This window comes from Eublepharis macularius, chromosome 8, assembly GCF_028583425.1.
Source record: "Eublepharis macularius isolate TG4126 chromosome 8, MPM_Emac_v1.0, whole genome shotgun sequence".
Lineage (NCBI taxonomy): Eukaryota > Metazoa > Chordata > Lepidosauria > Squamata > Eublepharidae > Eublepharis > Eublepharis macularius.
In genome coordinates, this window is record NC_072797.1 from 37,825,919 (window position 1) to 37,936,629 (window position 110,711).

The following is a 110,711-nucleotide window of genomic DNA, read 5'->3' on the forward strand; positions in this document are numbered from 1 at the left end:
ATGCACTTGAGTGTTCACAAATCCCATAAATCAAGAAGTAAAATATCTCATGAAAATCCTCTACATGAACATCTGAACATAGCCTAACAGGACTGAATTAGCAGTGGGGCATGTAGATCATAACGTGAGCACATGCCAACTACTTTTTCTTCATCTGTCTGTAAATACAGGATTGATTTCCAGTTGCATTTCTGTCCAAAAAAGAGATCTGTGAAACCTCAGTGCTCTCACTCTTGTCAGCTAGTGCTGATCTAATAAAGGGTTTCACTTTACCTTTGTTGTGCTTTTCGTATTTAATATGGTAATAGATATTGGCCACCTGCCTAGACTTATCATACCCCACCCTCAATGCATCTGTCTTGTTTGACCAATGTATGAGATGAGAACAGAGAGAAGATTTTGGCCATAAAATCTGAAACCCCATAAGAATAAAAGCCCATTAGCAAAGGCTTGGAAAGGATGCAGCTACATTTCATGTACGGTGAAATTGGACTCCTTGGTCTACACTGACAGGTTTTTTAAAAAAATATCTCAGCAAAAGTGCCAGCTTTTATATATTTCTAGGTTACTATTTTGGGTGCAAAGGGTGGGGATGATAAACTTGGCTTGTAAAGAGAAGGCTAACAAAGAGGAATAGACTCAAGTGATCGCTGATTCTTGATAACTCAGTCATGAATGTGAGCACTGCCTTTTTGCCACAGCTTGTGGTATATTTTGATGGGTAGGAGAGATATATAGCTGTGGTCAGTGGCAAAAGTGGCCCTATCCTTGATGCAGATATACGATTTCCAAGTCCAGCCAATTTTTTACTGCCTTGGCCACAATCACATCCTTCTATTTACCAGAGAAGATATATATTTAGGGATGCCAGACCCCTGCCAGGGGTGAGGGATCCCCCGCCCCCCACACCCCACCCCCACTTACCTGGCCAGTAGGAGGGAGCGCACTTTCTGTGTGTGCTCCCCCATGGTGTTGCATGCTCCCATGCGCTGCAGTCGCCTGGATTGGGCCCGTTTTGGCCTGGATCAGGCCCGGATTGGGGCTGCTGCAGCATGCAGGAACACTCCTGCCCTACACGGCAGCCCAAAACGCGCCCATTTTGGCCCAGATCGGGCTTATTTCGGGCCTGTTTTGGCGTAGATTGGGCCCGTTTCGGGCTGTTGTGGAGCACTCCCGCGATCTGCAGCAGCTCAAAACAGGCCTGATCCGTGACAAAACGGGCCCAAAACCGCTGTGGAGGACAGGAGCGCTTCCACGCTCTGCAGCATCCCCAATCTGGGCCCCTGCAGAGCGTGGGCGTACTCAGGGCCATGTGATGTTGTCTTTTCCCAGAAGTTGGGGCCTGGAAACTCTCTATATATTTCATATAGGATATTTATGTATTTATTATTTTTATTTTTATCCTGCTTTTCTCCTCAATGGCAACCTAAAGTGGCTTCTCACAACATTTCCCCCTCCTCATCTCTATCCCTACAACAACAAGCCTGTGAGGTGGGTTAGGCTGAACGATTGAGTTGGGCCAAGGTTACCCAGCAAGTTTCCATGGCAGAGCAGAGATTTGAACCTGATTGTTCCTGGGCGTAGTCCAACACTGAGTCTCTGTGTTTGGCTATGGCACAGCACACACACTCAGAAACTCTATTTTTTAGGTCTTTAAAATGTAGATATTAGTTTCTCTTCACAAAACAGCTGTTTTCGTTTTGTGGCGGGGAAAAGTGTTCCGCTAAGAGGAATGAAAGAGAAATTCTCATGCAACGTGAAGAAGCAGAGTTTTTTAAAACAAAAGTTGGTAACCAAAGACGTACACAATTAGATTTCACAATATTGTCCTATAAGGACATTTGGAATATATATACTGACTAAAAGCCCCTCCTGAATGAGCAACAAAGATGGTACCATTGCAAAAGTCATTCATGTATTCTCAATATAACTGTGATCATGGGAAACATGGCCTTCATCCTTTCAGTTGCAGAAGACCAGGAGACATATGCCCAACATATTCTAGGAAGATAATGTACAAAAGCATGAGATGAATTGTCTTAGCTCTAGCATTTTCACACAAAAAAACTATAAAGACAAAGGCTATTGTTCTGAAATGGCCTCTCTCTGCTATACAAAACCACTTCCTGGAAAGAAACCCCAAATCTGGAAACTAGTTCTTCCTCAGTTATTTCTGTCTAGGAGGGCCTTACGCAATACGCATTTGTTGGCCACAATAGCTGAGTCTTTCCTTAGAGATAAAACATACATACAGCCAAGATGTTCTCATAAAAGATTAAAATTCCATTCTGTATCAATAATAACAAAATAGTCATTCCTTTTCACACTCTTGTATTTTGGAGTCAGAACAACATAAATTATTAAATGTTTTCAAACTACAGTATACAAAAGTAGTTGAGGTATCTGCTCAAATATGAGTCTCACATAAAACCAAAAGAGAAACAAATACTTTACATTTTAATGGATCAGAGCCAAAAGAGAATTTCAGTTATCAAAAAATGATAGTGCTCATGAAAAGTTAGGAATTTTGGTGCCTTGAAAAGTTCCTTCCTTACCTGTCCTAATTTAGAAGAAAAAGCTCAAATGTTCTTGCTTTCACTGGTTATCATGCTAGAAGTCATCTTCCTCCAAATTATGCCCCTTCAATCCTGGTAAGATATACTGTACCAAAGCATGTCAGTTATAAGCATTGCCTTTATTTTGGTACCCCACTTTCCATTTCTTCCCCAGCAGCTCCTCTCTGTATGTCACATGGGGTTAGTAATAACCAGGATTCCTGGCCACTTCCAAGACAAAACTGTGTGTGTAAGACCACACTTAATTCAATCACACCAACTAGGGATGTTCGAACTCCCACTGGTTTGATTCATGTTCTTTTCACTGGTCACAAACAGGGACCTTGGTTTTTCAACACAGTATTCAGTTGTTTGGGAACAGACAATGCCTGTTCACTGGGTTACATGTATTTCCCAATGCAATACAGTGCAGTCAGCTGTATTTCATGCATGTGCACTCTCTCCAGCCTGAGAGGAGCTATCCTCTCTCCCACAGACCTGTCCTCACTACTTGCCACTTGGCAGTCCATTGCATAAACAGTGAGCAAATCAGTCAGTGAATATATATAAAGACTATCTTTTTAAAAAAAGTGTTACTATTTAAGTCCGTATTACCAAGTTTATTTAACCCAGGGACATTTTTACGCAGCCTTATAGCCATTGTAGAACCTCCCCCCACCACATGGGCAAGAACTTATTTCATCTACTGTACTGCTACAATAATAGTTTGCAAAGCAGAAGGAACCTAAGCTTTACCACAACAATTGCTACACAGCTGCAAAAGACTGGTTTATGAATGATCATGGCTGTTCAATACTGTGTTTACCTGGTGAACATGTTTGCTGTAAAGTTCACAGCATCCCTAATGCCATTTAAAGTTGCCTAGGCTGTCTTGGCGAAAAAACACCTGCAGCCAGCCCCTGGATATTAGATTGTTAATCAAGGCATCTCAGTGGATGTATATAAATCATCTCCTTTGTGCATGTACAGAGCCAGGAAGTACCTCTTCATCCCCTCCTTTCCACTCTGTGCCCTTTAACTGGCCAAGACAAGCCATGGGGGGAGGAGATATTTGCCACCAGATGTGTGGTTCCACACATCTGCCAAAGATCTCCCCATATCATCTAATCATGCTGGGCAAACACAGCATGTAAGTAGTAAGGCAAACAGCCCTCCGCCCATGGCCTCTCTCTGCTAGTTAATGCATGTTGGGTGGAAAGGATGGGATGAAGACTCTCCTCCCACTTCCTTGCAAGCATTGGAGATTATTTGCAACCCCCGCTCCACTGTCTTAAAGTAAGGCAATCATGCTAAATACAAAGTAGGTTGGATTTTCCCCTAAATAAAACTCAAAGTTTGTGTAACATGTAAACAGGCTCACCTTCCTTTTTGGATAGAGTAACTTGCATAGTGCTTGGATGATTGGACTTACTGGCTCCTAGGGGTGTGTGACTCAAGTTCAGTATTTGGCAAAAATTACTGAATTTGGTATTACCAAACTTAAAAGGGATTATCAAATTAGATTTGGTATTAACAAATTTAAGTTTACTGAATGTATTTGATAAAATTTGGGGAAAATTGGAAATTGTGGCTGGGCTGTTTCATTGCTAAGGAACAGCAAAGAAACATAGCTTCCTGTCTTTTTTAATCAGATGGAAGGGGAGAAGAAGAGGAGAGTGAGTAGCCAATCCTTGCAGAAGCTCTCTTTCTCTGGCCAATGGGACTCTCAAGGAGAGAGCCTTTTTAAAACTGCTGCAAGGAGTTAAATTAGGTAGGCTTCCCTCAGAGCAGTCTCCATTGTGCTCTGGCCTAGAGACTGAGAGACACTGCCTGCTAGCTGCTGTTGGTTCTCTCTCCCCCTCTCTCTCCCTCTGTAAGTGTGCATTGAAGTAGTCCAGGGAACGGTCAGTTCTGCATCTCACGCTTCCAGGGCCAGTGCCAGGGTTTCTGGCACCTGAGGCCAGATACCTGCGTGCCCGCATGCACCCGGACTGCTCATGACGTTATCATGCAGGGCGTGCCGCTGCAAGCCAGCTGCCCCATTGATGTGGCAGGCAGCTGGGACGCTGTGCGGGTGGCTTCCCAGCCCTCCCACTCAGTTGCCCCACACTGCCTCGGCCGCCTGCCGCACCTGGCTGGCTGCCTGCCACAGCTGTGTGCTGGCAGTGGTGGTGGCAGCACTGGGCAACTGAGTGGGAAGGCTGGGAGCCTGCCCCGCTCAGTTGCCCTACGCTGCTGCTGCCAGCACATGCTCTTAGCTGGGCACAGCAGCAGCCAGGTGCGGCAGGCAGCCAGAGTGGCACACGTGCATCCTCCCAGCCCTCCCACTCAGTTGCTTCATGCACCACCCCGGCTGCTTGGCCCGCAGCTGCTGCACCTGGCTGGGAGTGCATGTTGGCAGCGGCAGCAGCGTGGGGCAGCTGGACGGGAGGGCTGGGAGGTTGCAGCAGTTCAGCTGTGGGCCAGGTGTGGCAGGCGGCTGGGGCAGCACGCGGGCAACTTCCCAGCCCTCCCGCTGAGCTGCCAGTGCTGCTGCCGCAAGCTCCGTGGTGTATGCCCCCCCCCTCCAGTCAGCGCTCGAGGCGGCTGCCAGCACCACCTCCATGGACATGCCAGCCCTGCACGCCTTCTTTCCTCAGGTGGAAAGCTGGAGATCAAGAGAAACGGAACAGAATCAGAGTTGCCCTCTCATGTGGAAAGATGGAGATTGAGTGAAGCTGAATGGAATCAGAATTGCCAGAAATTGACCATGCGGAAAGCATGATTGTAGCAACTCACTTGGTAGGAAGAATAGCTTGAGAGTCTATGTTTCTCTGTCCACATATTCATCTGTCTTTCGCTGCCAACTATTCTCCACACACTCTGTCATGAAGAGGCCACTTTCTGAGGAACATAAATGGATGTGGACAGGACTTGGCACACAGCAAATCAATTCTTTTAAATGAATAATGTTCTTGCCAACTAGAGAATTCTTATTCTTGGCTTAAGTTGCACAACAGACAAATTGATTTTTTTTTAAGCTTGTGAATGTTCAAGCTCTCCTGAGAAGAAACATGAGGCGAATTTTCATACAGACATTTGGCCAGATGACCTGCCAAGAATTTTTACTTCCACATAATGCCACTTCCATGGCCTAAGTAGTTGAAGAAAAAAAACCCATTAGAATGAAAAAGAGACTCTGGTCACACCATCACTTTTCAGATGATGAGATGTGGCTATGTCCGTATCTTGCCTTTTAACTCCATTATTTGTGGGTGGAAACCTGTCAATAATTTCTACTGACAGAAGGGGTTTGACTTTTACAATCTCCCCCTTTATGCTGTTCCAAGAGCCCTTTATCCCCCAGGAGCTGCCTTTCAGGGGGCATTTTGGGGTTGTTGGCTGTCCAAAGCAATTTTTTGAAGAATTCAAGCACTGCTGTTTTGACTGATACTATTCTTTAATCTGAGGGTTCCTATAAGGACACATCTACTCACTACATTGCAAGCATGTGTTCTTACAACTTAATTTGCCAGGGAAATATACAGGTGAGGCAAAGATAGAGAAAAAATGGCTGCTAAGAGGAGCAAATTAAACTCATCCTGTACCCACCCCATGAGTCTTCTCACCCTCCTCCACCGCCTCCTCTGGTTGTATTTACTTCGAGTTACAGACCCCAGCTGAAAAAAAGGCTAAAAATGACTGGAGACCTTGCAAGGAAGAATCAGTAGGCAGAGAGGTTAAGAAGGATGCTTCCACCCTTCTACCCACTGGTTCTCCCCTGCAAATGCTTTCCCAGCCCTCACATAAGCATTGCAAAGCAAACAAAGGACTGAGAACCGTTTCATCCCAAATATTTCTTTCCTTAAGTTACTGGTTCTCAAATATGGCCATTTCTAGCCCACACATACTTTATTTTTCAAAGTGGATGACACACTGCATGTGTGAGCTATCTCCATGTGTGAGCTATCTCCACTGAAAAATATTGAATCTGGGATAAGAACAACCTCTCCAGTGTGTTTAATTATTCACACATTCAAGTTGCTAGCTGCTACTGTGGAAGAAGATATTATATGTGAGAAGATGCTGGTGGGCTGCATCAGAACTTTGGGAATTCCCTCTTCACACCAGTGTCCCAGCTCTCTTGGACACCTTTGCTGTATGAAACAACTATTGTGTATTTAATAGTAGAGATTGACACTGTAGGCTGCAGTGTACTTTGTATTTGATATATTATGCAGAAGTACCTATATTCCAGTGAATATTTTCTTACAAATATTTTCTTACAACGCTTTGGAACACAGTTCCCTTGAAAGTAATATTGAATAAAGGCATAATATCAAAGGTAAAGGGCAGAGTTTCACCCTTATCTTTGAACTTCTGTGCTTTTCCTTATTACTTTAGTACAGTTTTTGTGGTTTAACTGATAAAAAGCAACTGGTAGGGAGCCACATGAATTTTCATGCATGTTAAAAACATTAAATCAATTGGTTGCTCTGGACGTCGCTGATATTATACAAATGACAACTGAATAGCAAGGATAATTTAACTCTTATTTTATCATTAAATGAAAGACCGTGGTATGTAGCTTCTCTATATTGTTTTCATAACAAGACTTACCATAGCTATGTAAGACTTTTTTTTTATAGTTTCCTAACTAAATACTTTGCATCTTCATATCCTGTTTTAGAATTTAAGCAATGCCCAGATATATTTGTAACAAGAAAACTCTATGAACTTATGCGTATAGGAAGACAAGGAAGCCTAGTTCACCTGGAAGGTAAAGTCAACCGCTTCAAAGGAGAAGTCAACTGCTTCAGTGATATATGAGGCACAGAAAATCAAAAAGTGTGAGAACCAGGCTGCGAAGTCTTTACCAAGAAGAGATCATTAGAGAGTTTCAAGCCCTCAAAAGAACTTCAGTCCCAGCACAGCCTCCAACTGATCGTCCAGCATCCTCCAGATCCTTACTGTAAGTGGAGATACTACAGAACCAAGTGGCTAAGGACTGGAGCTTAGCTCTATTTGGACAAAGTGTAAAGTAAGAAAAAAAAAGGTCTGTACAAACTGTTGGAACTGGACGGTTGGTGACCTGCTCCTCCAACTACACACAAAAAAACAAGCAGAATGGCTCAGGCCCTATAAATTCTTTTTTAAACTTTAGCTTCACATTTTTTTTTTAGAGAACGATCTATGGTTTTCTCTTGAATGTGTAATTGTACAAAATATTGTATTTCTTGCCTTGAACATTCAAGATAAAGCAAGCTACACATTGTACTAGCTCTTAATACATTTTTAAAATGATGGATTTTCAAATGATACTGTAATCTTGTTAATCTGACATCTACTTAATCACTTACAGCGCAATCCTATGGCCGGCCCCAACGCCAACGCGGCTGCACTGGTGGTGTGGTGGTGCCGCCGGGCCGGATCCTGTGCCAGCAAAGTGTGGCCGCAGCGGCGCCCGCAGCGGCGCAGAGATGCAATTTTGGAGAACCAGAAAGTGTTGTGGGCGGGTCTGATGCACGGCCGCCGCCAGGCGCAGACAAAGGGCGCTGTTCCTGACAAGTGTCAGGGGGAGGGGCCAGGAAAGGCGCAGCCTATGGGCAGCACGCGATCCCAGCCAGGCCCCAGAGCAGCAGGCAAACCGCGCCCATGCCGGCAGACTGCCTCGGCTCATGTGTCGGGCGGGGCTCGCAGTCGGGAAGGAGAGGGGTGGGCGTAGTCTGAGAAGCCTTTCCCCCGTTTGCCCAATGTAGCACCAAGTCCGTGGCGGCCGCGTCCAGAGAGGTTGGCATGGGACTGGCAGGCGCCCTGCCATGAGGAATCCAGGGCAGCAGCCAGTCTCTGGCAGCAGGGGACAGCCCCCAAGTGGCGCCGAAGGGGAGGGCTGGCCTGAGGCCGCCACCAAGAGGCAGACACAGCGGGCCTGCCCCCTCGTCCCCATCCCAAGGCAAAGAACACAGACACCCATTGCACAGAAATCAGCCTTTATTATTATATCATCCCACCTCCCCCAGCAGACGTGAGGAAGGGGAGGCGTGTAGGAGAGCCGTCTGTGCAGCAAAACACCCCACCCCCAAGGCGGTAGCGGCGGTCACCGGCAAGGCCGGCGGCCGGACCCCCTTGGCCGTCCACGGGCCCGGCCTCTCACACGCAACTGGGCCCGAGGGAGGGGTGCCTCTGGGGCGGGTGGAGTTGCTGCAGCGGGTGGGGCCGGAGGGTCGAGGATGGCGACGAGCCGCCCGAGCAGGGCTTCGGCACGGACTTGAGAGGCACGGACCCCTTCCCCCACTTCCAGTACCGCAGCCATGAACTCCCGGCCGCGGTTGTTCGCCTCCTCCCATGCAGCGTGCACCTCTAGCCGCTCCCTCTCGATTGCCGCCCACATTGCGGCTAGTGTCGGGGGAAGCCGCTGGGCAGGGCGGGGGCCGCGAGCCCGTGCACCTGGAAGGATCCCCTCCATGGGCCCCTCCCCCTCAGAGGCGGAGCCAGGTCCTTCCCGCACACGGCCCATGGCACCCGGGGGCGGAGGGGGGGGCTGGAGGGGATGGTGCTGCAGGCTGGGACAGCTCCTCGAGCGGCTCTGTCGATGAGGTGTCCTGAACCGGCGGAGTCCCAGGGCCACCTTCACCCTCCACCGACACAGGGAAGCCGAGCGACTGCAGGAGAGCTGCTCCGGCAGCAGAGGTCCTCCGGGAGGGTGGCAGCTTGCGCAGCTGGGCAATCACCTCCCCGCCTATCTCCAGGCGCATGGTCCCTGCTGGAGCGAGACATGGGTGGGAAGAGGCCCCAGGGAGGGAAGAGCAGCGGCCCAACATGGGCTGCCACAGGCCACCGAGCCGGGCCAAGCACACCCATTCCAACTGCGGCCGCAGCCCCTCGTCTTGAGACCGGTCGGCGCCATGAGTGGCCTTGGATGTGTGGCCGAGGCCGGCGGCCGAGCCGGTCCCTGGCCCCACCAGCAGCAGGGCCACAGATACATACCGTGCTCCGGATCCATGCCCCCCGACGGGCCCGGTTGAGGCTCCTCGTCGCTGGCAGCAGGGGCTTGCTGTGGCGGTGGAAGGGCTGCCGGTTCCTGGGCCCCGCTCTCTGCCAGGGGGGGCACAGACTCCGCTGCCTCTGCCTCCGCCTGGCTTGGGTCTGGACCCTCAGGGGCCGTGCCTACTCACGGGAGAGGCCCTGTCACACATGTGCCACGATCCATACGCCCCCCCCCTCGCCTCCCTGAATCCACAAATACTAACCGGGCAGGACCTCAACGCTCAGGCCGCCCACCACCGCCTCCGGGATGACCGCTCGCATGACCACCTCTGGGCCTGGGAGCCCCTCGTCAACGGCCCGCTCATAAGGAACCCCCTGAGACATGAGGAGGCGCACTCGTTTGCGCGCGGGCCCGAAAGAATAATTCCAGCGCTTCATTGCCAAGTGAGCACTGCGGGGCGCGTTGCCCACAGCCGAGACCCTGTCAGCTGCCATCTGCCAGAATGCCCGTCGTCGAGACCGGGACGAGGCGCCCCTGTGCGTTCCAGGCCAGGGTGCCATCCCTGTTCCTGGGCGACATGACTTGCCTGGACCGCTTCCGCCTGGACAGGGCAGCCATACAGGCTCTGTGCGAGGAGCTCGCGCCCGCCCTTCAGGGGCAAGCTGCGGCTCCCCGGGGCATCCCCGTCCTCCAGAGGGTCCTGCTGTCCCTCCGCTACCTTGCGACCGGCTCCTTCCAGGGAGTCATGGCTGAGGCCTTGGAGGTCTCCCAGTCATCAGCCAGCCGCTGCCTGCATGCCTTCCTGGACGCCCTAGTTGGTCGGATCCGCGAGCACATCCACTTTCCCACCTCGGAGGCAGAGTTGGCACCCATCCGGGCTGGCTTCTCCTCCTTTGCAGGCTTCCCCAATGTGATTGGAGCAGTCGACTGCACGCATGTGGCCATATGCGCTCCCAGAGAGGAGCCGCAGGTCTACAGGAATCGGCACCGGTTCTACAGTATCAACGTCCAGGCAGCCTGTGACCACCAGGGGATCTTCACGGACCTCGTTGCCAAGTTCCCGGGAAGCGTCCACGACGCACAGATCTTCACCACCTCCGGCCTGAACAGGCTCCTGTCATCATGGCCTGAGGGGAGAGGCTGGCTCCTAGGTCAGGAGTTGGTGGGGGAGCTGTGAGGGGACGGGGATGGGAAGGGAGATCCTAACTCCGCCTCCCCTTGCAGGTGACCGTGGCTATCCATTGCTGCCTTACCTCCTGACGCCATACCCTGCGGATGAGCCCGCCGACAGAGCCAACTACAACCAGGCCCACCGGCGCACGAGGATGGTGATCGAACGTGCTTTCAGTCAGCTGAAAATGCGCTTCAGATGCCTCCATCACACGGGCGGCCGCCTGGCCATGCAGCCGTTCACCGTCGCCAAGCTCGTGGCTGCCTGTGTCATGCTGCACAATATTGCCGTGCGCCAGCAGCTCCCCTTGCCAGCCACAGAGGGCCCAGGCGAGGACCCCTGGCTGCTGCCCGCCGGTCGCCTTTCTCCTGACGCCCCTGCAGAGCCCCAGGAGCATGACCGAGCTGTGCGAGACAGGGTCGCAGAGCACCTGTGGCATGCTGCGTGCTGAGGGCCATGCCTGGCCATGGGGGGCTCGGCCGGCCAAACACTCGCCCTTTACGCCCCTATGGTGTCCCAGGCGGCCCCTCCGAGTCCCCGCTCCCTCAACCCCTGCATGTAGAGAGCATGGGAAAGCCGCCCCGGCCAGCAGCCACCGCCCCCCATGGACGGGCTGCACGGGAAAAGCGGTTAACGAACTTGGCTTTATTCCCAATCGATTCCAGGGCCGCATCAGGCGCCCAGAGAGCAGCTTGCCAACCCAGAACCCCGGCCTCAGCAGCCAGGAGGGTGAGGGCTAGGTAGCGCGTTGGAGCAGGGGGAGGCCAGCGGCCCCGCCACGGCATCCCCGTTACAGAGCAGGGGCCCGGCTGGGGTCCAAGATGCCTGTGCCTGGGATGGCATATCGGCAGCTGCCCGGCCGTCTGCGGGGACGGGCTCCAGCTTCGGCCGCTTCCTGCCAGGCCCCTCCACTGGGTCACCCTCTGGGTCTTCAGCAGGTGGCGGGTAGCGGGGTGGAGACCAGGCGGTGAAGCCCCTCCCAAGTTCCTCCTCATCTGGCGAGGGGCTCCGGGCGGGCGCCGCTGTGGGGGCAAGAGGTGGGGGATGGGAGCGTCAGGGCCCCTGTGGGCTCTGGGGTTGTTGTCGCGGCCGCAGGCTGCCCCACCCCACATGCCCGTGCCCCTCCTGTTGGCGAGACTCACATGGTGCCGCTGCCCGCGCCTGCTGGAATGCCCCGTGAACCCGGTCCATGGCAGCCATCCACCTGTCATTGATGGTCCCTGCAGAGGGGGGAGAGAGGGAGGGGGGCACCCGTTGGTGGCAGCCCGGCATCTGCTGCAAGCACCTGCAACCTGCGCCTCGACGGAAGTGGCTGGGACGCCTCCGGGCCCTTACGGCCTGCCCTCTGTGGCAGCGGAGGAGGCTCCCTGGATGGCGCCGAGGACCCTGACTTACTGCGCGCGGGGCCCGCAGCCACCTCCTCTTCCAGGAGGTCATGCTCCACCTCGCACAGTGCCATGTCTAGCCACGCTCGTATGAGGTGGGCCTCCTCCGCACGGCCAGGGAAGAGCTCCTCCAGGTAAACTGGCTGCGCAGTCATCGCACCCTCATCTGCCAGGAGGTCATTCCCGGCTGCCTTGGCAATGAGCTGGGCCCCGAGCCTGGCCGCCCACTGCTCCCGCCACCCGTCGCCCTCCATGCAGCCGGGACCGCTGTGGGTATAGTGTTTCTGTGCTGCCCACCGAACTACACCGCCCGCCGGCATGACCTTGGAGGGTCTGAGATGTAACAATTCCCTATCTTCTGTCTGGCAGCTGCATAGTTCATGGATAGGTTCAGCACAGCCCCCCCCATCTCAGACCTGTGGGTTGGAGGGGAGGGGGCCGTGGTGGTTGGCTTCCTATGGCCCCAGGGCCCTCTTCCCTTGCGGGGATGCTGTGCTGCTCAAGTGCATCCTTGCGGGACGTGAACCCTTGGGCCTGGCTGTACGTTGCGCCGTGGGACTGGGAATAAAGCTCATCTACACATGGACCCGTGTCTGCCTGCGATACTTTGGTGAACTGCCAGCCATATCCTGCCCTGGCACCATGAGCGCATGACCAGGCCCGCGGTGACAGCGCATCCCTTCCAAGGGGGGGGGCTTAGGATGCACAAGGACTGGCCAGGGGCCGCTCTGGCATGTCTTCCATATTGCCCTAACGCACCTGCCCTGCCTGGCATGCCGCCCTGAGCTGGGGCAGTCACGCAACCTGCCATCGGGGGGCCCTCCTGGGCCTGGGGTGGCCAACCAGCCTGCATGGCCCGGCCGGGGAAGGGGCACGCTGTGGCAGCCAGCCGGGGGGCCTCAGGCTCCCGCATTTTAGCCACTTTGCGCAGCTGATGCGCTCTTCCACGGCCCCTGTGGGCGGGGCCAGCGGCCTTCCCTGCAGGATTGGCGGGGCTGGCAGCCTCGGAGTGGTTCCCCCCCCGGCAGGGCAACGCGAGTGGCCACAATTGCTGAACGCAGGAGACGGCGCCGAGCCAGGGCGGAGCCACGCGCAGCCTCGGACACACCCCACCCCTCCCAACAACCATGGCCTGTTGGCGTGGGAGGCTGGCAACTGCTCCACGGGATTGGATGCGAGGCAGGACGCCCTGGGGTGGAAGGTGTTGGAATGACCAATGGGGCTGCTGCAGACGCCCGAGGGGCTGGACCCACTCTGGGAGGCGGCTGCTCATGGGACTGTGTTGCTGGGGCTGCGGCTGCGATGGGGGCGACCCTCCCCAGGCGCACGAGACCTCCTGCCCGGGATATGGCATCCGCCTGCCACCACCCTGGATTCTCCATTGGTGAGGGCTAGGGTTCCAGCGAGCGGACCGTTTCCCCTGCCATCTCCCGCCCCCTTGCAGCGGCAGCTCGCACCACCCTCTCCCTGGCTTATCGGGTGCCAGCTACTCTCCCCACCGGGGATTGATCCCCCTCCCCGCTCACATGCCCCGCCCCAACCCTCTACCTGGCCATAGATGCAGGGGGGTTAGCCGTGTTAGCCTGTGGTAGCGAATTCAAAAAGGGTCCCGTAGCACCTTTACAACTATCCAGTTTTATTGTGGCATAGGCTTCTGAGAATCAAGTTCTCTTTGGCAGATGGGTGGTACAGACACTGGTCAAATACAGAGGAGGAGGGGGGGAGGAGGAGGGAGGGAGGGGGCGGGGAGGCAAGACGGGGTGTGTCGGATACATTTGTGGCAATGTGCAGGTGGGGAGATGTGACGGGAGTGTTGGGGGAGGGGCGGAGGACGAAGTCAGACTCGCAGACACAGAAGACAGTTGTTGTACATCTCGTTTTATTGCACTGGAAAGAGCGGGCTTGCGTTTAGGCTGGCGAGGGAGCCGGAGCATTCCACACAGCCCTCCTTCCCGCTCGGAGGGGCGGGGCTGGGATGCAGGCCGCGGCGCGACTGTGCTTCCTGGGCTGCAGCCAACCGTCCGTCAGAGATGTTTGGGGAGGGCGGGGTGCGGGGGAGCAGCCATGCCCTGGACATGCCTGTGGTGGAAAAAGACACGTGTGGGCTTTGCCTCGTTCCACTGGCAAGGCAAGCCCCACACTCCGCCATCCGGGGGAAGGGGTTGCACATGGTCGAGGGCAGCAGCTGATGCCTGACGGTCTGGCGAGGATGCACTCAGCCTTGGGAAGCCTTTACCTTTATGGGAGGGAATGAGCTGGTCACAACAAACACCTGGCCACATGTGGTTTTCGAGGCGCCTGCCTCTGAGGCAGCCAGGGGCGGCCATGGTTGCCCCCCACCCCTGCTGGGCCTCACCCAAAGCGGCAAGTGAGCGGGTGGGTTCAGGTGAATGGGCGGTTTGCACTAATCTGCGGAATGCCCCCCACCTCCTCCTTACCTGTCAGCGCTCCGTCGGTCATCACCAGGTGGGAGCGCCAGAGTCAGGGCACCTGCAAGGAAACGGGAGAGCATGCGGTTAATTTGCAAAGTGTCATTCCCTTCTGCCACGGAAGGGTTAGTTTGTTTGTGCTTAGTTAGAAGCAACTAGCATGCATCAGTTAGCTGTGGAGTCATTCTTTCTATCACGGTAGAAAGAGAGTTAGGCAGACATTTGCACCTCTTCCCCTTTATGCGAAGTTCCCCCAGTTTTTCGCAAAGTCCCCCGAGTGCATTCTGCGCCTGCCAATGTGAATGCCCTCAGCCCGTTTCGGTTTTCAAAGGGGCAATGCCACTCAGCAGACGGGCAGAGCCTCCGGCCGAGTGCTCACTTACCTGGGGGTTTGGGCGGCGCTGGCCGGATGTTTTGTAGGGTGCGGTCGCAGGTGATTGGGTGCAGAGAGGGGGGCTCGTCCACGCCGGGCGCGCACGCTGATTGGTCCCCGGGATAGTTCTCATCCTATGCTCCTTCGGGCCATAGGGGCGGGGCGGGGCGCTCAGAGAGGGGGCTGATTTTTCGCCGTTCCATGGACGCCTATGGGCTACGCCTTCTTTTTCCGTGGCGTAGCTTTTTTGCGCCGCTGTGGCCGTTCCCGCTTCTGGAGGAGCTTAGGGAGCGGACTAACTCCGACCCCGCCTTGCTCCCCGCCCCCCCTGCATCGGCGTAGGGCTCTACGCCACTCCTGCGCCGCCGCCCGGGCGCCTGTGGCTTGCACCGGTGCTGGCCCGCCGGCGGGCCAGCGCCGCGTCCCAGCGCGGGCGGAAGGCCACTTACGCGGGCGTACGGGCTAGATGCGCCCTCGCAAGCCTTAGTTTGGTTCCTGTTCACTTTCCGTGCCCTTCTTAGGATTGGGCTGCCCGTGTCCACGAAATACATATTCCCATCCTTCCATTATTGCCACTCCATTTATGTCTGGTAGTTTTCAAGACAAATAAAAGCATTTTAACCAATCATTGCTAATATTTTATAGCAATTTCTTTCCCTTTAAATATTTGCTGCCTACACACATGTGCTTCCTATCTATAAACTGTATCAGTGTCATGGGTGGCCTCTATCCATTCAATTTTTTAAACAGTTTTTCCACTTCAAAATTACCAGAAATTAAAAGAGTAAATTATGTTATCATTTCTGAGTGTGTGAAGCAAAGTTGTGCTACCAGCACAGTTTATATACACTTAGGAAGTATCATTGACATGTAGAAATACTGAGTCACTGATAGTGCAATCATAAACTGAGCAACATCCTTCTAAATTCACTGACTTCAATGAATCTAGAAACATGTAAATCTGTTTAGGATTGCACTGTGTGTAATCTAAGAGCAATTTCCATACTAATTCCAAGTTCCCTGAGGCAACTTAACCCTCAATTCTCAGATCTCTAGCCCAACAGAATGTGAAGAGGCTACAGAAAAGTTGCAATCATACCCCAGCTGAAGTCTCACAGGAAAAAAAAGCATCCAGTGCCAGAGGGAAGCTTGCCATCAGCTGGCTATGAGTCATCCAAAGCAGTATCCAGTACCTCCTTAGTCTTTTCAGGGACACATGTCTCTCACATACTTAAGCATCTGCTTAATTACAAGCAGAATCACTTATGAGCACTATGCTGCAGCTGCGTATCATTAAACCACAAGACTGCAGGCAGAACTGCAACATTTTCCACCAATTTGTTGATCCCACCAAGTGCTAAACTGTCTTTCTTATGCTGAGTAGCCAGGGGCTGGCTGGGTTCGTCACAGATTTTGACAGTAGCTCTTTGCTGGTCTGCTACAGCCCATGGGGTAGAAAGGAGGAGACATCACCTTGTAGAGTCTCTAAATTATTGTAAAGCTAAGACAAAACATCACTTTTGTAGATGTATGGAAAATTTTCAACCTGTCATGAACAAAAATAACTTGCTTTAAAAATAATCTATTTGATAGTCAACCCTGGCCTCCTACAAACCTTTCTGTTTTAACCCTATATCATGGTATCAGTCTTAACATGGCCTCAACCTTTGCCATGCACCCCTTGACACTTGCTCCTAGTTTCTCTTGGGAATTCACCCATCATACGACACACCTCAAGATGTCAATAAGGTATTGAATAGATGTAGGCAGTATCTAATAAAAATATTGATATAATCTCCCTGACTTATCTCCCATATGTCGCATTAGTGAAAACAAGCAATGAAAAAATGGTGCCAGCACGGGATAATTCTATAGCCACCTCTGGCCACTTGATTTAACTCCAATGAAGTACACAAGTTCTCTTAGGGCAGGACTGACTTACTTCATAATTTTTTACGGAATTATTTGTTAGAAGATTGTGAAAATACTGCTTATATCACATTCATTCTCTAAACAGTAGACTTTTGTCTCCATGGCTATGCAGGCACTAATTGTCTATGGGATAATGTGGCTCATGATTTTATTGTGATTCTGTTGGCAGTAAAAGCCTTACTCATATTGTAGAAAAAGTAAGATATGTGTAGTCATAGTTTTCTAGGACTGAAACATAAACATAGATGTCACAATAACAGATAATGTTTGTAATCATTTTTCTACTTACTTTCACCGACTCAGCAAGTAAACTTTCACTTATCTAATCATCATCATATAAAATGCTTGGGAATGGGAGCAATCTGAAATTTTGTTCTTCACAATAATTCCTGAGCATATCTTCTATCATGATAAACTGACAAAGTGAATCCCTACCAAATAATCTGTTTGCATTTTAGAGAGAACATTGTGGTTTTTGTTATGTGCCTTCTGATGTTCTCTTAGTTTGTAGGGTTTTGATAATAGACAGGTTTTCCAAGGACATATGACATTTTTGTTGCCTTTTTCTGTACTACAAATGTAGCAGCACAATTGGTGCCATCCCTACATGGGCAATAATTTGATGTATCTCTTAAAAAACAGAAAATAAATGTATATTTCTTTACCTTCCCAAAAATGTTGTTGGGTTCTTATAATAAAGCTTCAGGTCTTTTTTCAGTTTATTATTTAGAATAAATAATTTATCTGCTGCCTCTCTAGAAAAATGCTTGAGGAAATTCACAAAGTAAAAACAATGCGATAATAAAATCATAAAAACAACAAAGGTAAGAATTATCAACATTAAAACAAGTTATAACACAAGTCAGGAGCCTACTGGGGCAGAAAAGTAGCATAAAACTAAAAGTCAGCAGCCTAAAATAACATCAATAAAACAGCCCAGCAGGCCACAGCCACAACAACAGAATCCTTTAGTTAAAAGCCAGAGTAAACAGAAAAAGTTTTTGTATTGTCGAAGGCTTTCACGGCCGGAGAACGATGGTTGTTGTGGGTTTTCCGGGCTGTATTGCCGTGGTCTTGGCATTGTAGTTCCTGACGTTTCGCCAGCAGCTGTGGCTGGCATGTTCAGAGGTGTAGCACCAAAAGCTACACCTCTGAAGATGCCAGCCACAGCTGCTGGCGAAACATCAGGAACTACAATGCCAAGACCACGGCAATACAGCCCGGAAAACCCACAACAACCATAGAAAAAGTTTTTGTTCAGCAACTAAAACTCATTGAAAAGGAGCCAAGCAAGCTTCGTGGAGAGGCATTCCAGAGGCCGTCACCAATATTACAAAACTGTCACTGGTTGCCAATGCCATCTACTTCAACTTTGCAGGCAGGAACACAGACAGCAGGGCTTGGGAAGAGGAGCTTAATTGGAGGGCTGGAGAGTAGGGAAGGAGGCGGTCTTTGACCCCAAGCCATTTAAGACCTGAAAAATAAAACCAGCATTTTGAATTGTCATAAAAAACAAATTGGCAGCTAGTGCAAATCTTTCAGTACAGGAGCAATATGATCCTTCCATTCCTTACAATAACCTGAATCGAATTTTGCATTTTGGACCAAATGAAGTTTCTGGATAGTTTTCAAAGGATCTCATATAAAGCACATTGCAGCAATCTAACCTGGATGCAATCACAGAATGGATCATCATGGCCAGATCAATCTTTTCAAGAATGGCTGTATCTGGTATATCAACTGAAGCCTTAACCAGCTGCCTTCTCTTCCTTTCACATAATTAAAAGCTATCTCTTTCCCATCTTTTCAAATGGCAAAAGCATTTATATGTACCTTCATGTCCTCTTTTAATTAGTGGAAATCTCTGGCCATTCTCTGGTTGTTCTGATAAGAACACCATTTTTTCCAATCTACACAACATGAAAATGCTAGATTCATGTTCTCGGCTAATCATTGTGATAGGATTTTATCCTCTTGATCATCTCATTTGTTTCAGATTCTTTATAACCATGCTCCTTTTTAAATCATGCTCATGTCGGTATTCCTCAGGCTGAAGTGGTTCACCTCGTGGTTGTTTTTGGAGCAATTTGACTTCCTTGACAAGCCCAAGCATGTATCTCTCATTCAGAACTTGGCAATATGCAGGTGTTTAAACTACACTGTTACACATTTCAGAATTTGTAAAGAAGTTTATAATAAGAGAATTTCACTGGCAAATTTCAGGACACAATACCGGAAGTATGACACATCATTGCCTTCTTGCATAATTTTGTTGGGGAAGCACAAAACAAATCCATATGGGAATTTTGTACCTGACATTAAAGACATATATAGGTACACAAACCTTCCCTTAATTCTGGATATTTTTAATATAATGTGATATATTTTTTAAAAATCTGTTCTACAGAAGCAACAAATCATAAACAAATCTTAACTTTATTTTATATTGTCTTTATACTGTGCATAGTCTATGGCAATTTTATTGAACACATAGTATGTATAGTGTCTTGCATACATAGCACAGTTGATACATAAGTTAGGCATACCTGTGCTGTTTCAAAAAAATGGATCTAACTGAAAATATCCTTCTTTAAATGTTATCTGATTGTATTTGGTCTACGATCAAGTTATAAAAGGAAAATCCTAAAGAAGAAGAAATGTCAAGAAAAATAAATCACTATAGGCAATTCTATTGCTTAAGGCCAAACGAAACATTACATTTTCTAACATGTTGGGTGTGGGTTCCCCAGACCTGACTTACTCTCCCTGCAAGCTGCGCAGCAACAAAAGATAAACTGCATGTTAATGGTCCATGGGGCTTAATTTGGCTTGGAACCACGGTGTGGGGAGAGGATGGGCTCCTGCCTTCATGGCTGCATTGTTCTCTGAAGTTGAAATGATCGGGGTGGAGCAAGTTACTTGCCCTGTTTTGAAGCTGTGCATGCATGGAATAGTACAGGCTATTCTGAATAGGCACATGGATTGGGAGAAGTCAAATTGTCTGCTTCCTGGCTCTGTTAAGAAATATATAATTCAGGCTAACAGAAGTAAGGAGTCCATATAATTATTTCAGGTGGTTTCTAGGCAACGAAGCGCTTCCCTTTTCACCAGAATAAGTAGCATGAGAATAACAAGAGCCACCTCAAGCAGGTTCTCTGCAAAGGTAGCATAGAAATTCTGGAGGTGAGAGAGGATGAGAATGGAAGCCCCTTTTCACAGTAAGAGAATTGCTCACATAGAGCAAAAAGAAGCACTTCACTTAGATTACAATAATACATTTATGGAAGTCACTGCCATATGATGTAATGGCCATTAGATAACTTTAAAAAATTCATGCAGGAAGGTTCATCAATGGCTGTTGGCCATGATGGCTGAACTGAACCTTAATATCTCAGTGATAGCAAACCCCTTAATATTAGTGTGGTGAAACTGGATAATGGAAAAGATGGGCCTTTGGTCTGACCAGGCAAGACTGCTCTCATGTTAGTCAGACTTCATTTATTTCCAAATACTTCCTTCAAAATAAGAAGCTTTGATGCAAGAACCTCATTTGACTTTAGACGGCTCCCTCTCCTTTTCGAGGCAAAGACATCCCAGCTACCAGGACATCAGGGAGTATTTCAATTTTATCCAGACCATATAGTCCACATAATGCTGACAAACCCTAGAGTGCCCTCCCCAATGGTTGCTCTGCTTTGAAGCACTCCCCATAGGCAAAAATTTAGCTGGTGAAGCTTCCCAGGCCTGGAGATATTTCAGATAGCAGAGCTACAGTAGATCCCACTGAAATTAAGGGTCTTGCTTCCAAGAAAATTTGATTGGAAGGGGGGAGGTTAGGAAGAAAATTCTCTGCTACTTAACTGCTCGATAGTTAAAGACACAGCAAAATCCAGCAGTTTGAGCTGCAGTATTTAAATCTGTGTCTTGAAGAAGTTTCCCATTCTGTATAACGCTTCAACTGGATGAGAAAGGGCAAGGGAGTTGTTGCGGCGTCGAGAAAGTTAGCCACAAAATATTCTTCCCCTCGCCCCGTTCCTTCAGCTCAGCAGCGACTGCCCGACGGAGACAAGAGAATGCAACGCGACAGCCGCGGCGGGCACGGGCGAGAGGGGCAGGCAGGCTGGCAGGCAGCAATCGCTAAGCCTGAGGGGAAGCCGACGGCCGCGGAGGGGGCCGCATCAGCAGCTCAGCCAGCGTGACAAGCCGGGCGGGCGGGTAGGCGGCACTTCGCTCTCCGAGGCCTGGAGCGGGTTGGCACGGCTGCGGAGGCGGGGCGAAAGGAGCGCCGGGAGGAGGGCCGGCCCTTGTTGCTGGGCTCGGGCTGCCTGGCTGGGACTGAGGCAAGCTGAGCTGCAGAGCGGCCGAGCTGGGGAAAGAGCGCTGGCGGAGGCGCCGCTGCGGTCCCCCCTCTTCCACCGCTCCAGAGACGCGAGGCCGGGGCCCAGGGTGACAGACGAAGGTGAGAGACTGCAGGGTCCCTTCTTTCCCTCGCCGGCCTAGCTGAGGGGAGGGAGCTAACCGGGCGAGCTGCTCGGGCGGGCGACATCCTGTTCGGCGGAGGCGGCAGGCCTCCTGCAGCCTCTGGAGAAAGGGGCGTACGAGGCGGAGGCGCTTTCCCCGCTCTCGGCTCTTGCCTCTTGCTTGGCTTGAGGTCTGCAATGCCCTGCAGCCTCGGCTGCATTGGTTTACTCACCAAACCCTGCACGGACTGGAGGAAGTGCAGTGCTGCAGCCGCCTGCATGGCTGCGCCCCGCTCCTGTTGCAGCCCTGATCTGGATTGTATCTGAAAAGGAAGGAAGCTACCCCCCCCCCCCCCGTGTTAAGTCGGATTCTCTATGGAAGTGTTGCTGCAAAGCTCCTGTGGGCTGTGCTGATTGAAACTGCGATATGCCCGAGGCGGGACCTTGGAGGGCTTCTGCCGCTCGAGGGGCTGAGAAGATGGGAGGAGGGGGAAGGGTGCAGGGGTGACTGACCGCAAGAAACGTTTTTCTTCCCCTCTTCTGGTGGTAGTCAACGTGGAATCTCTAGTGTGTTGTACCAAGGGTAGGCGAATTCTTAATCGCTCTAAAGCACTAAAAACCAATCTTTTTAAAAAACCGTTTGATTATATTTCACATTCAAAACTCATTTTTGTTCCCTTTCTCTCCCTCCCCCCTTCCCCGTGCTTTCTGTGCACTTCCGTCTCCTCCACAGGAATGTGCCAAGTCCATTGCTAGCTTATCTTTTTTTAATAATAAAGCAGGCCAAAAGAGTGAATGGCACTGTAGTCTAGACAGTGTGCAATGACATGAATGTAGGAAGGTACTAGATTACTGGATACTAAATAAAGCTTGCTAAATATCGACGCTAAAAACCCATTCTCAGAGTAAGTGAGCCATTCACAAAGCTTAATTTGGAAAATTGCTTTACACCATTTTCTTGATATGCGTTTTAATGGCTTTCCTTTCTACTTTGCTCCTGTAATTGTTTCTACTACTTGTGGTGAGTTTGCATACATTGCCAACTCACTTACCTTTGCCTTTGTAGATGTCTTCACATTCTTAAAAAAATTAATTTGTGCCCCTTTTTTGTATATGGACTCTTACCACGCATCCTACAAGATACTGATTTTAGTAACAGCTCCCTCATGTGTCTAAGCTTGAGGTGCAGTTTGTTGAATTCATTGGGGTTGATATTTGGTGAAGCTTTAGTGAAGTGTAGTAATTTCTAAGGAAACTTCTTGTGCTTTGGAGAACCTTGTTTGGTATGTGTTTGGGGGCTTCTTGATGCTGTGCAAAAATAGATTTCATTAAGTGTATTTTGACTTTCCTGGAAATCTAAACTGTTTGGTCCTGGAGAAATAGATTAAATGGTTGGCTGAAAGCTGTTCAGTTCATGAGTGTTAAAAGAAAATCTTGTGCTTTCTGTTGCCAAATTTGAGTTGGAGTTGCATGTGTGGATTGTTCTGGTTACTGGGACGAACAGATGAACTCTGGCCTGCTGCCTTTGAAATGTAGCTTCCTTTCTCAGGGATTCTGAGAAAAAAATGTTAAATAATTGACTGTAGTCTGCGTGAGTCTGTGCAGCATTCTGCGAGGTCTACTTCTGGTATGTAACATTCTTAGCGTTTGGTGCACTTAAGAGTTGCATGCTAGTCTAGGTAGCTGTGATGTTTAAAGGGATTTCAGATTCTTCTTACTTCATTTATAGCCCGCCTTCCTTGCTGTGACATTGATTCAGATCTCTTGAGCTACAGCACCCCCATCCTCAAAGGCTTAAACACATCTCACATGGTTGTTGTGAGAATAAAGTGGAAAAGGAGAAGAGCACTGAACTCCATGGAGGAAATGTATATAGATAGATTACAACACACACCCACTAACTGTAGTAAACTCTTTACTCCAAGGATACATCTTTAGTACGGGGTTATAAAAAGTCTTGTGGAGTTGCTTGCTAAAATGAAATGAAAATGTAAACACACAGTTTGGAGTAATGGCATCCCATTTTACTATTGAAATAATTTGAAATGGGATGTAAATCTTGTTCATCTGGAAGTATGTTATATTGAATTGATTTCCAAATAAATTGTTTAGCATTGGGGTGCCAGTTGTTCAGAGCAGTTGTGGTGAGCAACATTGTGATCTTATGCAGAGTAATTGTAGTCTAAACTCACTGAACTCAATGGGTTTAGACGAGTAATTCTGTATAGAGTTGCGCTGTTAATCTGTCAACTGCTGGAACTTCATTTAATATTGATTTACTGTTTAGTATGTTATATATACATTATGTGATGATTGCTGTAAGTTATCGTCTGGGCTAAGCAGGTTTAGGAAGACTTTGTAAGCAACATCAGATGAAAATGTAGCTATGAGGGTGTAAGACTTGGGTACAACTGTTTGAAAGACAAAGGAATATCTTGCTAGCCAGATAACATGCAAAACATTTTGTAAGTAATGATAGAACATATCTAAGCATGGGGTTCACTTCTGTGTACATATCCTATGTGATTGCGGAGTGATCACTATCACTGTGTGATAATTTATTTAAAAGTATGGCTTGTCCATAGACATCTGACGAAGAGAACTGTGATTCTCGAAAGCTTATGCTACAATAAAGTTGGTTAGTCTTAAAGGTGCTACTGGACTCTTTTTGATTTTGTCCATAGAGGGGTTCTTGGGTGAGAACTGTTGGAAGTGCTATAACCTTAAGAGACAAAACATTATTTGGAGGTAGAAGAAACTAGTAAAATCTCAGTGGTAGAGAGGATTACGTGGGTCAGTAGAAATGAAGGCACTCTTTTTCTGGAGTTGTATGATTCTGAAGTGGTTTAGGGCATGATAGCAGCCTTTAAGTGCGGATATGTGGTGTCTAATGTTCTCAGCTTAGTGGCTGTGTGGGTAGGATTCCAGTTCAGTCCTTGGCATCTCAGGCAAGGCTAGGAAGGACTTGTATCTGAGAATCCACTATCAATCATAATAGACCGTGCTGGGTTAAATGGACAAATGGTTTTGCAATATAAAGTAGCACCTTGTATCTTTATGCAAGGCATATGTAGCATAAAGCACCTTGTATCTCTATGAACAGAGATACAAACAGATGCACTCACTTCTCTGCACCTAATCTTGTCCTGTAAACTGTAAATAGATAAAGGGGCTACTCTATATGGCACATCCAATTCAATTTTATTTAAAAATAATAGGGCTGCTGTTGTATAACATTTAGTGCGGCTTATAAATTATAACTTATTAACGTATACATTTTAAGTTCAGGACAGTTATGCAACTGTAACTAGAGACAACTTTTATTTTGGCTTAAATGTACTTGGTTTGCATAATATAGTTCAAATAGTAAAGTCAATGAAGAAATAGCTCTCGGTCTTGTCAAATTTGTACATTTAGCAGAATGCCTTTTGACATATCTAAGAATGCATCAATATGCCTCCAAAAGTAGAAACTTCTTACAATTATGCCCTGGCCAGTAACATAGCTGTGTTGTCATGGGAAATTCTACTCTCTTCCCTCCCCAGACTGCAGACAAGACAATGCTCTGTAGCCTATCATTAACTGATATACTTGGCTGTGGTCAACGTGAGATATTTGTGTTGCCTGTTGGAGCACTGTTGCTGTGTTGTTGCAGATTTAGCAAGTAGGCTAATAACCAAAGGAGGGCCGAGCACAAGAACTCTTTGGCCCTGATTTCCAAGCAGTTTGTGCTGAAAGCTAACAAAAAACCCAAAATGGAAATTATTGTGTTCATAGAATACATCACTATTTGCAGGGAAGTTCAGCACTTAACACACTGGAACTCTTCCCACGTGACACACCATTGATCTTCCTGCTTATGTGAGTTGTTGCTGTACTTCTTTCTACTGAACAGTCTACCTTTTACGTTCTTATAGGTAAGGAAGAAAGTGCCAGTGATATCTCTCCCCATGGGGGGGAGGGGAGAAATATATTAAGCTTGATACAATTTGCAGTGGGAAGAGCTTTATTTGGCAATCTGTCAAAATGCCTGTGAACAAAGTGAGTAGCCATCTTTGCACACTTGTTCACTTGGCTTTTAAGAAATATTTCCAGTGTAAGATAATAGATATTTCAAAGCATTTGGGACTTTGTGGGAGGTTTAATTTTCTGATGCATGTCAGGTGCCTATAGTTGGCTGTTGGCAATGTTCTGGAATTCAAATCAAGGTGTGTTTAAGTGCATTTGCTTGCTTGTTGGAGGATTTGGGGAGGAAAACCATCTGCACAGAAATGATTGTAGAACAATTTAATTAATGCTTATGATGTATTTCCATCTTGTTTGTCAGTTCTTGTTCTATTTCTGTACATTGGTGCAAAAATTCTGAGTCAAGCAGTAGTAAACTTCCAGGTTAATGCCAAAGCCTTAATTTCCTTGGTAGTGTATGTTAACCCTTTAATTAAGGGTTGCCCTCTGTCCCTTTCCAGAAGCCTCAGTCTAATATAAAATAGGTGGCTGCCTTTCCCATATACAGTGAAATGCTGTGCTAAATTTTGAGTGTCATACCTACAGTAAACACTTTCTCTTTGAGGAGCTTTCCAGAATGCTTCATAGTTCAGATACAGGTCTCTTTATGCTAAATATTATTTCCCCCATAGCTATTGCTGCATAGATTTCTATTCATACACCATGGCCCTGCCATTGTTTAAAATAATATTTTTCCTTCTGACCAGATATCTAAAGAAAGTTCTGTTGACCTCATCAGCACTAGGAAGTAGAAAAACAAGTCACATGTTTTGATGTAGCATTTGCATGTTTTTATTTTCTAAGCAAAACAGTCTTTGGAACACTGGAAAAAGAGCTTGTGAGAAAGTCTGAGATTTATCCATGCAGATGTTTGATACCTCTACAGAGGTTAATAGTTCTAGAATGTTACTTCTGCTTTGGTAGAGGCTATTCATAAAAATGAGTTATTTCCACATGTTCTATGCTTTTCCTTCCCTTTAGTAGTTTCCCTATTATTTACATTGATTATATGCTGTTGGAAATACAGGAGCGGTTATTCAGCATTATTGTATATATAGGAATGCTTTTCTAGATTTAGATGAGTTTTAATGCTATACAAAGAAATAAATACCTTGTAAATAGGTCCATTTGTTAGAATATATGATAGCCCCCTTAAGAAGTCCATTTTTCCTTTAGAAAGGTATTCTGTAGTGCAACAATTAGATTATGACTTGAACTTTGATTTTTCTATAGGAACAAAATGAGTAACAGGTGAAATAATAAAACTTTATAAGGTACTTACTGCTTGGATTTCTCTAAGCTGGTGTTTATTGTATATTTAAACTTTTTTCAGCACTGTATTACTTTACAATCAAGCCAACAGGACTGAAATATCCAAGTCTAGTTTCAGGTATAATTATATATTTACCACTTCCCCCCACCTATCCAGCTACTGCTTCTTAGGTGGTCTAGGTATGTCAGCTGAAGCATAATTATATAAAAATCTGAGAAGTCTGTAACAATGCATGAAAACAAATAAGTGGAAAGGCTTCCTGGAATAATTGTAACTGTACCCCCGCCCCCCAAACACACATACACTGGGAGGTCATTGGGTTTGGAACATTTAAGTACTTAGTGTAAAAGGTGCTTTCTTTCCCATCTTTGTGTCTTATCAGAAGCCCCAATACATATCTAGAGATTCAGAAGTTTGAAGGAACACAACATAAATACTCATTATTAGATGGTATTCTCTTTGTGGGGAGGTGGTGCTCTGTTGTCTTGGTGCTGGAAGGAAGGCAGTGGGAGGGCATCTGGTGTCCTGGCCTCACTGACAGTCCTTTAGATGGCACTGGATTTCTAGCCACTGTGTGTGACAGAATGTTGGACTGGATGGGCCACTGGCCTGATCCAACATGGCTTTGCTTATGTTCTTATGCTTATGTTCTTATGTTCTTATCTATTATACAAATATGGCTTGAATATTAAGGATAATCATGCCCATATTAATTAGGATGGTTTTCTGTTCTGTCTGTAGAACAGCTTTGGATTGCCCTATATTTTGGATGCACCAGAGGGATTGGTGTACACACAGCATGTGTGTTGTTTAAGAAAGAGTCAAGCAAAAACATCCTCTTTATGCCTAAGGGCATCCTCTTCTGAGCTAGGGTCCTCCTAGAGTTCTATGTGCTGTCATTTTTGTCAGGATTTTCATCATGAGTTTGCTTTTTATCAACATGCTCCTGTGTTTGAAAAATTCCATAAAAACTAGCATTCTATTGTTTAGAGCTTTAAATGGTTCTTGGAATCATTTCTTATGGAATCTGATCTTATGTCTGAATGTTCTTTCTCCATAGGTAAAAAATGCATGCAGAATTCAACAACCAAAATTTTAAGACAAGTGAATATCTTATGACAAGTACATCAGAAGGAGGTGCAGCGAGGAGTAATATTCAGCCCAACTTGAAAAACTGTACCCATAAGTGCCAAGCAAATCTGTTAAGGATCTAGTTGGGAAGGCCATCCCTAAATAGAAGAGAGTATTCTTTTTGTATTTTGACTGACTAAATATAAAGACAAACCTACAATATCAGCCATTCAACAGCAGATCCTGGTGCTTCTACATCTTTGCATTTATAACTGGTACATTATTTACCTTGCTTTGAAAGCCGCATAAACTGAATAGAACAGTTTTGTAATTGTTCACAAAAATAACTGAATGTTAAAACGCTTGCCAAAATGAGTGCAGAAGGATACCAGTACAGAGCTTTATATGATTACAAAAAAGAACGAGAAGAAGACATTGACTTGCACTTGGGAGATATTTTAACTGTGAATAAAGGTACTTTAGTTGCTCTTGGATTCAGCGAAGGAGAAGAGGCAAAACCTGAGGAAATTGGTTGGTTGAGTGGCTTTAATGAAACTACTGGAGAAAGAGGGGACTTCCCAGGAACTTATGTCGAATATATTGGAAGAAAAAAAATTTCTCCCCCTACTCCAAAGCCTCGCCCTGTTCGACCCCTTCCTGTTGCACCAAGTCCTGCAAAAGTAGGAACAGACAATGATCAGCCAGGTTAGTAGTGTTTGCCTTTCTTCCCTTTTTATTTTGGTGCTTGTAGTTCAGTGTCAAATGCTTCAAACTGTGGAATATTTGATTCTAATGCTGCAGATGGCTGATCACTGGTGGTTTTTTTTCTCTCCATGTTCACATATTCAATCCCAACAGGAGAATGCAGTTGAACCCATGCTGTCATTATGCCTTGTATTTCCTCTGATGGATTGCACAGGTTATTCCAGGAAACATTGGTTTCATCCTGGATTCTGGAGAACCTTGGAATGCCTCAATTAAACTGTTAGGTCAGGCAAACTTCCCTGAAAAGCAAATTGTCCGCAATGGTACTGGTCTTCTCTTGCTCTGTGCAAATGCAACAGAGGCATGATGTGTGTCCAGCTATTGTTCAAAGTACCTTGCCTTAGAACAGTCCTCAGAATTTTCTGCTATGTGTATAGATATCAAGGCAAGTGTGCTGGCATTGCCTATTGGATAACATTGAGAAGATTTCCTGTAGCTAAATAGAAACACAACACAAACACCCAGCCCTGCTGCACATGCACCACTGTTGGACTATGTTTCTTGTATACCTTAGTCAGTAACCTGCATTTAAACATACAAAGAATAAATCCGTGCTTGTTTTGTTTATGTAAAATGTCTTTGAACGGAAGTATGCCTTTTGTAGTCAAAATTCATTAGAGGTTATTTATCATCCTTAAAATCTATTAATGATTAAACTAATAATAGGTCTGGTTATTTAACATTTAACAGTTGACGCAGAGGGAATATGTACAAAAGCAACAATTAAATTAATAATTAAAATATAATCCTTTTTGACTATAAATGATGCTGTTCAGTGTCAAGTGGTTCATAGAATCTGTGGCATTGAAACAGCGTAAGTGGTCAATAGCTTGCTAATTCCCTCCACCCCGGTCTCTCTATAGAATAAAATCCTATTATATTCAGAATCATGTTTTGTTTAGAACCATGTTATTTATCCAGCTGCAAATTGTGTCCTGTTGTGAGCTATGCCAGTACTAAAACAAGACAGGTTTATAATTTTTTTTTTTGGTAATACACCTACATTCATATAAACTTAGTCTCATGATGACTTCCAGTTTAGTCTGTTCTGTTCTCTTTAAGCTCTCTGATTATATGCATTTTTAAACAAAAGACTAAGTGCAACTAGCAAATCATCTTATTATTTAAATGACTCCACTTAGCATGAGTTCTTATTGCTTAAGCAACTATTCAGTAGTAATGTTTGTTTTCTCCAGCTGCCACTGATAATCGCCCTGTTTCCTATGGTTGAACATAATGGCTGAATGGTAAAATGTCACAGCATGATATAGAAAGTGGGAGTTGATGGGAAGTAGTGTCAGCTAAATGGTAGAGTAGCCAGTTGCCAGCGGGAACTTTGATTGCATGGATTCATGGATCTGTACACATCCATTTTCTCCAGTGGATGGGAATGTGAAAGATGCGCTTTACTCTGAGATCTGGGAGGATGTTCACTGGGCAGGAGACCCTCAAACTGGAGGAGGAAATGAAGTCATGTAGCCTGCTCTTACCTTTAACCTTTACTTCAAGTATCAATTTTAATCACTTTCTGTATTTGCGAGCTTTTATAGAGCATCTTACAGTGTTTGTGTCTACTAGAAGCATGTAGACATGCTTAATAATATGAGTCCTTAAAACTTAATTATTGCCTGGCTCAAGGACAGGAATGATCCAAATGATTGGATTCATCCACACGGCTCTTGTACTCAAACACATATTGTAATGACCCAGGATGTTGACATGGGTAGAAGTATTCTACCATCTGTGTGTGGAAGGCATGCTAAGTTTTCCCACATTCTTTTGCTTTTCTGCAATTCTTTCTAATCGCTGGAGTGATCATTCCTGGGGCTGCCGGGGAGCAATAGGTTGGAGTGAGGAAGGACAAAGGGATGAAATCAAATCAGTCCCTTTCCTTAATGGAGCAGTACTTGCAGAAGATGATGGAGGAGCAGTTTCCCCTCTTCTTCATCCTCATTCCAGCCCCTGCCACCACCTGCTGGCTATTCGTCCATGTGGTTCTGCAGCCCCAGAAATGATATTTCTAGAGTTTGGAAAGGGCTGCAGAAATAGGAATATAGTCAAACAAGACATCCAATGTACAGAGTGGGGGGATGCTGTCCTATGATAGCTTGTGTGTGACTGAGGCCTGTCTTGGGGGGAAAAAAGCATCTGGAAGAAAGGGAATAGAAATATTCCAGAAAGTAATTGCACAATAATTATCCTTAGCTATATGCGGAAGTTAACTTTCTAATACACCCTTATATATTTGATATGGAGTTGACTCTGGCATTCCAGCATGGAATTTTAAAAACTCCTTTAGGTCTTATGGGGGTGGGATATCTAGTGCCAGTACCAGCGGCTATATTCTCTTACAGTCTGTCTAAATGATTAAAAGTGGAAAAAATTGAATTTTCCGCTCCCAAGAGAATGAAATGGTTACTCTTTTATACAATCCAGACACAAGTTGGCTGCAAGCCAACAGGAATCTTCCCAGGACAATAAACTATTGCTCTGAGTGCATTTTGAGTTTGGAGACCTTGATGTAAGATTTGCTTGACTGTATTTGGTCATGTTTATGTTTCTGGGCATAACAGTTTGAAGCTGCTCTTTATCAATATGAGGGAGAAAGGCCAGGGAAGTGATGCTTCTTACTGAACAATTTGGAGTCAGATTGAAAATGAAAATTTTGTTGCATTTGACTTGTATGGCCTACAGATTAAGTCATGGTTTCTCACTGATAAGTTAACTTAGAATACCTATAAACAGTTTTAAACATGAGTGCTCCTATAAACAAAACAAGATTTTCTGGTGTTTTGTGTTTATCAAAACTAAAGCAACCCTATACTTTATGCAATTCTTACTAAAAGAAAAGTGTGTTGTCTTAACTTATACAGTATCATTAAAACAGATCTGATTGTAAATCGTATACTGTGTTTGGATTTCTGAAGCATTAATTAACTTAGGGAAATACTTTTTCCCATATTTTCTATGCTAACTTGAACTTGGGTTCATGAAGTAGCTAAACCAGAATTTCATATCTATCTTGTTTGGGGGTGAGGGAACCCTGTTAAATATATTTCCTGTCTAGCACCATAGAGATTTCAGCCAACAATACTGGAATACGAATAATGGTCATCTTCAATCATCACAGAAACTTAAATGTATCTTTCTAACTGTAAACAAAGATATAGATTGGTCACTTTGAATTTTGGCAGCAAGAGCCAACTTATATGTAACCTGAGTGATGAGTTCTGTTTCTTTGCAGTTGAAATCTGGAAAGAAGGATCATGGAACATGCTTCACACCCCAGAATCACACCTGCTAGTGATGGTGGTGTGGGAGGCAACCATGTCATTTGCCTCAGTTCTCAACCATGTTATTTTCTTTAGCATTACTGAAGCAGTGAAGGATTGCTAACAGGTGGTAACATGCCAGTCTGGCAGTGTATTTTATCAGACCTACGTCCGATGTAAAATAGCAAGGTGTAGTGGCTACAGGGACAGACTAGGATCTGGGCAACCCAAGTTTGATTCCCAGCTCTTCCATGGAAGCTTGGTGGGTGACCTTGGGCCAAACACTCACAGCCTAGCCTACCTCATGGGCTTCTTGTAAGGAAATGGAGGGGAGAAGAATGATGTAAACCACTTTGGATCCCCATTGGAAAGAAAGGTGAAGTATAAACGAAGTAAAATTAAATATATATGAATAGTCTTCCAGTTCAGAAACTTTAGGAGGAAGGAGGGCAGAAGAACTGGTTTTTCCTCCAATACTGAAACATCTATTCTGCCTGATACTCATCCATACCAAACACATTTAGTACAGGGTTTAGTAGTGACCTTCTAACAGCCCGGGAAATCTACAACAACCAACATTCTCCGGCCATGAAAGCCTTCGACAATATATCCCACTTCTAAGTTTCTGCTGGCTATTGTATGTGTTCTTGCAAACTAATAAAAGTAGTTTAGTTCTCATTTTAATGCTAGATGAGTGTTTTCAAAAGGTAAATGAATAACCCTTTGAAAAACACCTTTTAAAAACATCATTTTCTCATTTCATTTGATGAAAGTAACCATTTCATTGCAGCAAGGTTTCTTCTCTTTTCTTTCCAATGTGACATGTACTATTGGTTATAGTATTTTACAAAGGAAGAGAATACAGCTGGAGAAGGATATACAGGATTATGCAAATAAGGGATAGTTGCTGCTAGTGAAGTATGGAAAAGGTGCAATTCATCTTAATGAAAGAGCGGCATATTGTACAGCATATCTATATTTTTTATTGCAAGACTTTGCAAGTTGGTAAACAAGTGGTTTTTATTTATTGTTTGCAGTAGAGATGTAGAATTTTTAAAAAGCCTGATGTTTTGACAACTGAAAAAAATCTTTTAAAACAATGAGTACATAAGGATTTATGATGCAAATTTCTGGAGCCAGAAAGAAAACTGTCTTCAAACAGTTATTTCTTATTTTCAGGCTGAAATGCTGTGTGAATTCTTTTGGATTTTCAATAGTAATGCTATTTTTGTTGCAGATTTTTCTGTAATCCCAAATACTGGAGAATCATTACCACTTCCATATTTATTGGCATATCTATGAGCAAAGGACCATGAATATTGGTTTTGGCTGACTCCCCGTTAACTGTTTCCCCAAGTCTTACACCCTGTGAAGAAAACAGTAAAGGAAAAGGCGTGCAACCTTACACTGGGCTTTTACTGAAGATGCAAAAAAGCCCTTTGCTGCTGTTGGTGTCTACAAAAACCCTGTTAGGAGGATCCTATGCTATGTTCTCTGTGGAGCAAAGGAGGGAGGGTGGCTTTTCCTCCCTTTACCAGGCAACAGAATTGCTGCTTGCAGGGCAAAGCGTCTAAATCATTTTGTGGTTTTGTGTACAAGAAGGGAAGGGAGAGAACCTCAGGTGACTTTTGTGTGTGTGTGTGTAGGTGCTGCTGATACTCTGCCTACCTCTCAGGAAAGAAAACTTTCTTTATGCTCTGAAGGATGTGAGGAAAGAAAAGTAGAAAGGTTTCTCCCTGTTCCTTTCTTGGAGGAAGTGCATTGTTCAGGACCTATTGCATAGGAGAGAATCCACCTGATTCTTTCTTCTATGAGCAGAAAGCCAACTGTTCCTCTCTGCTGCCACCACCTTGTATGAAAGCTCAGTAAAATGGGAGGGGAATCACCCCTTCTGTTCCTTCCCCAAATGGAAGGGTTCTATCCAACAGTTCCCCCCCCCCGCCCCGGAATGCTCACAAAATAGCATTTTGCTATTACTTGCATTTTAATGTAATATTTCTATTAACTTCTGAACATTTAGAATTAAATCTAACAGCAGTAAACTAAGAGATTGGTGGTCAGCATTATTGCTCTGGATTCCATAAATATGGAGGCGTTCCAAAGGGGAATTTCATGCAATTTTTCTGTTTTTTTTTAGGTTGCTGTGTGCATGTTGTAAATTGATATAATTATTGTGATTTTGTTATGTTCAGTTATCCCTGGTGAAAGGGGAAGGGAAAAAGTACTGAGCTAGATACTGTTTCCTTTGCTTGCTCTTGAGTCTTGTGTTTGCTCTATGTTTGTGTAAATAATTTAACTTGCTTCAACACAAAAGAGTGAGTTGAGTATGTAAGCTACCCATGGAGGACATCACACTTTAGTAATCAATCAACATTATCTCTGTTTCGTTCTGCAAACATTTATTGGTGCTGGGGTAGTACCTGAAAATTTTTGAGGAAGACATTCTTCACTGTAGAGATGCCTTAAGTCCATATAAGATGCACTAGAGTTCTGGGAGTTCTGGGACTGTCCCATTGTACTTTGTATTGAATTGCAGAGAATCTGTGTAGTTTCACATGGGGATTCAACATGTTGGTCTCCAGTAGAAGAAAATTGAGGTCCAGTAGCACCTTAAAGACCAATTCGATTTCCAGGGTATGAGCTTTCAAGAGTCAGAGCTCTCTTCTTCTGAATGAATCTGAAGGAGGAAGCTTTGACTCTCAAAAGCTCATACCCAGGAAATCTAGTTGGTTTTAAGATGCTACTGGACCTGAAAGAATGTATAGTAGCTGAGGTGTTCTGGAACAGAGCAGTGTGATCCATGGAATTTAAGGTTTCTGAAACAGAGTGAGTCTGCTACTTCACTGGGGAAACAAGAAATTAGGAGACAACATATCTTGCCTTTTCCCCTGTTGTCACTCCTAATGATAATGAAGTTGTTAAGAATAGTTTACATTTTCATAACCTCTTTTGTACTGTTGAGAAATGTGTCTGCAATTTTGTAATGTAATTAAAACCATAAGTTTAATATGTCTGCCTTTAAGTGTTTATCAGTTTTTTTAAAAAAAAACTTAATAGCTGAGTTTAGGGCTGACACAGCAGTAAACAACTTGTCTACTAGTCTGATTTTATAACACCTTTCAAAATATCCTGTTTAGTTGTTTAAGAGGAACCTCATTCTCTGCTTCAAGTTGGTAGTTAATGGCAATAATTTGAAATGGAAATAATGTGAAATTATGCTGAAGTTGAGGATTTTCAGAATTTATTTCATAGTGTTATAAAACATTCTAATCATTTAAAATACTATACCTATTTTCAGTCAATAAAACTACTGTTAAACTCTGTTGTTTGACTCCACCTGCTGGTTAAAAAAAATCATAGTACAGGAACGAAACTGATGGATTGAAATTAGATCAAGTGGCATCAAATTCTGCTTTCTGATAGAAATAATATTTTAATAGTGTGAATTGTGTAAGAGGAATGATTTAGCACCTAGATTTTAAGCTAATGGTAACTTCTGAAATTTTGGAACAAGACTTGTCCATTTGTCTTGAAATGAGAAATTCTGTGCCAGAGCAGTTAAATGTTTTTTGCAGGGTGGGGGATCAGTGAGCCCCAATCATAACTGGGACACATTTTAATCTTATGCTAGTATCTCTTACCCGGCAGTGTCTAGAATGGTTTATCTGGTTTTTGGTTGGGAGGGATGCAAGGGAGAGTATGTTTATTCAACATACGGTTGTTTGCAATGGCTAAATTCTTGCCAGTGGTAATTCTGTAGTACTAGTAAATTGCAATGCTTTCTTAAATCTTTAATGCCATTTATGCACACACATTTCTTGTGAAAGAACACAGATGTCTGCAGTGCAGCTGGCCATAAAACTTTTCGCATGTGTATCTAGCTTACAATCTGGTTCCATGATGAACTACCATGAAATCTATCTGAAGGCTGAAATCTGAGGAATTACTTTAATTTAATAGTTGGAATGAAAAGGGCATTTGTGTGTAAGTTAAGTATTTAAGGATTTTTTTGGAGAAGGCTTGAACATCTAGAGGCATTGCTTTCATGTTCTAAATTTGAAGAAGTAATTAGATCATAGTTATAGTGAGAGAGAAAAAGCTGATCTATTCAGTTTAATTTTTATTTGAAAAAGGAATGATGTATAAGATACACACCTCTTATTTAAATTCTTGGCCCACATTGTTCCGAAGACATTCTAGTAACAATGAATAATATAAGCGTATCTGTAAAACCAAATTTTAAAAGCACATTAAAATCCATTCTATGTTGGCTAAATGCTGACCCCCCACAAGGAACTCCAAACAAAGGTCTTACAGTGCTTCTAAAATGTGCTTAGCCTTTGGCAAGCCTCCAAGGGGAGGGGAGTTCCACAGCTGTGAGACTGCCACCAAGAACGCCTCTTTATGTGCCTTTGTTTGAATGTAGCACATAGATGGCATTGTTAAGAGAGAACTTACAACTGATCTTAGAATGTGAGGGGACATCAGGGAGAAGCCAGACTCTTGGTTATGCCTGTGCTGTTCAGATAATATACTTTGGAACAGAAAGTTCAGTGATTGCATTTAATTTGGAATATTAAGTGTTTCATCATATTAACTCATGTTCTCATGTTAACTCTTTTACATCAATTTGTTTACCTGTACCTTATTTTTTCTGAAATCGAATCGTCAATTTGATAAGTAAAATTAAAATTTTGATTTGCTGAAGCTAAGCAGTATGCAGCCTAAGGGGGAAAGTAAACATTGCATTCCACAATCTTGGCTTTGTTTTCAAATGCTAATATGGTGCTGTGAGACTGTTTTCATGAGGGATTCAGAACCAAACCAGGCTTGACCACCATTTTAAAGCAACCTTAAATGCCATGAGGTCCCAGTCTTGATTGAGTCCACATTGTGGCAGGTTGAAGTGCTCCCCCCCCCCACCCTCTGTTTCAAGTGCAGAAACAACTCCAAGTGTGGAGGTGTGTGCAGCTATTTCACCACAAAAAAGAGCAGGGGGGAACCCGACCTGTAGGCCAGATCAAGATTAAGCCCTTGTGCCATTTTAAAATCATAGGTCCAAGGCTGGACCCGTGGATGCTGCCACGTCTAGTTTGGGACACAGTGAGAGAGAACTCAGTGCTCGAAACCTTGTACAAACCTCACATGAGCAGTTCCAATGTGGGAAGAAGTGAAGGCCAGCAGTGAAAAAAGCATTTCCTCTGTCAGTGCTATTCAACATGGTTGTCTGTTTGCAGTCTACTAGTAAGACTGCATGTGTTACATTTCCCTGGCAGCCTTCCTGAAATTGTGCATGTGGTCTAATATTTAGACATAAACCATGATTTATCATCACAGAAGAAGTTGGTCCCCCCCCCCAAATGTCTGGGTAACACTATGGTAGGAGAAATTCAAAATAAGCAAATAGCCATGCCCATTGGGCAAATTATTTCCAATTTCACATTTATATTGATGATATCTACAATGATTGAAACTGTTCCTGGACTTTTGGGGATTATAGTGAAAAGCTGCTGACAACATCTTTTCATTGTGCTGTAGCAGTGACAACCTGGGGGGTGGTTGGGTAGAAATAAAAAGGATATGATGAGGCATCATCTGAACAGGAAGGCTAAGGAAGCTTGAGGTTTTTCAGTTCAGAAAGGATGAATTCTTTGGGTGGAGGAATACTTATAAATAATGTTGAGAAAATTACTAGAAAGTGCTTATTTTCTCCCCAAAGGCATAACTTGGAATTATAAAGTGGAATGGATTGGCAGTAGATGCTGGACAAACAAAACAACACCCCACTTGTGGAATAAGGACCGCCTACGGAATCCAAGATGTGTGTTTTCCATATGGGGACAGGTTTTGTAATTTCCTGCTGCTGCTGCTGCTGCTGATGATATAATGCAATGGCAACGAGGTTTTCACATGGTAGTTTTTCCTGGAGTTTCCTTAGCCAGTCCTCTGCCAGAAGCCACCAGCCCCTGCCTTACTAGGGTTTTGGGAGTGTTTGGCGTTGAACATTGTTATAACAAAACAGCAATTTATATGTCAAGTTCTCTGAACCCATCTTTTGGTTTTCTAAAAAAAAGTCTTTAGTCCTTTTCAAGGCAGAGATGCACCTTTCCCCTTATATTTCCACAACAAAGGGGAGTAGAGACTTACTTTTCAATAAAATGAAAGCTGGAAATTCAAAGAGCCTGACACTCAGAGTGTTAGAGCGTTCTCACAGCAATTTAAAACATGCCTTTTGGTGGCAGAGGGAGGGAAAAGCCACTGTGGTAATAAGAACAGGGGAAATGGCTGCTGTGTAGTCGAGATGGGGAAAAGCCAAACTTTGCCACCCTCACAGCTGCCATCCAAACTTTGCTGCATTCTTTCTCAAGCCTTTGGATCAAAACAGATTTGGAAACATTGAAGAAAAGAAAGGAAAACCCTCAGAGGTGCACAAATGAACCCTGAGGCTGTGGATGGAATGGGGGGGGGACTCTCCCCAACAGCATCCAGTTCACAGCAAATAACCCGTGTGGAAATGGCTAGGATGATGGCCACTGGAGTAGGACAAATAACTAGAACAATAGGACTGAATATGATTCTCATTTTATTTCATACTTCATACTGTTCAAAGTCTAGAATAACACGTAGTAATTAGCCAACATAGGATTTTTGTGAAAAGAATTATGGATGGATTTTTCTGACACAGTCTATTACTAAGGAGTAGAGGTGGGCATGAACAGCAGTGCGAACAAAAAAAAGCACAAACAGCCCGATCAGCTGTTTGTGCGCAACCTGTTCATAAGGCCTTGTTCCCGACGAACATGTGTTCGTTCCAAGCCCTGTTCGTGGTGTTCATCAGCCGTTCGTCAAGCCAGACAGTCCGGCACCTTTTAACAGTAGGCATGGACTTTCTGAACTCTCTTTGAACTCCTGTTGCCCTGGAAACCCCAATCTAAGCCTGGGGCACTTCACCCCCGACTCAGCCGCTTGACACGGAAAACCCTGACAACGACTGATTGCAGCCCTTCTTCCCTTCAGAGTCTTCCCTCCCTCCCTATAGCCAGCTGGAAGAGGGAGACTTTGCAAATGGCGCAGGGTACTTTCTTCTAAACCTCCCCCCTCCCTCCCATGAACAACCAACCACGAACATGTTCATGAACAGGGTCGTGTCCGTGGTTGTTCGTGATTCCCTGTTCGTGGATGGCAACGAACAAAGAACATCGTGTTTGGGTTTTTTCCCTGTTCATGCCCACCTCTACTAAGGCTTTAGAATCTTGCCTATTAGTAGGAAACGTGATTAAAAATTCATATTCAGTAGCATACTGGCAAGTAAAAAAAACAAGCTCTTGCTATCAAATAGCTAGTCTAAAAGAACCCTGTTCCTCCACAAAGAGTGCACTGGAGCTATATATTGGTACCTTTTCTTCTATGCTGTGTTTAACTGCTGCTAGTTCTATATTTTTTGAATTTCCAGCTTGGGAGAGAGATTTGCATTCATACCACAAACTTGCTTTAGTATTTAACTGAACTAATTTGATTCCAGATGCTATGTGCTCATAACAATAGGGTTGCCAGGTGTCCGGTTTTGACCTGGACAGTCCAGTATTTTGGAGGACTGTCTGAGCAAAGCATCCCCCCAAACACCAGACACCTGACCAGATTCCTGCGGCTGTGCAACACTGGCGGGAGTGGCCTCTTGTGGCTGCACTGTGCTGCCCAGAAGTGGCCGGCTGCTCACCCTAGGCATCTGCACAGCCGGCCTGGGAGTTGCTGGCCAGCCTTCTCCGCAGTGGTGCTGGGGAGGTGCTGGCCAGGCCACCTGCCCCAGAAGTGAGAGTGGCATGATGTCACTCCAGAAGTGATGTCATCACGCCGGGGGGAAGGGGAAAGCATACGCTTAGTACGTACGCAACTTGTTTAATGAGTTGAGTGCTGCCCTCCTCAGGGTCCAGTATTTCTCTGTACCCCATCTGGCAGCCCTACATAACAATGCATGCCAGTGAGACTTGATGCTCTCAGAATATGCAGCCAGTTATTCAATAATATCCACAGTACACATTACATTACTTGTTAAGATTCCTGCTTATAATCTACTAGCAAGTGTCTTTACTGTGAAAATTGTATTAACTGTTCAAGTGTCAGTTGACGTACTGTCTACCACCATGCTGTTAGTGAACAGTATACTACAGGGGTCCCTAAATTTTTTGAGCTGGTGGGCACATTAGAAATTTTGAGAGGGGTGTGTTGAGTGCACTCTCAAAATGGCTGCTGCAGGATGCAGAGCCAAACACAAAACTTTGCAAACCAAGACCGCTTCAACTTTCCCTGCCTTGCAAAAGAATTGCAAAGCAACCATGTGGAACAAACGAAGCTGTCTTATTCTGCATCTGGCCATTGGTCTGTCAGATTTAGTATTATCTGTATTTTAGCGGTAGCATTGTTCAGCCATTGTGAGGATCGCAAGCCTGGAGAAAGAGTGGGTGAGCTTCTACTCCTGATCACTTAGCTCCCCTCATGCAGCAGCAAACTGACTCCCCAGACTCTTAAGACAAGAGCAAAGTTCCATCTCTGCTTTGCAAACAAAGCTTATGGCAGCAGTTGGTCAGGCCTACAGGGGGAATGGAATCACACTCTAAGGAAAGCCTGAGGTATTTACCAGTTGTTCTGATCCTCTAGTAGATGCAACTGCTATTGTGGCCGTAGAAAGCCCTTTAGCTAAAGGAGGGCAGCCAATAAGAAGTCCTGCCTTACAAGACTAGCAAGCACTTTTCTTTATACAACATGATCAAGAGAAAGAGACGAAGTAGCCAGAAGTAGACATCACTGCCATAGTAGTGGGTAATTGTTGACTAGCTAGCAGCCCTCCCACTTGCATGGTATTGTCTGAGACAGCTTCTGCTTCTCTGTCATCCTCTGATTACACTCAGTTGGTTCATAGGAATTGTCCACACTGGCTACTGCTGCAACAGGCTTGTAATTAGCGACTCAGCAGTTTGCCCCAACAGTACAGAATTAACTTTTGGTAACCATGCAGAGAAGATTTGGGAGGGGGGGGGATTTCACATTTCAGTATGTGTGTCATTCAAGCCAATGGTGTGCATTGTATGTAGATAATGAAGGCATGGTAATAAATGAAGGCCAACAATACTTGAATTCATGTGCTGTGTAATCTTGTGAGTGAGTAAAGGCACTTTTGCATATAAGTTGATAAAAGGTGGAAATCCTCAGTTTCTTGCAACCTATCAGATCAGACTTCACGAAGATCAGACTCATTTCCAGCATAAAATGTTTGTAAAGTTTCCCTGTCTGATTGCTTGGGCACAATTATTACTGCAAGTGACCATATGAGTCACATGAGCTTGCTTTAAAAATTGACTTCAACTTATAACTTATCAATGAAACTTGTTTTTTAATATATAATGAAATTATATATTAAAAAAATTATAAATGAAACTTGTTTTTGGTTCCTCTCTGGACCAACCTCACATTTGGTGTTACTTGTGTCTGTGTGCAGTAGTCTCTGCAAGAGGTCAGGCTGCTTAAGCAAACAGGCTGAATCCTCCTCCCTTTGATATCTTTGGACGCCACCAAAAACAGAAATGAAAACCAGGACACTTAATCCACTTGGTGTACATCTTGGCGATTACTGTACAGACAGACACAAATTGATTGGGCAAATATCACCAACGCCTGAGCATTTGCATCAAGAGAAGTTGGTCCAAAAATCTTACTAACCTACTCTGAAAAGGGGAAGACAGTTATATGCTGGTCTGGGTTTTTCTCCAGATGTTTCCTCCAAAACATACACGCAGAGTTATTTATAATGTTTAGGTAACAGAAGGAACCAAGTAGATCACTTTTTTTAGTTTGTACTGTTCATCGGATAGGAAGAATATGTCAGTAAGTGTATAAACCCAAGACAGCTTTAAAGAAGACATGTTGCCATTTTTAATTTGCAAAGATAAACAGCTTTTCTCCCCTAAATGATAATCAGGAAAAAAAATTAAGGCTGGATTTGTTGCTTTTACGTTATTCAGTATCCCTTGTTTGCTCAGTGTAGCATAGGAAAGAACAGGCTGTTGTCTTCCACCACAGCCTACAGCCAAATCCCTCATTAACTTAAGTGAAAATAGGATCAGACCTAAACAAATTATCCAGGGTTAGTTCTTTCATTTGGTTGGGGGAATTTTGTCTGAGAAAGTACTACAGAATTGAGCTGCAGTGCTAGAGGTTCAACAGTGTCTTAGCTATACATTCATACTGGGATTTTAAAAAAAACAGTATTGTTGCCCATCTGCAAGCTTTAGTCTGCTTAGTATGTCTCTTGACCATTTGATGTTATTCCATATCTTAGTGATATGAAATATGTAAAAACATATTTTACGGTGTTTGATTAGGTATACCCAGCTGTTTCACACAACTTTTATTGAGTCCAAGGACAATTTTCATGTTATTCTTACTCAGATACATAAGTAGGAGGTGGAGTTCTTTTCCTATGAGGAAAGGCTGAAGAGCCTGGGTCTTTTCAGATTAGAAAAGAGAGAGGTAAGGGAAGACATGATAAAAGTGTATAAAATTATGCATGGGACAGATTTCAGGGACATCCAGTGACGTTCATGGCTAATAGAATCAGGATGGACAAAAGGAGATACTTCTTTAATCAAGTGATTAAGATGTGAAATTCACTGCCAGAGGATGTAGTGAAGGCCAGAGGCTTAAATAGCTTTAAAAGGGGATATGTCTATCAGTGGCTACTAGTCATGATGATTAAAGGGAACCTTCATATTTGGAGGTAGTAAACCCCTGAATAGCAGTGCCAGGAAAGGTCCCAGCCTCTATGCCTTGTTGTTGGTCCTCCAGAGTAAATGGTTAGCCACTGTGTGAGATAGGATGCTCGACAAGATGGACCACTATTGTGATCCAGCAGGGCTCATATGTTCTTATATGAATGTAAGCTTGTGAACATTGACTTCTAGAACTAAGTTGATCGTCTACTGATTTGCTGCCATTTCCATCTAGTTTCTGTCTTACTTGCTTAGAGCCACGGAAATGAGTCATATACAAAATATATGGGGAATACCACTGTTGTAGTATCAATTTCATAGTCATTGGTTTCCACTTTCTCCCAGAAAGTGCACCATGGGCAGGGGAAGAGCAGCTGGTCCCAAGTATCAACCAATGAACCAACAGCAAAGGAAACTTTCTTCTACCACCACCTCTGCCAGAGAGAGCTGCACTCTGTCAGTTGCCCTAAGTCTGCAGATGTGACAGGAAGCTTGCTTTAGTCTATCATAAGCAGCCTTGGATAGAATTTGATCGAAAGGTATATATCTCTTCAGAACAAAAAGTATTGTACAGAATTGCTACTGATTTCAGCAACTTCTGTCCAAATATATATATATGCTAAAAAATAAACCTCAGCTACACAAGCAATACTACAGTTGGCTGTGCAGAATGTAGCATAAAGATGCAAAGGGCCAAAATATCTAGTTGGTGTAGTTTGAGGAGGGATTTTCTGCACTGAAATACTCTTAAGGGATTAGTTTGCATTATCCAGATAACTATGTATGTCAGTCAGAAAGGAAGATTGAGTAAGGCATGCTAGACATACTTATTCAGCAAGAAAAAACTGTGTAAGTGGGAAAAAAATAAAATTTCTGTGTTATGTTATCAAGAAAGGCATAACAATTGTAAACTTCCCAGTCCTGACTGTTGCATGATCCTGAAAGTTGAACAAATGATGTCCCCAAACCTTTTCCATCTTTCATTTAGGAATGCTGCTAGTGTGATAAGTTCCATAGTAGTATCTTTTCCCACTAATAACTAGTGGCTGATAATTTTTTTATGTAATGTATATACATGTCCATGTGTAATTCTACTATGTAATGTTTGAAGCAGCCGTAAAAGTGATAACACTGCAAGCAGCCACAGGTTCATTACTGTAGCATTCCTGCTGACAAAAAACCAAACGTGGTATTCTAGAACAGAGGAGGCTTGGTTCTTCCGCGGTGGAAACACTGCAGCACATGAAACGCTGGCTATGCCCGAGATCCTTTCCTGCATGGCCGCTCCCTCTCCCTTGAAACTTGGGCCATGTACAGATTTGAAGTAGCTGCTGAACTTTTTTTTTTTTTTAAAGAGGCAACGGCTATAGGAGACAATGAATAAAGCGATTTTTCTACGCCTAAGGTATATGAACACACATTTACATAACAACAGCTATTGCAGGAACCGTTTATGTTGGGCAGCACAAGCTTCTGACAAGTTACGTGCAAGTATATGCGTGTGTGTGTGTGTTTCATTATTTGATTGCCTTAGGAGACTGTTAAGTTGGCAGGCTGACTTAGTAGAAGTAAAGCTTGTCTGCTGGCAAGGTTACAGCATGCCAAGGACGGAAAAACACCCAGTGTTGAGGTGTAGTGTGCTTATGGTGTAAGGAAATCATAGTTACTAGGGAAACAGGATTAAATGTGGTTCCAGTTTTTTGTACTAAGCTCAAGATGATAGTGCTCAGAAATAAAGGATGATTAAAAGGAAGTAATCCAAGTGATACATTAAAAAAACTGAAATACTTTGCAATGCTAACTCCTAGAAAGACTGAAAGTTATGAGTTATTTCTTAGTTAGTTAGCCTGGGATTTTAACATAACAAAGTAGAATAATAATAGTTGTTTAGTTTCTCAGAGTATATTGATACTCTGTCAGAGGGTGCTGTAAGCAGTTTAGAGCTACTTCACATAATGTTTTTCCTGTTTCTGTAGGGGCAAATGCAAGTTGTGTGACTTGTTTGGAAGATGATACAAGTGGGCTTTTTTCCCTTTCTTTTGTACTTGCTATCTGGAAAAAATATAACAAATTAAATACCCTGTAATGGCATAATAATAGTCTCAGTGCAGATTCTGTGGTTGATTGATGGTTCATTAGACTGTGTTCAGTTCTGAAGCAGTCGATCGTAAGACTTAGTGACTGTTCCTTGGTAGGGAACCATGGGATACGTGTTGCATGAGGAAGTTCTTAGTGTCTTTGTGGCTTCAGTTCAGGAATTCCACAACTACTAGGAACAAATTTAGTGTCAGATTCATTATGTTTAATTCATATGTACTTGTGATGGACCAACTGCATACACTGGATAGAAACAGCAAAAGTTTTACCAGATGGCAGCAGATAAAACCACTGGTAATATTATGTTCCTTCTATACCTGAGAGAGATTAAATTTTATCAAGGAACTTATCAAAAGAGAAGAAATTATACAGCAGTAAAAAAATTCTTGTGGAGAAGAAAAGTTACAGTGAAGGGAATAATAAATGACCTGAAATTTCCCAGAGGGCACCAACTCTTTTTGTAGAAAACCAGTGATGATGTAGAAGAAAGAGGCAATTGCCACATCAGTTCAGTTGTAAGCAAATTTAATTGGTGCATAATTTTGTGCTGTAAGATTCAGGGGAAAGGCTAATTAGAGTAGAGCTTGTCCTAACTTCATGCACAAATTCAATATGATAAAATCATGTACAACGTATATGCTTCCAGGACCTGTGAGTAGTGGTGGTACCTTCATTGTCCTACAGAGCACTGGCCTATTAGAAGATCCTCTGGAGCAAGATCTGCTAATGGAGGAAACAGCTCTTCTATTTCTTTTCAAAACATTTCTGTTGAAAAGTGCAGATAAGGAGAGCTTTAATTTCTCCCTAAAAGGAGAACTGTTTGGGAGAGCTTTTGATTTCACAATCCAGCATTCTGATCCTAAACATTTTCTGACTGCAGTGCAATTTTATTGTAGTTATTGCTGTCTAAACATTGGAACAATTCTCTCTTGGCTCTGAAATACGCCTTCACTGTTGATTATCTTTCTCTTGCAGTGGTTGTCAGTGCAATCCTAAACAATGACACCTTTTAAAGTTATTGACGTCAATGTATTTAAAAGGGTGTAAATTGGGTTAGGATTGCACTGTGTATGTCCTAAGTTGGGGGTAACAGCTTTTGAGATGTAAGATTGATTTGAGATCGAAACTCCATCTTTGCTTACTAAGACAGATAAAAAAATATCTGTCACTTGTTTTTGGAATAACAGAGAATTTCTCTAAGGAAATACATTTTTCTTTCTCTATGGGTAAGCAGTTTTGTCCTAGGTAGTTTCAGTTGGATAACCATATTGCTCTGTAGTAGAAGAGCAAGGTTCAGATCCAGTAATACCTTAAGGACCAACTAGATTTCCAAGGTAAGAGCTTTTGAGAGTCAAAGCTAGCTATAATACATGTAATTAACTTGATAGAGCATGGGTATGAAGTGTAGAAAATTAGCATCTGTAATGCAAGAAAAATCCTGTGTCTCAATTCAACCCTAAGGAATCTATTGTTCCAGATTTGCAAATAAACTCAGTTTCAGCAATCTCATGCAATTTTCCTATGAACTGCTTAAGAACTGGTACTCAGGTCAGCAGTGGAAATGCCCTGGCAGATTAAAATGTTCTCCCACTGGTTTTTGAATGTTGTGATTTTTGATATAAGATTTATGTCCATTTATTCTTTTGTGAAAAGACTGACCTGTTTGTCCAAAATAGAGAGTTGAAGGGCATTGCTAATACTTGATGGCCTGTATAACACTGGATGATGGACAAATGAATGAGGCTGCTGTGGTATAGCTAATGTTGTTAGGTCCACTGATTTTGTTGTTGAAGTGAATATGGGGCAGAGTTGGCATCTTGGTTTATTGCAGGCTCTGGTAACCAGAATTCATGTGCTTGTTGGGAAGTGCATTGTTGTAAGCGAGGAGGTGTTTAAGTTCAGGGGGCTGTCTGTGGGCTAGAAAAAGTTTGCCTCCTAATGCCTGTGAGAGAGCTATATTATTGTCCAACATAGGTTGACACCCTTGTTACTGTGGTTATAGATTTATTGCTGTTTCAGTCGGAAGCTCTGTAGTGTTCTTGAATGTCCCCAGATCATCAGGAGTAGCTGGAAGAGGGAGGTAAGGTAGTATAACTTCCTTGAACTGTTAGTGGAAGGGTTACGTATTGTTTATTGTATTTCTGTCCTCCTTCTCTTTTTTCGTGAACATGAAGGTAGCATAGGAAGTCACATACCGAGCCACCAACCAGACCCCAGACCAGCTTAGCTCTTGTAAGGTTGCTGTATCGAATGCTGTCCCGAACTTTTTCTAAAGAAGCCTGACTGAAAATAATGCCACCAGTTCTGTAACACTAGTGCTATAAAAGTGGCCCATAGGGGGAGTAGAATATAGAATATAACACACTTGAACTGCAAGAGTGTTTTAAAAAAAGGTTCCAGTTAGAGCCAGCAAAAAACATCTGTTGTCTTATTTATAGCACCTGTTTCCAAGAAGTATATTCTATAGCAGATGAAAAAGTGGATGACAGCTCATAATTCATAAAGTTACCAAAGCCTAAACTGATAGAACATCATGTACAAAACTCTGCCCTGCCTCACAGACAATATTACTTCCTTTTAACGCAAGAAAGCATGGCTTTGAAACATATTGAACTGACTTCCAATTTATGGCATTTGTTAGACTAATCATTGTAGAAGTTGGGTGTCTTGTTTTTGCAAATTGCTGGTTTAGAACCCTCTGCTATAAAAATGTGTTTGGTTTGCAAGTTTCCAGTTCCTATCTTTGCCATGTTGATGATTTTCCCTTTAAAACTTATACCTTTTCTTGCATGTAATACCAGTTACAAGATTGTTTTTAAAGCAGCAGAAAAAAATGATAAGGAATTTTTAATACAGTATACCAGAACTCGATCATCTCCTTTCTCTGTAGTCTACATATAGTTTGCTGGAAAATGATGAAATGTCTGGAAGGGAATTGGACATACATTCTCAGAAATGTCTAAATTCCATCCCACTTTATTATTCTAGAAAGCTCTAGTTTACCCATCTTGGCTATGATTGATATGTAAACTATAGAGAGAGGATGTTTTGGGTTATAATTAAATGTATTTTTACAATGCATTTATTTATTTCTATTTATTTATTTATATCCTGCTTTTCTCCCCAGTTGGGAACTCGAAGCAGCTTAGAGTTTTCTCTCCTCTTCCATTTTCTCACAGCCGCCACCCTGGGAGGAAGGCCAGGCTTTGATGGGTTCAAGGTCATTCTGCTAGCTTCCATGTTAGAAGCAAGGATTAAAACCCGGGTCTCCCTGTATCCTAGTCTGACATGCTATCTGTTATGTCACACTGGCTCTCAGAAGCATAATTATCTATTTCATAGTGTTCTATCTTTTAAAATATAGTCTAAGTAAATGAATGAATGAGATTCATCTTTCAGTTTCTTTTGGCAGAATTCCAAAATACGTGCTGTAGTATCATTGCATATAATTGTAATATGTAATTGTGCTCTTTGTTCTCCAAACTGTGGCTAGATTAATCATGCAAGAGATAACCTAATACTTTACATACACAAGTGATCACTTCTGGAAAGAGAAAAAATCACTTTGGAGCTACATTATATGTAGTATTTTAAAAATTATAGAGTGAATACAGGGACTGTTACATCTTTATGTAATGATGAATGGTTGTTTTTTTTCTCCATACTTATTTGTCTCTTTAAAAATGTATCTGTTAATAAATCAGATCAATTCAGCAAAATATAGAATGGTCAATCCTTTTTAAAAAGTATGATGGAAACTTTTAACTGAAAGCTTTCTGGACAGAAAGCCTTTGCACAGAAACTTTAACTGGAGGTTAACCACATTACAAAAACAACGATTTATATACCGCCCTTCAGGACAATGTCATGCCCACTCAGAGCAGTTTATAAAGTATGACATTATTATCCCCACAATAAAACATCCTGTGAGGTGGGTGGGTTGAGAGAGCTCCAGAGAGCCTTGTCTAGTCCATGATCACCCAGCTGGCTTCAAGTGGAGCAGTGGGGAATCAAACCCGACTCTCCAGATTAGAGCCCCGCGCTTTTAGCCACTACATCAAACAGTATTGGTGTAGTGGCAGTATTCAAATAACAAATCTATATTAAATAAACTTAAATAATAAATCCAAAATGGTTGAGAAGTTGTTTATGCTCAGGGTAGGTTTATAACCTAGATGGCCTAGGGTAGTATGATCTTGTCAGTTATTTGAAGCTAAGTAGGGTTGGCGCTTGTTAGTACTTGGATGGGATACTGCCAAGGAAGACCAGGGTTGCTATGCAGAGGCAAACCACCTCTGTTAGACTGTCACCTTGAAAATCCCCTGGGATCAGTATAAGTTGGCTGTGACTTGATGGCACTTTTCACACACGTGCAGGTTTATACAACAGCTTAAAATATTGTTGTATATTATTCAGTATAAACTGTACAACCTTTATAAATGTATAATGTAAACCTTAAAATATAATATTTCTCAGAAGAAACATCTACATTCTATTGATAGGAAATTATGTAGCAGAATCATCTTCCAAATGAATAGGTGTTGCCCAAAAACATACATAAGCGGATGACATCGAACTCCGTCTCTCTTTTCCATCAAGATCCAGGGAAATGGTGAAGCAGCTTAGTCAGTGCTGTGAGAGACTGGATGAGGATAAACTATAACTAAACACAGACAAAACAGTGGTGCTGTGGGTCAGGGGTAAAGCTGATCACAGAATAGGTGTTCAACATTTCCAAGATGGGGTTTCACCTGCAAGCTTTGCAGTTTGGGTACACTTCTAGATGCTTAATTGACCCTGTTTGCCCAGGTGATGGTGGTAGTCCAGTAGCTTCAACTGGTTCAGAATGCTGTGGTCAGGATACTTACGAGGCATCACTTCAGTAATAACTTCTGTCTTCTGGTCAGTGGGAATCCATAAGAGAGCTTTCTTGGCAGTAGCTTCTGCACTGTGCTGTACATTAGACATGGACACGAATCAAAATACGAATCAAATTTCATGATGAATTGGGCCGATTCATGTATCACAAACACGCGGTTCGTGAGGCCGCATTTTTCACGAAATCCATGACTTTTGGGGATGATTTGTTCGATTCATAAATGCTTCATGATGCCAGACAGGCTGGTGTCAATCCATTGATTCCATGGACAACATAGGCCCGGAATGTATGCAGACCTTTTGTTGCTGTGGAAACCCCAATCTTAGCCCACATAACCTTGATAGGCAGCTCTCACTGCCAACCTGAGAGCTGAGAAAAACTACAAATGATGAATTACACATGGCGGTTCTGCGCAAGTTTACCTGGGAAACTTCTTTGTTTCCCTTCTCCGTTTTTAAGAATAGGATGGTGGATTAGCAGCAGCGGCAGCAACCTCAGCAGCTCCTTCTGCCGCTGCTCGCTGCTTACCAGCTTCAGGATCCCTTCCCTGACACTCTACCTTCCATCCTCCTGCTGCTCTGACATGCCTTCCCACCCACCCCCATCCCCAAGCTCTCCAAAGCGGATCCTGTGTGGATCCACTCGGCTCGGCTCTTCCTTTGAGAACTTGGAGGGCATGTCAGAGCAGCAGGAGGACAGGAGGATGAGAAGTCAGCAAAGAGAACCTGAAGAGAGGAAAACCCCAGCAGATCCGCTCTGCTTGAATTTTCTTCCAGCAGCATCAGAAAGCAGGAAGGCAGGAGGATGGAAGGGAAAAGTCAGCAAAGAGAGCTACTTGGAGGGTGGCTGGAGGAGAGCCTGCTGAAGTCTCTCTGTGAGTTTGGCATCTCTGGGTATGAAGGGGGCCATTGTAGGGCCCCGGGATATGATGAATCATGAACCTAATGAATCATTTCGCGAAACAGGACAATTTCGTGAAAGTTCATGGAATGCAACGAACCATAAAACTCAGGGCTCTTTCCCCCTCTGTTTCACGCTCATCTCTACTGAACATCTATGCCTTCTTCTTAGAAGCCATCCAGCTCCAGCTGGAATAACATTTTTATTCCAGAAGGACTTTTAAAGTTAAATTTTCTGTGGTATTTTTAAATGTTTCCAATGGCTGTTGATTGATTTTTTAAAAATACTGATTTTGTTTGGCTTTTAAAATACTTTGCAAGCTGCCTTGAAAGTATTTATTTAAGTAGAAAAGTGGTGTATAAATATTCTTTATGCCTTGTACATGCCTCACTTATTTCAGAGTAGGATCAAAGGCTTGGGCTCAATATGCATGCTTATTAATTTAGGCATATAATAGCTAATTCTCAGATGGTTAAAGTGGAAAAGTTTCTCTTTTATAATTGTTAATTCTGAAAACAACTAAAGCAACCTCCCCCCCTCTGGTTTTCAAATAAATATAATTTTTTAATAAGATCATTAATGACATAGTCTTGCATGACACTAAACTATCTGTAGTCAGTGAATGGCAGTTCACTAATTTTCATGGTTAACTCCATTGTGATAAAGCTGCCATTAATAGTTCCATGCTAAAGATATATAATGCAATCTCAGAGAAAATCAAATGCCCTTCAGTCCCAGTTGTATTGATGATCATGATTTGAGCCCATCTAGTATGCTTTCACTGGCTTTATTCAAACATTCTTTTTCTTTTGTCCCCTTCTTTCTTTCTCCTACCACATGAGAAAATGCTTTTGAAACTGTTGAGCTGAAAAAGTAGCTTAATCCAAGGAGCATGGTTGATGACGAGTAGGTGACAAAGTGAGTGGCTCACTAGGCCCAAAGAAACCACAACTAGTGACATGTAATTGATTTTCAATGAATTTGAAGAATACATTCACATACCTGAGTTTCTCTGTGTATATGAAGCCGATTGTGAACGTTTACATCTGCATACCTTACCAAGAGGGTATTGAGTAACTGTATATCTTGCTTGCTATGCATTTAGAGTAGTGGAAAATTGAGGAGGAATGAAAAGATAGCATTACTTGGGTTTGGATTTAAACTGTACACATTAGCCCATAATCTCCTCTATACCTTCTAGTAAATGAACCTTTTTCCATAGTATATCTTCTTACATTTCAAAGGGCAGGTTGGGTTATAATTTTTGTTCTATTCACTTTCATGCTTCTTCCAGCACTAATGAGAGATTTGGCTCAGACACTTGCAGTCAGTCTTCCAGCTCTAACTTTCCATAGGTCTTTGCCAGGTGTAATAACTCTGAAATATCTCTTTTTACTGAGAACTCTTCCAAAAGGTGCAGCTGCGTGCCGGTTTCATCTTGCAGTTTGTAGCTATGTTGGCAGAGTTTAGATGCAAGGTATGTTTGTCGGCTCCCACACATTGCCGTTACTAAATGCTGTTCAGGCCTGTCTCTACTAGTGAGAGGGAAGAGTGTGTGGATTGGAGGGAATTGCAACTTCTGTGTCATCTGATTGGTTATCGCTGTAGCGAGGTAAAAATAGAACCGGTGGAAAATCCTGCATTTCTGACATGTCATCAGAAGCCTCTGTTAACCTGGGATAAATGCTTAATGACTAGTGAGGAAAGCATTAGTAGCTTTCCAAGACACTTCCAGCAGCGTGTACATTTTGGAGACAGTAGGATTGAAAAAGAAAGAAAATAAAAACACCGTTTTCTTTATGTGAAGTGTAATATGATTACTTTAAGTGAAAAGCTGATACTGGATTGCAACAAAGGAATCTGCAAATTTGCCCAGCTTCTGAAGAATGGACTTGGGTCTCCAAACCTCTGTGCTGTGTTACAGCACACTTTAAAGCAGAAGATAATTTTAAAGTCAGGTATCGGTCACAAACTGCTTGTCAAGTTTCGTTATATGCATGTGCTCTTTGAAAATAGCATGTTGAAAGTGGGGCACATTTCTCACTAATTCTTTTGATGTGTGTGTAGTCCTCTACTCTGTTACGTCTAATCCATATTCAGAGCTTGTTTTGGCATTGGAAGTTGGAATTCTTAGTTTTTTCCACTCTGTTGCTAAAGAATGTCAGCATTTTGAAAATTAAAAGCACTAAGAACAAACCTGGCTTTCTTCTGCTTAAATGTTATAAAATGACATTTAGTTCTGAGAATGCTGTAAACTGTTTAGTTTGGCATGCTTAACGCTTCTTGAGGTTTTTTGTTTTTGTTTTGTTTTACTTTACTTCAAATGACTGTAATTTACAGTTTTCTACCAAAGGTAGAAGGTTTACAGTAGCGGATCAGTATAAGAGTATGGGGTCATTATACACGATACCTGTGGAACAGTACAGCTAGCTGCTGGGAACAGTCATTTTTTAAAAAATTCAAAGATGTTGCAGTAAAGCACACTGTACCATTATTTAAATTTTGATAGACATTTGTACTTCTCATTTATCACTTCATCATATTCCATTTTGTTTAATTTTTATATATGTCCTAAGAATTAGCCTAGGAATTGTTAACTCTTTAGTTTTAAAAAGTTAGATGAAGAAAAATAAACTGTATGCAACAAAAAGCAAACTGATTGTAAGAATATTCCCAGCTTTATATCGCACTATTTTGCTAAGTACAATAGTTAGAGCAAAGTAAGAAAACTGTTTTAGTGTTTACGATGCTATAAAATTACAACGTATTTGTATATTTATGGAAATATTCTATTTTATTGAAAGTCCATATTAAGCCAGTGTTAATGTCCCTTCCCAACCTATATCTGTTTCTGCCCAGACATTAAGTAGTTAAAATTGACTGATAAAATCTTGTGCTAACAGTCTGAGATATAGGTTGCCATATCCTGTGTTCAGATGTCTGTTTTTAAATGTCTGTCAAGGGGGTGAAATTTTAGGACATTAGATGCTTTGAACCTTTCACTTGCCTATTTTAGGTTTTCAGTTGATGTGTAACTTAATTCTTGTTTCTCCTGTTGCAGCAAAATATATACAGGAATATTAGCACTGTGTTAGTTTTTATTTGAGAGTAGACATTGAAGGAGGGATAGAATATATTATGCATATTAGATCCCTAGCCTTGATATGGCATTTCTGGATTACTTCTAATAAAAGGTAGTAGATCTGGGCTCAGAACAATGAGAATGTGCTTTCCTTGCAGAAACCACTAGAGGGAGTAAGAGGCAGTGTATTCATATTTAAAGCTGGAATTCCCTTTCATCCTTGCCTTCCCCAGTGGAGCTTCTTGCACAAGTATTTACTGCACAGATCTGCTATATAGGAAAACTTTATGTGTGCATGTATTCGGAAGATGTAATTGTTAGTACATCCACTCATTCACTACTGATTTACATACTTGAAATGTGTTTCATTTTATTTATAAAACAAGATATTTCTGGCAGTGGTCATATGAGGATATATTTTGAAACAGTTTAGTTCTCAAAGAACAAACATAGCTTCTTTAAAAAATCTATACAATTATTTCTTCTTGACAAATAATATATTTGGACTGATGACTGGCTGTGCTGTGTTGTGGATCCTTACAACCCGCCCCTTCCGCCCCATTGGACAAACTTAATCTCAGCATAGCAAAAGTTCCTTCCAGGCTTCTTTTAGATGTATGTACTATGACTCTATGACTTCATCACTGATTATGGCAGGCTCAAATAATTGCTTTTAATATAATTCTGGACAAAGGAAAGACAGTTTCATAAGGTTTTTTTTTTAAGTTCTTGTCCTCACTGCACTGAGGGAAAAGCAGGGTATGCCAGTGTTCTAAATAAATAAATAAAAATTGTGAGATTTTAGCAACCAACACTTTGTACAATAGCTATAGCTCCCTGTGCCAGGCACCAGCGCAGTACCGTTGGCTAGCCATGGCAGAATGCACAGCATTACACGCTTTGCCTATGGGAGACTGCACATGTAATTCGAGGGAGTTCACAGTTTGTCATGGTAGCAGGTTAGCCCAGTAGAAATTTTGCCAGAACATCAAAGGGTAGAGACACGGTGAACAGTGGACAGCAGTTACACTGTGCGCTAGTGGGAAGTGAACAATACAGGAAGCATCCTATAAAGATAGTCCTCAGGACCTAGAAACAGCAAAGAAAGTGAAAATGCAATTTTTTTTTGTGCCACATGTCTCTGGACTGCCCAGTGCAAATGGGTCTTGCATGGAAGAAAGATTCAGCATATCACCTCCTGATGCTAAGCTGTGTCCAGCAGTCATCCCTTATCAGTCACATTGTAAGGGGTAAAATCAAAAAGAGTCCAGTAGCACCTTAAGACAATAAATTTGGTTAGTCTTAAAGGTGCTACTGGACTCTTTTTGATTTTGCTACCATAGACTAACACAGCTAACTCCTCTGCATTGTAAGGGGTAGAGAGGTTAATGTTACAAGGATGTGTGACTGGATTCCATAGTTAGGCAGCCCCAGGAGGTGCTCCATTTGCTAAGCAGCATGTCCATGAGGGAGTCTAAATGAATGAAGTCATTTAAATGAATGAAGTCATTTTGTTAAGCCTTCAAGATATTTCTAATGTTACCTAGATTTAAAAAGTCTTTTAAAAAAGAACATCGTGGCAAATGTTCTTTTAAAATCAATTAAACATAAAATCTGAGATTTGGAATTCAAATTTAGTTTTTTTTAAACAAAGATATTATGTAGGATTCTAATACACAAGTAAGGACTAGTGAGCAAACTGTTTACATAAACTTTAACAGAGGATAAAAGGAATATGTTCAGTGTTTAAAATTTAACTAACTATATTACATCTCATGATGTTCATAGCTTAACTGCTGTATTTCATCTGGTTTTTTGCAGCTCTTTTACTCCCAGATCTTTCTGAACAGTTTTCACCACCTGATAATGCTCCACCTCTCCTTGTCAAGTTAGTGGAAGCCATTGAAAGAAAAGGTATGCAGTGGGAATGTGCAGAAATGGTCTGTTCCCCCCCCCCCCACACACACACCTATTGTGTGAGTCACGGAAATGCTTTTGCCAGGGAGGGAGGGGGTGGGGTTTGGCTGCAGGCACCCATTCTTTGTTATTCCTGAAAGTCTCTCCCTGACTCTGAAAAGTGGCTTGAAGGGGGGGGGGGGCTTCGAAGGCTGTAGTGGGGAGATGAATGGCAGCAAAAATCCATTCTGTGAACTTACTTTGTTCACAAAAGTATAGGATTCAACTGCCTGAATTTGGAAAACACCAATAAAAATAAAACGTTTTCATTTCAGATAGCAATATTTCTGTCCCTGAAAACCATAGCAATCAACCTTGTTACAAGAGAGGAGGAAAACTGTTTCATATTATGCATTCTCTGTTCCTCAAACAGTACAATAGAGCTTGGTTGCATTTGGATAACAGACAGTTCTGGAAACATACTCCTCATTTTTAGTGAATTCCGCCTTTTAAAAACCCTCATGTCATGACTCTATCTCTCTGTGTCTAAATTTGCTACAAACCGTTTCTCTGTAATTCACACTAACTGAAGGTTGTCCCCTTCTAACAGCTGGAAGAGAAATTTCCACCATAAAGGAGCATATGCTTAAAGTCCCTGAAAATCTATTATTTCAGAGAGAGGAGACCTATTTAGAGAAATTAGGTCAGGCAAATGTATAGCAATATATTAATTTCCCCCTTAACATTTTCTTTTTTCCATTATATCAACCAGTCTAAAAATATTTCTTTTAGAATTTTCCCCATTGCCCTAGTATTCTGTATAACCAAAGGGGAATCTTGCGTTTGTTTCTCCATCTGACCTCTTTCACGCATCTCACATTACTCCGTCTTCCTTGTTTCGTATTTATTACCTCCTCCCAAATGAAAAGACCTGTGCTCTTGCAGTACCTGGGAAGTGCAAACAGGAGTGGGCATTAGAATTACCAAGAGGCTGAGGTGTGGGGAGGAATGTCCTGTCCTTTAATAAAGGGTTGATATGTGGAAATGGGCAGGTGAAGCTTTTCATTTCATGAAGATAAATAACATCACATAGTGAATACATCCTATTAAGTCTCTGTTCAGGGGCAGGACATTTTTCTCTAGGTTGTTGGCAACCCTAGTAGGCATTGTTGGCAACCAGGATATAGATTTTTGTTTTCTGTAGCTTTTTGCAGTCTCTCACTGTTATCCTGGCAAGCATGGCTGCCGAATGTTTGAGGATAGCAAATACACAGCATTTTAATGGGGCATTTGGACCTGCTGTTTCTCTTAAGTGGAGCCAGTGTTTAATGTCAGCAACATCAAACACATCCTTTGAACAGAAAGTAGGAGGTCAAGTAGCTCCTGTACCCCAAACTGCTGTTTCAAAATATGCAGTTGTTGTATCAGACATTCTCTACCAGTGCAACTGTTTTATATCTCTGGCCATGAAGTTCAGCCCCTGCACCTACTTCCTGCTTTCAGATGAGGCAAATTTTTCAACCACCAGCCTGTATTCTGTTTTCTGTGCCACCAGATACATTAGAAAACAAGGGACTGCACAACAAATATGGGTTTGCATAACATGTCAGGCACAGCTTATAGATGCCCTAGAAAGACATTTTCACAGCATGTTTTCCTATGATGCTTGGGAGCGACTGCAGATAGAATCACTCAAGTGCATATCATATATCTAAATATGAACCTGGCCCCCAGAGTGCAGATTAAAAAATATATACATTGTGGCAGGGAGAGAAGGCGGGCAAGCAGTGGAAGCTAGGAGGTAGAAGGGAGGTAGCAATGGCAGCTACTGCTGGGACAAAGGCAGAGAAGAAGCCAGGAGGGCGACAAGGTGGCAGCTGTGGCCAGGAGGAGGCACCGGCACAGCTTTCTCCTTCCTACCCCACCCCCCGCCACTCATGGGGGGGGCAGGAAAGGTGGGCAGCAGTGGTGCCTGGATGGAGATGCTTCTGCTTTCTCCTTTTTTCCCCTTCTGCGCCTGCTGTCCATGCATCCATCCAGGATGTCTGGGAGGCTGTGGCTTCCTCTTTCGCCCACAAATTTCTCCCAGGTCCCTGCTTGTTAGTTCTTGTTATAGGAAGATATATATGTGAAGTTAAAATACAGGAAGAGCCAGAAGATGCTTTCATTCATAAAACCAATCTCTTTATGTTTTTAAGGACTGGAATGTTCGACATTGTACAGGACACAAGGGTCAAGCAGCATTGTGGAATTAAGACAAATCACAGAGTGTGGTAGGTCTTCCTCCCCACCCCCATTCCTGATCCACCAATTAATCTAAAGTATGTTGATTAAAAAATAAGTAGTTGCATTTCTATGCGATTTATTTCAGGTGCATTTGCTTAAGATCAGTGTGCGCTCTTTAATCCATTGGGATAAGTTTTTATATACAAATCATAACCATTTAGATAAAATACTGTCAAAGTATGCTAATACAGCTACAGTATTGGCTCTGATTTTTATTTTTATTTATTTATGTTATTTATAGTCCACTTTTCTGACTGAGATTCAGCGTGGGTTACCCAGTGTAATTCAATATGATCAACAGCTGGGGTGTTTAATAAACAGTACAATTGGGTATAGGTTGCAGATTTTGACAATAAGCAGAAATTTGATACAGAGTTGAAACAATATTGAAACAGAACATAAGCAATTTGACATGACAATAAACAAACTTACAGTAAATTGAACTACCAGCATATTATTATTATTATTATTATTATTATTATTATTATTATTATTATTATTATTATTATTATTATTATTATTATTATTAGTCTGCCTTTCTCACTGAGACCCAAGGTGGATTACGACAGCTACGACATTCACTGAGCAGAATACAATAAGATCAACTGTTGTCCAGTGACACCTTAGAGACCAACAAGATTTTCAGGGTGTAAGCTTTCGAGAGTCAGAACTGCCTTCTTCAGGCAATAGCAATCCTTTGAGTCCATTCCATGTGGAATGATTTAAACCAGTCCAAGGCACATCCCCAATACCCTCTTCTGCCTCCAAATCTCAACTGGATTGAATGGTCTACTGTATCTAAGGCTGCAGCAAGATCCAGGAGGAGCAGTAATGAAGCATGGCCTTTGTCTACATTCAGGCAGAGGTTGTCAACTAGAGTCTTCCAGTGGACTCTGTAGCGTGCTCTAATAGATTCAGCATGAGTTTTCCACCAGCAGGCCTCTTTAGATCACCCAGCTCTCCAGTGAACTATAGGGCTGCCTTCCACTGCAACAGTAGCAGAGGTCGGCCTGGAACAATCTTGTCAATAGCTTCAAAGAGCTTCACAATCCATGCTTTTACCACAGCCTCAACAGAGCCTGTGTTTGGAATTCTAAAATCCCCCAGTGCAGTTTGGAATCCAGAAGGATTATGAGCCTTTGTGGACTGATCATTTTAGCTGGGCCTAAATTTTGTGGGATGTCAGGGCCATATTCATCCTTGACTACACCAGGTAATGGTCAGTCCATGGTTCAGGCCAAATCTTGAATCCTGAAAGAAGGCCTTCCGTTGTGCATGGGGCCTGTCATTATTTTAGAGAGGTCTAGGGCTGGCCAAGGAAGCTATGAAGTCCTGGGCCGACCCCAACATGGAGCATTCTGCATGGATGTTGAAGTCACCCAAACTGTTAGTCTAGGTGTTTCAAGCACCACATCCAAGAGCACCTCTACCATCTCAGAGAGGGTGCTTGCTTGGAAACTGCGTGGCTGGTAGAGTAGCAGAATACTCATTCTGTCCTTAAATCCCAATGTAAGGAGCATAAAGTCAATGCCTACTGTATTTTGTACCGGGAATCTGTGGAAGCTGAAATCTCATGGATTACAACAGCAGTGTTACCTCCCCTGTATGGGGTTGATGGAGGACCACATAAGCAGGTGGAGTTAGCTGGGACAGGCACACCATGTCATTCTCTTCCAACCATGTCTCGGTTATGCAAGCCAGGTGAATTTTCTCCTCCTGCATCAGTGCAGTCAGGCAAGCAGATTTGTGCCTTACCGATCTGGCATTGCATAACATTAGAGAGAAAGTGGAATGATATGGAGGTTGGGCAAGAACTGGGCAACTGTGCCTGACATTGGCCATCTTTGATAAACCCCACCCCCATATCTACCAGCTCCCATCCTACTGGAATAGCACATACACCATCCAGGTAGAAATAGTCCCCATAACAATAAATATAACAACAACAACATTCAATTTATATACCGCCCTTCAGGGTGACTTAACACCCACTCAGAGCAGTTTACAAACTATGTCATTATTATCCCCACAACAGCAATCACCCTGTGAGGTGGGTGGGGCTGAGAGAGCTCTGAAAGAGCTGTGACTGACCCAAGGTCACCCAGCTGGCTGCAAGCGGAGGAGTGGGGAATCAAACCCAGTTCTCCCGATTAGAGTCCTGCGCTCTTATCCGCTACACCAAACTGGCTCATCAAATGTCTTGCATTCAACATGCTGGTGTCCACAGATAACCATCCAGGGCTACAGTCATGATATACCAAAGTTAAAATTGTCTATCAGATGTTGTTCTATGTCAGCTGCTCCTGGTCTCCAGGTACAGAGCTATTTATTTGCCACACTGGTCATAGGAGAAATGTAAGCTTTCCCAGAAATACCTTGTGCAAAGTTAGCTGTGAAGAAACTTGATTGGCCACTTCATTGTAAGGACACATGGTATAATTTTTGGTAGCTTCCTTCCCAAAATCTGAGAGTACTCAAAGAGCAAGCACTTTTTTGTCTGATATGTCCTGCTTATAATGGCTGAGATCTCAAGAGCTTCTTTTAGGGGCTGTGGTGAATATTCCCCCCCCCCTTTAAGTCCTGTATCATGTCATAGATGGTCCTAGTTTTAAAAATAATTTGTTTTTATCCTGGATACCTCCTTTTTAGAAAAGCCTTCCAGAGCCCCCTTAGATATGCAGCACTAGTTACGAAGTCCTTTGGATCCTAAGAAATATGTATGCAATTGCATGGTATCAATTAAATCTTGCTTTCATTTTCACAAACAATGCCATAATTCCATTGGTTCAGTTCAGGCAAACTGCAGTTAAACTGCAGCCATGCACACAAAAAAGCTGGTTTTCAGGCTAGCATGCATTTCATGTTCCTCCATCTTGAAACAAAACCTCCTGGTTTCATCCGAATGCAGACACCTTGGTGAACTAGAATTTTGTTTACACATTGGGATTCTAAACTGTCTCTTAAGATTTAGAATGCAAGTTTGTATAGAGTGAACATAATAAGCTGACTAAACTGATTTTTTACTCAAGCTCAAGATTTAGAATGCAAGTTTGTATAGAGTGAACATAATAAGCTGACTAAACTGATTTTTTACTCAAGCTCCAAGCAGTGAGAGAGGTTTAAGGTGCACACGAGCACAGCAACAAGCTATGTCTGTGTGTAATCAGTGTTTAATTCAGAGTTTAGTCAATGGGGCACAAGTAGTTTAAATCCTAATAGTCCTTTTCAATTAGTTTGCTGACTCAGCTGAAAACTTTCCTCCAGCTGTTTTTCTTCAGTAAAGAGAAACATCTAAAATATTGGGTGGTCTTTCCAGATCTTACTGGGTTGTTAATAATAATAACAACAACAACAATTATAAATGATGACCAAAGTCTGAAAGAACTATTTGAAATAATGTAACTGTTTGGAAACGTAAAATTATATCTGTTTTAAGACTTATTCCATATGCTCCGAATACTTGGGTGTGCAAATGCAGTTGAGTATAATCCTAGATTTCAGTGCCACTACATTTTTCTAACCCTGACCTTAGCATCTACCACACTACTATTTACACAAAATATCAGTATGTAAAACGACAGTCCTGGTAAAAATACCTTGAACTTCCAAGGCCTACAGCAATCTCCTAATACTGCCACATGAATTAGCAGTAAGCATACCAGGAGTCCAAGGTTTAGCAATGAACACTTCAGAAACATAATGGTTTAGATCAGGGCTTTTTTTCTGGGAAAAGAGGTAGTGGAACTCAGTAGGTTGCCCTTCGAGAAAATGGTCACATGGCTGGTGGCCCCGCCCCCTGATCTCCAGACAGAGAGGAGTTTACATTGCCCTCTGTGTCGCGGCGCAGAGGGCAATCTAAACTCCCCTCTGTCTGGAGATCAGGGGGCGGGGCCACCAGCCACGTGACCATTTTCAACAGGTTCCGGAACTCCGTTCCACCGCGTTCCAGCTGAAAAAAAGCCCTGGTCTAGAGAATATACTCACTGTGCTGGACCATATAGCTGTTCTGCAGTCCATCATCGTTATGCAGACTTGTCGTATTCTACCTGAACCATCAACTAGTGTCATCCATAGAAAGTATTTATACATCTTAGGGAACCTTCCTCTGATGGGACTTCCATCAGAGGAAGGTTTTTTAGACTGGAGAAAGGCTTTGTTCAGCAAAATGGTAAGAATAAGCCAATGTTTTTAGATTGATTGCAATGCAAAGCTGAAGCCCATTTGACTTTTCTCACGACCTTCTAAACATTTTAAATAATCTGCAGAAGTACACATTAGAGAACCTCGCTACAAATATCACCTTGAAATCAAATTGATGTATAAGCTTTGTGCTTGTTACTAAAAATATAGAAGAAAAGTTTAAAAGTTTTGAAAAGCAAAGCATAGTGTTGGTTGTTGTGGGTTTTCCGGGCTGTATTGCCGTGGTCTTGGCATTATAGTTCCTGACGTTTCGCCAGCAGCTGTGGCTGGCGTCTTCAGAGGTGTAGCACCAAAAGACAGAGATCTCACTGTGACGCCAGCTGCTGGCGAAACGTTCAGGAACTATAATGCCAAGACCACGGCAATACAGCCCGGAAAACCCACAACAACCATCGTTCTCCGGCCGTGAAAGCCTTCGACAATACATCAAAGCATAGTGTTTTATTTTCTTTCCAGATGTTTCGACAGTGGATTTTGATGCCATTGATCTGCAGATTTTACAAGATGCTTTGAAGAGGTACTTTTTGGACCTGCCAAATCCTGTCATTCCAGCATCTGTTTACACTGAACTGATTTCCACAGCACAAGGTAAGAATAAAAGAGTACTCCTCAGCACAGAATTGTCTTCCTGAGTCCTGAGAATCAATAGCACAGGGATTTGGCGACAGTATTTATTTCTTTTTTATTTATAGTCCACCTTTCTCACAGAGACTCAAAGCATAAGTGACTTACAAAGCATAAGTCAGTACAAGCCAAATGGATTGTTCCATGTTGATAGCCGTGCCTGTCTGCAGTAGCTGGGCAAAGTTCAAACCCAGGAGCACCTTAAAGACCAAAAAAAACACCCTCTTACTGGTCTTTAAGGTGCTACTTGGCGCAAACTTTGCACAATCAATGTAATGACACATTTTATAAACAATGAACTAGAAATCTGAATAAACATAGCATATTAGATACGATACAGAGGACCCAAAAGAGCTACCCAATGAGCTACCCTAAAGAGGAGCCTTACATAAGTGTCAGATATATTATTTGAACCCTGAGGATCTTTATGATACTTATGGTTGAAATGTGTTATGAATGAATACACCTTAACATTTTTTTAGATGTACATCTGAAAAGCATAATGTGCAAATAACCATTAATGTTAAGAACTTGGTGTACCTTACTAAGTACAGTATCTGTACAAATACAATTTAACATACCAAGGATTTGTCTGTATGAAGAAATAGCTAATTGTTAACCTTTTATCAGCACTTGCAAAGTAGACACAAGGATCTGAAGTCCATTGGCAATGATCAAATACAGTGAAATAAATACACATAGATAAAACTTGCCAGTTGTAATAATTATTTTAGGTAGTGGACTTGAAATCCTTTTGAGTGACCAGGTTCCTATTCAATTGAAAGCTGCAGGGAAAGGATATTATTGCAGTGTAACCCTGAAGCTTATGTGCTACATCTCAGAATTACCCAATGATGTGCGATGCTGAACAGAAGACAGATATCTATCAGCACATGTTGAACATTTTGCAGTTTTCACCAAGTGATTCTTCTCTTTCGATTTGTCATTTGTTAAGGTGATTTTTCCTTTGTTCCCTCTAAAATTTTGGTTTATAAAAGAAAAAAAAGACGCTTGTGTGTCTTTCTTGGAGTGAAATCCCCCCCCCCCCGTAAAAACTTTGTCTGTTTGGTGACTGAAAGCTCAACAGGGTGCACATCTTTCTTTGCAGAAGCGCAGAACTCAGAGGACTCTGCTCAGGTGCTGAAGAGGCTCATCAGATCATCTAATATACCTCAACAGTATTGGCTCACCCTCCAATATCTGCTCAAACATTTCTCCAGACTTTGTCAGAGTTCTGCCAAAAATCTTTTGAATGCAAGATCATTGGCTGAAATTTTTAGCACTCTGCTGTTCAGGTCCCAGGTAGCAAGGTGAGATATGTGTACATATATCTGATGATTATTTAATTCAAATTATTATCTAGAATATTTAATTCACATTATTATTATAATATATGCAATTTTTTTTATAGCGCTGACAATATTGAATACCACATCAAGATGTTGGAACTGTTAATTACAAATGAATGGAACGAGAGACAACCTGCCCCAGGTAAGGCAATCTAGATTTTGGAAATGGTATTAATCTATAGCAAACGTTAAGATGTGTGATCTTGTAAAAAAAAAAAAGCATTATGCCAGTTATTTCTCAGAAAGATTTTAATTGTACGTGTATCATTTTACTCTGTTTGTGATATGTGAGAAATGTCCATCTAAATCTAATTCAATGGAATTTGTACAGGACAAATGTTAGTAGTATATATCATACATTGCTTCCTACAGCAAGCAGACTTTGCCTCCTTGCAAAATCACACTGGAAGTTCCCTACTCATTGTCTCTGCATGTACTTAGAGGCACTCCTTTATTATTATTAGTAGTAGTAGTAGTAGTAGTGGTAGTAGTAGTAGTAGTAGTACTGTGGGACAGAGCTCTGGTACTGGAAAACAGATGTAGGGCTAACCTCTAGTGAGTCCTGGCTGAAACTAAGCCCCATTAACTATAAGCAGTAATGGATTATATCACTCTTTAGTATACAGAACATAACTGAGAGCAGCCATGGAGGGGTTGTGGTTGCATATTTAACTGTATTCATACACAAATTATCTATAGCCTTGTCAATAGGCTCTGATGTTGTGTGAAAGTAATTACCCTACTTTCTGCTGAACTCGTGAACTCTGAGCCGAGTTCATGAGCTCTTTACATAATAATAAATAGGACAACTGTTCTCATGCAGGAGTAGGTGGTGCCGGAGCCTCTAACCATGAGATGATTGTAGTGACAATGCACTGGCTAAAGGCAAGGCCTGTCTGAATGCATTCTTTGTAATTAAATGTGTCATGTGGCCCTTGATAAGAAGAGGAGAAGGGCTGGTTGGAGAAAGAGCTGTCTCATAGTTTTAAACACACACATAAACATTTGATGTAACTTAGACCTTAGATAAGTTTTAATAGTCTTCTACATGCACTTCCCTTATTGTCTTAAATTTCAAGTGCGTAGGTTTGTTGGTCAGCATTAGAAGAGCAGGATTCAAGTCCAGTAGCACCTTAAAGACCAATGAGAATTTCCAGTGTATAACCTTTCAAGATCTACTTTGCTTTACTTCATTTATACCCTTCATTTCTCCCCAGTGGGGATCAAGAGCGACTTACATCATTATCCTCCTCCATTTTTGCCCCTCACAACAACCCTGCAAAGATAAGTTAGGCTGAAAATATGTGACTAGCCCAAGGATACCCAGCGAGCTCCCTTCAAGGAGATAGCTGAGACTGAGTTTATTCACAGATTCAGAACAATGGACACCCCCCCCCCCCAGGCTGAATAAGGAGACGTAGCATTCTTATCTCACTACAGATGCTATTTTTTTTTTGCATTTCTTCCCTGCTCTAATCATACTGATTACATTTTGGATTGACTCCCTTCTTTACAAGATTCCTCCCACCTTCTGATTGAGATACAAAGACTCGGGGATCTCCCTTCCTACATGTATCTGACAAAGGAAGCTTCCCTCGTGAATGCTTATGCTCTGGTAAATCTCTCTGGTCTTTAAGGTGCTCCTGGATTTGAATCTTGCCCTGATTTTCTTATAGCTCTATACATCAGCAGAAATAGTGTAGCAAGTCCAGTGAGTTGGTTTCAAGACTAACCTCAGCCTTCATATTCCTAGGTAAGCTGTAAAACTAACCACAGTTTTCACTCCACACCCATTATTATCCAGGCCATCATTGAAGGCCATCACAGTATATGAATGAAAGCAAAAATTTCACATATGAAAAAATATTGGTTTAATGGGTCAGTTAAGAAGAAATATGTTAAATAAATAAAGATAGATACATTCCAAAACAAACACAGTGAAAAGAAGAGGATAGAGACACTCAGTTTAAAATAAATGGTCTCTAAATTGTATTTAGTTTTTCTGGAGACATATTTCTGGAGCAGCAGACATGTGTGCTACTCTCGTGTATTACAAGGTTTTAATTTTTGAATAGCAGATTTTCTTAGGCATTTGTTTGAACAGCGTCTGAAAAAATCTCTGCATTTTGAGTAATCTAATATATAGTGTATAGCACCTTCCACTGATTGCTGACCACATAAATGCAAACAGTTTTTAATGACAATTTGCCATGCCTATCATTCAAACAAGGTAAACCATGATTTGGAAACAGATGGCAGTATTGGCCTTAATCAGGAGCAGAATTTAAATCAGATATATATGGAGATGCCATTTTAGAAAACAATACCACTGTAATACCACTGTCTGGGTGTCAGTATTGGGGACCATACATTAATTACATGGTCTGCCGTGGAATAGCAGGGTTTGAGTCCAATGGCACCTTAAATACAAACAATATTCTTCAAGAGTATAAGCTTTTAGGAGTCAAAGCTTCCTTCTTGAGATACAGGTATCCAAAGAAGTGAGCTTTGACTCTTGAAAGCATACACCTTTGAAAAATCTTGTTGGTGTCTAAGGTGCCACTGGACTCTAATCCTGCACTGTTTATGTAAATTTAATCAGTTAATTCATTGATTACAAAAATAATCTTAGTTGATTAGCTGAGTGACAGCCTTTATATGAAGGGGTTTGAACAGTTGAAACATTTTATATAAATGGTATGCATTCAGCATTACAAACATGTTGAACCAAAGTGAAGAAAATGTACACTATTCAGCAGCTTTGGTACATAATTGGAACTCCATGTGTTTAGTGACTTTACCATTACCTTACACGAGTAGCAGAATGTTTCATGTATAATAACATAATAACATTCGATTCATATATCGCCGTTCAGAGCTGTTTACAAAGTATGTCATTGTTATTCCCACAACAATAATCACCCTGTGAGTTGGGTAGGGCTGAGAGAGCTCCTAGAAGCAGTGACTGACCCAAGGTCACCAAGCCGGCTTCAAGCAGAGGAGTAGGGAATCAAACCTGGTTCTCCAGATTAGAGTCCCACAGTCTTAATCATTACACCAAACTGGTGTAGGGACTTGAGGCTCTGTGGTATATTAAGGTGATACATAGGTTAATTTACTTGTAATGTATATGTTACAGAACTTTCTTATGGACTTCCTCTTCTACAAAAATGAGCTATATGTTTGTAGTCGGTAACAGAGTTTTATGTGGTTGAGGTCAGAATTGCCAGAGAAAAGCAAGGAGGAAATCAGTGTTTTTTTAAAGGATGCTGGAATACTCACAATTAGAGGTGGGCACGAACCGTGAAAAAAATGAACTGTGTGGTTCGTGGTTTGTGCGTTTTCACGAACCACAAACTTCCACAAACTGGGGCAAGTTCGCGAACCGGTTTGTGGTTTGTCATTCGTGGGGTGTAAATGCCCCTTTCCATGCAGCAGCATGGAAAGGCGCATTTAAACCCATGGATCAGCTGCTTTTCAGGGAGATCCCTGACAAGCAGCTGATCATTTAAACAGTGGGGCTTGGCTCGCCGGCCAGGAGTTCCCTGCCGGCCAGCCCAAGCCCCACCTGCAGTTTAAATGGCCATTTCCCTGCCACTCCAAGCAGAAAGGGGCATTGCTTTAAAATGAACCAAACAAACCAGCAGACCAGTTCGGAAGTTTGTGAAAAGGAGCTTCCACGAACCGCTGGTTTGTGGTTCTTTTTGGTTCGTGTTCTGTTTTGTGCCCATCTCTACTCACCATTTTGGCTGATACCCTGTTTACCAGTTGTAAATAGAGAATCAGTTTTCCAGCTATCAGTTTGACTATTTGTCAATCCGTTATTGGCAATTCAGCAAGTTGTTTCACTGTATTCCATCGTAACCAATTGAAAGTTAAATCTGTCGTCATCAAAATCAGTCATGAATAAATGCTGTGTTTTAACAATAAGAAGCTTCTGTAGCTATGCTATAGCTGAGGGGACTATCAATATACCAATTTTTTCATATATTTTTGAAAAATGGATAAATTGATATGTTTTATGAATTTTAAATTAATTTAGTTAAGCAGTAAAAGTTTAATAACGAATACAGTGATTGAATAAGAATATGGCACTCGTTATTACAGAATCTTTTAAGTACATTATGAAGTGATAATATGCCTTGAGATTTCAGTGTAAATCTTGATCATGCAAATACTATTTCATACTACTTCAAGAAATAACAACTGAATGATTTGGCATATAACATATTGTAATGGCAAAAATAGTTTGGGTTTTTTTTGCTCGTACTTTAAACCAGTATTCAGTCTAATATTTGTCCAGCAGAGGGCTCCCTTCCTAAGCTAATAGTAATAATTAAGAGGTTACATGCAATTTTTAACAAATAAAATGTTTTTAAAAATGTTTTAAAATGCATTACTGAATCCCACATTTTGTCAATAACTTTTTATTTCACATGTGGGAACTCAGTTCCTTTTGATGTAAACTGTATAATATATGTGGTCATGCAGACAGTCTCTGCAATTATCTGTACACTCAGCTATCTGCCTTTAAATGGTTTGGTAACTGGGTTCTCAAGCACCATCTACTGCATATCAAAACCAATTATGCAAGTCATGAGGAAAATTTGATTTTGTAAAAACCAAGAAAGATTGAACAAGATGCTAACGCAGGGCACAATCCAGACTGTCCCTGGATCTGGTTCAGAAGTGGGAATCTTATTGCAGCTCCTCTTCCCACACAGGCAAAGGCATATGTGCACGTTGCTGTGTTTAGGTTATGGGCTTGATTGGGTCCCTGCTGCTGTTTGCTTTGTTGCTACCATAAATCTGTGGAAATGTATTGATTCCAGATAAAATCCCTGTATGTCTTGGGGGGGAAAAGAATGGAAATTCGTGTTTTCATTGATCATTAAAGCATAAAGAAATACTAGGGCCTACAAGTATCTGCAATTAAGAGCAGTTTCTGGAATGAGATAAACAATTTAAGTTATCATTGTAGTACTTGATCTGTTTTCAAGTAGGAAATACAAATGATTCCCCTGGTTATTTTTCTGTTTCTTGTTTTAAAAAGTCAGTAGTTAGTTTCTGCAGTGGTCAGCAGCTATGTCTTCTGTAGTCAAAAGCAAGTGGATGTGGGAAAGCATAACAAACTATCATCTCCCAAAAGCCTGAATCTGCCCCGTTTCAGGATTTCATGGATTATTTGTATCTCTTGATGCCATTCGTGTACAGCCTAGTCACAGGCCTGCAAGTATGTGCTTAGGAAAGAGGATAGCACCTGTTGCATAAGCAGAATATCACGAGATGTCAAAGCAGGTTCCACGAGGCATGTGAATAGGCTACGGTAACACTTAAAACCAAAAACAAAACAACTGCTAGGATGCTCATTAGCTACCAAATCTTTACACATTCTTTATGAAAACCTTATAATAAACCTAATAACCAATGAAAATCTAATGTTCTTTCCTAACACTTTCTTCTGTATGAATAAGAACAAAAGTTCAGTTTGTACCCATAGTGGGAACAGGGAAGAAGAAAAAGAGCAAACACGGTGCTGGGGTGAAAGCAGGACACAGCTTTATTGAACCAGCAGCTATACAAGCAGTTTGGTGGCTAGAGGGCTGGGCCTCGAGTGACATAGCTGTAGCACCCAGTCTAGCTGCAGGCAAAAAATTGGGAGGAGAAGGATGCAAGACATTGTCTATGCAGGTAGATAACTGCTGCACTTAAGTATTGGCTCTTCCTCAGGTTAATGCCCATGCTTTTCTTGGTAATGGACCTCTTTAGGAAGCTGCCACTGCCCATGCCCAAGTCCCCAACCAGTTACAAAAAGAAAGCTACATATCCATAATAGATTATCCCCTTTGGTGATCAAAATAAGGAAGGCAAAAAGCATAGGACCTTGAATCAAAGTGTAGATAGATCTCACTTCCTGTAAATACTGAGGAATCAAACAAGTATAGGTAGGCCTCCAGTTCACTTCTGTCCTCTCTTCTCATACCCACCTTCGTCCCCCTCCCCAACCAGCACCATTGAATGATACCAGCAAGAGTTCAGCCAAGAACAGCACAATCCAAAGATGGCAGTAGATGCAACTAAAACAACACATTTTTACATACTGAATTCCTTTGTGTGTACATTATCTGACCTGTGAAACCAGTTCAGCAGTTATTTTTCATAAGAATTAAGAGGAGTTATGTTTGCTCCTTTGTTTACTGAAGACTTTATTTATTAATTAACTGAATTGCATCACATTTATATTCCATCGTTCTTCCATCATGGAATTCCAGGCAAATAAGGGGTTTTCAGGAGGTCTCCCATGCAGGGCACTTATGCAACATACTGTGCTCTGCAACCTTACTGTGGGCTTTTTATTCATTTATATAGATCTTTGAGAGTTACAGATGTAGTGAGGAAACATCCCCAGATTTAATTTCTTTCATCCTTCATCCATGTGCACACCTCCCTCCCTAAAAGCAGCAAAATTGATTTGACCTAACTCTTTTAGGTCAGAAACTGACCTTGCGCAATGCCGATGACACCACACAAAAAGAATGATCTTGCTGAACTTAATTGGAAATTCAGTAGCGGTCATCTTATCAAACTAAAGCTAGCAGACATTTTGGGAGGGGGGGCACATTATTTTTAATTCGACTCAGCAGTACAGGTCTTCGTTTTATGGGTCTTCAACAACACACCTGTTGCTGTGGTCCAGTGAAAGTGTGTGGGAGGTGGTGGAGTGAATGCTAAGAAGTTTCTTCAGCAGTTGTGGGTTCTGGGAGGCAGAGAGGTTTACAAGGAAGGCTTTCATTCTATTTTTTTTCCTCTGAACTAGCTCAGCCACTTCCTGTATTTGGCTGCTCATAATGCTTTTCTTGACAGTCATCTACTTCAATACTGCATGCAGCAGCCAGTTACAGAGGCTATTTTAAGGCCACTTACAATGGCCTTCTCATTTACTTGGCTAAAATGAGACTGGTTAGTCTTGCATTGACCACTTGTTAGCCGATGACAACTCTGACTTTGACTCCAGTTCCCTTCCCCCACCTAAAATGCCTTGCTCAGCAAATATTTGAACCTGCCCGAGTTAATCATGAAACAGATCTTTATCTCGAAGAGACGTGCAAGCTACTGCGGACTTTTTAAAAAAAACATTGCTAAAATCAGTGATGAAACAGAAATGAGCTGATAGCCTCAGAGAGCACAGAGGCTGATTCTTTCGAAGCAGGAGGAGTTGGGGTTTTTTTTTTCCTGATTTTGCATGCTGCCGCTTTCCTTCTGGATTTAAGGAAGTAGAGGAATAGGTTATCGTTTCAGAGCTACTTTTCTCTTCTGTTACAAGGAGAGTGTATGTTCTTGCTTTTTTAATTTTTTTTTTTTTAACTCTACGGAGGTGGACGGAGACCACCTCCAATCTGGAATTTTAGATTGTTGGATACAAGTATTTAAAGTGTTACCGTGTGCCATGCACAGTTTACAAAGTAAGTAACTTTTAGTTTGGCTATATTTTTACAGTCTAAAGAACAGAGAACAGGGTGGGGTGCGGTGGGGGAGTAAAAAATGTGGAGGAATGAAAATTGATACCTGTCCAGAGTATGCTGGAACAGTGGAAAATCACCTGTCTGTCAATGTCTTGCCTGTTCTGGTTTGCCACATGGTATTACAGCAAGCTAGACTAGTTTGGGTTGAGCAGTAACCTGATCATACAAGTGTGACTGTCCAGAATTTAGCCAGTAGTAGAATCTTAATAAGAGAGCTCTTTCCCCCCCCCCCTCTTTTGCTATTGAATATATGCAAATAAAACTGCAAAAGCTGCCTTGTTGGACTGTGGTAGCTAGCTTTATATGCTTTGTGTCTTTCCTATCCTAATTTAAGCGATGTACCTTGGCAACACAGCTATTTGGATAGCAGGTGGGCTAAACCCTCAAGTTCAATGTTTGGACTTGTGTCTAGGACTGTCTGAAGTGTCTTGTTACGCGAAGCAAATGGAAGGAATCTCTGGAACATGTCCACCTAAATGGATAGGGTGAGAGGCTACTTTAGGATGAGTTTAAGCAGGACGGCATGTGTGTTTTCCCCCTTTCACGCTAGTACTTGTCTCAAAAGATAAAAATGGCCAAGAGACTGTTCATTTGCATAGCATTTAGGAGATGTGAATAATTTGATTTGTGATCTTTTGCTCTACATGTTCCCTTGTAGTGCCTGTCCAGTAATTCTGTGTGACGTGAGTGATTCTAACAAGTTGATAGTGTGTTGGTGCTTTAATGTATGGCTTCCTGCAGGTGCCACTTTTTAAAGTCTGTAGTGAAAAGGATCCTTCTGAGGAGGTTGAGCAGGAGATGATCTTTTAGTTCATTTCATTTGAGTGGGAAAATTCTGAGAGAGAAGGTTGATAGAAGAATCTTTGCTCTTTAGGAATTGCCAAAATGGCAGATGCTCTAAAGAAAGCAGGTTGAAAAAACCTGCCAGACCAAGCAAACTGAAATATACTTCAGCATTTTGCTAGACATTTAATAGTTAGGAGTGTGATTTAATTATCAGGATATTATTCAGTTTTAACTCATTGTAATGTAGAGGTTTTTGTTGTTCTGAATAAAGTTTGAGTGGCACTTAATACCGCAAGACTAGATTTCAAACTGAAAACACTTAGTATATGATTTAGTATAAGAATTGTGTGTTAGCAACAGTTAGCAACAGCATCCCTTATGGGTATAGTGCTAACAACAGCACAAAGCACTGTGACTTTTAAAGTCTCCAAAACGTAAAAGTGCACAGAATGGGCATTTTGCAAGATATTTGAAGCTTCCTGCCCTTCTTTATGAAGCACACGCACAGGGAATCCAAAACATGCATAAAAAGGTTTCAGTCAGTAACCCCTACTAGGTATGCGCTGTGGAATGCTTTGGCTGAGAAGTGATCTGTCTCTGTGAACCAAGAAATCTACTGTATAGAAAGAAAATGCTTCCTGCTGCAGCATATCAGCCTTTTGTCAACCTGCCAGCAGTGGAATGTACCAAGCTGCAGACAGAAAAGATTAAGGGGGGGGCGGGGATGGGGAAGGAGAGAGACAGCAGTGTAGAATGAGAATATATTCAGTCTTCTGAATAAGGTCAGGTGCCGATCACAGTTCTGTTAACTGTTTTTTTTTTAATGAAATGACCATTGTTATAACATTAACAATGAAGAATGAAAATGATGAAACAGGAGTGGTCCAGTGACATTATTTTTGACACGATTGGCTAGGGATTATGATGTAATAGGTTACAGTGCAGCCCCTTATAGGTTTTAAAATGAATTCCAAGACACCATTACAAAGAGATCTTGACAGTTTCCTTTTAACTGAGCTTGCTCGCTGATAATGTACAACAGTGTCTGGAACATGGAAGAACTGGACATAGACTATCCCAGGACAGATATAAATTGTGGCACGGATTTGATGTTTTACATAGAAATGGACCCACCAGGTAATACTGCAGTGTTATTTTTTAAGGCTAGCCTATTCTGCTGCTGTAGAAGAGTCAGATTTTTTAGGCTTTTTGTCATTGAATTGAATTGTGTTTTACTGAATGGAAGAAGCAGTCAGTAAAGGTTATTGTGTAAAATTTCTTTTGGCTTGCTTAATAATCTATAGTCCTGTGATTTCTCTTATCTCCTCCGTAGGTATATTTGTTATAAGAGTAAAAACAGAGCAGCTTTTTCTGCATTATGCCAGATACAAGATTCTATAAAAGGCTCATATTTAAAAACAGTGCCGTTATTCTAAATTGCTGGGAACTGTTAGTTATAATTGTTAGGTTTAACTGTTTTTACTTGCAGTCATTTAGCATAGGATATGAAGATTATTAGACTACACTGAATCTATGAAAATATAGCATTCATTTTGAAATGTCTATTTTGTGTATGCATTGAAGTATATAAACAGGGTTAAGTATAAAAGCTTGGTGAATTTAAAAAATATACTGATTCCAGTTTTGTTCCCCTTTGCTGGTAAATCAGGAATGCTGCAGTATCTTTTCCTGCGCTCAATGGTATTCAGCTTTGACACTGAGCAAAAGGGATGTGGTTTTTATAATCACTTGCCATTTGGAAGTTTTATCCTACAGAATGCTAAGATTAATTCTAGGACTATTTGGGTCACAGATGGATTCCTTAAAGTATTTTCTTTTTGGCAGATCATTGTAGAAAATGCAGAGGATCATAGAAACCCAGTTCCTTTCCTAAAATGTACAAACATGTTGTGGATTTGCTGATCCGGCACAGCAGTGCTGGAGCTAGAAAGTAAAATAATTCTTCCTAGATGATCAAATGGAGGCGGGGGGGGGGGAATATACTTTTATCTTCATTTTCTCTCATTTGTATTAACATCTTTGTATCATTTTATGAAACAAACAAACTTCAGTTTGTATCTCTTAAGAACAAATTGCAATTTGTAAAATATAGAGGGCAGGGGGAGGAGCAGTTCTTGGCAGAAACGCAAGACTTTTAAGTAACTACAATACATGTGGTAGTTTATGATCTGCTTACTGTGGAATGATTTTTGTTTTCTGCTTCTCTGTAGAAGGGAAGGGAAATTTTTAAAACGTAGTTGATCTTAAATAACAAATCAAATCTGCAGTAATTTTAACAGAAAATAGATTTGTTACTAAAGCGTTATTTACCATATGTACAGATAGGCTACAAATATGATTTCTGATCATTTGCAGCACTGCCTCCTAAACCTCCAAAACCAAATACTGTAACAAATAATGGTATGAATAACAACATGTCTCTGCAAGATGCTGAATGGTACTGGGGAGATATCTCAAGGTAAGGATATCAATTAAAATTTATGCATTTTCTTAGTATACATTCTATTTAAATGTAACAAAAATGTTAGGAATATAAAATATAACAAAGTGAAGTGATGAAATTTCTCTCTGCATTTACTACAGTTGACAGTTTGCAAACACATCACAAGTACTGGCACATTTTATATCTCAAACTAAAACTCTAGTAGGTAGGCTACAATGCAATACAAAATGGTACTTGTAGCATACTCTATTGTATGTGTCCAGATTTTGTACCTTTTATGGTATATGGAGGAAGTAGACTACCACCGAGTTCTCCCTTTGAACACACTTCTCTGACAAGTAGGAAGAAAACTTTTCCAGCAGAATAATGGTATCGGGCAGGATGTTTTAGTGCAGAAAGTAAAGTATGAGAGTTCATGTGAAGCCTTTTGCTTCACTTTTGCTGTGTAGATTTTTAAAATGCTAATTTGAAGAAATTATGCCTTTAATTGAAGGCTAGTATTATTAGAAGTCTGGTTCTAAACCAAATATTTGTGGTTCCATCATAGGGAGGAAGTAAATGAGAAGCTTCGCGACACTGCTGATGGTACCTTCTTGGTACGAGATGCCTCCACCAAAATGCATGGAGACTATACACTTACATTACGGTAAGGAGAATTCAATCAGATTATTATTTAAGTCTTGCATTTAAGCAAAGAATTGGGTATAAATGTGGCTGCCTCTTTTTTCATTTTTTTTACAGGAAGGGAGGAAATAATAAATTAATTAAAATATTTCACCGAGATGGAAAATATGGGTTTTCTGATCCATTAACGTTCAATTCTGTGGTTGAGCTAATAAACCACTACCGAAATGAGTCTTTAGCCCAGTATAATCCAAAACTTGATGTTAAATTGCTTTACCCAGTATCCAAATATCAACAGGTAAAGAATATATTCTTTCTTCTTCTTCTGCTTGAGTACAGTAGCACTGTAACATTAGCTTCTGGCAAGTAGACTTTAATATCTGAGGAATTTGGAATTTAAAGGCCTTTAAAAACGTTCTTTCTATGCTTAAGTGCTGTGTATGATTCTCACTAGACAATAACTCCTGTGAATCAATGAACAATTCTCAGTGAGAGAGTTGTTTGTATATTATAGCATTTCAGGAAAGTAGTTATATTAATCTGTTGTAGCAAACACACAAAAGAGTCCTGTAAAAACTTAAATGTTATAAAGGTTTATAGTTAACTTTAGAGGTAAGAGGCTACCATTGCTTGTTATGAAGTAGCCCCTTGACTACAAAGTACATTACACAATAAGTGTATCCTCTGCTTGTGATGCTGGCATCATCCTTATCATCACCAATATATTCTGTTATGTACAGAATGCAGTCCTCTTTGCAAATAATAACTTAATTAGTGCTATCGGCTAGATATTAATACTCTCTAAGAAGCCACATCTTGATTGGATGTATTCCTATTTGTTTATCATTCCAGGATCAAGTGGTTAAAGAGGATAGTATTGAAGCAGTGGGAAAGAAATTACATGAATATAACATCCAGTTCCAAGAGAAGAATAGAGAGTATGACAGGCTGTATGAAGACTACACAAGAACATCTCAGGTGAGCAGTGTTGAATGTTGACGTAAGAGCTCTTCACTGGAGCAGGGCCCATCCTGTTCAGTACAGTTGATATTGACAGTATTTTGAGGTTAAAGTTTTGAGGTCTTGACATTCCAAAGATTTTGACCCAGATTGCTAAGTTGAGCTTTGAGAAAATTGCTTTAAAGCTGACAGGTTAATTGCTTTGATTTCTAAACCAACAGTAGAAGCTAGTGTCAGAGAATCAACTCTTGTAGGTACTCCATATGCTGAGTACTCATGTGCTTAACAGGTGTTGTATCCTCTGATATCTTCTATCACAATGGCATATTTTTATTGACAACTTTAAAAATAATAGAGTGTTTGCTCAGAACAGCTGGCTACAGGAGGAAAATTAACAACCATATTTAACATGTGTTTGGTTGAGACTTGTAGTGGACCTGGGTTTGTTTTATGTGTGTGTGTGGAATTTTGAGGATAGCATGATAAGATAGATAACAGGGTGAATTTATATATATAGGTATTTTAAGTTCTGATTCTTAACCCTGAAGCTGATTTTTGTTTGTACATCCAGTTCTTATTGTGATTTAACTATACTTGGTTGATGAGGACTTTGTCATTAACTCTTAACAAAAATACACAGTATGAAAGCCATCTGAAATGTTAATACTCTTGATGTCTGTTGTTAAACCCTCCAAAAGGAATGTGAGAACTTATATGGTCCATCTCGGCCAGCATCCTGTTTTACACTGTTATCAATCAGTTGCCCTGAATGTCCAGTAAATGGGACAGAGGCCAAAACCTTTCCTTGATGTTGGAGAGCCATACTAGAATCTGGGAGGTCCAGGTTCAAATCCCCATTCAGCCATGAAACATGACCAGTCACACACTCAAGTCTCATGTACCTTGTAAAACTGGTAATGATAAAATGAAGAACTGTAAGCTCCTTAGAGGAAGTGATGGATAAAAAATTTAACAGATAAGGAAAGCCTAAAGAAGTCATTCTTTCAGAAATAAATAACTCTTCAAGAGTTTGTGTGAAAACTGTTTGACTAAAGTTGGAAAATCTAATCACTTGGCTCAACCTAGTATTGGAATATTGTCATTATACAATTAAAATTAATGTTAACTATATATTTAAGGTGTCTCCATATGGTTCATTGACTAGTACAAGGACTGGAATCTTACTTTTCTTGGGTGTGCTGATTGGATTTTTGAGTTTTCCTTCAGTACACAGTCATGCCATATTACCGACTGCTTTGGAGTGAGTGGAAGAAGTGATAAAAACATCCCTATTTTGAAAAAAAAATTCTTTGGGCTAGTTGAGTGATTATCAAAAATAGTCTTTCATGGTTTGGAAAGATAGATAGGCAACTAAATACTCATGCTGCTTTTCTGTTCATTAAAAACCTCCCACAACCATATTACCAATATTGGATAGTAATTACTTTTGAGTTTTGCTGTAACTGAAGATCAATTTTTTTCTCTTTCAGGAAATTCAGATGAAAAGAACTGCCATTGAGGCATTTAATGAAACCATAAAAATATTTGAAGAGCAGTGCCAAACACAGGAAAGATACAGCAAAGAATACATAGAAAAATTTAAACGGGAGGGGAACGAGAAAGAAATACAAAGGTTAGTAGCAGTGCTGAAGATTGTAGATTTAAAATACCAAACAATCTAAAAGAATGACACTTTCCTTATAAATTATGAATCCTTACTATCTGACCAGAGTATAACACCCCAAAATCTATTCTCCAGAATTATGCACAACTATGAAAAGCTGAAATCTCGAATCAGTGAAATCGTGGATAGCCGGCGTAGACTGGAAGAAGATTTAAAGAAGCAAGCTGCTGAATATAGAGAGATTGATAAACGCATGAACAGCATTAAACCAGACCTTATACAACTCCGAAAGACAAGGGATCAGTACTTGATGTAAGTAGCTATGAATTGGTAGACCTTTTTAAATAATATTCCATTTTTATGAATACTACCATAATTGTCTTCAAAAATGTTTTTTCAGGTGGTTGACTCAGAAGGGTGTTCGGCAAAAGAAATTGAACGAATGGCTTGGGAATGAAAATACGGAAGAGTAAGTATTCCATGACTTTGAATGGTTCTGGTATCTCAGCTAAATTCTATTTCCACGAGTTTTCAGTGATAAATCTGTGATATATAGTATCACTGGGAAAGTTAGCTTTGGCCTCAAAGGTTCAGTTTTGTGCCATAGGAAAGTAATAATTCAGTCTTAGATGATTAGAGCAAAACCTGGAAGCTAGAATTCCAACTCTGTCCTTAACATGATACCACAGCCTGTACTTTTTGCCTATCTATAGGCTCGAATAATAAGGCAGATTTTCTTCTTCACATCAAATTCTCCATGAATTCAAGTGCAGGAGACTATTATTGTTCTTCATTTAATTCTGGTCATCTGTAGATGCCTCACCTCAAAAGATACTGTGTGGCACTTCCTGTCCTCTTCAACAAAAGGAAGTGGTCAGAGCAGGCACGGGATTCTTTATTGTGCATATGGCTCTTGCATGTGTGTCATAGACACTATGTAAGGACTAGAGATGGGCACGAATCAAAATACAAGCCAAAGTTTGTGATGAACCAGGCCGGTTCATGGTTCGCGAACCAGTGGTTCATCAGAGCCCATTTCTGATGAACTGTCACGAACTTTAGGCTGGTTCGTTTGGTTCATTTTTTGGTTTGTCACTGCAGACAGACTGGTGCCGATCAATCAGTTTCCTAGGCAACAGGAGATGGACTTCCTGCAGATCTTCTGTTGACCCGGAAGTGACCTTTTGCTGATTCAGAAGTGACGGTTTGCTGACCTGGATGTGAGGTTTTCACGAACCAAAATGAACTGATTCGTGAACCGGAGCAGGGTTGTGAAAGTTCATGGTTCGTGAAAGGCAACGAACCACGAACCACACAGTTTGTTTTTTCCAGTTCGTGCCCATCTCTAGTAAGGACCCTAGTCTTTCACAAGTCTTCAAACCCTGGGTACTGCATGTAGCCCTCTTCGAAGGGTATTCATTATGCAGCTGCTGACTATTCTGACATTCTGTCTAACAAAACAAAGAAAATAGTGAAATCCACAGATAATTTTTGTAATAACACTTGAAAAATAAGATTGTTTGGTGTGGTTTGTTCCCTGTTTATATGAAAAAAAATGCATTGCTTGGGGCATTCTGTTTGTGTGTGAGTCTGTTTTGTTATTATGCATCAGGACATATGTATTTGGTCAGTAAGAATTCTTTTGTGATTTCCCTGAACAGTTACCTATAATAGTATTTTAATGAACCAAAAAGCACCTTTATTTTAATGTTTAACATTGGCATCAGGGAAATACCATTGGTATTGGCAAGACTGGAAGTATTGGATTCAAACTCGATGGGCATATTATATTTTTAAAACAAGTTATTTAACAAAACTCTGAACAGAAGCAGCAGGCTTTTAATGCTGTGTAGACTTGCAAATCTCAATGGCCTGCATCAATAGTTGTTCTTTCCCAGTTTTGAAATACAGTTTTGATAATAAGGGTTAAGAAGTTATTTGCTTCCCATCAGAATTTAAAAGCTACAGTATTACTGACCTTTGACCTCATTAAAAATTACTTAAGATTGCTGAGAGGACAGTCTTTTAAAATCTGGAACAATTATGTCTGGTTATTAAACAGTTTTTGTTGATGCTTTTTAACTAGTCAATACTCTATGGTGGAAGATGATGAGGATTTGCCCCATCAAGATGAGCGAACGTGGAATGTAGGAAATATCAATAGAAGCCAAGCTGAAAATCTACTACGTGGCAAACGGGATGGAACATTCCTTGTTCGGGAGAGCAGCAAACAGGGCTGCTATGCCTGCTCTGTTGTGTATGTATCAGCATTTTTGTCTTTTCTGTGGCATGAACAATCCTAACTTATCTTTTCCTCCATTTTTATTAAGAGTTTTCTGTAGAGATGGGCACAAACTGGGGAAAAAACAAACCGGCGGTTCGTGGTTCGTCATGTTTCATGAACCACAAACCTGCCCCAATTCGCAAACCTGTTCGTTTAGTTTGTGAAAACGTCACTTCTGGGTCATCAGAAGGTCTGCAGAAAGCCCATCCCCCGTTGCCTAGGAAACTGATTGATCAGCACCAGGCTGTCTGCAGTAATGAACCAAAAAATGAACCAAACGAACCAGCCTAAAGTTTGTGGTGGTTCATCAGGAATGGGCTCTAATGAACTGCTGGTTCACGAACCACTGCTTGGTTCGTGCCAAACTTGGTTCATGCCAAACTGTGGTTCATATTTTGGTTCGTGCCCATCTCTAGTTTTCTGACTTGCACAGTAGAACAAAATGTTGTTGAAATACGCCATAGAATTTGAAGTCAGTGAAGTCGAACTTTTAAGTGATGCTATCTCCGCATCATTAAAGAGGGGTTCCCAATGGCTCTCCACCCTTTCTGCAATTATTGAATTATCTCCCTATGGAGATTAGTCAGAATTCAAACCTGAGTACCTATCTATTTGTCTTGTCTTTTAAAGAATTTATAGCACAGGTAGAATTGGGTTTTGAATAGTTTCAAGTTAGACACACATGGCTACTGAAGACAGGATACAGTTATCTGCTTTTCCTCCGTTGTCTTTAGGACACATCCAACCCCCAGTATTCTCATCCTAATGACATACCCATGAAGTTTATTCTGGGATCCTGAAACACAATTTTGGAAGCCCTGTTCTGGCTGAAGTGGTACAATTGTAGGGGTGTTCATCCCAATCTCAGCGAGTAAGTCTCCTGGTAGAGGAGACATTGTCTGGTATGAGCTTACAGGAGACCCATTTTCAGCAGATGACTCAGAGGTACACAATGCCTTTTAAATTGAAAAAGATTAATAAGAAATCCTTGATAAGAAATGCCACAAAGAGAGAGCTTTATCTATCTATGAAAGGACTTAAAAGTCACAAAATAATATTGGTTGGAACTAATTTTAGGCTATGCAATCCCAAAGAACCCAAGGATATGTTTGTTTACTTATTTGAATGAACAGTTAATAATAAAGGAAAAAGCAATAAATAAAATGTCTTTTTTTCCTCCCTCCTTCTAGAGTGGATGGTGAAGTGAAGCACTGTGTCATCAACAAAACACCTACTGGGTATGGATTTGCAGAGCCATATAATTTGTACAACACACTGAGAGAACTGGTGCTACATTATCAACACACGTCGCTTGTTCAGCACAATGACTCTCTCAACGTCACACTAGCCTATCCAGTATATGCACAACAGAGGCGATGAAGAAGCGAATACTCTGGGGTTTGTCTCTTTTTAATTAAACACCCACAAAGATAACTCAACAGTCTTGAGGCCTCTGGGTAGAGAATGTTCATGTGTGAGATGCCGTGTCAAAGCTGTCTGTCTTCAGATGGGACTGAAGCCTTCTTCACAATCGCAGTGGGAGAGATTGCAGTTGAGAGCTGTGAATGTACATTTCTAAAGTGCTTTTTTAAAAAAATAAGCAAAGGAAAACGTGGCAACAGAGAGAAGTGCTACACCAGTCTCCCTGCAGGGACATAGAGGCCTTTAACCATGGTGCTTGTTGACCATCTCTTTAAGAAGCTTTAAGAGCTCAAATATTGGAACTCTGCAGACCCCAAAGTTCACCTGGGCCCTCGTAAATGGCAGCAACGTTTCTCAATAGTGACTTGGGTGATACAGCTGTGCACAGTGGATGCAGATGCCCAGCGTTGTGGATTGCTGGTGAATGATATGTAGCAGAATGGCACTTTCATTTTTAAGGGACACTTTAAAAAGACTTTGAAGATGAGAATATGTTTATCCGAGAAACAAACATGGTGACAGAAGTGCCAGGAAGTGTTTTTGTTTAGACATTTAAAATCTGTTTTAAGAAGATATTTAAGACTTAAAAATCTGGACTTTTTACAGCATACAGTATATAAAATGTACATAGTACTGGATGACTAACTGTCATAGGTGGATACTGTCAATACCAAACTCATTCTGTTTTCATTCTTTATTTCGCCAAAAGCTGAATCCTTACACTGCTATGCAATACTTCATTTTCTATAGCCTGTATTTCAGTTTCAAGTGTAACTAGAGGATAAGCTTCTTTCTAAGGTTTTTTGTCGTCGTTGTCTCAAAGCATCCCCTCACCCTACTAGTCCTTGATTTTGTGTGCGTGTGTGTGTGTGTTAATTTCATTTTGTTCGTTCTCTTTTTTAAAAAAAGAAATGTACAGGATGCCAGTAGAAGTTGGCTTCAAAATTAAACATATGTACTATTTTACAGGGGTTTATTTTCCTTTGTATATAGTATTGGGCTGCTTGCTCAAGGTTAAAATTCATGATTTCCCTTCTTGACTAAATATTTTGTTGGGCAGTGCCTGATAAGCTTCAAAGCTGCTTTATTCAATAAAAAAATTTATTAACATTGCGAAGTATCACTGAGTCCAAAAATATTGTTTCAAAAATATCTTCCGATTATAGAACCCCACTATGTTTTATTCAGAGAGAGTTTTACATTTCTGTTCTGCTTAATTGTATTTGGAAGAAGAGAGGTGCACATTTTATAATGAATGCCGCAGATAAACAAATGGAAAGCACTGGCTACTAGAGTAGTGAACATTAACCAACAATTCCAGACATTGCATCAAGTTATTTTCCATGTCATATGGAATAACTGAAATGTTCATTTAAATTGTGTATGCAAAATATATAGAATAAGAACAAGCCTTCTTTTTGTGACATTTTCTTTCAATAACTGAAAAAGAGGGCTATCATTTGAAAGGGCAATTTTAAATCAGGTACCAGTAGTTAAATGTAATGAAAGAAACAGAAGACCTCAGTGTTATATTACTTAGCCAAATTCTGCATTTCTTGGACAACTGAATAAACATAATGGATGTCCTTTATATTTAACAGGTTAGCATTAAGGAACAGTGGAATATTGTTTAATACAAATGTAAAAAAAAACCCAGATCTTATGGAGTGGCTTTTAACATAGTTTTGACTCCTTTGGCAATTTATGCTTCTTAAAATGAAGCATTAAGGACTTCTTGTAGATATAACTTTATTCATTTGGTAACACGATGAATAAATTGGCATGCTTCTTTTATTATCAGTGATGCCAAAAGGATTTTGTTTATAGTCTGCATTCTCAAAGAATGTGCATTATTTCAACCTGTGGAAGGATTTAATTCAACCGCCATAAAAACCCAGTGGGAATTTTATAGTCCTTAAAGAATAGCTTCAGTAGGAGTTGAGGTGCAAGAGCCATCCCTGTTGCACTAGATTGCCTCAGGAAGAAGCAGGTTTGGAGTCTTTTTGTTGAGGAAAGATCACCCCAAACTTACATCAGTGTTCTTTGGGCCATATCTTCCTCCTTAGACCACTCAAGAATATAACAACATGGTGTTATATGATGAATTTTGCTCTATTTTGATTATTATTTTTGGTGGCCAAATTATTATTTGTTATTGGACAGTAAACAATTTCCAATTGTAATATAACCACAAAAGCACTTTGATAGGGGAAAAAAACAAAGGCTCTGCTTCAGAGAAATAGAAGTGTACATCGGAGGAGCTGTCTACACATAACAGGTTGCCATTGTTTGCTCTGGTCATGTGTTTATAGGGGAAAGAAGATGACATCTAGGCCTATTTGGATGAGCAAAGGTGAAATTCAGGTCTTCTTCCCCCCTGCCCAAAAGAAACAGGCGATCAGCACTGTTAGATCTGACAGCACTGACCATCTATTTTTAGCTTTGTGTATGGTTGCTAATTCCATGACAGGAACCTCGCTTGCAGCCAAGTGTTGGGAGTCTGGAGAACTGCACGCAGCGACTCTTTCCACAGTGTCATCCTAAGCACAGTGACACCTTTCTAAGCCCATTGAAGTCAATGGGCTTACAAGGGTATAACTACCTAAGATTGCACTGTTATAACCACTAGCAGATGCATGTGTTGAAGCGTGTTTCTGTACATGCATCTCCCTCTCTGAATAAGGGCACCGATAGACAAAACAAAAACTTGAGAGCTACAACGATAATTTAACAGGGCTGCTGACATATGAATTGCCAATTTTATATTGTGATGCACCTAAAATGAGTACAGCTACTACAGACAAAACAAGTTATGGATTTCTTAACTTGAGGCTTGGATTTGTAGTGTCCAGTATACTTTTGTATATGTGTGTGTGTGTGCACACGTGTGCATTTGTGTGTATGAAATGAGACAGTGAGAATGAACTTCTGCTCTAAGTGTAGCTTTATGCAAATTTAAATATACAGTGCAACTTCTCTTGAAATTTCACATTTATCCAGATGGAAAAAAGAGGCCATGATCTTCATTGAACTTTATTGCCATATTATAAGTCATTAGCAGACCCTTTGTACCATGTGGCAAGAAAAATGTTGTAACAATAAAATTTAATTTTAAACTTCCAGTCATTGGATGTTTGGATAAATAGGAGTGTTCTTTACACGGGGATAAATTCCAATAGCTAGGATATTCTTATAAATGAATTTTGAATATTAAGAAGAAATGCGTTGTATATGCAGTGGTTATACAATGAGCCTATTATAACATCTCTAACTTTAAAAAATACACACAAACACATTTGCAGATTTTCTTATCAACTGAGATTCACTATTGAAGAGTGACTGGCGAGGGTGCTGGTGACTGTAAGACAAAGTTTGGAAAGGTCATGTTTGTAGAACTTCCTTTTACTGTGTAAAGCCAAATCATCTGGGTTTTTTTTCTTCACTTTCAGCTGTTGTGTAGAAAAAATGGCTTTGTCTTGTAATTAACAGTGAGGTTTGATGCTTGGGGGAAATGTTCTGATGTTTTCGTTTTTGATGGGGAAGACCTATTAGTTTTAACACAGTGCTTTTGCAATGCATGGTGTTTGTTTGGGAAAGCGATTCTTAAGGTGGTTTCTGTTCAGGATCAGTTTTTAGAATAGGCAATTCCAAGTGCAATGCCTCCTATGGGACATGCTTCAAGATGCAATATTCTGCTAATCAGAATTCAGATAGGCTAAATATAAAATAAGGAAAAGTGACTTTGCATGTGTCCCTATGAGACTGCATTAGCTGCTCAAGATGCTGCTATTTTAAATTTTTCCCCTCAGAAAATTAAGCGCTATTCTGTTAAATGTCTTCAAAACATTAACATTTCTTTTTTTATAATGGGTTTTTTAAGGGAGGGAGGAAGTGGCAAAATGGGTCTGTTATATAAATTGCCTTTAAAAGGCAATATTTTAAAATTGTACCTCCCTCAAAATGTTGGCTTTCTGGAATTGATGGAGCTATGTCCTGTGTGTGTGTTTTTTTTAAGTTGCTTTAAAAATTGTATTCGGTCTTCAAACAGAATAAAGATTGTTTTGAAACTGCACTTTACATGTTGAATCGTCAATAAGGGCATCAGTACATTGCAGACTTGCGCTTATTTTTGTGCTTGGCAGGAAATGAAGGAAAATGGCATGTTACTCTTTTTTTAAAAGTCCTAAATTTTCCTCTTCATAAACTATTTGACTTTACAGAAGCTGAACAACTCCTGTGTATGATATGGGCTTAGTTTCTCATCTGTCCTTTCTTTTTCAAGGGCTTTTGAAAAAAAGTAATAATAAAAGGAGATACAAAAAGAAAAAGATTATATAACATAGTTATATAAATCAGAAACAGCTATATAAACCACAAGGTATATCTTCCCACCATCCCCTTACTTACTTATATTAAAATACATTTATATTCAACATTTTAACTTACAGATTTGATAACTAATTCATTTTACTAATAATTGTTCTTAGTTTTTCTTAATTTTCAGCAACGTAATCAAAAAAAGCTTTTAATTTTTCCTGAAATTCTAGGATGGGCCTATTCTGTATATAAGATGTTAATTTTGCCATTGGCGCATATTCATATAGTGTATTCATCTATTCTGTCACAACTGGATAGGATTCTACTCTTGCAACTGTCACCATATTTAAATAGTTCACTTTGTATTCTTATCATATTACTTGGTTAAGATATTTAATAACATATTTTTAGAGTTCAAAACAAAGTGAAACTTTAGTAAGCTTGTATTTCTTTGCATATTTCTGTCCAATATTTCCTTGCTTTGTTGCATGTCTACCACATGTAATAGAATGTTGCATCTGTGTTTTGACATTTCCAGCACTTTCCACTGTAATCCTTATTAGCTTTTGTAATGTCCTTAGGAGTAATATACCATCTAAAGAACATTTTATACCAATTCTCCCTTAGTATTTTACCATCTGTAAATTTGTTTTTGTTTTTAGTTCATAAATTTTCCCACTGGTTCCAACATACCTTGTCTCCAAAGTTTTGCATCCATTTTATCATACAATTTTTCTACTTGTTCTGATTCTGTGGCATATTGCAATAAGATTTTATATACTTTTCCTAATAGTTGTTTTTAATCTCCAGTGATTAGTTGTTCAAACACTGTTGTCTCTCTTAACAGGCCACCTTCTTTGGATAGTTGTTTTTAAAGTTGGTTTTAAGTTTTTAAGTTTAGACACCATTTGATAATACATCAGCCATGAAATGTTTTTCCTTGAGCTTGAATTTCTTGTCATGGTTTTATTTTTCCTTGTTTATCCATCATATATTCATAATTTATATAATAAATTTTGTTTCTTATAATAATATCATAATAGGCTTCTATTGGTGATGACAATGGCAGAGTTGGTGGACTTAAATCTATTTCTGCATTGGAACCATATTCTCAGGGCTTTTTTTCAGCAGGAATGCAGTGGAACGGAGTTCTGGAACCTCTTGAAAATGGTTACATAGTCCAGCGGCGCGGAGGGCAATCTGAACTCCCCTCTGGCTGGAGATCAGGGGGTGAGGCCACCAGCCATGTGACCATTTTCTCCAAGGGCTGAGTTCCACCACCTCTTTTCCCAGAAAAAAGCCCTGCATATTCTTAATACCATCCCTCAAAATATGAGTGCTGTCTTGTCTTTGAATAGCTTTTTAAATGATTTTTGATCCATAAATAATTATGAATTCCTTCTTTGGTATCAATTATCTCCAGCTTTATATTTCTTCTGTTTGGATTTATAATCCATTCTGATATCCAAACTAGTACAGCTGCTTGACCAGTACAGTTTAATATTTGTTACCGCTAACCTGCCTTTTTTCATCTTGTAATATTTTAAATCTTATTCTTGATTTCTTCTGTCCTCGTTGATATTATAGTACAACTACATTCTCCTAAATAGTTTTTTATTAAAAAAAAATAACATGAGGTTATTCACAGTTGAAGTCTCCTGCAGATTCTCTCAAGAAAAATTGGCCTAGAATTCTGGCTATGTTCCAAAGACATGGGCAACTTGTTCTGGATGTCAAAAAAAAAGAGGATCATGTTCTCTAACTCTATTTTCTATAGAGCAGATCTCTTAAAACCAATTAACCATCCAAAAATACATTGTGATATGGCAGTGGTTTTTGCTTCTTTTAAAAAAATGTTTTTTTAAAAAATCTATATAAAACTGTCCATGACAAAGTTGGACCATTGGTCCATGTAGCTTTAACAGAGGTGCCAGGGATTGAAATGGGGAACCCACATGAAAAGCACTAAGCCACAGCCACTTCCTCGGAATATTTTCCTGCACATGCTGAAGCCAAATACACACTGTGGCTCATTAGAGCCAAAGGTAGAGGCATAGAGCATCAACCCTGCAGACCAAATCAGATCTTTCCATTTTTGCCAGCCCCCTGAAAAACTTCTTTTGAAATACACCATCCCATTTGTGTGTGTGTGTGTGTGTTTGTGTGTTTAAAATCTGAATCAGCCTTGCTTCCTCTCTGAGGTTTCAGAGTGAGGGTGGCCTCAGGTAAAGGTCAAAACAGGATAGGAGCTGCAGATTTCCAAGTAGACATGAACAGTTAACTTAGCATGCAGTAATAAAGGAATCCTGGAGCCAATTAGACTATTATGTGCCATAATATAAATATTGCCTAGAAAAGGGTTCAAGCCTACCATCTACTGAGTGCAGCCTGACAATAGAAGTTCATCCACACCAGTTTAAAGAAAACATCTATCACTCCCTGGCCATTTCCCCCTCCCTCAGCAGAAGCTTCATCAGTCATCACATCATGAAGCTCTGGTTAGTGTACAGGAGAAGAACATCATTTTATCCCTGAAACAGCACTGTGAAGTAAGGTAGGTTTAGGGAGAGTGGCTGTGTAGAACCACCCTCCTTCCCTACCTCCAACAAATTAAATGGCTGAAAAAGTCCTGGCTCCCTCCCATCAAAATGGACATTCAAAATAGCAGCAAAGCATAAAACTTAAAATGCCTCCATTTTATTCATCTACTGTAAATGCTGCTAAACAGGAACAGCCTGGTTAGTATTTGGTTGGGAGGAAGGAAGTCCAGGGTTGCCATGCAGTGACAAGCAATGGGTTCTTCCTCATGGGCAATTTAATCCTCTTCTTTTAAGTATTGCTCTTCAGGGATCAAATTCATTTTGGCCACCTACCTTTCCGCACGCCACTTTTAATCCTGGTGTGCGTTCTTCTGTTGTGCCTGCATTTTATGTCAGCACCTCCATGAAATACAGAGGCTTGATTATGTGGCGAGGTTTGGACGTCATCCTTAGCATCACTTTTGGTGTACCAGTGCCGCCACATCACCACCACCCCTTTCTTTTTCGTGTGTGCCCAGTTGCATTATGACAACTGGAGGCACCCAGCACTAAGGCATTAGCAGTGGGAGAAACAAAAAGGAGAAACAAAAGCGAAAGGAAACATAACATGGTGTGTGTGCACTGTTGTTACAGATTAACCTCAAATACAACGGCCGAATCCACACTTCCTTTTTGTTTCCGCGCCCTTTTCGCAAGCGGTGCACTGTTCATGCAGATACTCACACGCTTTCCCATTCCACGTGTTCCCGGCCATCACCGCACAACAATTGCGCCTTCCTTCCAAACCACGTGATAGTGGCAGAAATCTGTTTTCTCCCCGACTTTTTTTTTTTTTTTTTTGCAGTGCAGAAAGGTTGGTATACCGGTAAACCAACTGTAGTGAGCAGCAGTTTGCACGGGAAAAGAAACGGTCACCGGAGCATGCGTATATCACACGGGGACTGTTTCCCTACTGTGCCCCGCCATTTTTAAGAGCGCGAGGAACCAAGCCGAGCAATCCTGTATTTCCCACAATGATCGTCCCCAGTAAATGGCAGGTGCGGAAAACAAATATATTCCTGAAAGCTTAGGACGCAGGTGGGAGATTCTATCATGTGCAAAAGACAGAATGCATCATCTCGTGGTGTTGCGTGGCTGTGCTGCGAAGCATGCCAACCACAATCTGAGCCATCATCACAAATATCACACTCTGAGCATCCATGTTGTTAACTACTAAAAGCAGAACACCACTCTGAGCAGCAGAATTTCCGGACAATGCCTTTAATGTGACAATCTAATTTCAAATTTGCCCGCCATACCAACCAGCCAATTGTTAGAAAGTGGTCTGTGACAAGCAAAAAATGAGCCAATCAAAGATGAGGAGGAGGGTACATTGCCGTTTCTTAAAAGTTGGAATATCGGTATACCGGAAAATTGACCTTTTTTTAAAAAAAAAAGGGAAGTGATGTGCGCCGTCAATTCTGACAGCGGAGGATGGAACCGCCCACTGTAATGCTTTACTCAGTGGCGTGTGGAGAAACTATTGCGCCATGAAGACGCTCTGGAAGGGTGAATGTGATGATGCACAGCATGGTAGCAGAATGAACCCGATTGCCACGACTGCACAAGATAAGCGGATGGTGAGTGAGTGTGGATTCGGCCAACTTTTTACCCAAAAATATAGCTAGCTGATCTTTGAAAACTCAAGAGATTCATGTAACCACAACACAAGGTTACCCTGTCATTATATTGTTATGATGTTATAGTAATTACGATCAGTTTTTAAAAGGTGTTCACCAATATACAACAGCCATGTTCCAAGTAGGCATTTTTGTTTATGATTTATGACCCTCCTCACACACACAGTCCAAACTGGAGAGCCCCATCCAGGCTGACCCAGAGCTGGTAGGCAGAGGACGGCACTGGTGGGGCCAACTGACACAATGATGTTACAACGTTGTAATGTTGGTGTTATTGCATTAAGTTTTCTTCCAAAAAAAGATGCATCTTGGGAAAGGAGAGGGACGTGGGGAAAGGCAGGGGGAGGAAGTGGCCTGCAGAGGCAAGGAGGAGAGCAGAAGACAAGGGGAGAAAGCCAAAAGGAAAATTCTGCATAATCTGAAAAGAACCCTTGAAAATGCCACATGGAAATCTGAAGAGGGAATTAAGCATGTGGAATTCACCAGAACTAGCAAAAATCACCTGTGCAGAAAAGGCCAAAGTCTCTTGCTTTGAAAACTCTATGGGGCCTCCTGTGACTTGACAACACACACACACCACCTTTCTCTCCGATGGAGACCCAAAGCATCTCACATTGTTCTCCCCTTCATTATATATTCACAACAGCCCTGTGAGGTAGATTGTGTGACTGGCCAGGGTCACCCAGTAAGTTTCCATGGTAGTGTGGGGATTCAAACCTAGATCTTCCAGATCTTAGCCTGACACTGGGCTTTTACACACACTTGGTTTATTTCTGATTTTCTTAGCAGTCGATCTCTAAGCTTTGGTATTGGTTTGGGTATGTTTATTTCACACATCAGCTCTCCATATGCGTTTTTACAGTTGTAGAGTTGATTTATTTTGTTCTGCACATGCCTTAAATAATCTGGATTTTAAAGTGAGAGTGCTGTTGTCATCAGTGGTATCATGGGTAACATCACAGCACCCATTTAATTTTTTGCTCATACTTATAATGTTATATCAATAAAAGGGCTGAATTTTAAAAAATCTAAAATGCATGGGGTAGCCTAAAAGGGGAACAGCTCTACCACCCGTACTTAAATTCCCCCATCCAACCCAGAGAGACTTTTCCAGGCTGGCCCAGAGCCAGAAGGCATAGGCTAGCACCAGCATGGCAAACTACCCTCTGATGGGACGGTGCTTCAAGCAGCAGCAGCTATGTGTTTTTCAAACTGTGCTGCTTTTCTGGTACCCGAAGTGGCTGCCGCTCCCCCCTGAACTCCCAGTGCTTTTACATTTTTTAAAATTGTCATTTTCATAGCATTACATTGACCTACCATTGTAACGATATGTGCAGCAGATTCTCTGAATTCCCAGCTTTCATTTTTTAAAAAGTAAGTCTCTAACTAGACATGGGCACGAACCAAAAAAAATTAACGAACCTGAGGTTCATGGTTCGGTGCTGCCGACGAACCCGAACAAACGAACCGTAATTAACATTTCCCGTTACTGAACCAGTTCACGGTTCATGGTTCATGGGCGTCAGAACGCCCCCTGTTGCACTTAGAGAACCCATATTCACAGAGAGTGTTTATCAGGCTCTCCTCCAGCTAGCATCCAAGGTTGGTCAAGATTGCAATAGGCTTGGAGTTATACCCTCTCCAATCCAAGGCCCCCCAGGAGACTCCCACTTGATACAATTAGAGCCACCAGTTGACTTTGGCCCAGTGTACAAGGGGTTGGCCGTCAGAACTGCCTATCAGGGTTTGCAGGGATGAGATTGGAGTGCCCATGGCTACAGAACATCTCCCTTCCCCCTCCACCTGGGTGTCTTCTCCTATGTAACCAATTATAACCAATTTGCAGCTCCATGGTTGGAAGGAAGACCTGCTGATCAAAGTAAGCTGGGCTTCGATTCGGGTTTCCAGGGCGACAGAAGGAGTGCAGACAGAGTTCGGGCATTCCCCCAGCTCTGTTTCCAAGGGAATTGATTGATGGTGCCTGACTGTCTGGCTTCACGAACCACAGGCGAACGCAATGAACCGGGCTTCCAACTAATGCTGGTTCATTGGCCATGGACCCTCACGAACAGACAATCAGGCTGTTTGTGGGTTTTTTTGGTTTGTAATGCGGTTTGTGCCCATGTCTATCTCTAACCCCTTCTCTTGCAGAGATATAAGGAAAAAGGCATATTGCTGCAATGGAACAGGCTAGAGTGTTACTTTCTTTTCCCCATGAAAGCTGGGAATTCAGAGAATCTGCTGCATGTATTGTTACAATGGTAGGTCGGCATAACAGTATGAAAATGAAAGAAGATAGAAAACATAACCAGGGAGAGTGTGGAGGAAGGGTGGTTCAATGAACAGTTAAGGATGGCACCAGATCTCATGCATTTCCAACAGGTGGTTTCCCACAAATTATCCCCTCAGATTTCAACTGGAATACAGGATAAAAATGGAGGGGGAAATTATCATTTTATTATTCTGTGCCCAAGCAGATCTAACAATTTTTCAGAATACTTGAGATGTTCTTTCAATGAGTGACAGACATGGTCTGACCCTTCAAAAAGTCATTCACAGTCACAGCAGGGATGTGAATACGGTTGTCACCCCGTCGCCTGGGGCAGGGAATCCCCTGATACCATCCTTCTCACCCCGCTCCCACTTACCCACCTGGGGGGGGCACTCCCGGGGGGGGGCGCACTGCACCCCTGGGTGGGGGCACACTCCCACACTGTGAGAGCAGGTGACAGTGGTGGTGAAAGCAGGCCACTCTTGATGCTGCCACTGCTGCCAGCATTGGCCACTTACGCTGCTGCCACTTGCTTTCGCAGTGCAGGAGCTGCAGCGCTGAAGAAAACGGCTTGCAGCGGCATGAACAAGCTGCAGTGGTGGCGGCAGCAAGAGCAGCTCGCTGTTGCCAGCGCCAGCGTCTCCCACTGCTGCCGCTGCTTGCTATCACCGCTGCAGGCTGCTTTTGCCAGCGTGGCGGTGGTGGCAGCAGGCAGTGCTGGTGACAGTGAGCCACTCTTGCTGCTGCTGCTGCTGCTGCTGCCACCACCACAAGTGAGCTGCAGCAGTGGCAGCCGGGAGAAAGGGGACACAAGCACCCTTTATCCCATGTGCAGGGCAACGCCAGTCCCGGAAGTGTCGTCATCACGCATGCATGAGAGAAATTGAGGGGGGGGGGAGGTAGAGTGGGTGCCAGGATCCTAGTTCCCTGCTACCGGGGGACACTAGGGACCTGGCAACCCTAGATGTGAACAGTAAGCCAAAGAGAACTACTAGTCGTTGGATGTTTATTTTATTTATCAGTAAGAAAAGTGGACTATAAATAACATAAATAAAATAAAAAAAGAATATAAATTTCTATTTGCTGTATTTATCATCTATCTTTCTCACTGAGACTCGGAGTGGATTGCACAGTGTAAATCAGTAACGGTCCATACAAAGAGACATCCAATAGGCAGTGTTGGTGAGATAATCAGTATGAAAGCCCATCAAATGTATTTAGGACTAGGATTACCAAAATCTGTGCAAGCATATTTTATTAGGCATGATACAGAGCACGGATAAAATGTACGAAAATGGTATTAAATCTTTAAAAAACCGAAATAATAACATAGTGATACATGCAGCAAACTGACAATATGTCCTATACGTAGTGGTATAATTCACAGTCTCTTTCTCTTCATAAAGTAGTTTTCTGAATTATTCTGTTCCATTTGCTTAGTGGTAGACCATACACTTGCCATACACATATTATTGCCTCAAGGTTTCCACAAAAATACTGGACACACTTGATAAATTGTCGACCATGTGGGGACTAGGTGGCTTGCCAAGGTGGCCTGTTGAGCAAGAAGCAAAGAAAGAGGTGGGCCCCAAAGTGCCACCACTACTGTGTGTGCTTCAGGCAAGCAGGCAGAATGCCCACCAGACAGGGGTGATTTAGTGATTCTGGGGCCCTGAGCAAAAGGCTAGGATGCCCCCCCACACACTTCCTTTATTCCCACCCTACCCATTGATTTTAACCTACCTCATAGGATTATTGTGAGGATAAAATGGGTTCGAGAAGAATGTTGTAAGCCACTTTGGGTTCCCACTAGGGAGAAAACTGGGGTATAAATGAAATGAATAAATATTTCTACCATTAAGCCACAGCAACCCCTGGCTCCATCCTACTCTCGTCACCTCTGGAGTCAGGGTGGCAGGGGCTTTAGTGGAAAAGCTGCTGCTGCTGATTAACGAGGGAGGGAGGGAGGCAAGGGGAGGAATGGTAAAAACAACACTGGTTCTCTGAGGTAAAATGCCCTCTGAAGTAATTTTGGGAACTACTACAGTGATTTTAGAACAGTAACAACTCTTCCCCCACTAGATACATCACCAGAATTGGGGTAATCGTTGTAGGGAATTATAGGAGTTTAAGTACTTTGTGAAGAACTTAAGCTCCACTTGGGCCTTGGCCATCTTGCTGGGCACTGCAGGTGGATCATTCCAGGCCTCAGAATGGGAAGACAAGGGGAATGCAGCAATTTGTTCCTTCTCCTTCCCAGGGAAGTAGCTCCCCCAGACCCTGACCAGTGTTCACCATTCTCCGTGACCTTTCCAATTCTAAAGTGTCAGCTAATCCCACCCTCTTCCACCCTTCTCCAATCCCTGTCTAGGGTTGCTGGGTCCCCTTACCCTCCCAGCTGGGGGACCCAGCTGTTACCTTCCTTGCACTTCATGAATGCTCCTTGTGCCGGTGCGATGATGTCACCACGCAAGGGTGGGAAGCACGCACTTCGCAGTGGGCCGATTAGGGCCCTGTTTGGGGCCCAAATCAACCCACTGCAAGGAGCTGGAGCAATTTCAGAGCAATGCGATGACATTACTGATGTCATATTGGACCTGGGAGGACGCCCGGGAGGCTGTTCCCTGCCTTTCCCCCCGTCAGCCAAGTAAACAGTGGTGGGGGGAGTGAAAGGTGGGAGCAAGGGATCTCCCACCCCTACCAGGTGAATGGGATCCTTATCACTGTCCCATTCTACTGAGCACCTAGCATTCTGGCCTATCATTGGAGAGATTGATGGTTCCCTTCTCTGCCTCCCTCCAACGGGTCCTTGGCTGTTCTCCCCTCTCTGGTCACCTGCCCCGTTGAGTGAGCCAGGAAGTTGGCAGTGTAGGCCGACCATCCTCTGGACCAGCTCTTGTACTGAGTCTACCCTCCAGAAGACTCCACTGCCTGGACCTGGGCTAGGGCCTGCCCTAGCCTCCTCCAGGGTTCCTTTGTACTGTGGTTTCTCAGGCCTGTGTTAAGGCCATCTTCAGCCTGACACCACTGCAGGGTCTGTTGAAGCTGGGCCCAGCTGAGGTACTCTCAGCAATGGTGGAGCCCAGAACAGTAGCCTCCTAATTTGTCCCTGGAAGTAGCCAAGCCAGTTGAGGACCTGGCAGCAGGGAGGCTGTGTTGAGTCTGGTGGTGGCTGTGCAGGGGGACTACACTGAGTCTGGCACTATTTCTGGACATTCTTCAGCATGCCCACTCTGAGCTCTTGCTCAGACTGTACTCCCTTGCTTCTCTTTGCAGCTGCCTCCCACTGAGACAGAGAGTGTGTATGTGAGAGAAGCTGCTTGCTTTCTCCTGGATGGAAGCCAGAAAAGGCAGTCAGCTTGGAGGTCAAGTGAAGCAGGGCAGGCAAAGCGGCTCCCCAAGTGAGATTAGGAAAGGAAAAAACACATACAACAGAGGCCTGTTCTGCACAGCACACTTTATGCTGCGCATTCATGCCGATTGGTGCTGAAACAGCTTGGGGTCCCATCATTCTGCACTGCACAGCCTCAAGGTGATTTGGTGTCTGCTGATAAGTTGAGATGTGTCTGTTTGGAGCGGCATTTTGTGGGGGCTGGAGGTGATATCTTTTTAAAATTTTTTCGCATGCGTAGTAACATTGCAATGTTGTAACCCAACCCTCCACTTCTTATATTTGCTGATTGGTCTGTGCCATGCCCATGGCAGAGTTCTGGGGGGAAACATTTACTTTGGGAGCTTGTTCCATTCTCATTTTTTTAAGCCAAGCCTGGAAAAGGTTAAAATGCAGCTGTTTCATTCCCTCCTGGCAGCTTCCCTGCCACTTTGTTTTGCAAATGGCTGTGAAAAACGCTTGGATTTTTTTCCTCTTTGACATTAGCTGAAGCCGGAAACATGCCTGGAGGGAGGAGAAAGCAGCCATTTAACCCTTTCCTGGCTTTTAAAGCCAGCAGGGAATAAGCAGTGTTAAGACTTCTTCCTGGCTTTGGAAAAAAAATTAGAGAGTGCGTGCATACACGGGAGGAAGGAAGCCAGTGGAGAAGCAGCCTTATGACCCTTACCTCGCTTTACTGATAAAAATGACAGAAAAGGAGTTCGGAGAGCTGAGAAAAGTGGGAGTGGTTGCTGATGGACAGACCAATCAGCTTCCGGTGAAAGGAAGTGAGAGGAATTTTAGATTCTTCATGGATGGAACTTGCACCAGCAGTGACTGGGCAGTAGCTTAAAAAAAATCACAGAATGTACACAGAGGGGTGGGAATATGGGGAAAAGATAGTAAAAAACCATTTCTGCTTCCCATGACTCCCTTTCTGACGCAGAACTCGTGAGAACATGGGAAGCAGATTAGATTTTGAAATGCTGTAAAGTGACCATGCAGAAAACACCAGTAATAAGCAAAAGTTAACTTTCTATCCTACAGCACAGGAAAGAGCCAGAAACAAGCCCCTGCTCCCAGCCTCTGCTACCACTCATCTGGTCAGTGAGGTGGAAAGGCACTGGGAAACAGGGGAGGAAAGCCTAAAGCACATGTGTGCTCACATGCTCTGTGGTAATTTCCAGTGCTTCTGATGTCATTTCCAGTGTGACATGGAAGCTGAAAAGCTGAACAAGACTGAAAAGGCCTCTACCATAGACCTTAGATAGCCATTAATAATCCAGATGATATAACTGGACTAGATGCACTCATTTTCTAGTTCCATCTACAGCAGTTTCATATCAGGTACATTTAATAAATTAGCTAGGTTAATTAGCACAACATATTGATCATTAAAATGCTGGAAGAAGGAATGGAGGAAGATGTTGCAGTCATGGAGTAATGATTCAGTAGCCAGGAAGGAGGACAGGATAGCACTTCTATTCAGACTAATTGCAAAAATTGTCAGCTTGTTAAATGAGGTTTTAAGTTTTCTGTAAAGAAATCTGGAAAAGGCACAGAAAGTCACAGGATGCAGACTCACTCTGGATGATCTTCGGCAGTTCAGCACAACTGCATTTCCTTGTTTGCTATTTGGTAGCAGATGGCACAAAACATGCCATCTAGATGCACTCTCCTTCTTATATTATTGGAGCTGAGATCATTATTTGCTAAGGAACACCCAGAATGAGTTTTAGGCTCAGTGAAGATCTGAACTCAAATTTCAGGTTTGCAAATCTCTGATTCAACTCAATCTACTGCTCTCCAACATATTCCGTCTGTGTATAGTATTCTATATATTAGGGGCTTAAACTTGTAATTGCAGAGATATTTGCAGAGGGCATTAGGAAGGCTATGGAGACACAACTGGGACAAAGCTTTTAAGAATGAAAACAGCTGTTGATCGCCTCTGAAAGGATAATGCATGCAGGAAAAATTTGAACTTTCCAAAGCTCTTGCAAGTCTAATAACATTTGAATCCTAGGATTACTTGAATCATCCAAGCAAGATCCTCAGAATGTGTTAATTGTTTGTCATAGTTATGTGCTAGGCAACCTATAAAGTTGGAAATCCAAATGGTTCCTAAGCGCCTCAAGGACCAAGGTGTTTCCAAGAAATGGCTGACTGTGATTCTGAAGGAACTCTAAGCAAACTGTATTTAGGAAAAACAACCATCTGGATATGGATGGAAGCTGGGAAAAGCCTAGTCAGATGGGTTTTATGTTATTTGTATTCTGATAGCATCTACAACCATCTTGAGATCTGTCTGTAGCATACACATGGAATCAGAAATGCACAAAACAATGTGTGTGCAGTCCAAGAACACAGAGCTATACATGCACCCAGAACTGCTGACAAGGGGAATATGACATTCCCTCATCCTTAAACAACAGAAATGGCTCCAGAGGCATTTTTAAAATTCAAAAATAACTAACTATATATATTTCTGAGGTAAAATCAGAACATGCAAAGACTTTAGTTCTTATACTCTTCACAGATACTTAAAGGCTTATGTTTTGAGGCTTGAGGTTCTCTTGTTTTTCCCTAATCACTCTAGTATACTTTCTTTTAGTATTCTCTTTCTGAGTTAGGAATGCTGGTACCCACTTTCTAGTACCCCAGTCCCTTTCTCTTCACACATCAGTGCTTTCCTTCAGTCATTAAGTGAATCTGAAGGTCTCTACAGGCAGTTTCCAACCACACCTGACCAGGGATCTCTTCACTCTCCAGAGCTACCTCCCTGTTTGACTGGGTAGGGAAAATCTCCTCTCCTTAGAAGTGCTGTTTAACATGTTCATAAAGGATATGGAACTTGGCGTGAGCACCGTGTAGTGGCAAAGTGTGCAGATGTCACAAAACTATTAAAGATGGTGGAAACCAAAGCCAACTGTGAAGAGCTCTAGGAGGATATCCACAAATTTGTTGAGCAGGCAACAATATGACAAATGAAGTTCAATGTAGGCAAATGTAAGGTGCTGTAGACTGGAAAAAAGTCCCAAATTCAAGTATGCGCTAATGGCGACTGAACATGCTGAGATTGAAAAGGAAAAAGACCTTGGGTTCTATAGCTCAATGAAAGTGTCAACTCATTGTGTTGCAGCTGTGAAAAAGGCAAACTCTATGCTGGCGATTATTAGGAAAGGGATTGAAAATATAATGGTCCATATTATAATGCTCCTATATAGATCTATGGTGTGACTTCATTTATGCAGTTATAGTCATCATCATATCTGCGAAAGGACATTGCAGAGCTGGAGAAAGTGCAGAAGAGGGCAATGAAGATAATTAGGGTGTTGGAACACCTTTCCTGTGAGGAAAGCCTGAGGAATCTGGGACTTTTCATTTCCAAAAAATATGACTAAGAGGAAAATGATAGAGTTTATAAAATTGTGCACTGGGTAGAGAGTCTAGAAAGAGAGAACTTTTTCTCCATCTCCCATAATACTACAACTTGAGAGCCTCCAATGACACTAATGGGCAGTAGATTCAAGTTAGACAGAAAAGGAAATACTTTACACAATGAATAACTAAGATGTAGAATTCACTGCCAAAGGATGTAGTGATGGACACAGTCATAGATGGCTTTAAAAGGAGATTAGACAGTGTCATGGAGAATAGGTATATCAGTGGCTACTAGACATGGTGAGTAAAGGGAACCTCCATATTTACAGGCAGTGAAGCTCTGAATACCAGTGCCAGGAGGCAACATCCGGGGAAGGCCTCAGCCTCTATGCCCTGTTGTTGACCCTATTGTTGGCCACTGTGTGAGACAGGTTGCTGGACTAGATGGACTATGTCCAACAATAGTGGAGCAACACGGTGATATTAGTGTCAAAACAGAAAATTTCCCGTGTGGTAATGTCTCCGCAATTACTATTAATAAAGGATATACTAATTAATAACATGTAACATTATTTCCATGATTTATTTTCAAAGAATAAGGGATGTAATAATTATTTTCATATTTCCATTTGTTTCTCTTAACACAACCAAGGACTACACCATATATTGCAACCTCCCTCGACCTCAATCATTCAGGCATCTTACGCGTTCTAAGAGCAATTCATTAAAGTGTCCCGTGCTCAAAGTGCTATAATTATTGTTATTAAAGTGCAATTGCTTAATGGCATCCTATGACACTATTTCTCATATAGAACTCAATTCGCAAGTGCAATACAGGTATAGTCCAAAGGTAATTCCAGACACTGTGGACATCACAGATCCCGAGAAGACCTATATTCTTAGGTATACGTTGGTAGTTCTGTGGCACCTACTGATAACTTTCTTGGTGACTGCCAAGTGTTTTTAGAAAATATTTTAAAGGAATACGTTAATTTTTTTAAAAAAATCCCTTTAAACAGAGCTTCTGTCTGAAATGCTGAAGAGCTACTATCAGATTTATGCATAATCTCACTCCTGGACATGTTGTGGGTGGTTCTACCTCCTGCAGCCATTTTCTGGTTGGCTTTGTCTTCCACAGGAGCAGGGCTTTTTTTCAGCTGGAACGCAGTGGAACGGAGTTCCGGAACCTCTTGAAAATGGTCACATGGCTGGTGGCTCCGCCCCCTGATCTCCAGACAGAGGGGAGTTTAGATTGTCCTCTGCGCCAGCAATCTAAACTCCCCTCTGTTTGGAGATCAGAGGGCGGGGCCACCAGCCATATGACCATTTTCTCCAAGGGCAACCCACTGAGTTCCACCACCTCTTTTCCCATAAAAAAAGCCCTGCACAGGAGTGATTTTATGATTGTGCTCACCACTCTCTGTCCAAATTCCAAATGTGTCTGCAGGCTTAAAAAGGTTAAGGGCCGTAGATTAAAGAAATGCTTTTGAATATTCCTGCACATAGAACTGATTATTTTCTCTCCCATTCTTATGTAAAGAAAACAGGATGTGATTAGTGCTGTTAAGGAAAACAGACAGAAATTAATTAAGATAGAAGACATGCCTTAATTAAAGTAACTATAATGGCATGTATCCAATATCCTATAGTTCTTATAAAACAGCATTTCCATTTGCGGAAACTTGTGGAAGTGCACCCTTGCACTTGAAAAAGCACTACAACTAGGGAAATGGACCTGGGAAAATTCAACCCACTATATGTACTTTTCAGCACTGGTTGCCTTTCATGGATAGATGCATATGTGTATATATGTGTACGCACACGCACACATGCACACAAACATACATGGAGTTGAATCCCCCTGTAACTGCTGACAAAAATATGAATGCATCTTACAAAGAAACCAAACCATTTTCTCATTTCTACTAAATGTTTACTGATGAGTAGGGATTTTCACACCAAAGCTTGAGTCCTTTTGGTTTTTAAACTTGTATTTCCAAATAATGAAGAATGATTAGGCATGTTCATTTTCTGTATTATGTTTGGCTTTCATTTCAATGGAAAATGCATTTCTGGCTGTAATTCTCTCCCTCCCCAGTCCCACTGGAATGAAATTAGCATGGACTATGCCCTTCTCTCCTCACCAGATTTCAAGCAGATGAGAGAAAACATCCCTGTGTCATAGGCAATTAAAATTCTCACTTAGGGAGTGGGCACAAGGAGTTGTTTGGCCATCCAATAACAACCACCACCACCACCACAACAACTGATTTATATACCGCCCTTCCGGATGATTTAACACCCACTCAGAGCGGTTTACAAAGTATGTCATTATTATCCCCACAACAAAACACCCTGTGAGGTGGGTGGGGCTGAGAGAGCTCCTAGAAGCTGTGACTGACCCAAGGTCACCCAGCTGGCTTCAAGTGGAGGAGTGGAGAATCAAACCTGGTTCTCCAGATTAGAGTCCCACGCTCTTAACCATTACAGCAAACTGGCAGATAGTTCATAATAGGGGAATCTCTAGATGTTCACCCTGTCATCTCTAAAGAAGGAGATGAGAAACTTTTTAAAAGCAAAAGTGAAGCAGGCAGGCAGGGGAGCTACACATTGCCCACTTCTGCAGGGCTCAACTAGTAATGCCTCAGTGAAGATGGAAAGTGCCATCAAGTCATAATGGGTTTATGCCCCAGGGTGGAAGGAAAATGCTGAAAGAAATGGTGAACCACAGGACAGGGCAGAGTTTTGCTTCCCTTGCCCACATGTTCCACTTCTGTTTAAAAATAGAACCTGCCATCCTATTCTCTTTATGTAAGAACAGGATGTTTATTTATTTATTTATATACCGTCTTTTCTTGTGGTTCAGGACAGATTACAAATCATAATTTAAAACTAACAAAGTAACTCTCCAAATAATGCCCCCACCCTTGATATCTGCAGTTTATACCCCATTAATTGCCCTGAATTGCCACCTAAAAATTTCTAAAGTTGGCACCCTTACAGTTCCTCAGACAGCCTGTTTCATAGATTGGGAGTAACAATGGAGAAGGCACAGCCTCAGGCGGATGCCAGGCAAGCTACGTTAAGTGAGCAAACTGCAAGTAAAGGTTGGCTTGTGGAACAAGTTGGCACACAGAGATATATGGGAAGGGTTGGTCTTTTATTGCTAAAGGGGCTAATGGTGGCAGGGGTAGAAATTTCTGTATGGGATGATGCAAGGTGGAAACATTTAACCATCCAAATCCCACCCCCCAACAGCTGCTTTTAACATTTAACACTGAAAGTGTCCAGAAGTCTCAGATCTCTCCTCTGCTTTAAGCCCTCAAGAGGTTGTTGTCTCCAGGCCCTACTTGGAGGTTAGCAACCTTATATATAGGCCAGCCTATATATATGGGGCGGGGGGACAGGAACCTGATTAATTTATCTTTTTTTAAAAAATCAAGTTTATATCCCTTATGACTCAATGATATGTTTGAAAGCATATGGGAAATGCCTGCTGAAATCTCCAAAGCAAAAGGCACAGTGTTATATATGCCCCTGCATATCTGCCATGAATGTATGTGTGTTCTGTCTATGGCTCCTGAGAATGGGGGAAGTTCTTTATTGTTCCGTGCCTGTTATCTTGCAATGTTTACTTTCTCTTTCTCACACCATTGAGCCAGTGTCCTTGACAGCCAGGCGAAGCTGGCTCTTCATGTGCTCTTCCAGAGAACCAAAGATAAGTCCATCTTTTTTACTGCTTGCTCTAAATAAGGTCTTACTCCAATTAACCCCCCTCCCCTTAATGATCCTCTGTCCTAAGGTAGGAAGATTCTTTATAACATTGCCAGCCCCACATACATCACTTCTGCCAATTTTCATTATGAACCTTGTACTGAATGGATCTCTAATAAAGTTACTTCAACTGGAACACCTGTGTGTTAACTGTGGAGAACTTGGGGACCCAACTGCCAGGGACTGACACACAGCTTAATACTGTTTCCAGGAATGGGGCAGCAGGTCCAGTGTCTCTTAGACTTGTGCATTTCTTTCATTATTAATTACAATAATGACAAAAATGTAATGTTTGATCATTACAGTAATTGACATGGAAATGAAACAAATTCCCTATCTAACCAGTCCATAACAGAAAAAACACATGAATTCCTTTTGTTTTGTTTTACAGCTTTCATTTCTCTCCCACCTGACCTGACTTATCTCCTCTCTCCGCTGTGTTTTCCTAATGGCACAGAGCTGTGTTCCTTGAGGGAGGGATGAGAGAGCCTCTGGGGTTTTTGATTAATTACAGACTGTATCCACATAATTACATATATGTGAGAGGCAGTCCAATCCTGAAGCATATGGGAGTGAGACTTTGAATCACATAAGAGCTGATTTCGCATTCTGGAGCATGCCTGTTTGTGAGGAACCAACTCAGAGAGAGAGAGACCATTTGCAAGTCTTCTTGTGCCAAAGTACAGTGTAGTATTTTATACTTTTTTAAAAACTTTCTTAGCTTTCTTCTTCAATATAATTTCTGTTTTCGTATGTTCTGTCTCTTTGTTTTGTGTATGTCTCCAATTCTTTCTGAAGTATTTTACTGTTTTCACTTGGGATTTGCTCCCCCTCTCTTCTTTCCTTGGCTTGCCTTCTATCTTGCTTTCTCCTGCACAATGGCTCTTTAGAGGCCAATTTTTTATTTAATTCTCAGTCTTGTTTGTTTCATTATGTTCTTTATTGTTTCAGTGTGTGATTGACTGTGTTGCTTGAGTATGTATTTGAATCCTTTTTGATTTTTAACTGTGCCCCCCCCTGCGCGCGCACACACTAGGATTTGTCTGCCTTGTGTAATTCAATCTGTGTTATATGTGGAGAGCCAGTTTGGTGTAGTGGTTAAGAGCGCGGGACTCTAATCTGGAGAACTGGGTTTGATTCCTCACTCCTCCACTTAAAGCCAGCTGGGTAACCTTGGGCTAGTCACAGCTTCTAGGAGCTCTCTCAGCCCCATCCACCTCACAGCGTGTTTTGTTGTGGGGATAATAATAACATACTATGTAAACCACTCTGAGTGGGTGTTAAGTCATCCTGAAGGGCGGTATATAAATCAAATGTTATTATATTATTATGTTTGGGTATCCCAAGTGTAAACCAAGCACAACACTTTAAATTTATTTACTTATCACACACAGTCCAGTAACAAAATTACATAAATTTCATTAAAATGGCGTGTGTCTCGCTGATGTGCAATCATGTAATTTTGAATTGATTTCAAGAATGTGATGGCCTCTGGCTAATAAACTTTGTTGTTGTTGTTGTGTAATTATAAGCAGAGTTCAGCCCATAAATTTCATACACACATTATAGCATATTATCTGATATCTGTGCATGAACACAGCACATCTTGACTGGCAGGGGATCTTCTGGCTCTGGTTGGAAGAATGTGCAGCATGGTGGGGGCATATCTGGCAGAGGGAGAGAATGGGGTAATTTTGACAAAGCAGCATTAGCTGACTGTAGTAGCAGTCTACCTGGCACTGGAATTCCCCCCCACCCCCGCAAGCTCAAGCTACTGTTCTTCAAGCTTAGCAGCTGCAGTGCAATTCCTCAAGCTGCTTTTTGTGTTAACTGTTTCCTGTCAATTCTCCCACAGACTCTGATGTTAAACACAAGCATCTTTCATTGGCTAAAAAAGGGAGAACGCTTTTTTCTTTTTGCCTGATTATTTGGCCATGTAGATGTTCTAGTAGAGTACAGCAACCCCCCTGAGCTTTGTCCAGTTCAGATAGAAAACCAGGAAGGTAAAGACCCAAGAAGGGGGCAGGAGATACTTCCATTGAAACCAATAGGAAATAATATTGAAACAGAATTATGAAAATGAAACAAAAATAACAAAAGAAACAAAAATGAAACAAAACCCTACAAAACAACCGAATAATGAAACAGTCCCTTTGGGAATTAATAATAAAAAAGAAAAAAATGAAACAAACTCCCATGCACATCTTGTCTCTCCCACTGAATGTCAACACCAGAGTCAAGTATGTGGAATATGAGGAATCATACAACTTTGCTCAGTTTGCATAGCATACACAAACAGGCATAGAGATAGTTCAAAATATATTAGCAATAATCATGAATAGTTTCCTCTCTTATTTCATTTCAGTTTTGTGCATCCCCGTTCCCTTACAATCCTGGATCAATAAGAGTTGCTACATAAAGAAAGGACCTTGATTCCCAGTTGCCAAAGCCAATAGTTAAATGAAGGTGCTGACGTTGATTCAGATGTCCTTTGCCCTCGTCAGGATGGTGTAACGTCTGATTGTCATCTAGCATAATCAAATTTACACAGCATTTCCTCAGAGAAAAGGGAAAATTTAGATATGAAGGCTATGTGGAGTTCATTCTGTTCAACTTAAAGTTTGATGTCTCCAAGGGGATCCTGCTGGTTTAAATTGGGCATTTTGGATAGGCACTAAATGCTAAATATTACATTGTTGTGTTAGGTATGGACAAACACCCTGGCTTAGTCTGCACATGCTGGGAAATGAGGTAGAAATAGGATTGTCAGCTCCAGACTGGGACATTCCAGGAGGTTTGGGGAGTGGACCCTGGGGAGGGTGGGGTTTAGAAACAGAAACAGAGCTGGGAGAGATCCTGAGGGTCATCTAATCCAGCCCCCCTGCACAACACAGGAAATTCACAGGTATCCCCCCCCCCCATCGCCTGCTCTATGCCCAGAGGAAGGCAAAATACCTCCAGGATCCCCAGGCCCGGCGCGCCCATTGAGGCCAGGTAGGCACTGGCCTTGGGCGTGAGGGCACTGGAGGGGCGCAGGAGGGGGTGTCGGGGGCAGAGGAGCGTGCAGCGGAGCTGGTGTGACTGGGCTGCAGCTACTGCTGCAGCCAGACAGCCCCGTGCTTCCGCCTCCGCCACATGCCCCAGCCGGGCGCAGCCTCCACGCGCCGCCCCAGCAGCGGCTCGCAGCTTCTGCGCCCGGCTGGGGTGCATGGCAGCGGCAGCGGCATGGGGCTGGCTGGCTGGCTGGCTGGCTGGCTGGCTGCAGCAGCAGCTGCAGCCAGCCACACCAGCTCCGCTGCACGCTCCTCCACCCCAGCTGGGCACAGAAGCCATGAGCCGCTGCTGGGGCGACGTACGGAGCAGCCTCTGCGCACCGCCCCAGCAGCAGCTCTCGGCTTCTGCGCCTGGCTGGGGCATGTGGCGGCGGTGGTACGGGGCTGGCTGGCTGCAGCTGCTGCTGCAGCCAGCCATGCCAGCTCCGCTGCGCACTCCTCTGCCACCACACGCCCCAGCCGGGTGCAGAAGCCGCGAGCCGCTGCTGGGGCGGTGCACAGAACAGCCTCCGTGCGCCACCCCAGCAGCGGCTCACAGCTTCTGCGCTCGGCTGGGGTGTGTGGCAGCGGTGGCACTCCGCTGCGCGCTCCTCTGCACCCCACCACAGCCACCCTGCGGCGCATGATGACATCATCACAGACGTCATCACGCAGTCCGTAGCGCGCATGCAGTGTGCACGCACATCGCCACAGGCACCAGAAACTCTGGCGCCAGCCCTGAGGATCCACAGCCAATCTAGCCTGGAAGAAAATTCTTTCCTGTCACCAAAGTGGCGATCAGCATTACCTTGAGCATATAAGAAAAGGCCACAAGAGCCCAGCACTGGCTCATCCCTTCATGCACTCGCTCTCTTGATCTGTGTACATTCATATTAAATCAGAGGCTCATCATTGCTGATTGTTGGTATTTTTGCAAGTGTCCTACGTTCAGTCCTGAAAGAGTTAAATTGTTATTCTGTTTGTTTAGTCAGATAGCTAGTTAGCATAGGACCGCTTAGGCATCGAGAAAAAGTTCCTGCCAGAGAAAATGGGAGTCTTCAGTCTTAATGAGGGAATCTAGGAATGTCTATTGGATGAGCCAGTTTATTGGGGGCAATTAGCTAGCAACATATACTAAGGTTTTATTGCTCTTTGTTCACTTATTTCAGTCCAGTATGTCTTCTTCTCATGCAGTCTAAGTTCAGTCTCAGTCTCTAAGTTTCTCTCTCTCTAAGTTCCTAGTCTAGCCTTCAAAATGTAGTCAGTCAGTTTATTGTTTTCCTACCAAATGTACCCTTTTTATCCTGTTATGTAGTAAAGTATTTTTATAGAGCAGAACCACAGAAGTCTGTCTACTTATTTCCACTGCGCTGTTATCAAACTCTGCTACTCTGCTACCTTACTTATCTTTTATAATCTGCACCCCCCAACACTGTCAGATGACCCTCTAGCCTCTTCTTAAATACTTCCAAGGAAGGAGAGCCCATCATCTCCTGGGGAAGCCTGTTCCACGGAGGAACTGCTCTAATTATCAAGATGTTCTTCCTAAAGTTTAGCCCAAAACTCTTGCTTTAATTCTAACCCATTTTTTCTGGTCTAACCTGCTGGGGCAACAGAAAACAACTCTGCTCCATCCTCTATGTGACAGCCCTTCAAATACTTGAAAAGGGCTATTATATCACCTCTCAATCAGCTCCTCTCCAGGCTAAACATAGCCAGCTCCTTCAACCTTTCCTCATAAGACTTGGTTTCCAGACCCTTCACCATCTTCGTTGCCCTCCTTTGGACACATTCCAGCTTGTCAACATCCTTCATAAAGGATGTTGGAGGGTCCTCAGTAAGGTATAATGCCATAGAGTTCATACTCCAAAGCAGGTATTTTCTCCAGGGGAACTGAGTTCTGTCTTCTGGAGGTCAGTTGTAATTCTAGGAAATCTCCTGGAGGTTGGCAGACCTAGGCAGAAATAAGGTACAGGGTGGTGAGGTGATAGTTCAGAGACTGTACCACTTCAGACTGCAGATGGTTTCTCAACATTAATATCTTGTAGGTAGAAAATTAGCCTATGAAGGGCTAAAACCTTTTGCCCTGATGTGCTTTTGGGGTGGGGGTGGGGGTGGAATTCGTACTGAAACGTGACCTTTTTCCATGTGCAATTTCAAGGGCCATAATCCAGCCTTATTCTGCTTCATGTGTCAACCAGACTCACATTAAGAATCAGAAGGCGTTCAATGCATACACTGATAAAATATATTACGCATGATCAATTTTGATCGGACTTTCTGAGCAGTCATGCCGCGGTGGAGTCCTACGAATCCACTTCTCCCCGATTCCACATTAGGCTTTTGTTTCGCATATTTCATCGGCTCAAAGTCCATCATGCAGAATTTTTGACAGGATAAAAATCGATTCCTCATCGCTTTTTCCGGGGGAAGTGTCGAATGATGCACATCTTCATTTTTTTTTAAAAAAAAATTCCCAAAAAAACGTTGCTACACATAAACGTTGCATCAAATAAACATATTGGATAGGCCAGAGCACTTCCCGCCGATATTGTGGAAGAGTATTGGCTATTGACATTTGGAGGGAAAATTGTTACCAATGACCCCGCATCTATCTTTCCCGCTTTCTTCGTGAACAGTGTGGTTTAGTGATAGGTGTTGTGTTGAGGACGGTCTCTTTCTCCCTCCATGAAATGCCTAGACCACTAGTTGAACGCTGAAGTCCCTCCATCACACTTTCACTCTACCTCAGAAGCTGTCAGCTGTCAGCGAGCAACAAGTAACAAATTTGGCGTGTTGTAAAATGGACCCGTTATTGGTCAGCTGTTGTCATGTGACACAGGATATGTTTCTGCATAGATTTGTAGAAACGTTGCAATGTTTTTTTACATATTTTTTTTAAAAAAAGGGGAAGGGAAAGGGTAGTGGGTGTAGCTTAGAAAACATGATTGGCCAATCAAATTAAGTTGATTTGAAGGGCGAGAGAAAAGGGCAAGGGTGGGGAGAACATCGGATAAAGAATTCCCCATGATTAAAATCCCTAATCTGCTGCACATGGACAAATAAGTCGGGGGAAAGCAGGATGGAAAAAAAATGGACAAAACGTGCAGTGACTTCGAATCTGCTGCTAGGATTGCCTTCCCACATGTGGAAACACAAGAAAAAATCGAGGTCATTTAGAAGCTGAAGCAGGGAAAACCATTCGTGCGGAATCACCCTTTGTTGCCCTGGGAAAGATATCATATGTTTGCCAATGCAGACAGACAAGGACATGCTTTGCCAGAAACCTTATGCTGCAAAGATAAATGCAAGCTTAATTTCTTGCAGTTCTCAGCCTTTATAGATAGATTCTAAGAGGCTTGGTTTTGAACAAGATTAAACATGTTCACAGCTGATATCTAAATGGGTTCTGCATCAGTGTTGAAATGGTGTGCTTAAACAATGATCCCTGATACAGCCTACGCATGACCCACAGCAAATGTTCTTCCCAGCTGCTCTTATTCCCATTAACAGAACCAGCAAGAAGAGTTAAAGAATCACTCTTGCGAAACAATCTGAAACCAAGACTTCAGAAGCTGTCAGCTTGTAGGCGGAAGGCTATAAGAGATTGAATAGCAGCAGGAATGCTAACCTCAGGTCAGCTCCAAAAACAATCATAATATTTGGGTGCTCTTTTTTTTATTTATTTAGAGTCTCACTGTAGTGCCAGTTATAATCAGCAACCATGAGAACTAGCAACTTTTAAAAAAAAGTCTAAAGCACATGGTTTTTATATGCTATCCTTTTGAGTGATACCTCTTTGAGTGGGGAAGCCCATCTTGCCTGTGGTAGATTGAAGCTACCATTTTCTCCAGGGGAACTGATCTCTGTAGTCTAGAGTTCAATTGTAATTCCAAGAGAACTCCTGGAAGTTGGCAATCCTAGATAATTATGGATTTAGGGAGCATGACATAGTATAGATGTGTCAGGTTCAGGATGAGCTCATTTTGTTTTTGTTTTTATGTGTATTGATTGTTGTGGAGATAATAACAACATGCCTTGTAAACCGCTCTGAGTGGGTGTTAAGTTGTTCTGAGGGGCAGTATATAAATTGAATGTTTTTATTATTATTATAAAATATTCATATCCCCACATTTCTCCCAACCACCTCAGGACCCAAAGGAGATAACTTCAACCAGGGCCAGGGCCTTTTCAGTCCTGGCCCCAGCCTGGTGGAACGCTCTGTCAATGGAAACCCGGGCCCAGCGGGACGTATTATCGTTCCGCCGGGCCTGTAAGACAGAGCTGTTCCGCCAGGCGTTCGGTGATTGAAGGGGGCAGTGCCATGTCGGCCTCCCACCTTTGGGATGGGGGGGGGTCTCCCCACCACTGCACTTTGTTAATTTGTTTTATTGTTTGTATATTGATTTTAGTTCTTGTTTTTATCGATTTTAACTGTTCACCGCCCAGAGCCCCTGGGGATGGGCGGTATATAAATTGAAATATAAATAAATAAATAAAAATAAAAACAATTTTAAATAAACATTTTTATAAATATAAATAAACCAATCTAAAAGCACCTTAAGCCCTAGCTGATGGATATCCCCCTCTTCGATAAGGCTCAGACTGCTGCTGAAAAATCTCTATAGAATAACTTTGTCTTGCAGCCTCACTGGAAAGCCAGGAAAGCAGACCTCCCCCCAACACACACACATGGATCTCTTCTGGAAAGCTGTTCCACAAGCATGGGGCAGTCATTGGAAAAACTTGCGCCCAGTCCATTGTAGAATGTGCCTTTCACAAAGGTGGTACTCAGGGCTGGCGCCACCATTGAGGCGATGAGGCGGGGGCTGCGGGCGCCGTGGGGCTGGAGGAAGTGCCAGAGGGGATGCCAGGGGCGGAGGTGTGCATCCCGCACCACCGCCAGCCAGCCCCGCGCCACC

General features: G+C 42.3%; 1 protein-coding gene across 4 annotated transcripts; it reads left to right on the forward strand.

Annotated features, from left to right (window-relative positions):
- The first annotated feature begins 21,135 nt into the window (after nucleotides 1-21,135).
- Nucleotides 21,136-82,534, forward strand: PIK3R1 (phosphoinositide-3-kinase regulatory subunit 1). 4 transcript variants are annotated; one of them, XM_054986171.1, is made up of 16 exons: nucleotides 21,136-21,271; nucleotides 27,611-28,326; nucleotides 55,201-55,293; nucleotides 57,474-57,548; nucleotides 62,218-62,349; nucleotides 63,494-63,695; nucleotides 63,797-63,876; nucleotides 74,420-74,522; nucleotides 75,055-75,153; nucleotides 75,249-75,429; nucleotides 75,984-76,109; nucleotides 77,582-77,724; nucleotides 77,851-78,027; nucleotides 78,116-78,184; nucleotides 79,802-79,972; nucleotides 81,190-82,534. In XM_054986171.1, exons 2-16 carry the CDS (start codon nucleotides 27,993-27,995, stop codon nucleotides 81,377-81,379), a joined length of 2,175 nt encoding a protein of 724 aa, XP_054842146.1. In that variant the 5' UTR covers nucleotides 21,136-21,271; nucleotides 27,611-27,992; the 3' UTR covers nucleotides 81,380-82,534. The 4 variants fall into 4 exon arrangements, with proteins under 4 accessions (XP_054842146.1, XP_054842147.1, XP_054842149.1 ...); XM_054986172.1 differs by lacking the exons at nucleotides 21,136-21,271; nucleotides 27,611-28,326 and adding an exon at nucleotides 52,027-52,255; XM_054986174.1 differs by lacking the exons at nucleotides 21,136-21,271; nucleotides 27,611-28,326; nucleotides 55,201-55,293; ... (2 more) ...; nucleotides 63,494-63,695; nucleotides 63,797-63,876 and adding an exon at nucleotides 70,877-71,197.
- Nucleotides 82,535-110,711: the final 28,177 nt, after the last annotated feature.

Coding starts and splice junctions, on each gene's coding strand:
- PIK3R1 (XM_054986171.1), top strand. CDS start 27,993: ATGAGTGCAGAAGGATACCAGTACAGAGCTTTATATGATTACAAAAAA. Junction 55,294..57,473: donor GGAAGCCATTGAAAGAAAAG/GTATGCAGTGGG, acceptor TATGTTTTTAAG/GACTGGAATGTTCGACATTG. Junction 63,877..74,419: donor CGAGAGACAACCTGCCCCAG/GTAAGGCAATCT, acceptor GATCATTTGCAG/CACTGCCTCCTAAACCTCCA.